The sequence below is a fragment of the Sipha flava genome, unplaced genomic scaffold (genome assembly GCF_003268045.1).
Source record: "Sipha flava isolate LNK unplaced genomic scaffold, YSA_version1 66_pilon_pilon, whole genome shotgun sequence".
In the NCBI taxonomy this organism is placed as follows: Eukaryota; Metazoa; Arthropoda; class Insecta; order Hemiptera; family Aphididae; genus Sipha; species Sipha flava.
Window position 1 is genome coordinate 1,770,317 of NW_020273606.1, and position 144,179 is coordinate 1,914,495.

The 144,179-nt window shown below is 25.6% G+C and overlaps 7 protein-coding genes, 1 long non-coding RNA gene and 1 pseudogene across 12 annotated transcripts; 5 read left to right on the forward strand and 4 right to left on the reverse strand.

The window, feature by feature from the left end:
• The first annotated feature begins 20,273 nt into the window (after window positions 1-20,273).
• LOC112691724 lies at window positions 20,274-21,273 on the forward strand. Its single transcript, XM_025566096.1, has 5 exons — window positions 20,274-20,289; window positions 20,354-20,769; window positions 20,858-21,032; window positions 21,095-21,170; window positions 21,240-21,273. Exons 2-5 carry the CDS (start codon window positions 20,704-20,706, stop codon window positions 21,271-21,273), a joined length of 351 nt encoding a protein of 116 aa, XP_025421881.1. The 5' UTR covers window positions 20,274-20,289; window positions 20,354-20,703.
• Window positions 21,274-21,384: 111 nt separating this feature from the next.
• On the forward strand, window positions 21,385-22,478 carry LOC112691725 (annotated as a pseudogene).
• A 1,132-nt stretch (window positions 22,479-23,610) lies between these two features.
• LOC112691726 lies at window positions 23,611-25,963 on the forward strand. Its single transcript, XM_025566098.1, has 2 exons — window positions 23,611-24,825; window positions 25,958-25,963. Exons 1-2 carry the CDS (start codon window positions 23,611-23,613, stop codon window positions 25,961-25,963), a joined length of 1,221 nt encoding a protein of 406 aa, XP_025421883.1.
• A 9,882-nt stretch (window positions 25,964-35,845) lies between these two features.
• On the reverse strand, window positions 35,846-43,169 carry LOC112691747 (acyl-CoA-binding domain-containing protein 5). The gene is made up of 7 exons (XM_025566136.1): window positions 42,596-43,169; window positions 39,020-39,213; window positions 38,333-38,462; window positions 37,598-37,704; window positions 36,967-37,114; window positions 36,775-36,881; window positions 35,846-36,122 (listed from the first exon to the last, which is right to left on the reverse strand). Exons 1-7 carry the CDS (start codon window positions 42,654-42,656, stop codon window positions 35,976-35,978), a joined length of 894 nt encoding a protein of 297 aa, XP_025421921.1. The 5' UTR covers window positions 42,657-43,169; the 3' UTR covers window positions 35,846-35,975.
• Window positions 43,170-48,864: 5,695 nt separating this feature from the next.
• Window positions 48,865-49,537, forward strand: LOC112691727. Its single transcript, XM_025566099.1, has 2 exons — window positions 48,865-48,964; window positions 49,047-49,537. Exons 1-2 carry the CDS (start codon window positions 48,865-48,867, stop codon window positions 49,535-49,537), a joined length of 591 nt encoding a protein of 196 aa, XP_025421884.1.
• Window positions 49,538-57,504: 7,967 nt separating this feature from the next.
• Window positions 57,505-92,032, reverse strand: LOC112691741 (whirlin-like). 4 transcript variants are annotated; one of them, XM_025566118.1, is made up of 17 exons: window positions 91,379-92,032; window positions 81,513-81,908; window positions 77,971-78,309; window positions 75,974-76,104; window positions 75,662-75,910; window positions 75,475-75,600; window positions 75,237-75,412; window positions 73,012-73,198; window positions 72,680-72,787; window positions 72,481-72,602; window positions 71,426-71,522; window positions 71,239-71,358; window positions 67,452-67,532; window positions 61,733-61,858; window positions 58,897-59,019; window positions 58,064-58,142; window positions 57,753-57,895 (listed from the first exon to the last, which is right to left on the reverse strand). In XM_025566118.1, the coding sequence occupies exons 2-17, from the start codon at window positions 81,856-81,858 to the stop codon at window positions 57,753-57,755; spliced, it is 2,553 nt and encodes an 850-aa protein (XP_025421903.1). In that variant the 5' UTR covers window positions 81,859-81,908; window positions 91,379-92,032. The 4 variants fall into 4 exon arrangements, with proteins under 4 accessions (XP_025421905.1, XP_025421904.1, XP_025421906.1 ...); XM_025566120.1 differs by lacking the exon at window positions 67,452-67,532 and having other exon boundaries at window positions 57,505-57,895; window positions 91,379-92,031; XM_025566119.1 differs by lacking the exon at window positions 91,379-92,032 and having other exon boundaries at window positions 57,505-57,895; window positions 81,513-81,858.
• Window positions 92,033-111,047: 19,015 nt separating this feature from the next.
• LOC112691728 (probable serine/threonine-protein kinase irlB) lies at window positions 111,048-113,898 on the reverse strand. Its single transcript, XM_025566100.1, has 5 exons — window positions 113,513-113,898; window positions 112,667-112,840; window positions 112,457-112,599; window positions 112,139-112,285; window positions 111,048-111,141 (listed from the first exon to the last, which is right to left on the reverse strand). The coding sequence occupies exons 1-5, from the start codon at window positions 113,669-113,671 to the stop codon at window positions 111,048-111,050; spliced, it is 717 nt and encodes a 238-aa protein (XP_025421885.1). The 5' UTR covers window positions 113,672-113,898.
• A 3,826-nt stretch (window positions 113,899-117,724) lies between these two features.
• Window positions 117,725-124,749, reverse strand: LOC112691774 (LIM and SH3 domain protein Lasp). Of its 2 annotated transcripts, XM_025566169.1 has the most exons (9): window positions 124,501-124,749; window positions 124,085-124,377; window positions 123,109-123,203; window positions 120,400-120,484; window positions 119,740-119,840; window positions 119,511-119,611; window positions 119,223-119,447; window positions 118,057-118,181; window positions 117,725-117,974 (listed from the first exon to the last, which is right to left on the reverse strand). In XM_025566169.1, the coding sequence occupies exons 2-9, from the start codon at window positions 124,151-124,153 to the stop codon at window positions 117,795-117,797; spliced, it is 981 nt and encodes a 326-aa protein (XP_025421954.1). In that variant the 5' UTR covers window positions 124,154-124,377; window positions 124,501-124,749; the 3' UTR covers window positions 117,725-117,794. The 2 variants fall into 2 exon arrangements, with proteins under 2 accessions (XP_025421954.1, XP_025421956.1); XM_025566171.1 differs by lacking the exon at window positions 124,085-124,377.
• Window positions 124,750-127,907: 3,158 nt separating this feature from the next.
• On the forward strand, window positions 127,908-138,753 carry LOC112691775. The gene is made up of 3 exons (XR_003149347.1): window positions 127,908-128,089; window positions 132,383-132,543; window positions 138,625-138,753. It is a non-coding gene; the product is annotated as an uncharacterized LOC112691775 (long non-coding RNA).
• The last annotated feature ends 5,426 nt before the right edge of the window (window positions 138,754-144,179 follow it).

The window sequence follows — 144,179 nt, forward strand, 5'->3', positions numbered from 1 at the left end:
ATAGACATATATTTTGCTGGTTTAAAAACTGCAATTCGTTTGATACGAATATATTTGCAATGGTTTCCTATCTACATCGAAATCGAATTATCACATTGTGTATAGACGAGCGATTATGGTTAGTATATACATATTTGAAAAACAAACGTACTTTAGGTATAAACATTAAAGAATAAATATTGAACTATTTTGAATATTTCGAATAAGTATTTTTCAAAACATAATATCATGAATTACTTTGTTAGAAATTTTAATTAATTTGTTTGTTGTTAATTCAAACACTTTTGGAAAATTATACAATAAACAGGAAGAGAATAAAGTAATATTATGATTAACATTGAATAACCATCATCCTTTGTATTCAACTGCACTTGACATTTTTATTTAGATTAATTGAACAGTATACTGCGAGAGTGCGATTAAATATAATGTAACGTTGGCTACGCAAAAAAAAAAAAATTTATTAAAAATTTGGTAGGTACTATACGAGACACTATTTCACAGTGTACCCAGCGAGATATTTTCGTTGTTAACATTTTAAATATTGTCATTATGTATACTAATTTTTCATGATATATTTCCATAGTGGGACATTAATGTTTTTAAAATGGTTGTATTATTGAATGAACATTAATATGATTAATTGAACGACGATTTATATGCATTTGCATATTTATTTTCTTATAATTCTTTTTTTTAATTTTTCTTAAGTATTTACTATGTATTTTAATAGTTGTATAATTGTTATTGTATAAGGGATAAATCTGTCTATAAAAAATTTAGAAAAGTATTATCAAAATACGAAGACTATGACACACTGACATATTAAAAATTTTAAATCGTGAAAGGGAATCGATTCAAACCAGTGAAGATTTATCTCCAAAATATATGATATTTTTTAAATACACATTTATTACTTTCGTAGACATGGAAAGGTAATTTTTAAGAAGAGCCGGATTAAATAGGGGGACAGAGGGTATCTGCCTCTAGACGCAAGATTTTAAAGGCGCAAAGTTTTAGGTACCATTTAGAGTTAAAAAAAGCTATTAGTAAAAAAAGTACTGAATGTTTACCCCGGAGTGCAAAATATCTCAATTCGGCCCTGTTTTCAAGACACAAAAATCTATTGACTAGCAAATGCAGATTAATAGTTTTTGAAAATATAGCTAAAAAAATTCTCATAAAATGAAATTCAAATTTAGGTAAGAAAATTTCTTTTAGGATATATTTTTGATATTAATTTATTTCTCTATTTTTATAGATTGATATTACCTTCCAAATTATTTTGGTAAATAAATTCCTTAAAAATAAAATGAAAGAAGAGTATTTATAGTAGGGTTCCATAATTTTAAATGTATTTTTTATGCATTATTTTAATAAAACCATCAAAAATAAATGTTTTTATTGCTAAATAAATTTATTGCATGTTTTTTTTTCATACATATTTTTAATATTTTGATGCATATATTGCATATATTTGTGCATATTTAAGATTTTTTTAACGCATATTTGGTTGATTTTAATGTATATAAATTCACGCTCTTATGATTAATATGCATAAATAGGTGTAGCCAGTGCAGATATTCAGGGTAAACTTTATTTTTAAATTTAAAAATAGCGCAAGCAGACATGAGCGATTCTGCTAATCAAGGATAATGCTTGTTTTTTTACTTCAATGTGGATTACTCTTTTGTGTATACCCCGAACAAGAGGCTTGGCTATAAATGTGATAATTTATTAATTTATGAATATGAGTAATCAAAGTTCGAATTAAATTCTTGCTTACCGATAAATCGACAAAGTAATTATTTTATTTGTATGGTTTTATTTGAATATATCAGCTATCTTATGGATCATACTATTTATTATATAAGTATTTAGTTGAAATGTCTATTAAATATTTATATTTATAAACGGTAATCAGTCGGGTTTAGAATATAGATTTGGCATGCAATAACAGCATTGATGTAGTCTTTATTTCAATTTACATGGATATAATATGTGTTATTATAATGTAATATTATTATTGACAACCAATCCAAATGTTTTATCATTTACAAATGGGCTTCAAATAGTTTGCGAAAATAGGTATAGTTAATAATGTATTTTTCTCAGCACCTACAAAGCAACAAATGAGTTATCATACATAACTCCTTTGATGTAAAATTGAATTATGCTCCACCATGATATCTATATTATTCGTTTTGTAAAAAATATTATACAACCATAAGTTAATATTCCAAAAAAGTAAGCATCAAATTATATTGGTTTTATAATGAGGATCTTTTAATTTTTTATTTCTGTAAATATATTGGTTGGAAAATCTTTTTCAAAAGTTATACATTATAGTAAATTTATAGATTAATATTAAGATACGGATGGCGTATGAATATTTTAAAAACTGGTCACATTTTATTTTCACAATAATTTTTCAAATATCAAGATTCTCTAAATAAAATAATAAAAATGTAAATTTTAATACATTATCCTAAAATGTTAGTATTTAATTATTTTAATTAAATATTGGTATGTGCAAGTATTGTGAAATTCAAATAACAAAAAAAGAAAAATTACAGTGGGAATCGGTATGTATATTACTACGAATATATGTTAAAGACTCTTTATATTGAAATTGAAGTTTATAGTTTTTTATTATTTTTTTTTTATTATTATTTAAAAATCTAATATAAACATGATTATCTTTTTCTCTTGGCTTATTTGAGGCCATTTAGATCCATCGCCGCTTTCACTATGCCTCTCCACGTCTTTCTATCCATCGCTAATCTTTCTCCATCTGTGATTCCTAAGAGTTTCAGATCTTTTTTTACTCGGTCGTTCCACCGCTGTCTTGGTCGTGCTCTTGGTGTTGTTCGATCTGGCTTCCACATTGTGACCTTTTTTATTATACTACCCTCCGCTCTCCATATATATCCTGCCCAGTTAAGTCTTCGACTGTTTAGAACACCCACTATATCAGCTTCATTATATAATTATCTTAGTTCTGCGTTCGTTCTTCGTTCGTATTCGTTGTTTTCAGTATTCTTTTTAGGGCCGAAGATCCTCCTTAGTATTTTCCTTTCAAACGTCATTAGCTTCTTCTCATCTGCCTTCGTTGATGCCCATGCTGCGCAAGCGTACAATACTATAGGCCTGACCAGGACTTTGTAAAGTCTGATTTTTGTTCTCCTTGATAGTAGTTTTGACTTAAACAGCGATACCAGTGAGAAATAGCACTTATTCTTTGCTATTATTCTACGATTGATTTCCTCATGGTAATTTGCCCTTTCATTTACGTCTACTCCAAGATAATTAAAATTAGGTACTTTTTTAAATGTCATATCTCCCACTGAAATTTAATTTTAATGATGTTGCCTTCGTGATACAATTAGGTATTTAGTCTTGTCTTCATTGATGTTTAGTCCTATACTTTTTCAATCATCTATTAATTTATTAGCTGTGTTTCTTATTTGGTCTTCTGTTTCACTCATTATAATTATATTACCCGCGTACGCTGTCATCACCATATTTTGTTCTCCAATTTTTAGACCTATGAAGTCTTCTTGCACTTTTTTTACCACTGACTCCAGAGCAATGTTGAAGAGTATGGGGGATAATGCATCTCCTTGTCTCAGACCAGTTTCTACAGGAAACATGAATTATAGCCATTGAAAAAAAAACTTTTTTATTATTAAATTAAATTTTACATAATTCAGTAGTACGGAATATTTGAAGTTTTACAAGTATTGTCCATTAATGTTAACACAATAGGGAAAATAGTGTAACTGTATATTAAGTAGGTAGTACCATTTCTATAAACGAAATGAAATGAGATTATATTAATTTATTTTATGCGTTTATATTTTTCTTTATACCTACTTCTTATTGGTGTATAATATGTGAATTTGGGTTGTAGAAGGCAAACACTTTTAAAATACATTTCTAACTCTCAACCCTTTAAAATATATATACATATAGAGTTTAACGTTTTATTTAAAAATTACTTTTAATTTTGATTATCAAGTTAAGTCAATGTTGCACTCTTAATACAAGGGTTAGTTAAACGAAAAGTCATACTGACTCGTAAGTTAAATATCTTATACACAATACATAAAGTCTTACGCTGCAGTTGACGCAATTAAATAATTAACGCTTTACCTACCTCTTTATTAATTTTACTTGTATCACACGTCAGATTATTTTATGCAATACGTTCTTTAAAGAAGATTTATTCGACAATGATGTGTCTATTGTTTATGTATTGTGTAATAAACATATGGCACCTAGAACACAGCGCAAATAATGTACCTAATGAATATATAGTGATTGTTATCTAACTCGGTGTTACTACATTTTACAAGATCCGACTAATAAAACACTCGTGCGATACATTAGTTATATGAAGGTGATATTCAATGATAATAAAATTTGTTATTTGGAAACTGCCGGAAAACATATGTGCACGGCGTAAATTTAATTGCATTTATTTTGCACATTATAACCAAACGATATAATATATATATATACATATTATGATTAAGCGTGTTGTGTAAAACAAGTAAACATTATTTACTCTTAAACATACCTAATATAACGAGCTAGATGTCAAGAACCAATTAAGAGTCAGCGACTGTAAAGCAATGACGATTGTTTCTCGACGAAAATAATATTTGGACATAGGTATAGGTAAGAAATATAAAAAAAAAAAAAATAGGATGCCACAACTAGATTCGGTGGAAACATAATGTATTGAGTGAATATATTACTCAACAGGTACTTACCTACATTATGCAATCAACATTTCGACAAAACATTGGTATCACTCGAACATTTAATGAAATGCATAGGTCTAGATATTGTAATGCAAACCGTGCATGAATGTTACAGCCGAAGAAGATACCGGTTTATATTATAAAATATGGTCATTCATTGTATTGATACTAATGATTTCTAGATTTCTCCAGTATTTCTTATAACATTGACCGTTTTACATGTTAACTTTTTGAAATGTATAAACGCATTTGCTTCACCCCTTTAAAAAGTATTCTTCAAATACGGAAACTTAATGGCACTTACTTTGGTTACAAATACAATAGTGTATAAAATTATTTTCGTTAAATGTTTACCCCTCTCCGAAATATTAGAAAATTAACAACGTTATATTGAAATCGTTATTTAAGGCAATGTTAAAAGTTTGAAATTAATTAAATGTATTATTCGTGTAAGTAATATTTTAACACACTATCAAGTACGGTATCAAGTTACACATTACATTGGGCACGATTTCAATTTTTCCACCTACTAATTTCCATATACATTTAGAAATACTAACTTCACGATCTCATGGTTCATTTAATAGTTTATTTTATGAATGTTATTGCCAATAACTTATTGCTGTCCTATTATGGAACACCCAGTTAATGCAAACAAACAGACACTTAGTCAAACAATTTACGACATGATATTGTATTATAAAAGAATAATATTTAAATGTTTAAAAAAATAGAACAATGATTATAATCTACAGCCTTATATTTAATGATTCTTATTGATTTAATGTTATTTTTTCTCAGTAGGTATATATTACATCAACAATCATTAAATTTGAACATAACTATAAAAGTATTATATTATTTTTTATGCTATCTATTCTTTAGTTTTTTTTAATACGAGTAATGTTGTATATTATAATGAGCGTTAACTTACATAAAAGTATGACTCATACATGAATCAAAAAAAACATTTGGTAATTGAGATAATAATTTATGATTGGTATTTTTTTACTAATTAATATAAATATATTTATAATAAGTTTTAATAATAGGCCATATATTTTACTTCAAGGATTATTAAAATAATATTTATTTATTTTAATTATAAATTTAATATTAATTTAAATTTATAAATTTATAATTTTATTAATATATATAAAAGTATAGTGAACAAAGGTAACAACCTACCATTTTAGGAAACTGGTAGTGAAATTATAAGTACGTTTAGACGTTTATTTTATTTATATTACGTAAATATAATTGCTTTATACTAAAATTATTTGAATTAAACTTAAAGATTTTAAAAATCTAATCAATTTTCCTTTTGACATAAATTGTCTAAATTTTGATGATAATATAATAATAGACAAAATATAAATAAAACTCTAAAGTGTACTTAAGGTTATTTTTGTACCATATTTCTGACAGACTATGAGTTCAAATATTGCATACTTTGATCATATTTTATTGATAGTCCGGTTTTATTAAAATGTACTCGTAAATTGTTACCTCCGTATTATTTACTAAGAAATGACTTGATGTGACGTTATTGATCAAGTAATCATAATAATATAACAATTTAGATTATTTAAAAATTTTATTTATTAACAATAAAGGTTTTTTACTATTAGTGTCCAACGAGGTTTGACTATAAATGTATACTACGAGTTACTAAAAAGTTAATGCAGTAGCAATGATGTGAGGATAGATAATACCTTTCATAGTCTCATTGAGCTTTTATTTTTATTTTCTCTATGTATTTTTTAATTTTAAAATTTCTATTGTCTTTTTTCAATTTTTAAAATAGTTAAAAGCATGACAGGAATTAATATTTTGTCCTTATTCTATTTATCTTGATTGGAATAATACAATAAATATGTAAATATTGTTACTTAAGTATGTGGTAAGCAGATGACCTCTTCCCTTTGCATGAGAAAAATCTTGAATACGACACTGCGACGAGCCAATTTTATAATACAATAGGTAAATTTTCACGGAGCTGTGAATATTTTTCGGTTAATAACCGAGGTTTAAAATATTTTTTGTAAATATAATATAATTATCCGAGAAGTTTGTGTTCCATAAGTGGAGGGATGGGAAAATCTGGGTCGTTTCTTTGTGCATGAGATCTTAATGCAAACATCACACCGATTAAAATATGAGCGACCAACCTTCCGCCGCGAAGGAAGCGAGAACACGGCTACTCGAAAACGGCACAATGTACTCGCATGTCAAATACTTTGGTATATATAAATATATTTATATGTAAATTAAATAAATATGAAATACCATTGCAGGCGTCTGGCATTCGGTTATTCGTTTTGAAACCGCGTACTGCGTATGCGGCATAGTGAAATACAATCGCGCGTTACCAACTCCGTTTACTTATTCGTACGGTTATGTAAACGCTCACTCTTTTTTTATTTTTATTTTTTCAAAGGATCGTAGGCGTTGAACGGCCCGTAATGCGGTGCAGACCGGGGCGTCATGTTGTGTGCGAAAATCGTGCTGGTAATCCCTACACAAAGTAGTCTGGACGGGAATTAGAACGGCAAGATAAAACGCGGGGAGCCCACAAGATCCACGTACAATCGAGGTCGGAGAGAAAACACAAAGTCAAATTCGCAGTGTTCTCGGGATACGTGCGCGCCTACACGGACGTGGAAATCTGTGCCCGAAAAAAAAATAATACAATTATTAAACGTTAAAAAAAAAACCCGAACAATGACCAAGGTAATTGTAAAAAGACGGTGTAATGCAAACGGATGACGAACCTTATATTCTAATATTATTATTGCTTACACAGATGCGATCAACGGCCACGAGCGTATGCATATAAGTATGCTTTATTTTACCAATTTGTTATATTCATACTATTGTTTTGTATTTTATGTGAAATGTTTTTACAGTACTTACACGTACGTTCCGTTGATAGTTCGTAAGTTTTCACTTGAATTACCGCAGGCACCTGAACAATAATTATAATTTGAAATAAATTACGAATTAAAACTATTATTTTATCGTTTTATTTTTTTATTCATAGAATTACGTCCGTACAGTATTTGAAAATAGTGTGTTAATATACAACACGATCTTAAGAGAGATTATTTGCTGAAGTATTATTTAGGAATCGCGGAGTTAACAATGCAGTGTATATTAGTTTTTCCACCCTATGTAATGTACTATACCCAAATAGTGCCACGTGATTTGACTTGAAAACACAAGCTTCGGATGTATATCATAAATTCATTGTTCCACAACTAACATAATATTTCCGAGGGAAAATATTTTTCACGTGCCACTCACCATCCGTACACATGATGAATTATTAAATAGATATGACCGTAAAGTATTGCGGGGAGATGGGGCGGGTCGATAGGAATATTTATTAAGTTCGTGATTGCCTTATAGCGCGTCGCTGGAAAAATAATAAAAATCTTTTCGCTTTAAAATGTATAATTGGTAAACAATTAATTTCGTATTCTTTGTTGTTGACGTTTAGAAAAAACGTAGGTACACAAAAAAAAATGACACATATGATAATTAGGAGTGGCAATTATTTTTTGGGTTTGAATTTGTCCGAATTAAACTAGGGATTTTTTAATTAAATTCACGAGCTACAAAATACATACATAATGCATTATTAGTTTACTAAACAAATAATGATGTTAAAACATGCTTACGGTACAATATTATGTATAGCAATATTTTTTGATTGAGACAATTTATGATCTATATATATATATATATATACTTTTTACTTACTGTAATATGGCCAGAAAACTATTATTTGGATAAATTGTGTATAATATTATAGATTCGTGAAAATATCGTGACCAAAACTGTTGGTCTTCAATTTTTATTTTCTAAGGATTATTTTTAAGTGAAATGTTTTAGTGTCATTAAAATTTGATCGATGTGCTATATGATAACTATTAACATTCAATAATTCAACAGCTGTATCTGTGGTATTTATTCGTTGAAATAACCATAATCTACAATATATCTAATGTTTACTTAGAACATTTTTTATTATAATAATTGAAAAACGATAATTATATTTTACTTCAAAGCACTAAAGATGGTTAGGGATGATAAAAAGCATATAAGCGAAGACGTATACGTATAAACCGTAACGATTACTAGTATTATAACAATCTAATGAGAATTGCAATTAGATCTGATGTATATATTTTCATTTTTAAAGGCATTTAACAGGAATTGTTTATAAGGATTTAGAAAAATTATTTGATTACCACTATGTGCTAAACTAGTAACCCAATCTACATAATTCCATATTATCACGTCTTACGTTATCTATTGATTTGACATTAATAAATTGTAATTCAATTTCATATTCTAAAATAATCAAAAAATGTATTGGTTTTCTTGTAATGATTTTTTTTAATAAATAGAGCGTTTGATTTTTTTCAATATTTTTTTCATTATATGGAATAAACTAAAAAATAAACTTAAAACAATTAAGGTTACAAATTGTCTGCAGTAAGACAAAACACTTGAAGCAAGGTTACAAGCAATCTTAGCGCGTGCATAAAGTTCCGAGAATTTGACTCAATCGGGTTTTTTTTTTAAAAAAAATCGTTTAAAAATTACACAATGATTATTTTGACGAATATTGATTATTACAGCTTTGGAACACCTCTTAAGGTATCCAATGTATGTCTTACACCGACCTTCGCTCAAAATTGCTTTTCGAACGCGATGATTTATTATTGCTTTCATATCTTTACAAATATAAATACTACGAACACAACAAATGATATAAATCCTACCTCAAACCTGTATTTTATCTTATATTTTCATAAAATATGTGATAAAAAGTTTTGTGGTTGCATAGATACGTATTTAACAGTCATAAAATTCTTTTTTTTTCTGTCGCACGACGTTTTCTTAAATGTAAACGCCTTCGTCGTGGATAAATGAGTGCAGTACTGAAGATAAAAAAATAAAAAAAAAACAAACATAATTTGCAATTATTATATGACGTAATTTTCTTGTTTATACAAATAATGTTTTGTTTTTGCGCGAGGATTTACAAACATTGTAAAATAACCTATTGTTCTATATTATGATGTTAATTATGGTATTTACGTTTTGGTTTCTCGCACGCTCCGTTGGTCTAGGAATATTATGAATTTGATTTTTTTTTTTTAAATACAAAACTATTTGAATATCTTTTCCATCTACATTTGATATACATTCATCGTGGTTGGTACATACTTGTGGGATGTTACGAGGTGATTCTTATGCATTCAACATATATATTTCGTACGCAATTCGGAAGGCCGTGATGGAACACGACTGTTTCACGTGTCGAATAAAAATGATTAGTTTATTCGTTTTTCTCTCTCTCTCTCTCTCTCTCTCTCTCTCTCTCTTTTAAACCCTTTTGTGGATATGAACTATCACTACACAAGACATGCCTATCTATTGGCCACCTGCCGACCGCGCGATATCTTTCGACGAAAAGGAATCACTCCATGGTAAACGGGCAGCTAAATCTACTTCCTAAACACAATTATAAAGAAAAGTTGAATGTTGTAGTGAAAGTGTTTATAATGCGAACCGGGTATCGGCTACACTATGCGTACACACACATACTCGATTCTATCTGGCGTATCACGTGGGGATAATATAAAACGTACACACACACATACATTTGTGTGCAATCTTGGTAATTATGTGTTTGTGTGTGTGTGGCGAATGGTTTAGCGAATTTCTGGTTGTTTTTCGTTCCATGATCTGGCAAAAAGAAAATCATCACTGCAGTCGCAACCGGTCACATTATTTAATTACGTAACAATTACTTCGTCTAAAACGTAAAATTCGCAGTGGTTATTATTATAAATTCATTTTCTCTCATATTTTATTTTTTTATATTTTTATTTTGTAGTGTATACAGTATGTCAATAAATTCACTAACATATCGCTATATTTTTAGTGTATATTTTTATGTAAAAATGTGGTCAAGTTAATTGAAAATTAACTTAATTACTCAAACCAACTAAATTATGTATAATTTAGTTATAATAGTGAACAAATTACAAATGTAACTCAATAATGGTTTAAAACTAATTTAGAGTAAAATATTTTCATCATTTAGTAAGAAATTGTTTATTATTTTTTTTAACTAGCTTGATGGTACCATAAAAAAATAATGTATATCATTTTAATTATTTTTAAAATTTGTTAAAAACTCAGATTATTACAATATATATATATATATAGGTATATGAAAACATAATGATATAAAGTTAAACGGTAAGTTAACTACCTAGACACCTAAGTTAAAATGTTATAAAAAAATTACCTTTTTAATTTCTCTATAATTTTAAAATTATAGTTAGTGACTAGTCATAAAGTATACTTTTATATTTTTATTTTTCTACTGTATTGATGCCGTAATACAAACGTTTTTGAGATTTGAAAATAAACGCACAATCATGAGTAGAATGTATGTGAATGTCTATTTAACGATTGTATTGCAACAACAAAAAAAAAAAAAATACAATTTTTTAACAAGATTTATAATAAAAGACTACAAATATAAAATTAATTAGTTTTCAGAAACAAATGACAAAAGTGAGTAATATATTTCTCTACATAGGCTTTCAAACGGGTAAGTGACTATTATTATTTGTTGATCAATGACTTAGAACTCAAGTAATATTCTAACGCGCCTGACTTTACGTATATAATCCAAAATCGATCACATTCGTTAACTTGCTCCTGTTTGAAAAAAACAGTATTATTATTTGTTTCCCATGTATGGTCGAGTCTTATCTGAAACAATATATAACCTCGATTCGACTGCATGTACCAATAACGGCTAAGTTTTGTTACCGCTTGCGGAATTTATGTTTACTACACGGTGACTTAATATATATAATACGCGTTCCGTCGTCACATGCACAATCGGCTGTTTAGACAACGCAACAGTAGTAATTATAAAATCACTGAAGCATCATCATATATATTTTTTATCGGTCGAAATCGTGTACCGCGTGAAAAACTCGGTGAAACTACGTCTTTAAACATTAGGTTTACGGATATTATTAAAACTATAAATTTTTAACCACCGATATTTTATGCACCAATTTACGATGCAGATGTTATAAGCTCATCGTTATCGGCATTACGAGGATACTTAAAAAATATTCACCATTCCGTCGGGCTACATGGTTTTTCACTCGTGTAAGAAACGGTACGTGTGTACAGGGTTTTAATTACATGTTCGACTTATTAAACCGTTCGCGTTAATTGTCATTTATTAGATAAGTCTAGTTCTTGTTCTTCTGAGCGACAAATATCCGTTTCGTTCGGTCACAACATTATTTTGAACGTATGTAATAATATATCCATTATACATCAACATGCTACATAAAATGCAGTAAAATTATAAATGTATAATCACAATAGGTAATTATATTTTACAGTCCATGTAATAATTGTACTGAGAAGCTCCAGGTAAAGGACTTTCTACAACGTTATACACACCACAGCGATGAAAAAGTTACTATTAAAAAAATGTTGAAAATAAGTTCAGTTGACATGTTTTCAACTGGTGAACACCAAAATTCTTCCAATTCGCAATGGATTATATTTTATTCAAGAATTAACCTTACCACAAGTAATCATAAAAACAACAGTTTTCGACCAAATATTACATAATTTACTCGAATTACTTTAAGATAAATACACACATATATATATATATAAATTTATTTGTTATAATATTATGTAATTGTGAGGGTGCTAATCGATGAGCGTTTGATTTTATGAAATTTTAAATAATAATGATTATACTATAGTAATATATAAGCCATTATTGTTTAAATTTACTTCGTACTGAATTTTTATTTATTTAAGTATTGGATACATGAATTTATGGAGTACTAATGACAAACAGAAATTATACTTTTTAAGATAATTGCGACTCAAGTATGAATGTTATTTTTGTACTTTAGAATCTGTAAAATAAAGTTTCTTCATAAATTAATAAAAATAATAGTCTACAACACCATACATAGTGTAAATGTATGAATTTTTGTATTCTGTACAAATTCAAATGTTAGCTGGAGAAAACTTTCTATGTTTTACTTTAATCGTAAAAACTTGAATATTTTTTGAAATTAATTAAATGTACAATAAAATAACTTGATATGAGGAAATATTTTTAATTGAACATGACACTATAATTTATACTATAAAACTTATGTAGATTTAAATTAAAATTTTTTTTAGTAAAATATTCAATCATCAGATTTAATATATAGGTATTATAGAAATAACAAGATAAAAATAATTGTTTTTAATTTTCTAAAAAAAAATTCATATGGCTATACGTAATCAATCCCAACAATCATATTTAGGCACAGATAAAATAGTAATTTATGTGCAGGTATATTACGTTACGGCGTTAATTGAAAATTAGTTATCCCCCTTGAGCATCAGGCTTTTCAGTCTTATGTACCATGTACCGTGTCCGCCTGATTACTATAATTATAACAGTTAAAAGTCGATCACTTTCATATTTAATGCTATATTTAAGAAAACTATATAGACTTTGCAATTATTGATTCGTTTTAAATTGTATACGAACCTTGAATGTAATGAGTATTTATTGAAAATATTATTGTATCGAAGATTACCTATAATTGTAAATAATAATTAAATAAATAATTATAATAATTAATGTATTATGAAGTGTAACTGCGTGGGAACAATATTTTTCAATATTTCTGTCGTCAAAGATTTAAAAAAACACTTATATTTAACGATTCGAATAATATACGTTTATCGAAAACAAAAACTAAAACCACATCGATTTGTAAAATAATAGCACTGAACGTTTTGAACAGTTATCTAATAGTTATGCGAATCGAAGAAGTTGTACATTGTAGTTACTCGGTCATAGTAAAAGTTCACATTCTAAGAATGATACTAAAAGAGAAATCCATATAGACTAAAGATCAAACGAATGCGAATGCTAAAATTAATTTTATATTGAAATAGATTTATCTTATTGTAAAAGTACCTACGTCGTTAATTTGTCAGACAATTGTTTGCGATAAAAATATTTACATACTAAATTTTGAATTTACTTTCCAAAAGTGTACGAAATATCGCAACAGGAAATAAACTCATTTACATTGATACAATTGAGTTGTGTAATATTAGTTTAGTTTTCGCGATTCATCAAAAAGAATAAAAACATAAGACGATATACTAGATAAAATAAGTATTTGAGCATGAATTATTGTTGTACCTATTAATTTACATATTATTATACTAATGTCATGTCTTGGACGGATATTGATAAAATCTAGAGATAAAATCTTAGTGGCAGTGACGTGGCGAAGAAGCAATCGAGAGACGGCCGCCTGTCAGTTTTTTGAATGGATGTGTGGGTAATAATTTAATTTCATTATTATAAATGTAGGAAAACAACACACAAAACTATATATTAATATTGATGTAAGCGGAAGCTAATGTTCATTAGCTGGTAACAACAAGTCAACAAATACGTGCTATAAACAAGCAATATATTTAATACGGTGCTTATCTCTGTAACTTTGTATGTTGATAGTTATTAGGTATTAGGTTCTAAGTGCATTGTTCTGATTTTTATTTGCAATTATTATTCAGTAGAGTCCTCTCTAAGTGGACGGGTGAGTATCTAAAAACATACTTGCTTCTGAAAGTATTTGAGTTCGCCACGCCACTGTTTAGTATAAGATTACAATAAAAGTCGTATGATGATTATCATTCTACTTCATAAAAATGTATTTTATGAAAAATTATACATTTTGCTTGAACCGTCCAAAATGAAACGCGTTAGATGTTGATTTGGACAATAAAAAAAATGAATAAAATACAATAATTGCCCTGTCGGATATTTCTTACGGATTAAATAATATGCCGCGATGTGAACGATAATATTAATTTTAAAATCATTGAAACATAAGAAATTTCACACTTTTACTTCGAATTAATTTTTGTTCTAGAGATTATATTTTGTTTCCTGGTCCGCACAGTTGTTCAATTCCTGCAGATGTGTTATGAATAAATAATAACTGATCAATATAACAGTTGAGATTTAAATCGAGATCAGATACGCGATTATATGATGATATACCGATTAATTTTTTCTTCGATCACGATCTGATTACACGCGAATTCTCGAATAAATTATGTAATATTTTTTTCTAATTTTTTTTTTTTTGCATCCGCTTCCGATTTGAGAACATCATGATTGCTATTAAAATCGTTCACTATGTTCGCACCGAGTGAATTACGTATTTACCAAATATAGAAGAAAACAACTAGAAACGTGACAATGGTTACAAGACATATACGTGTAAGTACGTCGCTCATTTATGCAAATGTTCAACAAAGGTCGACTTTCACAATCAGGGGTGGATCAAGGGGCGGGAGATCAGCTGGCCCACAATTAATATTTGTTGACAAAATCAACCCTTTGAAAACTTTTTATATTTTTTAAATGTGCCTACTTTAGATTGAAGTTCATACTCTGGACTGTGGCAAACGTCCCAGTTGTTGCCACTCCCCAAATGATGACCCTGGATCCGGAACCCTCCATACAATACATGTTTTCAATGATAGTTATGATATACTTAAGAACACAAATTGTACTTTTTTTTTTTTATTTTTAGGTGTACATTTATAATCCAGTTTCAGCGCTAATAAGTGGTCTCTTGAAATAGTCCCATAGTTCTCTAAACCTTAATCCGCCACTAATATCACGTTGGAAACAGTTTCGATCCCGAAATATACGATTTCGAATAAGATCACAACTTCAATTTTTGACATTGCGCACTGGTAAGTACTTCCCGAACGCATGCGCCCGATTTTCGGCATACAGCCCACTCGTTGCAATTGAACGACGATAACGCCGTGCGATTGCAAATCATTAGTGCGACTACGTTAAGGCACGCGACGTCCAAAGGTCTTGACATATTTTTAATGCGGTCAACACGTGGAATCGTCAATGCTGCCGCGTTCGATGCGTAGGGCCGGCGTGAGAGTAGGGCTGGGAGGGCTAGAGCTCCGGTGCCCGTACGTTCGAGAGGGCTCGTCGCTTAAGCCTTTTATACGATATTTGTATTGCACTCAAGCGTGTACAAGTAATATGTACGTGTAAGCCAAAAAAGTGCGAGTAAAGGGAGCCTGAAACCGATCAGCCCTGGGGCCCTCAAAAGTTCTCGTTGGTCCCGGCGACGCGCCCGCAGCCGTCCGCAAAACGTGCGCGGTTCGACCGCGAGCGCTGTCCGCGCGCCACCAACGCGGACCCGACCGGACGGGGCCAAATTATCTTTCCACGTCGTCCGCGTCACCGTCACACGGTCTGCCCGCAGCTGTCAGTTTCGCTGTCGGGCATCGGCGAGCGCATCGTAAACGTATATTGTTTACGTCCGTTTCACGCGCGCCCGACGATTCCGGTAATACCTGTCGCCCCGGAACCTGTGTGTTGCGTCACGCGCGGTGTTACGCACACGTTACTCCATTACTGTTACATTGGCGTAGCTGCCGCACGTTTATTTCTTTTTTTTTTTCATCTCTCGCAGACTGCTTTTGTACACTACTGCTCGTGCGAGAAAGTCAAAGTCCTTTCCTATGAAAGTGTATGTGTGTACGTGTGTATGTGTGTGTACGTGTGAACACGTACGCACGTACGCGCAAACGAGCACTGTGTGTGCAGTGGTTCTCAACGGACGCGATACGACTGAAGGGATGAAGAGGTGCTGTACCGATGTCGTGGTGGAGGGCTATGAACCTGTAGGACGGTAGGCCCTACCTATGGCTCAGAGGTGGAACTAAGAATTTTTACGCCCGGGGAAAATGATAAAATTATGCCCTATCATAGACCAATAATCAAATACTCTTCTCGATAATTTTTTTCTAACAATTAATATACAATCATAGTTTTAACCTAACATCACTATTTAACAAAGTTAAAAATATCAAATTAGTTGTTAATAATTATAAAAATTACACCCTCTAAAATGTTACGCCCGGGGATGAATTCCCCTCTTTCATCCCCTAGTTCCGCCCCTGGGTAAGGTTGTGGTTTTTACATATATACGAGTATATATTTACGTTAAAACTTATCTAATATTAAATCTAATTAAATCCTTAAAATTAACTGACTCGTTGATCATCACGGTTGTCTCAACTACATTATAATTATTATTCCATTACGTAAACTTTCAACTTTTCAAGTACAGTGTCATATTTTTATTTTTCTCTCGTGGGGGGCGGAGGCAGAAGATAATGAGAAACCTTTTGCTTTTCGATGCAGTTTTAGAAATGTTGAAAATCACTGATCTACGCGGATTTATGTACAAAGGATATTATTATTCCGTTTAGTCCCCATGTACGCCCACACGCGTCCTGACGACAAAGTGCATTCTACACTATCCTAAAATATACAGGTACACAACGATAACAGTCGCGGGTACAAGGTGTCAATTTTCCATAGCATGAAACGATGGAACAACATACCTACTGTCGTACTTCGTTTTTTGAAATCGCTAAGGTTTAGCGTTCTTTCAATACTATATATTGAAAAATATATATCGAAAAATATATAAAGCGATAATATTTTGAATATCTTTGATGATACAAATAGATATTTTTCATTAAAATAAAATATTAATTATTTTTAAATATACGTTATTTAGTGTTTTTTTTTTTTTTTTTTTAATACAATTTAAACATATCTATATTTTTAATAGTAATAAGTTTTACTTGTGCATGAGAAGGGGGTGTGAGGGCGAAGCCCTGCGGATTATTTTAAATTGAATTATTATAGCCCCCCAAAAATTCAACCAAATGTCCGCCTATGATCATAAAGCAAACATTCTAGATCAAATAGATCATGTTATTGATATTTTGCCAATTTTAAAAATAGACGACTTGAATTTGTGTTGTAAAATTGTTGTTTTCTTTTTGTTATAAGATTTTGTAAGATTATAACATGCCCCCCCCCCTAACCAAGGCTCTGGAACCACCCCTGAGACATGGGTTGAACGGAGCGAAGTTCAATCCTGATTGAACTGTGTAAAGGGTTATACAGTTATGCGTACAGGTCCTCGTAGAAAGTCGCGGGTGAGAAGAAATACTCGAAAGAACGGAATTTTCAAAAGTCCAATAAAGTTGCGACGGAAAACCAAGTTTGATCACGAATCCGGTTCGGAATTTCATTGTTGTGGAAATATCATTTCGCCGAGCACAATATGTAAGTGGAAATACAAACTACTGCGTAAGGCCACGTTCAACATTTCCTAATCCATTCAGAGCCTGTAGGCCGTCGCGAATGCCCAGGCCAACAGCAGTGCGCAGCGATAGCATTTTAAGGGCGCGCGTTAACAGGGATTTTATTCAAACTGTGGGTCATACTGCACACATTGGCCAGCAGCTTAAGCACCGCCACCGGTGTGGACCTTTCGGAAAAGTGCTCCTACTCGCAGCTAACGAAACAAAACCATACAATATTCATATAATGCACAACATGTATATATTGATGATTTTGAAATCAATGATCCCTTAGGTTCAAATGCAAATTTCTAATCTATATATGCTCTATATTATAGTTTTCCTCTAAGTAAAAATAATTCTAAAATTTCAGAAATATATTTAGCAGCTTTAATTAAATCAAAAAATCTAAAAATTTTTGAGAATGATTTATGTTTTAAGAATTTAGTTAATGAATTAAATAGCCTAGAAAGAGATGGCATTTCTATAAATACACCATGTGGTATAAAAAATGTGCATTTTATTTTAGGTTTAGTTATTGGGGATAACTTGGAATTAAATTGTATATGCGATTTTAGTAAGTCATTTTCTGTTAATTTTTATTGTCGATTTTGCAAAGTAAATAAATCATTGACTAAATATTTGGCTGAAGAAAATGAATCAATGCTTAGAAATGTTCATAATTATTGCATAGATGTTAAAATAAATGACTTTAAATTAACAGGTGTATACAATGAATGTATTTTGAACCAAATTGGTTCTTTCCATGTTACAACAAACTACTGTATTGATGTAATGCATGATCTTTTCGAAGGCATTTGTCTCTACAATTTATGTCACATTCTTCTATATTATATTTCAGAAGTTAAAATTATTTCCTTAGAAACTCTAAATAATAGAAAACAATATTTTAACTATGGTACCATAGAAATAGGTAACAACTCTCATATTATTGAAAAACATAATTTATTAAAATTTAATTTGAAAATGTCAGCAAGAGAAATTATGTGTTTTATTCATTTTTAACCCTTGATGATAGGTGATTTAATACCTAATAATATTGATGATATTTGGCTATTTTTTTTTAAATTTTCTTGAGATAGTTGACATATTGATGTCACATAAGCTTTTACAAGATTTAATTTCTTACCTTAAACGATTCATAAAAAAACATAATTTAGACTATGTTACATTATTTAATGATACATTGAAATCGAAACACCACTTCTTAATTCACTATCCTTTAATACTCGTAGTTCAAAAATCTGGTCCACCTAGACATTTTCGATGTTTTAAATATGAATCCAAACACAGAGAATTAAAGATGTATGCCCGTGCAATCACATCCAGAAAAAATATAACCTTATCATTAGCAAAAAAATGTCAATTAAAGTTTGCTGATTTTTTATTAAATGGTACAAAAAACGATGATGTTATTATAGCTGATAAACATAAAATTAATTGTAGTAACCATGAAATAATAGCTGATCATTTAGGAGACATATTAAAAATGTATGAGTGCTATAAACAGTTGAAATTTAAAGGCACGGTATATAAAATTGGTTATTATTTAACAAAATTTATATTTGAACTTAATTTTTATGAAATTGTTGAAATTATTCTACTACATAGAACAAATAAAATTATATTAATTCTCAAGCAAATTAAAGTTGATTGCTATGTTGAGCATTTGAAATCATATATGGTTGATAAAAACAAATCTGAAATTCTCACTACAGCTATGCCTATAGAGGATTTTAATGGTCTACCTATAAACATTAATACAGTTATAGATGGATCTTTAATGATAAGATTAAAAGAATATTTTTAATGCAAATGTATAAATAGGTATTTGATATTACTATATCTTAAATAAAATATTTCACTTTTATCTTTAATTACTAATTGTTATTGTTTAAAATTACATTTTTTTCATATTAATATGCCTATTCTTAATTTATTTTTTACTGTACTATTATTAAAAATTGAACGCATTACACAAACTATCTATAAATTTGTAAAAATTAAAGATACAGATATAGACAAAAATACACAATGAGCGATACATACCAGTTTCAAGACTATTCAATGGATTACAGTGGTGTATATCATAACCAACCGTTAATGAATATGCTATTATTTCCACCATTGGAAAATGTTAATGAAATTAAAGCTCTGTTAGAGTCATGGGATCTAGTGTTTTTGCAGCAAACTTGCATAGGTACACTGCTGATATGGGTAGCCATTTATAATGTATTTTAATCTTGATTTAATAATTTGTTTAGATAATTACATTGACATAAAATCTCTAGAAAATATGTAAGTTCATCACATAGAGAAGCTTTTATCATCTTATCCACTTGGTATATTAATTAAATTTGAGACAAGTCTTAAGTTATGGCAAAAAACACTTCGTCAAAACTCTAATAGTTTTACCAAAAGCCACTCATGTGATACATCAACAATATCTATTCCTCAGTTTAGTACATCATTTTGTCTTGAAACAGTACTTGAAAAAAATAGTCAATGTGATTATGAAATTGATTATTATGATCAAAATAATTGTTTGAATGATTCATGTAGATCATTAATCGTAAATGCCATTATTAATCATATAATAAAAGAAAAAACATCCATGTCTATAACTTTGGAAAATTGTATAGGAGAAATCATTGTTGCTAAGTTCCCTACTGAAATAAAAGTAAGTATACCTATTTAATAGTTTAAATTAACTATGAATCTAGAATCAATATTAGATTTGTATACATTTTTAATTAATTTAATTTCAGGATATATACTTCATTAAGGACTCAATTAATAGAACACCTAAAGGAAAAATATATTCAAAATATTTTAATACCATCAAACAGCTAAAAAACCATGGACTACTTAAAAAAACAAAATACTCTAAAGAAATCAATTTACCTACGAGCCGATCATCATCGTCATTTGATGGCATAACAGGTATGTAGATTGCAAATTAAATGTATTTAAAATTTTTTACAATGTAAACTATTCATTTTCAGAAATTGAAGATGTCAGTTCATTGATTTCACAACTGCATCATGAAGTTCTTACATGGCCTGATATAGAGAATATATGGTTAAAAACTACAAATTATAGATTGAAAAATATTAAAGAGGAAAGCAATGTTTTTTTTTTAATTGGAAGCACTTTAAAGAACCTATGGGATATAGACTTGTAAGTCAATTATATTACCTACGAAAATGATCATTGCTTTTTATTATATTTCATTATTTCATTAATTTTGTAAATATTAAAATATTTTTCACAGGATGGTATTGATTTTAAAAAAATGTATCCTTTATGCAATTTTATTGAAAACTTTGAAAAGTCACAGTCAATCTTGGTGACTATTATGAAAGAAAAAATAAAAGATCTTGGTTTAAAAAATCAATTAGAAGAAATGTTGAAAACTCCACATCTAACTGAAAGTAAATAATGCAATGTTGAAATATTTACCTATAACATTGTATTATTTAATAAATAAAACATAATTGTTGATACTCACAAATTAATTAGATTTATATATATTTTTATTTATTAATTTTAAAATTAGCAAGTGAAATATTTCAATAAAAATAAAGGCTAAGCCTACTATTGATTTGTAAAAACGACCAATTTATATTTTAAAAATTATCATCCGGTATTTACATAGTAAATTATAAATATACTAATTAGATATAATACATCAGCACTTCAAGATTATATTTTACTTTAATACTAGTAAATTACTACTTACTCAATGATGATTTTCAAAATCGAACGGGTCATTAAAACACATTAAATATATTTCAAACTATTTTTTAATATTATGTTATAATTAGAGTGTTTTTTATTTAAATTGAATAATATTTATGTATTCTTTATTTTTATTAATATATTTTAATTACAATTTTTGTTTGATTTTAGATGGTAAAAATGCTGTTATTTATTTCCTTCTTCATTCCGTGTTTGTTCCAACTGCTAAAAAAACAACCAGAGATGAAAATGGCAAAATTAGTTTAAAAAAATTTTCTATTCGAGAATCTCAAAACAATTTTGTCATAACTGGAAAAACAAGTGCAGAATTGGAGGAAATTTTGTCAAAGAACATCACACAAATTCAACCATGTCTATTAGTAGTTGGAGAAATTAATAATCCTAAACAAATCATGGTTTATTTTGATAGCATTAAGTATGTAATTAGTACTATAATAAAAGCAATTAAAATCTGTTTTTTCAATTTTTTATGTATTTAACATTGAGTATCCAATAGAATGTGGAAACTTTTGGTTATTTATCCAACAATATTATTTTAAATTTAAAACTTCATATGATAAACCATGTATATAAGTGAATCAAACAATTTCACAACTCAAGGCGATTGAAAAAAATAAAAAATATTAAGTTGTTGAATGCAAGTAATAAAGATTTGTAAAAATGTATATTGTTTTAATAATTTACTCCTCAGAAACTCCATATGATAATGCACTAATGTATAAGTATAATGATTTTAAAACATAGAATACATTATTGATTTTATTTATTGGCATTTATAATATTAAAAATTTACTTTTATTTCAGTAAATAAAAGTCATAATTAAATTAAATTAAATGTATTAATTTAATAAATAAATTTTTATTTTTAAAATTGATTTGGTTAATTTAATAAATATAACTATGGAATCAATAAATATATGGTAAATTTAATGACTTATGTAGAAGATTCTTTCCAGATGTATAAAATACAATTGATAAACTTATAATATTTTTTTTAATTCAATAATTTTATTTATTGACTGTGAGTTTATTAAAATAAAATTTGTATTATTAATAATTGTGCTAATTGACCGTATTTTAATAATTTTATTATTAAATCAACTCATAGTTTTATTGATTTTACCTAGTTTTTTGGTTCAGTATGTGTAGAGACAATATTAAAAAAATATCCGTGTCGTGGTCGAAAATATGGTATGATATTCTTACATTATCACTAGGGCTAGGGAGTTTGCATGTTTTTAAATAATCATTAAAAACATAGCTAAGTAACATAGAAATTTATTTCATGGTAATACGAGTTCATATTTAAAATTTATAGTTGCATATTTTGCATATTTGACCATTTTTTAATTATAAGTGCATATTTGAGCATTTTTAATATGAAAATGATAGTTTTATAATTAAATAAATATTTTATACAAACAATTTGAAATATTAATTTTATGGTTTTATATATATATATAATTAGTATTGTTGTTTTTCTCGCCGAACGCTCCCATTGTTATTTATGGACTATGGCCATAATGGTATACTTCACAAGTGATTCCGATAGACGATAGCCGATAATATTACCAAAATAACATTCTATGAAATTATGACATATATTTATAATCCCGTAGATAGGACGTTCTGTGATATTTTTATTTTTGATTAGTTGACAGTTGTTGTTGTGCGTTCTTCGTATCGTGTTTTCGTGCCGTGATATTTTCTTTTTAAGAAGTATCGTACTATTGCGTGAATTCTTAATAAAATAATTAAAATGCCTAGACCAAAGCCTAAAACTTATGATCGGCTAAACAATTTTATTAAAGAATTCGGTGAAATAATATTTTTGGCAGATAACTCTGTTTTATTTTGTAAAATATGTGACATAAAAGTTAGTGCTGAGAAAAAATTTACTGTTATTCAACATATTAAAACAGCAAAACACATCCAGGGTTTAAATCGACTACAATTGAAACCAACTAAAACTCAGCAACTTGTATCCACGTCTTTCTCCAAGAAAAACGATTTTAATAGAGACTTATGTAAAGCGATGTTATCAGCCAATATACCATTGTATAAACTGGAAAATAAACATTTTCGAGAATTTTTGGAGCTATACACTAAAAAAGAAATACCGAAAGAAGCCACTCTCCGTAAAGGTTATGTCGACGATTTATTTTTAGAAACAATTGAAAAAATTAAAAATTGTGTTGATGGAAAAAAAATTTGGGTCTCGATAGACGAAACCACTGACGCAGAAGGACGCTTTATTGCCAACGTTATAATTGGAACTCTTACAGTAGACGATCCGGGTAGTATTTTTTTGTTGAATTCGGAAAAGTTAGAAAAATCAAACCATTCGACCATTTTTAAGCTTTTTGACCAATCAATGAACTTGCTCTGGCCACAAGGTGTGAAATACAATGAAGTGCTTTTATTTGTAACCGATGCCGCGCCTTACATGATTAAGGCCGACAAAGCGATTCAAAATTTGTACACTAAAATAATTCATGTAACCTGCTTGGCACACGGGCTTCATCATGTTGCTGAAGAAATAAGAAACCAGTATAAAAACGTCGATCAACTCGTATCTAATGTGAAAAAAACTTTTCTTAAGGCACCGTCACGTATTCAAACATTAAAATCTGTTGCATCTGATATTCCATTACCTCCGCAACAAATTTTAATCAGGTGGGGTACTTGGATTGATGCTGCTTTATATTATTGTAAATATTTTGAAATTATTAAACAAGTTATTGATATGCTTGATGAAAACGATCCAGAATCCATAAAAAAATGTAAGCAAATTTTAAAATCAAATAATTTGGAAGCAAATTTAGCTTTTATCATGTCAAATTATGGATTTATTTCTACATCTATCACTCGACTTGAAACCAAAGGCATGTCACTTACTAAATCCATTAAAATAATTAAAACTACAAAAGAATCTATACATTCAGCAAAAGTTGGTGGATGCGCTCAAGCTAAGGCAATTTATGAAAAATTCCAAAAAGATATGGAAAAAAATGTTGGATTTGTGCAACTACAAAAAATATCAGACATTATAAGTGGACAAAATGAATCTATGGACGGATTGCCAACAGATATTAGTAGTGGTGATATTCCGTTTTTTAAGTTTGCATCAATCAGTTCTGTTGACGTGGAACGTTCCTTTTCAAAGTATAAAAATATTTTGGCTGATAACAGGAGGTCATTCGAATTTTCCAACTTGAAAAAATATCTCATAGTTTAATGTAATGCTCAAGGTAATAAATACAATATTAATTAAAACAATTTACAAACATATTCAATTTAAAAAGTATTTTTTTTTATTTTAGACTAGAACTCGGGTGTTAGAAGAAAATCAATTATTTATTATGACAAGTTTTTTTACTATAAATTAAAATTTTATTAATTATGTATTCATATTAAAATAAAAAGGTTTTTATTAAATACTGTTATTTATTTTTTTTAGTGCATATTTTAATAGCATATTTGGTAATTTTTAAAGGCATAAATGCATACATATTTTAAGGTTTTTTAGGGAATGAAGTCCCTAGCCCTAATTATCACTATACTGCGTGATGTATTACTGATGATACATTCAGTACATGTTTATGTAGAAGCTTTTATATTGTAAATAAATTTGCAATTTCATATTGATCATCGATAAAACAAGTTTTTAATGAGTTCCAACAGTGTTTTTACAATGGCCTTGGATGGATGATAGTGAAAATAATGTGATTTAATTTGATAAAAAAAAGTATCAAAAACGTATATTTCTTGGTCACATTTAACATTGATATTAGTGGTGAGAATTATCGTTCCTTTTGTGGAATCGTTCCAATCGGTACATTTACAATAAAGTATCGATTCCAAAATGCTCGTTATTTCGGTACAATCGGTACAATTTTTATTAGTTACAATTCTATTCGGAACGATCAAGTATACAAATGTTTTCCGGAAAGGATCTCAAAAGCTACATCATTTCCGAAAGATATAATAGATTATCAACAAAAAAACACGGAAATGTTAATATTTTCAAATAAAAATTATTTCCATACGAATAAATAAATTAATTAAATACTATTATTTTATTTTTATCCCTTTAATTATTTTAGGCTTGAGCAAATAGACTGATTGATTCCGTATACAGTGTAAAAGACACTGTACAGCTAATACTAAAATGCTAGGATAGTAAGGCGAGATGTATTCGTTTCAACACCGTTTCAAACGACAAAATCCGTATTTGTATTACAAGTTAATGTAGCGTAATTAAATCCTCCACCGATGGAATGATCATGGAGCGATTAATGTACTCGTTCCTACTCGTTTCATCTATGTAATCGTTGCATTGTACTGAATACACCGGTAACGACCCACCACCAATTGACATTGTGGATTATTGTATCTTTTAAAAATGTTATTTCATTAAATATGTTATACAATTTATTTTTATGCATCGAACATACGTTATGTAAAACTAAGTATCCTTATTTATACATATTTTTAAGTGTATCACCCACGATACATAAAGCGTGAATGACTTTTATATCATAATACAAATGAAAACCGTTAATGAGCAAATGTATCATGGATGATACACAAATATTTATAATAAATTGTTTTTTTATACTTTGTTTTGATAAAACCGTATTGTAATATTTATTAGTATGTTTATACCACATAAATAATAAACAATTAATAGTTATTACATTATTATAAAACCATATTAATAGTATTGATAGTAGAAATTCGTGCATTAAGAGGTTTCTAATAATATTTTATTACTTTTTTATTGAAAATTAGATAACTTTTATTTAAAATGTTGTAAATTTTACTTTATAGTCTAAATGATGTATTATTTTTGAAGGTTTAAGATAGCGAAACATATTTTGAGTGACTCTCAAAAAATTTATTTGATGAATTTTGATATTTGTGATGACTTGGATTTTTCAGATGTGGAATTTAACTTGAGTAAGTATGTATTTTATTTTGCTGTGCCTATGATTTTTTTTTTAACCTTTAATTTATGAATAATTGTTTTTAGATGATGTAATGAATAATATAGATTTATAATAGGATATTGAAATCTTTATATTAGAAAAAATGTAAATCTATTCTTCTTCTTCTTCTTGGGTATTACCGGCCACTAGGACCAATCCGTCAAACATCCAGTCCTCCAGGTGTCTCGATCCGCTGCTTTTGTTTTTCAATATGGGCCACCATTCAACGATACCACGTCTCTTTTTACTATATCTTTCCATCTTAAACGGGGGCGTCCAAGAGGTCTTTTTCCTACTGGGTTCTCTATCAATACCATGTGCAGCAGTCCGTACTGAATACGCCACGCGTGACCTAATCTTAAGTCTCCTACTCCGGATTATATCCAATATGTTTGGCTACTGAAAAAGATCCTCCAGTTCTTTGTTTTTCCTTATTCTCCATCCCTCGGACTTCTGACTTCTTAATCAATATTGGTTTATATTTTTTAATAGCTTGTTTTAAATAGTTCGTTGCCACGTACTTTTTATTATATTAATTTCTTTTATTTTACTTTCTTCTTCTTTCTAAATCAATAATAAGCATTAAAAGCTTAATAAAATCGATAATTAAGTACATAATTTATAATTCATACCTCTTTCGACATTTTTTCGTAATGAGAATATTTTTCTTTCATTTCTTGTTCAAAAATCAACCATTCTTGAGCACGCCTTTCAGTGTTTAAACATTTATTTTTTGACTCACTTTTTTTTTAAGTTTAAATACAAATGGTTTACTTTTTAGTTCAGTTGCTGGACGAGCTTTAAATGTCCACTGAGACTATACTTTTCTTATTCTTAATAAAAAATTAACATTTAAAATTATAATTTAATAAAAAAAAAATTATTTATTGAATTAAAAGAGATATTTTAATACTCAGAACTATTCGTAAAAATCGAATTCCTAATTGTTAGTTTTCATCTGAAAAAATAATGCTTAAAAAACCCAGGGGAATTTCATATGAATATTTAACTGTATTTAACAGTGTTCCAATAACTTCAGTCATATGGAAAGGTAATAAATTGGTGACACTTCTTTCATCTTATTGTGGAATATTACCTGAAATGTCTATCAATCGATTTGATAAAAAAATCAAAAAGAAATATGGAAATAAAGTTCCCTTTTATATTTAAAGAATACAACCGCCATATGGGAGGTGCTGATCTCCTTGATTCTTTAATTAGACGTTATAAAATTAAAATACGAACAAAAAAATAGTGCATGAGGGTTTGGTACCACATCATTGATATATCAATCGTTAATGCATGGTTACTCTATAGACGAGTGGAAAATGAAAATTTAAAGTAAATACCTAAATTAAGTTTATTTGATTTTCGGCCAAATTTACATTTTCGTTGACAACGTCTGTACTTGCTCCAAAAAGAGGCAGACTATCTAATGAAGAAAAAAAAACAGATAAAAAATCCTGAAAAACATACTCATTTAATAACGCCTGAAGAAATCAGTAGAGATGATTTACATCATTAGCCAGAATATATAAAGAAAAAAAGGCAATGGTGCAAGTATCAAAAATGTGGAAAACTAACACAATGCACTTGTACTAAATGTGATATTTTTGTTGCGGTGTCAACAGAAATTGTTTTAAAAATTTGTGTACATACAAAATAACAAACAATTTTTTTATTCCTAATTAAGTAAAAATGTATTGTATAAATATGTTTAGTTTTAAATGTATTCAGTTTATAATTCTTATTATAACATAATATTGTTGAGACTTAAGAATAAATAAAGGTTTATTATTCGAAAAAAAAAATGTTTTATGTTTTAAGCGCGCGATTTATCATAGGTGATACATTTAAAAAAAAATCTATACAAATTAAAAAAAAAAAAATAATTTTCCAACGCTCCATAATTACAGATGCACAAATTTTTCCGCTAAAAAAATTTAATTCGCGCAGTCTAGGATTATATTATCGTGGACGCGATTGGCCGACGTCGCGTGAACCATCCGATGATCTGCATAGTTATCGATCCGAACATCAAGTTATTATTTCGAAGAACACGAAGAGTCGTGGCGACAGTACGAGTATAAATTATGATTATAAGCGAGCCAGTCGAGTGGTCCGAGCGGGATACAATATTATATTATACACTCGTCGTTGTATAATCTAATAAATTTAACATCGTCGTATAATATGATGGTGTAAGCAGAACGGTTTGATTCATCGCACATCGTTGGGATGAACTACTCAAAGTAATTTTAAGGAGGCCATTTAATAGAACTTTAAAATTTGGTGGGCCATAGTAAAAAGAGCGAAAAAAACCCAAGCTCATTATTATTAAATCGGCAGTTAGTATTTATTTTTTATAATTTAATTTTATGACTGAACCAATTCAATAAAATATGTATTTTATACCTATAGCCAGTAGCGTATTTTCATATTTTTCTGGGGGGGGGGGTCCACAGTTTATAATATAAATAATATAAATTAATTTTATTAATATAATCTATATATTATATTGTAATAGTTACGACCTTATAGTTAGTTTTTGGAGGAAGTTGAACTAAATATATAACGTAATAATCGTATAGTCTTATGTAATATTATACATATGTACCTATATATTGTATTTAGCATTATATATTATAGAGTAGGTGTTGTTATAAAATAAATTTTAGTTGTCTCGATTTTTTGGCCAACTCCTCTATCACTTCATCAACAGTAATTTCAACTTCCCTGTGAATGTTTAACATAACCAATTCTGCAAATGTGTAAGAATTTTAATTTATTTTTTATTTTTTGGAGAAGTTCTGGGGGGGGGTCCAGTATCTCTGGGCCCCCCCCCCCCCCCCCGTAAATACGCCACTGCCTATAGCTATATGTTAGCTATATTGTTATGGAAGTATAGTATTGTATTAAGATATTTAATATTTTAACGGTACCTAGTTCAATACTAGATAAGAATATAATGTTTTGAAAATGTAGGGCCAGATGAAATAAAGGGCGATGGTAATTCGCGGCACCTACTAGTGGTAAATGGTCACAACATGCACATATTTCTAATCACGTCCACTCGACCAAATTATATTATAAGAAGTCGATTTGTATGTTAAAACATATTTTATAATGTATATTAACTTTTATGGATACAAAAACTATTTTATTCAGCTAATATTTACAATTATTTTTATTATTTTATCATAAGCTTACCAATTTTAACTTAAATTAGGTATGTTATAAACTATAACACATTTTTCGGAATATAAAATAAAATACAAATAACGTACCAGTTTTGATACATTTTCTGTGGCAAATGACATGGTACAATTTGTTATCGGTTGTGCGTAGATTACAAAAATATACTATATATATATATTTTTTTTTCACGGTCACTTTTGCATAGATTACGTGATCCCGAAAAAAGTAAGCGAGCCACCAGTTACCCATGCCTGGTACATCAGTAAATATTTTGACGGAATGTACCCTTACAATCAGTTGTGACGTGTAGGTATTTCAAACTCTGTAAACGCATAATCAACCGAACTGAAATCTCCGTGTTTCTAGTATACCAAATAAAATAGGGCGAATCGTTGATTTAATTCTTCTGAAATTCTTAACATATTATTTATACTATAATTTTTTTTTTCATTTATAAATGATGACGATCTCGTAAACGTTTAAAAAAATTTTAATTTCAACGGACCTTTAATGTGTTCTTTCGTTTCGGTCAATGCAACGTGTTACCCATTCGTATAATAATTTTATATTATTGCCTTACGTGTGTTGTTGTGTGCTTATTTTGAGACATGTTATACATAGATAGTTTAAATTCCGTTTCAGCATTGAAATGTATTATTAATAATTAATGTGTGAATTTCTATTCAGCATTGAAAATGTACTTTACGCAAACACACGTTGTATGCAACACAAAATTATTTTTAAACCAAATTTTGTTTTCGTTGTTTAAATTCATTTAGGTGATTTTAATTTTTTTTTTTATAATTTATTTAGATCGTTAGTTATGTTTTCAAAAGCAACCGATGGAACGAGACGAAGACGGTACAACACAGTGTTCACGGTCGTAATATTCCGAATAAATTATAATTCATGCACTGTGTTTCTACGACAAAAAAGTAGTCGTCGATACCTACTCTTAATATTGTAATTTGTTTTTCCTTTCGTCGGTACCTTGAGAAATGTTCGCTTCTTGCACACTCATCAACAACCTCGCGGCGGACGATAAAACCTTCACGGATCAAAGGTATGACCCCGTGAAAAGTTTGGTCCAGTTAACGCTTATCTACCCGGCGTATAGCGACATACATAATTCACTCGGTACTGAACTGTTCACTAACATAATTTTATTGTAAACCAAATGGATTAACACTCATCGTGTCGACGTAGAAATACGTGAATAAATCAAATTTAAAATGCGGCTTGCAAGAGCGTTATTAAAAACGTTCGAGTGACCACCGTAGTCTAGGCCTGAATTATCTTCTGGTCACAAAAATAGTCAATTTGAAAATAAACAAGAATTTCAGAGCCGATGGGTTAAAAGATAGTAAGATAAAATACTCAAGAAATCAAAGTGTGCACATAATACTGTATCGACGTACTGATTTTTTTTTTTACAAATAATCTTCGGCAAGACCAACATCGGTATAGTTACATATAAGAGTTTAAATAATATTTTTGGTCGCTTGTGAGTATTTAATTCGAACCGTTTATAGTGCTTACGCATGTAAATTAATAATATTATTATTAAATTAATCGTATCTAGTTGGTTTCTTTTCGCACGAAAAGATCAAAAACAAAAAAATTATCATCTTAAACCTTAAGGAACGAGAGAAACTTTCGAATTACAAACGTGCAACGAAATTATTATAATAAAGATATTAGAGAGAGAAACACGATTTCAATTTGTGTAATTAGTGTTCCTAATTAAAAGAAAAATTGACGGCGTAATATTCCACAAAACGTTCAATCATCCATGGCTGTGCATACGATTTGTCATAAAATGTTTTTTTTTACTTGATACCGAAATGATAACATTAATACGTCTTTAAGTTTTGTTTACCTTTACTTTACTTATGTACTCATATTACAGTGTTTAAAGTCTCACAATACATTAAAATATATAAGATAATATCGCACATCTATATCAAAACAGTAACAACTCAAAACAAAACGCTTTTTTCAGGAATGTCGGTTTTGTTGATGGTACTTTGATATCATTCATTCAATAAAATGTAGTTACATTGCCATCTGACGGAGAACCTAATAGATAAAGATAAACCTGTTTTGTTGATTTATGTAACTTCGTTTGTAGAATCGAATAAATATTTAACTAAAAAAACCAACTTTTTGAGTTGTTACTGTTTTTATATGGATGTGCGATATAGTCATTACGAATACTGCCTAGTACTATAGTGTATAATACAGTATGCCTATACAAATTTGAACATCGTTATACAGTTTAAAAATATAACAAAGATAAGGATTATTACGTGTTTATGTAAGTTCTTTAAAAAAAAAAAAAAATAAGAAGAAATGTATTCTCTAGATTTTACTTAAATAAATGTAAAATATTTAGTCTTTGGATGCATATAAATTATAAATTTAATCCATAGTATTGATAACTATCAAGTATGATCAAATATGAAAATTATTGGACTTAGATTGTTAGACATAACTTCCCCAATAAAATTTCATATTCATTTTTGATACCACATGTATAAGTGAGGTTAAATCATAGAAAAACTATTCGTATTTAAATGCTTAATCAGTAATTTAATACATTTTTAAAAGTGTTTTTTATAAGACTATTATTAAACTAAACTAAGTACTCAATTTCTATCATAACGTACTTAGTTAACTAAAATTGTTACTTATCTAGTTTGATAATACTATTTAGTGGTGGTTATTAGATAATCAACTAGTAAAAAACAATTTAAGACATTTTTAACAGAACACTTTGAAGAAAGATTCAAAAGTTATTGTACTAAAAAGTCATAAAATGTATTGCATTTTTGTAGTAAAAAATATCCAAAACTGGACTTAAAAATTGCATTATGACTGTAAAAATACCCATAGTAACATTTTTATTTATCAAAATAACTATTAAAAAATATGTTATAAGTATTTTTTAAACGAACTATCGTATTACAAATGTGAGTTCTTCAACAACATATTTTAAAAAGAAAATTTATATTAATACTTAAATTGAGAGTTTTAGTCTGATCTACTAGGAGCCTACAAATAAAATGATCAACATTTAAAAAAGTAAATTACATTTTATTTTTTAAATACACATTTATGTGCCTACCTCAAAAATGATTGCATAACACGATAAATAATTTCTTTAAGTTCTTAAACAAGAATTATCACATATTCGAGAACAGCAAGCTGTGCAACTCGCACAGTTTTATTAAATAATATTTCTACCACTGCCATCACACTCGACAAAGCCCAAAATAATCATTATTTATTATCATTATATTATTCTGACATATTTAATATCCTAACATTGCTTTATTTCTTATGTAATAAAAATAATTAAATCATGTTAATAATAGTTAAATGTATCTAAAATTGTATAATAAATAAGGAAAATCAACAAAATTAAAATCACATTGCACTAAACATTTTTAGATTTTAATTTGTATTTGCATGGAATGCAACAATTTCAAAGTCTAGTTATATGTTTAGAAAAATACTGTATAACCTATGAAAATTGTTAGTAAAACATGTTTATACCGATAATAACTGTTGAAATGTTGATACATATAATGTTTTCAAAACAATATTAATACTCAATAAAAACTAAATATTTAAGAAATTTAATAATAAATAAAATATTTAAAAAATTTTAATTCTTACAACAAAAATAGCTTACAAGAAAATTAATAGTTTTTTAAGTACATAAGAAATGAACGAATAACAACTTAACACATCGGTCTTACAAAAAAAGGTAATACTTCATAAAACAAATAAATTAAATGCATAAAAATATTATTTGATAACAATAATTGATACAGTTCAATTTTAAACTAACAGCAATGTCAATTAATAGACTAGAATGTTAATTGGTTATTTTGTTTAATGTGTAAGGTTAAGTCAATAATTTCAGTTGAAAAAGGAGTCGATCATTGTAAAATATTATATTATAATATAATTTGAGAATAAAACAAAATGTTTAAATAAAAACCTTCAAACTAGAAATTAAAACTGTTAAAAGTGAAATCACTTATGTTTCTCTAGAGTTGTTACAGGTATAATTTGATGAGAACAAATAAAATATAAGATGATCATTTAAAAATAAATATTTATTGTTAAACAGATATTGTCATTGATTATATATATGAATAAAAACCAATGATTATAACTGTTTTCAAATCAGTGATATTACCTTCTCCATAACAATTTAATCAAACAACAATTTTCATTATATAACAGAAATAAAACAATAATAATAATAATAATAATAATAATTATCAAAGTAAATAATAAAATTAGTATCTGTTACTAAATAACACCAAATCTACCTTAAATATTGTCACATTTTAAAATACATAAAATATTTAATTCTATTACAATACAACAACATTGCATTTTTAAACCTTTCAGACCTGAATTTCAATAACTATGAGGGATATAACAAGTATAAAATAAACATTAAGAAAATAATATCAATTTGTTTTATTATTATAAAATTAAAGTTACAATGAAGTAGTTGTTTCCTAAGACTAATACAAAAAATTAATTATAGTGTGATTATTATAGATGTTTTATATAATGAAATACTGTTGAATAAATAATTAATATCAACACCAGAAGAGAATTTTTTTTTTTAGAGAAATTTGGTATAATTTATGAATTTGAATAATTATTAAATAACCAATAGGTACAAATTATAATAATATATGACTATGAAATATAATACACGTTTGTATTATTAGTTTAAGTAAAATCAACGTTTTTTTTTATTTATAAAATTGAAGTTAAAATAATTTTCAAGTAAAAGTTCATACATTTTTCGATTATTATTTTTTTTATTATTAATAATAATATGAAAACGATTTTATCAATAAAAGATTTATAAGAAATTAAATGCGAGGACAAATAAATAAATACCAGTACACCATTGTAATTAATTTGAAATTTTTAAATCATTTATAAAACACATTTAAATTTGAAAAAGTATATAAATCCAGGTTTGAAAGGTTACGCAAATATTTTAATTTATAGGGAATAAATTCGGTTTTACAGATAATTAATGGTATTGTTGACAGGTATACCACTACCATAAAAAACTATAAAATAAATAAAAATAATAAAATTTAATTTACAAACAAAAATATGTGATGTACACACACATAAATATTAGTGGTTACTCAAAAATGTAGAAACTGTAATCTTTTTTATGTATGAAAATAATTAAACTATTTTTTATGAACAATTTTAATTTAATTTAATTACCAAAATAATATGTATTATTATAATATATTTAAAATAGAAAATGTTAATTATTTTCTTTTTAAATAAAACTTACATTGAATTGGCCACTTGTAAGAAATACATTTTTGGAGTTAAAATCAGTCCATTTTGTTCTAAGCACATACGCATTAGAATTAAAAAAAATAAAAATTAAACAAAAAATATAAGACAAAAATTATTATTAATTAACTAAAATATCTATCCTTATTATCCTGGTTGTATATGATGTGATATAAATTTAACCATTATGCAATTACAAACTCCGAGTCAATAAGATCATATTGGTCGTCTAAATTAGAATGACTAATGTAATTAAATAAATTTATATATTGAAACAGTTTTTATAAATAAAAATTGAATTTTAAGTTACAAAAATAGAGCAACAAATCAAACAATTTTTTTACAACTAAATAAGAAGAAAACTTATGTATAATTAAGCATAAAAATATTCTTTTTTTAAATTTGTATCTACATAAAAATAGATATTTTTAAAGAAAATATTGAACTCTAAAGTCTGTAAGAGCATTTAATTATTAACTCTAAGAAAAAATAAAGGATTTTATCATAAATTGGACTTCATGGTGAAGTAAATGGAACATAAAATAATTTAACCATTTAATTTAAATATCACATAAGCTTATACTTTTAAGGATTTTTGAATCTTACGCTTTTGGAACCAATAGAATATCAGTTGAACAATGATAGGCCAACCCATTAGGATTAACATTTGATAAAAACTTCTTTTTGACATATGACGGTGTTTTTGTTTATTTATTTCTTTAATCTGAAATATATTTTAAATACGTTAAAAATAATAATATATTATACATTATGACAAATGCATAAAAAATTACAATAAAAACGTACTAGTTTTTTTTAAGTGTGCTATGTGATTTTTATAATAAAGAAAATCAAAAAATATCCTGTTTATTTGTGAACTTCATGATTTGAATATCATGAATATCTACTCATTGAATGGATCAAAATAAAGATAATTTATACACATATTTAATACAAATAGTTTCATACAAGTTATTTCAATAATTTTTTTTTTATAGAAAAGTTTTTATGAGCATTCATTTATTATTCAATATTTAATGTTTAACATACAAATAGTTAAGTTATTTATTTTCAGTAGAACCTTTATTTTAAGAAATAAGAAATTAATAAAAAATTAAAACAAATAAAATTAAATGACAAAAAATATAGTTTATTACAAAATTATTACTTATGCTATTTTTAAAAATGTTATTAGATGACATTATGATTTCGTATGTAAATTTGTAAATATGTATGATAAAACTAAATGTATTTATTAATTAAAAAAATCAATTTTAACAACTAATGTTGTGCAGCCAAAAATACCTCTATATATTTATATTTATGTAATATGTAATATTAAAAAATGTTGTATTGATTTGTACAGAATACAGTACCTCGTTTAATTTATATTCTATTTGAGCAACACGATTTATTACAACATCTAAATCATATTTCATAGTAGCTATTATACTACTTATTTGTGATTGGAATTCATTTAAAACTGTAAAAAAATAAAAACATACATCAACTAGATATAATAATTATTATATTAGCAATATATTGCTAATTTACATAAATCAACTAACATTCGTTTGTTTGTAACTCAATCATATTAGTTCCATTTTGTTGAGATATTGGAATGTGATTGTCAGGTACTAAATTTTCAATGTATTCATTAGACATCGAGTGTTGGTTTTCCTCATACACATTGATTTTTTTTTGCTCTCCAATTGACTGAAATTAAAAATAATAATAAAATAAGAGTTTTTAGAGCAAACATAATATACAATAATAATAATAGAAAATTTTGGGTTTTTCTAAGTATTTATAAGCTTGAGAATGTGAGCAGTATGTCTTAAAATTACTTAATAAATTAGTAAAATAGCTGTTTTATTAGAATACTTAGAATCAGAAAATTTAACAGTTATTAAAAGAAAATGATGATTCAGATGACACATAAGCTACAAAAACTATTATTCAAAATTTAATCGTATATGACTAAAAACTTACACCTAATTAACTATTCATTTAATTGCGGCTACGAAATATTATTATAATGTAATTCACAAACCTTGAACTTTTTTGAGAACCTTAAGTTTAGACACTAAGTAAAATAATTCCATTGAATAATTTATACTTGGGCTAAATTTATTGAATAAGTAAAATTGAGTTTAAATTGACTCATTTAAATGAAAAGTATATTTAGTGAATGCTAACCGAATTGTTGACTTCCATAACATCATGAAAACATTCTTCATCAATGTCTGCGTCTGTGATACTTTGAATTTCATTTAAAGAGTTAATATTAGAATTATTGACTCTTTCTGTAAACATAAACATAAATATACAGCATAAAAACTTGATATTTTAATATTTTTTGATAAAATATGGTTGATTATTAATATTTACAAAAATTCCCATTTTCTACCAGTAAAAATAATTATAACTTATAAAAGATATTATATTGAACTATTATTTTTATGGTTAGTAAAATAAATTAAAAGTTAATTAAGTATCTAAATAAGGTTATATCTAATATCAGTATTAATATATGTTTTAATTGTACTTCAATCAAAGACCAGTGTTATATCAGAAGAACAACTGTTTTAATAGGTTACCTTATTAGAATATTTAAACTAAAAATAGAACCTTTTTAACAGTATACAGTAAACCCTTTCTCAAAAATAAATTCAAAGTTTAATTTCAATATTTACTATAAAAGAATGTTCACTTATTATCGAGGGAATAAAATTGTAATTTTTTAAAGAATTTTCAAAATTGTATTATCAAATTATATTGATGATATATATAGATGTCTTAATGTTATAACAATGTTCATCAATATGAAATTGCAAAATAAAATATTATTACAAATAAAATATTTAATTTAGGTTAACTTTTTATTACAGTATCATACATTCAATGATTAAAGCTAAGAATAAGTCAACATACCCAGAAGGCTGCCATGCTCGATTGAACCAACTACCACTTTTAAATCATCAATAGAAACTGATTCATAAAATGAATCTAAACTGGAAACAAAATCAGCCACAGGATTTGTATATGCCATGGTTTCTACAATCTAAAAGTTGTAATAGTATTATACATTTATTTATATCAAAAATAAAATAATTGAAAATTTTCAAAATATATAGTTATATTTTAAAGCATGAGGCAAATTTATTTAAAGAAAATATGCTGTTATAATGCTAATTTAAAATGACACTGATCATATCTGCTTAAACACATAATGATTATAAAGCAAAATATAATAGATTATTTATATGATAAAATTAATTATTTTAAAAAATATATAGATATTTGTTAATTTTAATTTAACTAAAATTTGAATAATTTTATAAGATAATTGGTATTACATTAAAGATGCCATCTAATTAATTATGTTAAATTTAAATTATTTCAAAATTGCATGATAAGTTACACAATATACGGTGAAAATATTTCTAAACATATAATTTTTATCATATTTTAATACTCAGTATTTAAATTTTTTTTTTTAAATATACTTCAAAATAAATGTAATAATCTATGTTAAGGATAGAAATTATTATTTTGTACATATATTTGGAACATAATACACACATATTAATAACAATATTTAATCACTAATTTATTTACCTTTTTTAATTCATTAACATATTCTTCCATCGCTTTTTCCTTTGACATGTTTCCCAAACTATCCCAAGCTTGCCATTTTGCTCGATTAACAACATCCCAAAAACTGGGTTTGGGTTGATTGTTAGGTCCAACAGTGGCTTGTTTGTAATATCCATAAAACTTAAGCAGAAGTTCTTTAGATGGCTGATATGAACCTAATAACATGAATTAATAATCATCTTACAGAGTTGTATTAATAATTAATAAAATTTAGTGTTTACAAAAAAAATCTTAGAGCTGGGTAAAGATTTTCAAAATAATATTTGTAAATATTGGCCATATTTATAAAAAAAAAAAGGAAGTATAACAATAATTAAAGGACTTGGAAATTCTAATATGAATTAGAATTATTTCGATATAGTTCTTAAAATTCAAGGGTAACATCAGGAAGTGCTTTTGTAATTTGATGACACTTTCAAAATATCCACAAAATATTGAGATAGGAATTGAGTGTTTATTTTAGTTTTTTTAGTTGAGGTTTCATTTGATGACTTTATTACTATGATGATATATCATCAAAGTTTTATTTTATTATTTGAGACTAATGAATAAGGTTGAATTTTATATTTATCGTACATATTGTTTGTGTAATCAAATTCATTTAAATTATTAAATATATTAATAGAAATATTCTATATTAATATATATAATAATATATTAATTAATATATTTTTATATTAATAGAAATAATTTTAAAAATATTTGTTGTTTATTGCTGATAATAAAATATTGAGTAACAAGAAAAAAATTTAATTTATATTTTGATGACAACATTTTAATAAAATGTTTAACTTATACTGTTATATGTTAATGGTGCAAAATCTGAGTAATACTATGGCAATATTGCCTAATACTATTTTAAGTCTAATTTGTAGTGCCAAATAAATGTTGATATTATTTTCAGTATATATCTAGTAGATTTTACAAATGGTTACATATTAATGTTTTAACCTGACTAAATTCAATTATTTTTGATGCAATATATTATTTTAATTAGACAACATCAATATCTTTATTATAGTAAGAACATTTTAGAAGGATACTAAAACAGTAAGTACATAGTTAAATTGATTTATCATAAGTAAATAAATAAATATAAAATAATTTAAATAAATTAAATTAAATTTCTTATTAAATTTAACATCTCATAAATAGCAAAAAAAAAAAAAAAATAATAATAATAATAAATAAGTAACCATAAAGAGTAAAGACATTTTTAAGATCAAAAGTCAAGATAAATTGATTAACTTTTGTACTCAATAAAATACATGTATATTAAAAGGTAGAAAAATTTATAGTTAAAATTATTGATAATAATTTCTTATTTTGTTTTAATTTTATACTTAGGTATCTAAACTTATCTTAACACAAAATATTTAAAAAATTTATCATAAGAATTACATAAACTAATAAACTTATAATATAATTAAAATTTTAACATTAACAAATAAATAAAAATGTATTACTATTGGTCTATACATTTTAAAATTATTATAAGATTTATTATTAATAATATTTTTGAAATTTGGAAGTACACTAGATACAAGACTTAGGTATTTTTCACAGAGAAATATTGTTATAAAATATAAAATTGAGGCTGATATATCATTACATCAATTTATGAAAACATAATAATAGTCTTATATAATCCTAATTTTGAATTTATATAAAAACAAATTTTCCTTAAAATTTAAAAAATAAATTATGCATACAATCAAATAAAAATATTATAAAGAATATTATAAATATCAATAAATATATATTTTTTTTTTTAAATGACATTTATGAGATTATGAAATAGAGCCAAATTATAAAAAAATATTGAAAAGTTGTTGGCATTGAACAATTTTAAATAAAAATTGTTACCAATGAATTAACCAATTAAATTATTTCCAATTTAATCTTGATATATCAATTGTAGTTTATTTTTATCAGGTAAAATATTGTTATGTAATTCATAAAAAAGATTAACATTTATTAATTATTAGTGACTCAATACCTACTAATTAGTTTACCTATGATATGACATCTATAAATTTATTAAATTAAATAACTGCTGTCTTAAATATTCAAAAAATTTTAAATGCTAGTGCAAGAATAAGAAAAAATATTAATTTGTACTTAACTTACATCAGCTTTTCAGTGATACAAGTCTGTGAATGGCGAAGCAAACTATAATTCTTTAAAATTATATTAATTGGAAATTCATGGTCAAAACATTCTTATTTTACTATGCTAAACAGTTTTAATATTTTATTGTAATTATACTGATAATAAAACAACATAATTTATTTATACAAATTATATTAAATATTTATAAGTATTTTTTTAAATGTATGAAGATAAAATATATAGTATTAACCTTGATATTAACTATTAGGTATTGATTTATCACAACAAAAAAAAAAAAACAATAAACCAAAACAATTATTTTTTTTACATACACATAGTACACAAAATAGATGTTTATCTATATTAAATTTCAACAAAGAAAAATTTTAATGGTGAAACCTCAACAAAATTATTTTCACACACTAAAAATTTATTGAGATGATTTATAAATAATTTATTTTTCACTCTGATTTGAGTGATTTAAGATTTGAAGTTTACAAGTAAAGTTGACTAATTTGAGGTTTGCGTAATAATCAGAAGAATTTTTTACAATTTATGCTATAATTTTACTTAATAATAGCTTATAGGTACTGAACCTAATATTAATCTGTTATGTTTTAAACTCACCTTATTACATTTTTTATATAATTACTTATATATTTTGAACTGTAATAAATGAGGTATTAATATATTTGGTAAAAATACTACTTTGAGTTAAAGAAAATTGTTTTAAATTCGTAGTTATTTAGGAATAGAAAATATTTAGCATCAAATTGCAACTTTACCTATTCTATTTCTAGTCTATTCGGATAGGTTAAAAATGGCATATATTAAGAAGTTAAAACTGATTTGAATAAAAGGCATGTTACGTTATGATTTTCAACGAGGCTTGCCTGATTAATAAACTAGCTAATAGTAATAATTATTTTACTACTTGTAGCATGAAGTTCAATGAACCATTCTGTATACAATTAATTCAAAATTGATCCTTTACAATTCTTAAACAAACGATTCTTTGAAGACCTGGGAATACTTGTAGAGTAGATACCGAATAGGTAATTGTAAAATAATCAAAATGAACTGATAAATTTGATGATGCACCAGTCCTTGAATCTTTGTACTGGTATCTCTGTCTAAGATTTTGTCGTCGAGTAGCATTAAATGGAATCGAAGGACCTACTGCATTTTAAAAATGACCAGCTACAAAAATACAATGAAATATTGAGTACGTGGGAATGGGACAGGGCAACGGTGTAGGATTATAACACTGACAAAGCCAAACACCGGTATCCTGGACAAGGCAGTTTGGCGGTCGTTGTCCGCAAAGGAATAAAAAAAAAAAAAAAAACGGTCCATAGCGAACGGGAAATATCATGGATGCAAGAGGAGAGTCGATGTGATCACTATAATCAGAGCAGAACTCACCGTTTTTCGGTAAACTCCTGATCACGTTTATGGCGGCTGTGAATTTTTCTTGCGTAGACATGACGCGTTCAGAGCGACCGGCGACAGCAGCGAATCATACGTGTTACGGAGAAAAACGGGACGGACCAAATCGTTGGCGGGTATCGGGGAAACGAAAACCGTCCGCGTACGCGTATCGCCTCCGGGACGACGTTCCCTTTTCGTGGAGGCAACGACGCAGAAAAAACGAAATAAAAACGAAATAATAACAACCAACGGACGTCGACCGATTCGCAGCGCGTCTCGAGCGTCACACACACACACACACACACGCGCACCGGTCGCGTTGCCGTTCAACAATAAATTAATTTCTTCTCGCCTTATGATAATTATTATTGTAATAACGTTCGACGATAACGTTGTGTGTTATGATAATTATTGCCACCGTTCGACGAATGCGCGGCGCGGCGCGTCGGGTGTACGCGTTGCCGCGTTCGCGGCGTACCGTCGCCGCCGGCCGATCAAGGGCACTGCAGTCGTCCGTTCCGTGCGAGCCGCACGATTCGCATCGGCCAGCGCCTGACCAGGAGTAGGACAACGGTGGCGCGCAAAAACGGTGAGTCGACGGAGATCGGATGATAACAAGGTGTCGCAACGGGCGGCGAACACTATTCGCCCGAACCGGATCCGGTTCTCTTGCCGATTCTCCTCCGACCAGTGGCGGATTTACCCCGGTCGTCTAGTCGGCAAACGCCGACTAGGTCTCTCTCGAATTGTGTACTCAGGCCCACCTGGATTAGGCGTACAGTGTTGTTTCGTTTCAATTTTGACTAAAAAAAACAAAAAAAAAGATTCTAATGCAAACTGGACCAAAATTTACCATTGTTTTAATAATAAAATTATTTTAATGTATAGGAATTCTTTCAACAGTAGAAAATGTCAAACAAATAACTTATATACGCGAATAAAATTATTTTCTAGAATAAGGTCGGTGTACTCCTATTCAAAATCATTGATCCCAAATAATATTATTAATAATTAAAATTGATGATACTACTGTGCACTAATCTATATACATAAATGTATGATTTTATATACATGAAGTTTTCGTGTGAAATTATATAATATTATGTACCTATCTTCCATTTTCGGTTTTCCAGTACAAACACCAATACCAAAAACTCTGGGTATTGTGGAAACTAAAATAACCATCAACAGGTCATTAGTCCTTTATGAGTTTACAACTAGTTAAATAACAGGTTTCTGTTGTCATTCATTGTCTGATGTCCCAAATACAGTCGCGTAAATTTATAATAAGGGATCCATGTGAACATTTCCAGACTAGGGCTCTTGTTTATTATTATTATTATTTATTCTTATTATATTTAAACAAATAATATAATATGTGTTCATTACAGATTTTAGTAAGAATATCAAAAGGGATAAAGGATCTTTATCAAGAGTCGAGACTTGAAGAGTTGATTAGAGTCAGAGGCGGACGCGAAAAAAAAATTCGGGGGGTTTTAAAAAAAATAAGAATAAAAAATTTGGCACCCCCGGGCATATAATTTATGCCCCCCCCCAATAAATAATAATAATATATCACTTATTATTTCGTTCACAATTGAGATTTTTTATTATTAAAATATAACTTATAAATGAAAATCGTTGAATACTTTTTTTAATTAACAAATTAAACAAATTATAACATAATAAAACATACTATTTTCTTTTATTTATTGTTTTTTTTTTTTTTTTTTTTTTTATTAGGTACCTACATCATTTTTAAAATTAATTTTGCTAAAATATTTTGCAGCCCCTGAGATTTGACGCCCCCGAACATGTGTCTACCCGTGCCCCTCTGAATACGGACCTGATTACCGTTATTTTGAAATAATTGACTATTGACTATAGATTGACTATTGTCGATTATTATCATATGACCATACAACACAAAATTTAGGGAAACTGTTAATCATAATGTACCATTGTAAATAATATTATATCGATTACGTATATTTACTTATTTTTACTTACTGATAATAAGCGTCTTACAAACACACATTATTTTTACGAAGTATTGCCATCATGGAATTTCAAAAATTTGAGTTTTAAGTACCAATACCTTTTAGAAAGTATGGAAAATTACAAATTATTACGTAATAATTAATTAATTAATTATTATTTTAATCGTATTTTGAACAATTCATTTTTTAAGGTACATTAAGTAGGATAACTACGTTTGGAATTAATCATCCATTCATTTCGGGGAGGGTTTGAACCCTCAAAACCCCTCCTTGCGTCCGCCACTGATTAGAGTAGAGGTAATCTTATTCAAACAAAGAGTTGAAGAGTTGAGAGTCGACTCTTTGATTCAACTCATTACACTGAATTGAGTTGAAAGATTCAGTTCAGCAGAATGAGTTGGAATTCCTATCCCTAACATTTTGTAAAAGACTGAAGTGTGAAAATACTCAAAATAATCACTATGGTGACGAAATAATTATCGCATTATCTATCCGGCAGTTGAAACTATACTTCATTAAACTTATCGATATTACAGATTACTAATGAATTTATATTAGGTGAAGGTACATCGTCAAATATTAATACTGATAACTAGGGAACGGATTAATATGTAATAAAAATACAGAAATATGTACATATATATGTGAGTATAATTTATAAAATATGTGCTAAAAACATCCAAATATGTGGGGAAAAAAAAATTTAAAAAAAAAGTGATTATTATTATTAAATTATCAAAAAGATTTGTTGCATTGAATTATTGCAATATCTTGTAAATTATCAAATGCTAAATGTTGCCTATTAGGTATCAAAATATTTTTAAAACGGCTAAATTATCGTTTCACATCAACCGATGTATTAAAAGCATATTTCAAGTGTATACTATCAGAAGGCGATAATTCCAAATTTTTTAAAGGTTGTCTGCCATTCATTATGTCATTGATTGTTTTAAAATCAATATTGCCTGGAATTTTTTTCTGTAATAGCATGAATTTTCTTTTTACGACATCTATTGGTCCGCTTACGAGTTTTAATCGCTGATTTAACAATTTGCATACTATCATTTGGGGATATATTTTTTATTAATAATTTTATTAAATTATTTTTAATTAAAATTAAATAATTTTCAATGTTTCATTTTGCATAATATTTTGAGCTTTTCCAATAGCGATAAAAGTTTCTGGATCTAATTTTGAAATAATTTCTTGTATTTTCGTACGAAGAAGACGTATGAATGATGAAATGATAAAAATATGTTTAAAATATTTAAAAATTTGTGACATATTTAAAAATATGTAAATATACCAAAATATGTAAAAATATGTAAAATAAAAGTATCATAATTTTAATAGGAATGATTTAAATCATAAACATTTCTTATCGAATCTTAAATATCTCGTTTTAATAAAAATATGCATTTACATATAAATCCGTTTCCTACTGATAACATGGATTTAATACATTATTTGGCATTTCATATAATACTTAGATAATTTAAACAATTTTATAGATTGCCGGCTTGTATTTGGTGTTATATAAAGTTCCTAGACATTTTATAAAATACCAATATTATACATATTGCCACTAACATATATATATTACGTCGTCGTCGTCGGATGGCGACGACGCGACAAAAATAACCAAAATTTAAACCCAAGATATTTATACGAATTGTAAGTAATACAACAGTTAAAAACAATAAAAACACATAATATAAATTAATATTTTCTTTCTCGGTACCTACGTAGCAAGTTATTTATGACTCTCTAACCTTTTTTTTCTAGGGAGGTCGAGACCCGAGACCCCTCCGTAAATACGCCACTAGCTATAAGTGTACAACAAAGATTGAAAAATGATCTCCGTTCAACATTGGTTTAAGACATAACAAACAATTTAGCTTTGTTTTCCACTGAGTATAAAGCAACACAACTCCTTGATATGAACGATCTTATTAACAGTTTTTCCGATGCTCAAGTTCGCAGAGGTTCTAAACTATAATTAATCATTTTATTTTGTATACCTACTATCCATTGGCACACGTACAGGGGTACTAGGGGGGTGCTTAGCAACCACAAGTTCTAAATTAGTACCCCTAGTTTATTTTGAGGTAATATAAAATATTATTTAGAGGATTATTTTTCATTTATAAGAAAGAATAAACTTCAGTTTGCATTGGCAATGCATTAATACCATGAACGTATAATGTACAAACATACATGTATGAAGTGGCGTATTTTGGGTGATTTATCGGGGGGGTGTCTAACATTTATTTTTATTTATTTATTTTAAAACAAACTATACTTCTATGCCCTACTATGTGTGCTCTGCACTGACGTATTTTTATATGTGAATTCATTTTGATGAAATAAAAATAAAAACGTGTTTGACACTTGAAACTTAAAAACAAAATCATATTATTTATACATATTCTAATTATGCCTCATTTATTTATAGTATACACTTTAGGTGTACGTAATGAAATCTAAATATATTTCGAACGTGAAGTGCTAGAATGACGTACGATGATCGTTTTTCGCTTATGAGAAAGAGTTATGATATATTTATGTGTCCGTCATACTAAAAAGTAATATAATACGGGTGTGTAGAATAAAGTAGTAATAAAGTGTCTACAACATCGAATGACCCTCAAATGATCCAGCTCAAAAATAAAACAAGCCATCTCGTGAATCAAACCGTTTTCCGGGTGCACCATAACACCATATACACATATATACACCATATTACAGAAGCTTTTGCCTCATAATCAGTCATCCAGTTCATTCTACCGATAACCTAACTTTTTATCTAATTTATATTTGAATTCCGGTACAATCCGCATGGTGAATATTTATTACTTATAAGAACACTTGAAGTGAAGGTTTTACGATATATTACACTTTGATGCTTAAACGCGATGATTAGAGTATACTTTAATTATGTTTATAATGACCATCCACTTCAATCGTTCACTCATTGCTATTTTATTAAAATGGAGTTTCTTTTATTTATTTAGTGGTTAAATTTATTTTAGAGTTTGAACAAAAAACATCATAAAAAACTTGGTTCTATGACATTACCTATTTTTATATAATTTTATTATTAAAAAAACTAGATACACGAAAGTAACATGTTCGATAAATACGCGACTTATACATACCCCTACGTCAGACGTGACTCCTCCGTCATTATTTTATAAGAATAAAACGTACAATATTGACATGCGAATTATTCAAGTTAACTAAATAGGCATATGTCGGTTTATACAGAGTTGTATCGAAGGGTATCGATTACAAATCTGCTATTTATCTGGATCACATGTTTAAACCCAACATCTAGAATTTCCAGAATTATTTGTAATATATCGCAAATACGTATAGGTACTAATTTTTCTAAATTTTATTATTTTAAGTTATTAATGAGTCGTTTTTTTTTTTTTTTTTTGCCTTTTCCAGTTAAACTAATTTAATGTTGTGTTGCTAATTTGCTGTTCTTTATAAACTAAAAACATAATATTTATCGAAGACTCATGATAGTTTTCTTTCAAATGCATATGTTTAAGTACGAGTATGACGTTGATATACGTATAACATTACTGTATCAATGAAGAAAACTGTATAGAACAAATATGTACAATTTTTGTTCAACTGGCTTGTAAAAAAAAAAAAAAAACTGTATGCAATCGAATTAAAAAAGTATTAAAATATGTATATTCAACCTATTTAAAAATACAAAATCATGTCCATTCAATTATCTACAATAGACAAATCGTAGCTTACTTAATTAGGTATAATAAAATTTGACCATATTATTTTGTGCAAAAATATTGAAAAAAATGTTGTATTTTCTTAGTAATATTGTAAATGATCCACAGTAATCTTGTATAGTTGCTTATTGTGTAGAGCAAAACGTAAAAATCATTGAAATTCGTCCTTTCTACCATTGATAAACAACACTCGATTCAGATGAGTAATAAATGAGTAATTACAGCAATGTGCAATGTAATAACAAGAATTAACCTTCGTGAAGGTCTTCTTGTTTTAATGGGTCTACCTAACAACTTTCACAGAACTACGAGTATAAGCACGTGAACAACATGTTGTATACATTTATTTGAATAATGTTTTCATTACTATTGAAATTAAAAATGTAAAAGCACCATAAGAAAATGTGAAAATCAGAATTAAAATCGTGTAACGTATTTAAGCACCCAGTGCAAACATATTGTTGTTCTTTTTAAAATACCTTATACACTTGTACGGTGTATGAATGAACAAGATAAATCAACTGAAGCTGCGTTACATGTGTCCTGGGTTCTTAATAAAAACCAAAAAGCGTTTTCCTGTTCCGAAATAGTAAAAGAGTGTATGTTGGAAGTGGCCACTGGACTTTTTCAAGAAAATAAAAAAATTGTTACCTCTATTGAAGATATTCCTTTACCGACAAGGTAACACAAGTAAAACAGAAATTTTGGCAGCCAAAATCAAAAAAGGCTTATTTGAACTTTTATATGATTCATTGTGCTATTGCGTTGCGTTTGATGAATCTTTTGACTTAGTTGATTCTGAACAAATGTCAATTTTTGTGCGATTCTTTGACATTAAAAATAAAGTATTTAGAGAAGAGTTACTAGCATTATTGACATTTGAAGGCAAGACTCGTGGAGAAGATTTATTTAAGAGTTTTGATGACTTCATGAAAAAATCGGATTTTAGTTATGATAAAATTGGGTCAATTTCACTGATAGAGCTAACGGGAAAAGAAAAAGAATTACTAAAAAGAATCCGGGATAATAATTTCGGGATATTAACTCATCAATCAGTACTTATCAATCACGTGATGATCAAAACAAGACCAAGACTTTCAAAATCTTGGTCTTGGTCTTGGTCTTGCGCAAGACTCTTGCTATTTTCACAAAATATAAAAAAAAAAAACTAAATATCTACCTGTTATAGGTGTGTATATTTATGTGTAGGTTTTTTGCTATAACTTCTAAGATAAAACTTAAGTCTAATATATATTATTAATATACCATAGTATATTAATAATATAAAACAATCAAACAATTTAATTTTTATTATAGGTACTCTACTACTTATAGGACTTTACATTTTAAAATATTATGTTTATATTATTTTACTTGTATTTATATTTGATGAATCAATTTACCAGCATAATTAACTTTGTAAGTTCCTATTAAATTTATGATAAATATCAATATTATAGACTACAATTTTACGACAGTAATGAAATTATATGCTGTATAAGATACTAGTTTAAGTACACAATGTCTAGTATGGAAAAATCACACAAGCTACGAATGAAAATAAAAATGTACTTCCAATCAAAATGATATCTACCGTAGTCCGTAATGACTTCCAGCAATTATATTCGTATATTCGTTTCAAAGTAGAGATATATTATGGACATAAGTCATAAATTATTCTATGAGCAAGACAACTTTCGACGTTTTCATCGATTTTGGGAAAAAAATATAATTTTTCAATTATTGCTAAGTATGAAACAACTATATTATGTTATTTTGTAGTATTAATTACAATTATTTCTAATCATTTTTTCAATAATTCGTCATTTCCTCGAATACTAATCAAATTTAATAACAATACAAATAGTTTCTTATTATTTTCGTTATAAATTATTAGTTAGTGAAATCTAGATAACTAATGTGTTTACGGGGAAAAAAAAATTTGCAAGACTACAAGAGTTTTGCAGTGATGGTCTTATTTTGATCTTGTTCTTGCAAACCTAATCTTAGTGTTGGTATTGCTAGACCAGTACCGTCTTGGTCTTGATCTTGGTCTAGGTCTTGCAGCAAGAGTCTTGCAAGACCGATCTTGTGAGTATTTTAAAACATTCTGTATAATTCTGGCCAAAATATTAATCTCTGTACTGCTTCATGTGAAGACACTGATTACAAAATTCATTAAATTATATGGAAAACGCTCACCTGTATTCAGATTCTATGTCATTAATCCACCGGCTCAATTATAAATAAATATTTTACGAACATTAGTAGGTACTGTTGGAAATGTCGAGCCGTTGAGCGAGGAAAGGACCATCAAAGTGTGGTCAAATCTACTGTTTAATGTCATTATATTTGCTATTGGTACTGGTTTAATAGTCTTATAAGTCAAGCATGTGACGGAAAAACAAATGAAAAACTAGAAAAAAAAAACGAAGAAAAAGAATGTATGTGACAGCTAAAAAATTTAAAAAACTATATGAAAAATTTACAATCATCATTGTTTATTCATGATGAATTAAGGCACGACAATATACAAATATTGATCATCTCAAACAAATATTGTTGTGTGTAATTTGACAAATTGTTTTTGTTTGGTTTACCATTAAATATTTCCAAATATGTAAGAACTTTCTCCAGTGACGCCGATGTCTGTTTCATAAGATATTTCTATAGAAATAATAACATCTGAATATAATTGCAATAAAGGGCGAATAAATTGAGTTATAACAGTATTTTACACAAAATCCAAATGTCTATAACTTGTACATCCAGTACCGGTATACCCCTGTTCACCACGGGATCATCCACCTTAATTAGACACTGCATCCGCAATACGTAGGGATGGGTACCGCTGAATTTCTCCGAGATGGGATTATCGTAACTTGTAAATTTTCTCACGCGTTCGTCAATTTTCAAATTAATATTTTTTATTTTTAATCGATAACATATATGAATATTAAAAATAGTAAAATAATGTACCAGCCAAACGTAGTTTAGAAAAAAATTATTATCATTACTATTGTCATGAGTTACCGGTAGATAATAGAGAACTATAACAACAGTGCAACTGTCAGTTCGACCGTTAACCATCATTATAAGACGTGCTGTTGAATTTGAACGTTTCGCCTTGCAGCCGTAACATGTTTACATTAGCTAAACTTTCGTACATCGTGTGCGACGAGGATGAGAAATTATTTTTACGACGATCTGAAAACGGTGCCATACGAAGTGGAACAGTGTTGCACGGATGCACTGAGATACATCAAAAACCAAACCGACGAGACGAGCAACGAGGCGTCAACTTTACCCGGTGGTTATTAAAATGAGAGAGAGAAATCAAAAAGAATACATGGAAATTTTGGTTTTAAATTGTATTTGACCCCACTTAAAATTGTCAATACGGATATTAAAACACCTTAATTCCTCACTAAGTTTATTAATTATTAATTATTTTTTCATTTTTTAGATTATTTCTTAATTATTTTTCTTGTAAGTGTTCTATTATGATATTTTGACGCCTTAAATCCTCATGTATGAATAACATCGATTGTAAATTTTTTCATATAATTTTTTAAATTTTCTGTAGAAAATTAAAAACAGCTATAGTTGTCGCATACATTATTTTTCTTTGGATTTTTTTTCTGGTTTTTCATTTGTTTTTCCGTCACATGCTTGACCGTATTATTGACTTTTGAAGACTATTAAATCAATACCAACAGCAAATATGACATTAAACAGTAGCTATGACCCCACTTCGATGGCCCTTTCCTCGCTTAACGGCTCGACCTTTTCAATAGTACTTAAGTTTGTAAAATACTTGTTATAAAATTGAGCCAGTGGTACAATGAAATTGGATCTGAATATTGGTGAACGTTTTGAATAATGTCCAATGAATTTTGTAATCAGTGTCCTTGCATGAAACGGTAAAGAAATTATTTTTTTGGCCGGAATCATATAGAATGTTTTTAAATACTCAATTTTGTTTCGTTCGAGAATTAGAATTTCATTTTATGATTGAATTTATAAAAAAAAATATAGTTTAAATACAATAACCGGATTTATTTGTCAATTCTATTCAATAATTGAATAATAAATAACTTAAAACAAATTGAACGAAAAAATAAATAGATAGTTTCAAAAGATGCAATTTTTATTTAAGTACCTAAATATGCGAGTTTTACTTAATATATCTGAAGAAGATAAAAATATAAAATTATATAAATTAAATAAAATAATGTATGAAATTGAAGAAGATTATGAATTGCTAAAAATGAATAGTAATAATGTTGAATATAATTCGAATAAATAAAATAAAAAAATTAATACGTACCGAATACATGAATGAAGAAGAAAAACAATCAATAATTGAAATTTGTGAACAATATACCATTCCACGTTCACTAGGAATGCATGCAGTTCGCCGAGAGGTGTCATTTCCAGTCACCGCATGATGATTTTCATGGATTTTATCATTTTGCCAAAATGTATTATGAATTTAAATGTATGTTTTATTTTTTCTTAAATCTAACACAATTGTAAAAGGTTCTTTTTATTAAATTTTCAAGATTTTTTGTTAAACTAAAATATTAGTAAAAATAAATATTAAATAAATACTAAATTTTAAATATTATATATTTTATTCGTCTGCTTAAAAACTAAGTATTTGAACCGTATACATTTTTTTTCAAAACGGGGCTTGATACTAAAGCCGTAGAAAAGTAAAACCAGTAAATTCCTAAATCTCATGTTTTCCTGAAAAATATCTCATCGAGTTGGTAAGCAATGGACACTTTAATGGTTTTCGACTGTATCTCTTTTTCTGTAATCTTAAACGGTAACTATGATACTATTTCTATTCTATTCGTACAGAATAAATATAGAATTAACAATTAGTAAGTGAACCATGAACAATGATAATCGGGTGATTAGATACATAGTTTTTTTTAATACTGATCGTCTACTCCATAATGTAGTGATCAAAGGTGTAGAACGCGTAGTTATGTACGGTTTCTACTTAGTCACGGTCAGACAAAAATCATACACATATGCATGGGCATTCGTAACTTGTAGTAATGCGTGTGCCGTAAGAAATATAAACCTTTACGTATACTATATAATTTTCTTAATAAGATCTATTATGTATTTTTTTTTCTTCTAACAGATTCTTTACAAATGTATCTATTGACAATAGTGGCCCAACATAACACACTTATTGTATTCACAAATTTATGTTATGTAGCCAGTGAATACTATATATATATATATATATATATATTATGAGGTAAGCAATATGCCAGTGCAAGTTTAGTTTTCTTTTTCAATTACATTTATATCTTGAATTTTATGGTTACTAACGATTCACATTAATTGTTAACTGTTGCAACACTCCTCTTTTATTTGTATTGTTTAACACTTGGCCAGTTTCTGAATGAGGCATAAAACATCACTATCGAATGTACTTATTTATGACTTACGTGGGTGATGGGGAGAAGAGAATTCAGAAAAAAGAAAAAGATTTTGATTTCTTCTCAAAAAAGACACCGAATCGTAGTGGCATCTACATGGCGGCCAAGTCTAGTTTATGCCTCATTCAGAAACTGGACAAGTGTTAAACAATACAAATAAAAGAGGAGTATTGCTCTTTAATGTAGAAGTGTAGTGAGGTTATGAATTAAAAAATACCAGACTTGGCTACAATGTAGATATATATTAAATGCAATCAGTGGCAGCTTGTGAGTTTATAATAAGGTAGTGCACATTTAAAAAATTTATTTATACGTGTGTATAGATTATGCTAAGGATTTTTTTGTCGATTTTACCTTTTACTTTGTTACATATTTTGTAACAATATTTTGAGTGTTTGGATACTGATAGACGTAAAATGTAAATTATTTGATAATCTGACTATCAAAAGTAAAAAATAAGATCAAAATTAAATTAAAACGTACATGCACGACAACGCCGCGGTATTTGACGGCACGCCGTTCAATACAATCGGCTAGTATAGTTTTAATTGGTTATTTGCACAAAACAACTGTGCATATAAATTCCATTATAACACAGTTGGCGTATTCTAACTAGAGTTGGGACTATCTAAATAAAATTATCTAAAAGATTATCTAGATGACGTGAAAATTATCTTTTATCTAGATGAATCCAGAATATTTTATTTTATACTTAGCTTTCTTTTTGTGATTTTTTTTGTCGATAAATAATAGATATTAAATTAAGTAAACGGGTGGTTTATTTTTTTTAACTGTAATTTATTCCTTGGTTTCGTTAAAAAATGATTTTATTATTTTATTTACTCTTCCTTGTCTCCATTAAATAATCGTAATAATCATTATCGTTTTGATCATAGAATAATAATTGAAATTATGTGAACTGTGACGGGGTAATAATAGCAAAATTTAATTAAAATTAACATTATTCATAATCGATAGTAATCTATGTTTATCAGTCGACAGTTGGAAAACCTACTAAAATTAATCAGAAAATTAAATTCGTAAAACCAGACGATAGGATTTTTTTGACCGGCGCGTATACAGATATGTGTAAATTATTTCCATATATGTATAATGATAAGTACTTAAATATAAACGATTTTAGACTTATTCTCATTTATTTCATTAAAATTATTATTCCGAAGGAAAGAAAAACTAGTATATGTAACAATTAGACGTATTATATTATTAAATTAACGGTTAATCTAATGAAAGTATTACAAAGAGTATTAGGTTTAGTCCGTGTAACAAGTAATAATGTTTGAGTACATTATCACTTATCCGAAGATATAGCATTATAGGAGGTATAGTAAAGTGAATAGGTTAATGATTAACCTATTCACTTGCAAGAAAATAAAAATATTTTATCGAATATTAAGACATAAATTGATAGTAAAAAAAATAGCTAAGACTTACATTTTTAATGTTATTTTAAATAATTATATTTATCTTTTTATTTCATCTAGATAACTGAAATTTTATCTTTTATCATTATCTTAGATAAACCTTCAGTCATAACCTTTATCTTTAATATAGATAAAATAATTGGTTATCTTTTCTAACATTGGTTATGATACGTCTTAATTTTTACATTGTACCCCTGTGTAATACACAGTGTGTATGTATCGCATCGATTATATGCACTACCTTCTACCCTTAATTAAATATACATAAATATATTGTATATTTAATTATTTAATCAATGCTTCTACCATCTCGGCGTCTATACCTAGAAATTATATTCACGATGCCTTTTTAACGACAAAATAACCCAATCCAAATATATTTTTGTATTTTAATTTTGAAATTTCTTGTAACATTTCTTAAATTTTGAAACATTACCTTCAAACTACTACTTGCTATTATTATGAATTAATATTTTTAACTTTCAATTTTTCTATAGTTTGGTTAGGTAGTGCACGTGCACTGGTGCATATATATATTAGCCACCACAGCATGCAATTCAAATTTATGAAATTTTGATGAAATTCTGAGTACTATCAAAATTCGAAAATGTTAATTCGTGTAGAAGGTGAATTAAATTTTTAAGTATTTTCAAAATTTCATTGTTAAATTACACTTAAACTCACAGCATTTCAATCTTTATTCCTATAAAGAAATTGTTGAAAATCTAAATTAATTTATTCATGAGCTATATTATGTATTATCAACAAGTACAACCATTAATTCAAAATTCGTATCTTCCTTCTCGTCCGATCACTCATAGATAAGTCACATTGTCCCTGTAACCACCTTAACATCATAAATGCAAACACATAGTAATCTACTGTTAATAAAGTACTAAATGTTCAGTAATTTTTTAATTTTATTAATAATAATTTCTTTAATATTTTTAATAACAAATTTATTACGACTACAAAGTTAACATGCAACATAATAATAGTGCGTGTCTTATAACGTACCAAAATACAGGCTGAAATACTTTTCATCGTAAATTAAAATATATATTTAATACAGGTTGTCTCACTATGCGTTGAGTTTTTAAGGAAAAAGTGTACCGTAGTTTTCATAAAATCTCCATTAGTTGAAAATATCGGAGCATGTGAGACACTCTGCATGCATATATATATATATATATATATTCATACGTGTATATAAATATATGTTCAAATATAATATTTCCATCAAACAACAATTTATTATGTATTAATTTTTACAAATAAAAACAATAGTTATAACTAAAGTAACATATTAAATTGAGTTCTAAAATGATTTGACATTTTACGCATACAACAAAAATAACTATATGATCTAAGTAGCTTTTTATCCATTTTTTAAAATCTATTTTAATGGACGAAGCCTATTGTTATGTATGTCAATATATTAGATTTTTCTCTTTTATGCAACGAAATAAACACTTAATTTCGTGCAAATTACATTGGTAAATAATATATTAAAGAAGACTGGTATTCATGAAAAAAAATAATCGATAATTATTATAACATATCATGTTTTTTCTAATTTAATATTAAAATGTATCGAGAAAAAAATCAAAGTATTAAAAATAAAAATAATACGTACGCAAATATTACGCAATAAATACAGTGAATCTAAATACATAGTTAAATTAAAAAAAAAATATGAAAAAATTGGAACAAATTTCGTAATTTAGACGGCTTTTATTCACAAAGGAAAATTGCTTGCCAAAATGCCGCACTGTTGACTAATTATTCCATTATATTTAATGGTTTTTTATGTATTTTATTTCTGAATTGTACCACTGTATTTAGTTTATCGTATATTTATAGTCATGAGCAATAGCATTATTTATGTAGATCGAATGTGTTATTAATTATTACTCTTTATATGTATATACTACTTTCGCATAGAATACAGTTAGGCTAAGCTGTTTAAAACATTATTAGTTAAGTATTTAAAACAGTGAACTATTGTAAAATGTTCAATTGCCATTGACTCGGAACATGTATATATATTTATATCAGATATAGGTACTGCTTACGTATATATATTATCATAATTACTGTTATAAAAATGTGTTCCTATGGCATATGACGTTATATGTGCTGCATAATATGTTATATTATGTATTATTGTACAGCATAATAATAGTTAATTTTATTAGTTATCAAAAACAAAAATATAATTAAATAAAATTAAACTTTGATAACGAGATTGATAAAAAATAAATGATTAAAGAAAATGTAGGAAAGAAAATATTTAAATGCGAAACATTATGTTAGAAATCGAATTGATAATAACACGTCAGTCGTGTAATAGTATAATAAAAATGTTTAAAGAAATAAATTTACTTAGACAAACGTTTTGTAATTTCCAACTAGTTTGCAACATTTTCGAACTTTAGTGTTAAACAGCAATTAAACAATACTGTTTAATCAAGCGGTTAATTTTCCAAAAATATGAGCGCAGTAGGTTTTGGTTCCAAATTTGATTTTTTCGCTTCCACTACTAGGAACTCAATTTCTGATTTATCGGTTTGTGCAAAAGATTCTGCTATAAGTCTAGCTACTTCTTGATGTGGCATTCCTGAAAAATTGAAACAAAGACTATCTTAATGGTTTATAAAAATATTTATTTTGTTAAAGTACAAATTAACGATATTTTAGTGTATTCTGATCATAATGGATGACGTATAAATAATGTATATATTCATTATTGATAATAATATATAGTATAAGTACATGTACGAAATACCTTCTACTTTTTGTCCATCTACTTCTAAAATTAACTGTCCAACTTCAAGACCTCCAGCTTCATATGCAGCACCATTTTCCTATGTATTTAAAATGAATAATTATAAAATGTGTATAATTATGCACCTGAGATTATTAATGGAATTAGTAAGTTGACAATAATTAATTATTTTAATTTTACAAATAGGATTATTACTAATAAAAGTAACATTTCGAAGTTATATTTACATTATATATTACTACAAGCTGTTGCAAAGTATCCGATTGCCAAAATATTTAAATTTAGATCTAAATTAATTAGTTTATTTTATCGATGTAGGTATTCCTAATGTAACTGTAAATTTGGTTAAAAATAATAGTCTTAACAGTTTATTAGATCTTAACAGGCTATTAGATCGAAAAATCTATAGAAATATTATCTATGTAGTTCCTGTACTTTTAAAATGTAATTTATTTAAACTCTAATCATTTATAAATCATATTTGAAAAACTCTTAGCCAATAATAATGGGTGTTAAAAAAAAATTATTTTGGGTACTTTACAGAAAATAATAAATTTAGGAATCAACAATTTAAATTAATAAAAAACGAATCATAAAATATAGGTACCTACATAAAAATGTATTGAAATATTTAGTTTTACCCAAATAATAACTGTTAATTTAATTTTTAGTAATACTTTTAAAATTATATCAAAAGTAAAATATATGTTTTAAGTTATTTATGTAGTATTTACGTACCTATTTTGAGTGACTATATATTTTTTATTTGATTTATATCATAAATGTTTCTTTTTTATTAAAATCAGAAATTTAGTTCTAAACCAGTTACTTACATGTATATTTATTATTCTTGGTAAAAGATGTTTCGTATTAATTCCACCTTCAATTGCGATTCCAAGTAATGGTTTAATTTTCTTAACAATTATACGAAGATTGCCTTGTTGATCCAACATTATCTTTGAATTCATGAATAATACAATTATTAACCAAAAATAATCAAACAGATACTTTACAAAATGTAACTATTTAAAGCATTAGGAACACATTTTTCAATTTATTTTTCAGAAGATTTGCCGTAGGCACTTAGAACCTAAACAATTTAATAACATAATATGATTAACGTACATTACGTTATATATTACGATTATAATAAGAATACATAAGCCATAAGAAGGTTATACTTATTAACTATATAATTGATGTACAACAAATAATATATATATATAAAATAAGCTATGAAAAATTTAACACAATCGGCCGTCATATAAAAACTCCAAATAAAATTATATACCATTCTAGCAGTTTTAAATTTTACTTCTTTAAATAGCTGAATTCAATAGTTTGGTTAGATATTTAAAATATTCTGAAATTTAAATTAAAGGTTAAATTAAATTAATAACATTTTTTTTAAATTTTAACTAGGATTTTGTACAATAAACAGACTGTGTGTACGAATAATAAATATTTACAAGTTAAAGTCTAATAATTGAAATTCAAAAAGTTTGAGAGCGAAGCCAAGTTTTATAAATTAACCCATATAGTTTGTATATAACGTTTAATTAGTTATGAATAAAAAAAAAGAATTACTGGTGGGTAAGTATGATTATTATACAAAACCATGATGAATATTTGTAAAAATGGAGTAACTAAAACTTACATAATAAATACACATTTTTAGTGCATAATAAATATTTTTGCACAAGGATTCAAAATATTTATTGAGTTTATGTTTTAAATGTATGTCACGCATATAATAGAATCAACTAATCAAATTTTATCTGTATCATGTATAAATAAATTTGATTTGAAAGTTTACCTATCTCAATTAATTTTTATGCAAAATAGATCAATGAAAGTGTTACAAAGGGTATTAGATTTAGTCCGTGAAACAAGTAATAATGTTTATGAGTACAATATTACTTATCCATAGATATAGTATTATAGAAGGTATAAATCAATCACTGTGGGATCACCTATCTGATGTTTATTTTTCTTTTTCTTTACCATATCTAAATTAATACAATTAGTATCTAGTACAATGGTTTGTACAATTAATTAACATTAATACGTGATTATGCAAACACATGATCGAAATGAGAGATAAAAATATTTAATACAGTACTAAGTTAAATACGTTTGGAATATCATGTACAAGCTTAAAAATATTAATTTTATATGAATACATTCGTACTTATTATTCACGAGATTTCTTAAAATTGTTATGTACATGGGCACATATGTCTGTGATATATATAATGATAATTTAAAGTAATCAGCAATCATTATTCATACACATACATATATTGATTGTATTCAAATCAATATTGCCTGAATTTTTTTCTGTAACAACATAAATATTCTTTTTTACAACATCTCCTATTGGTCCGCTTACGAGTTCTAATTTTTCAATCGCTGATTCGACAATCTGCATACTATCATTTAAGGATATATTTTTTGTTTCTAATTTTGTAATTGTATGTGCAATAAAACAAAAATTCACTGAGATGGAAATTAAATCATTCTTCAATGTTTCATTTTGCATAATATTTTGAGCTAATCCAACAGCGATAGAAGTTTCTGAATCTAATTTTGAAATAATTTCTTGTATTTTCAAAAAGCGTTCACATAAATATTGAGCAACTACCAAACATGTGCTCCACCTAGTAATTATGGGCTCGGGTGATAGAGAAAGATCAGGGTATAATTTTTTAAAAGATTGAAGTACAGCTAGGAACTTTCAAAACATTTTTTTTTACATTAGCTATGGGAGAATCGACGATAAGGTATTCTGCCCTGATTGTCTCTACCACATGATGAAAACCATGCGCTAAACATGTAAGATGTATTAGCTTTGGATAAAAAATATTTAATGCTTTCCTGCCTTCACCATATAAAGAGCTGCACCACTCACAAACAAAATTACATTTTCGTGTTTTACTCCACTTGACCAGAGTAAACTCATGGAGTCATTAAACAGTTTTGCTATTGTATGATGATTTGATTTTTCAAGTTTTTCATAGTTAGGTAGTATTAGATTAGTAGGCTCATCACATAATTTCCCAATAAATATATTCTTAATGTAATTTCCCTCTACGTATGTAGTTTTATTGATTGACACCTAAATAGGCTTATCTTGATAAGATCATTCCATTCATAAATAATTTTTGTTATGTTTTATTTTATAATTTATATTAAGAAGTATTCAAATGAATAGTTCTATATTTTTGCTTATTAATTAATAATGTAGGAAGAAGTAGATACTATCCGAAGAGTTTATAATAATATGCAAATAGGAAAAATTCAACCATGTAAGGAAAACATTTTGACTAATATTTGAAATACAATGAGGTTTTTTCTATATTGAAAATTTTTTTTGATCTACTAAAATTATATTATTATTGATTAAACAATTACCTAATAGTTTATGCGTATTAAATTTTTTGAAGTTTTTATAATATTTTATTTATGTTTATTATTGTTTTATAATTTATTCAAAAATATTTATATTTTTTGTAAATAATATACAACATAAAATAAATATATATTTTTAGAAAGAATATACTTATTTCAAGTGATTATTTTAATTTATTAATTGGTGTTCAAATTTTCATTTATAGTTAATTTAACTTAACAATCTACCATTTAAATTACATTAAACATCATCATTACCTGAGATTCATTTTGTACGTTTGAACATGATGATTCTATAAAACCACTTTCTCTTCGATAACTTCCATCCTCGTCCAGCAATTCATTTTTACCATCATATGATCGCCCATGTTTATTTGATAATTGCTTTAAAAAATGTAATCATTTATTAATTGTTATGGGATAACATTTTATTTAACTAGCCATATAAAGTTTTATAAGATTATTATCCTGCACAAATCACGCTACATAACTTTTAATGTATCTTAAAACTATTCCAATAAATAATACAAGATGACATAACACATTGTAAAATTTTATTTTATATTCATTTTTACAGAAAATGTAGTCTCGTCATATCTTCAAAAATAAAATGTTGTTAAAAAAAATTTGGTAGCAATGAATTTTTTTTTTGTACTTGACATTTGATATTCTTTGGTTATACTCCAATCTTTAGAAACCAATATTAATAATTGAAAAATATATTTAGAAATAACTGTAGTAGTAACATATATACAATTATATAGATATAGGTATGTAACATAATTTTAGTTATATTGAGTTAAAAGATACCTATGTCTAATATGTTATCTATTGTTTAAGTTAAAAATAATGCTCAAACTATAAAATATGATATAAAACATAAGAAATGTATTCTTGTCTTTTTTTTTTTTTTTATTATTAGCCTCTAGTAAAAACTATATTCTTGTCTTTATTATAATATTTTGAGATATATCGCTACAAGATTAATATAATAAATACTGTAAGTTTAATTTAGGTAATTTTAATGAATTACTATCTGTATTGTGGCCAATTGATTAAGTTATATATTTATATTTGTAGTAGTGTGGATCAAAAAATAGACAAAAAATAAATTTTTTGAAGAATTATATTCTTACACTTAAAAATTTTTTTTATACTTCCAAATTTAATGTTTAATAAAAAAAGCATTTTAAATTATTATTTGAGTCATCCTAAGCCAAATGAATAATATTAATTATTGAAGTACGTATTAATAAATTAGTGATATAAATTGATTCATAATGTATAACATTTTTTATTTTTATTTTTAAATCAATAAGTCATATTATATTATTATGTCAACTTTTAATTATTACCTTAATAGATTTCTGAAAATATTAATTATTATTTAAGTTCAAAGGCATCCATTGGGGGTCATGAGATATATCTCTTCCTCGCTTTTCCTGTCTATTATACACTTATACATAAAATATTATAACTATTAATTTATATTAAATATAAATTAAATTTATTCTGTTATTTAATCATATCCCAAGTACAAAACTTTACCTTGAGAAAACGAATTCTAGAAATTCTAGATACTAATTATTAAGGCTCAGATTTAAATGACATGAAAATATAAAAAAAATGTATTTAAAATTAAATTTATTATTATCAGTATTTATTTATTCATTTAACGTTTTAAAAACCTAAAAAATAAGTGTTAAAATGTAATTTACATTGTAAAATGAGACCGTCTTTAATAATTTGAGATTTAAATGATCGACGGTTGTTTGCCAATAACTTTTTATATACTGAAAATGACCAACCTGACTTAACTTAAAATTAAGCTTTTTTTCATTAGTTTATAGTTAAAATGCCATAAGTAAAATTGCCATTTCTTAAGGCATTTTAATTTTAATTTCGTTTGTACGATAAAAAAAAAAATACAAATGTTCGTAAAATATGTATCATGTACAACATATCTTACTATCAGTACTTTCAATGTAATGTGTAACTAGGCTGAATACTATACAACAATCAGCCACACGCACCACTGGTATAATATTATCGCTCGATAAGAGAATATTCCGATAAGTTGTATACAATTAAATTGACTAATTGATTGGTGTGACATAAAGATATATTTCATCATTGTCTAATTTAAAACCAAATTGCCTGATGTTTTATTGTTTAAAAAGAAATTGATCTATATTACGTAGTACAATGTTTATTACAATAAAATCAATTGTTTTAATCATAATACGATAAATAGGTTGATAATATCCTAAAAAACTTTAAAAGGTATTAAAAACATAAAAGATGACCTAAAAAGTATAAAATCCGCTAAAAGTGCAAAAAATGCCCCCAGAAAAATGTCATGGTTATAACATGGAACAATTGAAATACATTTTTAGTTGGAAAAGCATTGTGTTAGACATTCCAACAAAAAAAAGATGCAAATACATTGAAATCAAAGACCTACTAACTACGGACCTATAGATAACGATCGTCGAGAGGTAGTGAGGCATCAATCATACGTGTCTCCTCATGGATTTTTGATGATGGATGCCTTTCCTTAAGTAATTAAAGAAAAAAAATCATAATGAAACAGTTGAATTTTTTGTTTTAAGAACAGATTTGCTGTAATCAGGATAATTTTTTCGGTACTCAGAAACTAGTTGTAAAGAAGTTGGTTTTCATCATAGGTTATTTTAAATCTTAGATCAATGCAACTCCCCTTTCTGTCAAGTTATTGGTTATTTGAAGTTTTTTATAAACTTTCTCTGCTTCTAAGTAACTTTTACTTATTCCAGTTTCTCAGAAATGTTTGACACTAATTTCTATTAAAATTTTCATTCTTTTTATTTGCCATTCATGAAGCTGCAGATTTTTTAAATCACGTTGGGTTATATTATGCCGTACATGGTTTATAAAACCAGCTATTTCTTGCCTCAGTTTCTCACGATGTCGTTGATATCGTTTTATCATACGAAAGCATCAATATCTTCGCCAAGACTTTTTACTGAAGCTCCAAGAGTAAAAGTTGCTAACCGACTTTAGTTCTACCTAACATAGATGCTATTTCTGTAGTTATTAAAGATATTAGTTTCTTCTTTCTTCAATAAACATGTTTTGATTTTTTTTTTCTTAACTTGAGAAAATTATCATCTAAATAACTATCACTAAAATTATTATCTATAGCAGTGATGCCCAACCCGCGGCCGGCAGGCCACATGTGAACCACGAAGGTATTCTATATGGCCCATTACGAATTTTTTAAAATAAAAAAAAAATTTAAAAATGTATGAAAAAATGTTTAAATTATTTATTTATTTATTATACTATTTTTATTTAAATTTATGAATTCGTTTAAATAATTATTCCAAAAAATACAATTATGTATACTTCAATTCATAATCTTTTCAATAAACAATAAAAAGTAAGAAAACAAGTCCAATATATAAGATTATTTTTGTACTTTTATACTTTGTGGCCCACTTGAAGATAATTGTTTACCAAAGTGACTCCCCAAAGGAAAAAGGTTGGGCATCACTGATCTATAGTATCTAATGATGCGAAATCATGAGCACTTCTTGAATTGCGATTGGTGACATTTTCTTTTTAAAGCCGTAATTTTTCTTCTCACTCTTTATTACAATTCTCTTTTTGAGTAGCAATAACGTCCAATGTAGACATAAAAAAGTTTCTTCCTGGATCTCGTTGTGCTGGTAAAAACTGTATATCTTTATCAACCGTTTTTTTAAAACATTATCATCACTAATATCAAATAGATTGGCAATTTTTTAACGAAACCCACATTCTTGTTGACGATGAAGCTCTGTTTATCTATCTTTATATTTTAATAGATTAAACCATTGATTATAGGGCTTTGTAAACTTATTTAGATCTTTATATTTCCGAGTTATCGATATTGTTATTTTATTCCAAGTCTATATCAATAATACTTTAAAAATTTTAGCACATGTATATTTAAAAAAAAAAAATTTCAGTTTGATAAACACGAAAAAAATACCTAATGCTTCACCATTAGATGGTAATCGAATACTAGGAACATTAGGAATAGATTGATCAATCAAGTAAATATGCGTTTGACTCCGTGTTCTAATTTTTATTTTTACTAAATAAATTGATATTATAGAATTAATATCAATTTACCTATAAAAACACACGAAAAAATGACTCTATAATTAAAACTGCATTTTCAGAGTCACAGTATTTTATTTTAATTATTGACATTACACACAGGCGCGGATCTAAAAATTAAAAATGGGGGGGGGGGCTAGTAAAGTGAATTACTGTCATAATTTGTTGTGCATGTCGATTTGTACGAAGTCCTTCTTACGTCTAATTTTTTAAATATTTTAAGTACCTATGTCCGATATGATTCTACCTAATATTTAAGGAAGGCTTTAGCCCAATAGCCCCTCTCCCAGTTTTATCCGCGTTTGATTACACATACTGTTTTAATATACCGATAAGCATTACACAAAAAGTTTATAATGACAAAAATCTAAAAGTAAATAATATTACATACATTTATTTAATTAAAAACCATATAAAAACATAAAGAGCTAAAATGTACGTTCATCAACAGTTCGCGCACACGATTATCATTAATAACTTATGCGCATGTACTATCGTCGGGTTATTGATTAATTTTATAAAATGTAATGATATTTATAAAATACAAAAATTACTACATTCATATTTTATAGTTATTGATGATTTACGAAAATAACACAATTGTGACTGTAATAAGTATATTAATTTTACTAGTACCATATATTTTATAAACAAAATAAAAATTAAGTTGCTTGGGATGACTCAAAAATTATTTTATTTTATAAATATTAATTAGTAAATTATTTTTTAGACTATAGAGTAAAACATTAGGTGGTATGAACTCAACATTAATTATCTTCGATTTTGTAGACCACCCTAATTTAAAATGATTAAAACCAATTTTTATAAACTTAAAACTCCACTATAGGTTACTAAAATACAGTACATAAATTTAAATGATAAATAATGAGTCAAAATTTTAAATCGGATGATATGATTTGTAAAAATTTTTTTTATATAAAATCAAACAATAATAGCGACTACACATGCTCAATGTTAGCACTTATATGTCTGTTGAACATTAGAGAATTACTACACGAAATAGGCATCGAGAATTGATAACACAAATATTTAACCATTGATGACAAATGGTAATTCCTTTTAAAAAAAACTATTATTTCAAATTTTAAACAAAGCAATGTCTTGTATTGTAGTCGGTAATTTTAATAATAAATAGTATATTTAGTTAAAAAAAAAAATTATAATAAACGAAATCTGGGATTATTTATTATAGTAATTTAAAGTTATAGTTATTTAAAGGATTTTTTTTTTTATTCTGACCTATCTTATAACAAATAAATACTTACTTAACGGACCCTGCTTATTAAAAATAAAAACCAAATTGATAACAATTGTGAAATAAAGAAAGCCATATTTTATTAAGTACAAAATTATATATATACCATTATTTATATAAAAAAAATATTCGTGATACAGTGAGTAAATTAAAAAAAAAGCCATTAAGTTATTTTAACTCTGAAGTGCACTTACAGGGTATGTACAAAAAATTAATTTACCTATGTATAATTTTGGATTATGGTCTTAAGTAGCTGAAACACTAAAGGATTATAAAACATGCCAAATTTTTAATTTGAAGGTTTGTTATTTGAAAAAATTGTTACAGATATATAAGAAATATAAATTGAAACTACAGTTCTTTAGAAGCTCTAAAATGAATTATAGATCAACTAAATAAAACATATAAACACAGAGCAGTAAATAAGATAATATAAGATAAAATTCTAGTTATAGATGAAAATAGAAGACGGTGTTCCAAAACTAAAGAAAACATATCTAACTACTTGGTTCACATACAAAACTAAATGGAACTGAAACATCAGCTGAAACTTACTAGAGAACTTCCATAGTACCAGGATTTCAATTTTTGGGTCCATCCCCCTAAGTGGGATCGCAGTCCCTCCAAGTATCCACTCTGAAAGCATCAGCAACGTTATTTGCGTAAAATTTAAAAAATACCTATAAATTAAGTAGCAATAAAATTGTATGTAATTATTTTTATTGTTTATAATTTATTTAAATAGTTTTTCTTATCGAATTCATGTAGTCAATTTAAAACATATACAAATTTCAATAAAATTTTACTGTCATAAATAAAAATAAATGCGCTACTCAAGACCAATTTAACCAGAGAAATAAAATAATATAACAACTTAATTAATTTATGAGATAAATATATATCCTTGAGTAGATACTATTTCAAAACAGATATTAAATAAAATAAATTTCAATAGTTTCATAAAATTTGAAATTTACCGAAAGAAATAATAATGAAGTAAATTGTCTATGTGGATAGGAAAGTGGGGATACTACTGACAAGTGCACTTCCACATATATTAGTATTAGCTAGTGAGGGCTACATCTATAATTTTATTTGTATTTTAATAAACTTGTTTTATACTTCAATGCTTGGAATATAATATATTATGCATAATTAAAAAATAACAAGTACCTAACAAAAATGAACCAAAAAAAAAAAACACTTCATCTTCAAATCTTAAAACGTAATAAAATTACTTAATATATTAACACCTATAAAATATTATAATAATTAAAAATAATTATTAAGTAAAATGTAGTCTTAGAATAAATTAATTTTATTTAAAATTCATAAATTCCTCGAACAAATATCTACATAGGTACATTATTCCATAAAGTTAACTTAACATATTTTTCTTAATTAGAATAGATACTTATTAAGACATTTATCGGTTCATTGTTTGATGTTGATTTTCAATATAATTTTATTTTATTTCAAATTTAAATAACATTCATGAATTAATTTTGTTCATATTAAATATAATTAACTATATATATATATATATTATATAATTATAAATTATATACTGATAACTGATTACAGCATGATCATTGATTAATAAAAAATATCTTACACTTTATTTAATTCTTGATTAAATTGTAATATTATTATTGTTATTTTTATTTAATCTTGAATGATTAATGTACTAAAAGAGGTCAGTTTTTAAATTCTCGTATAAGTATTGCCAAATCAAAAAATAAAAATTATTAAATAAATAATGTAATTATAATATACTTATCATTTATTGTAGTAATATTACAAATGAGGTAAGGTTTTATCAAAAGTTAATCCTTTTATAACTTTTCTATAAATGTAATATTTTGAAAACAACATTTTTCGAGTCTTAATTTATAAAATTGAAGACTTAAACATTTTATATTGTTTACATATAAAATTAAATATATTAAGCTAGTTATTAAAGTCACAATTTCAAAAAAAATTTTAAAATTATTAAGTTTTAGTTTTACCAATTAAATTTTGGATCACAACAAAATTTTGATTCACAGACAATGATGAATTTTCTTTTAAAAATACAAATATTTTGTAACAATAGTTGAATTATTAATTTCTTCAATATTAAATATAATACATTTTTATTGGAAAATAGTTTTTAAAAAAAATGTAATAGTCTGGTGAATACTAGTAATAAAAGTAGTAAAATAGTAGAAAAAAGTGTAATTATGGACATCTAAAATATCTAAAATGTCTTAGCAGAACATTGTTAGTTCATTATAGTAAATTGCCATGTACTACCAATCGATTGGGATACACTGAATTATTATGTTATGGATAAAATAATTTTTGCTATACCTAATAAAATTTTGTTATATCCAAAATATAAAACTGTATTTTCCCTTCACTATATTTCGGACAAAAATAAAATTTTACACTTGAAGCAAATTCATTAAATAAAATACTACCCAAGTAACATTTATTTTCATCCATTTCAATTTTTATAATAAATATTTTTATAATTAGTTTAAATTTCTTAATTCGTTTTAAATAGTTTTTTTATACAATATATTAAATTTGAGAAAACAATTTTTTTAAACTTCACATATTAATGATTTTTTTCGTATTAGTTGTTTTATTCTACCTTCGTGTATTTTTTTTTTTTATAGGTTGCATGAAAATGAGTTTGACTGATTTTAACAAGGTTTAATTAGCAGCTAATTAATGTAATTTAATCGATTACATGCAATGTAAATAAATAACAAATTATTATTAAATAATCAACCACGCTAAAAAATTATAGTTTAAAAAATATAGCGATCTAGTTTAAATCAATAAAATAGTAAAACAAACAGTATGATTGATACATTTTAAATTTTTAACTTTAATGAACATATGAATGTAAATGATAAAATAAAATAATTTTCTAAAGAACTACAATGTTTTCTATTATTTATATATAAATTTAATTTTTAAGTTAGATTTATCACGATCTAATTACATTAATGAGTTATAATGAAAATGTACTGAATTTCATACTATTTTATGATATTATTTTTTTTCTATACATACTTAATATTACTAAATTGATGATCTACCGTAAAACCAAAATACAAGAAAAATGAAGTGTAAAAAGTATCCAATTAATTATAACTAATTTTTAAATTGTGACTTACAAATAAGTGTTTCAGCTATTGTTATACCAAATCCAATTTAAATATACATTAACCGTTGTACTAGTGTACCGACACCGTACAAAATAGAGTTTGTAGGTACTTCCTTAAGTAAATCGTAACCAATAACCATTATACCAATAGATTATGTGGGTTTGTATAATAAGGCACTCATGCACTTTACTCGTATATTAAAATTAAACTAAATGGCTAAATCTAACAGTGCTTATAGAATTTATAATTTTTATTTGAAATACAATTAAGTAATTAATTTTCATAAATCACTACAAAATATTATTTTATAGGAGTATTTTTGAGCAAATATAAGATTTTTCTATAATATAAGTATATAATCAGCTGTTAAAATATATGATACACATGACAAACTTAGAGAACTAGATAGTTTTATTAATACGGTCAAATAATAAAATGAGTACAAATAATATTTTAAAATATATTAATAACTAATATAGATACCTATGTAGTTCATTATAATATGTAATATTTATGTGTATAAGACACTTTGTTTCCATATTTAAATAAAAACATTGATACCTAGAAATTGTTTGTAAATATAATAATTTTCAAGATGGAGCAATTAAAATAGGTTCTGTTCTATCAAACCAAAATATTTCCAAGATTAAAAACAGGTATATTTTAACCGAATTGAAAAGAAAAATATTATTTTATATTTTTTTAGTATTAAATATTATTTGTTAACAATAAAAATTAAATTATTTTGATACTATTACATTGTTCTGCAGTTTAATTATTTTTGTTTTTTTATATATGTTAATTTTTTTTATTTATTAAATATGCTAAAAATTTTTTTAATATATATTAATATATTTTTATTAATATATTATTCATATTTACGATGTATTAATATTTAGTTTAAATCAAATAATTTTAACTTTTCTTATTTAAACTGATAATTTTGATTTTTGATAAATTATCTAGTAAATTACTATTGAATTATGTCTTATTGTAATGTAACACCAGAAGTCAAGAAATTGTATCGAATAAATTAAAAATAACAAAATATTACTTGATATACCTACGAGTTACCTATTCTGTAAAGTATTTTGACTGGATATTTAATGTAGTTTATACATTATTTAAAATGATTCAATTCTAATGTTTTAAACTAATAACATTACTATATTGTACTTTACCGAAGACCTAGTCATATTAGATTCATCATAAATGCCTGAATTTCGATGTGTATAACCAACATCAATCAACTCGTTATGATATTTTCTTGGTAAAAGCTCAGTTTCCAAATCACCATAATCCTAAATAAATACATATGAGGATCAAAAGAATCTATATTAATCATTATTAAATTGAATTATATCTTACTTGATGGCTATATTCGAATTCTTCAACTTCCATGTCTCTATGGGATTGTTCATTGGTTTTCATCGGAGAATGTTTTCCCTCTGATTTTCTATCAGTACTAAAATTAAACATAACTCTTCAGTCATAACAATATAAATACTATTATTCAATTATCTAAACAGAGTTTTTTATTTACAACAATATAATGCTATATTATTTACAAATAAGTTACTAAAAAAAATATGAGAATGAATGAATTTATTAACATTAATTTTCATACGCAAAAAATGATGGGTACAATATACTCATATTTCACATAACATAAGCATAATCAAATGTTCTACAATATTTTTAAATTATTAATATAATATACTCAAAATTACTTCTCTAAATTTTATGTTGTTACGAAGAAATGGATCTTAATAAATCTATCATTTATTCAATATTTACCTAAATATTCGATGTTATACATTAATCACTGAAACTTTTGAATTTATAAATAAATATACTGTAACTGAAAGAAAAATTAAAAAATAAAGAAATCTAAAGATGGTTTTAAATTTATAAAATACTACTGAAGATGAATGTAACATTCACAAAAAAATTTAAAAAAATACAACAAATACAGATTATACATTAAGAGTATAATCTAGATCTATAATCTATATATTATCTTCAAGTATACTAAACCCAAATCAAAATATGTTCTAGGTAAGGTAAATTTCAAATAACATTAGTAACTGTTTTAATTATTTATAAATCTGAATTTTATGCATTGGTATGTATTATTTATTTTGCGAGACATTTTTATACATTTTTGTGTTTTATAGTTTATACTTCTAAATATTTATTTTAATAATTGTTAATCACTAATTTTTATACTTAAATAAAATTATGGTACTCACATAGAAATATAATAATGACAATTATTACATAAAATAGGCAATCAAATAATTTTTCAAAGTAGAAATAACTCACAGAAAATACATTTATTTGACATAAATATATTTAATCGAAGACTTTAATTTAACTTAATATTGATAATAAGAATTTTTTATGTAATATTAATTGAGTACCTAGTCCTATAATTTGAATCTGAATAATCAATAGTCCCAATATCCATCCCAGAATTCTCATTAGGAAAATCGAATCCTTTACTTTGTCCTCCGGCTATATTTGAATTAAAACCATCGAGTTTCTGAAATATATAAGTATGCAATACAATAGGCATTTTTCCCCTTTAGGCAAGCGTATAATTTTTAATGACATTCTTACTCGGGAGTGCGTTTTTCTGGATTCCCGTCCTCTTCTATAAACCAACTGATCAAATCGGTCTCGATCTGAGGGACCTATAAGTTCGCGCAATTCCGTCAACAGCGTAAACTAAAAAACCAGACCGTAATTAATATAATCATAACCATTTGATGAGACAATGAAATGGATCAATTTAAACAAAAACTACAGAAAATAAATGTTCAGAATTCAATATAATATTTATGTTTAAATTGTTCCATTTTGCTTTCCTGTTTTAATGTAGATATTTCTAGTTTTTAAAAAAGCTTGAAGTGTACTTTTTATAATAATTACAAATCTAAATTTTTGTTCACCTTATCAGTTGTATTGAGCAATTCAAAAAGTATAGTAATAAATGCGTCAATAGACATTCGAGAACACGAATACTCATCCAAATAATACCGCAAAGTATTAAATTCATTTTTCGTCAGCAAAATTCGAGCTTTTTCCTCTACCATTTGAGATGCAGCTGAAGTCCCTAATTTCAAAGCACCGTCAGCACTAAAATTAATATTGCTAAGTTAGATTTAATAATATTTAAGCTTTAAATAATATTAAATATAAAAATATAAACGATTTATAGATTATTATTTAGTTGATGAATATTAATGAAATAATTGCATAAAAATAAAATAAATACGTTATCTTATTTTTATTTTAATTAATAACACTAAATTATAATTCAATAAAGATGAATTATTATTATATTTTAACACCTCCAAATTGTTATTAAAGGAAAACCTTTTACTTTAATGGTTTGCTCCTAATAGAATTAAATAAATATAATATTTTAAAACAAATTTACACCTCATAAAATATTGAATGTGTACCAATATTTACAAAAGTTCGCTCACTTAATTAAAATCAAATATTTTGGTTAGCCAATGTATAACTCAAAATCCTAAACAACATATATTTAACAATTATAACATTGGATTTAATTTTTATTTAATTATGTTAATAAGAACTTTAGACTAGTGAAATTGTATTACTATGCAGTATCTTACATTTTTTGAATCATATTTTTTCCTAAGTATACAAATTTCTCCATCTATATATCAATTAATATAACTTAAATGACAAAATTACTTAATTTAAAGAAACCTAAGAAAATAGAGTATATTTTCGACGATAATTGAATTTTACCTTTTTCATGGTTGATATTTTGTTGATCTTCCAAAACATATATTAGTTACAATAAGTCGAATAACTACCAATTAAGCATCTGGCCATACTAGGGTAAAAAAAGGATAGAGAGTGTTTTATTTAAAATTTCAAAATATTTTGTGCTTCTAATAATATAAAAAGAAATATATAAAAAAATTAAATACCTTTAAAATATAATATTTTATCTTACAAACCTTAACATTTTATAAAAAAATTTAATCTTTTATATTAATAAACAAGACTCGATAAGCAAGTAAAAGAAAATTAAATTAAATTTATCTTCAATATGAACAATTAAAAGAAAACAATTTACAAATGCAAATGAATATACTCTAAAAGTTAAAAATTATTTGAAGGATATTATTACTAAATATTGTTTGTTTAATTAGAAAGTAAATATTAAATTTTATATGTGAAGAGTAATATTCATATCCTTAATATTGATCGATTTTACTAAATTTTTACTCACTATTAAATATACTAATATTTTCTCATTGTTTTTAGTTGGGTTTAACTGAAATTTTTAATAATTAATGCAAAATTACTCAATCCTCATTTATAATATTTACTATTGTAAAATTGTGATAAACAATTTATTGATACTAAAAAATTGAGATAGTTTAAAAAGTCATAATATTTTGGCTTGTATGTATTAGATAGAATCATATTATAATAATGTACATGCACAAATAAAATATAAGTAGTATTAAAAAAAGTGGTATATTTATATTATAACATTGTAATGGTAAAAATCTTCTTTATATCAATTATTAAGAGAAAAACGTATATCAAAACATTTTTAATTTTTTTTTTTTTTAATTTTCTGTTCGATTACATAAATTATATTCATATAAATGAAATGGTTAATATTATTGTATGCTTTTATTTAAGTTTTTATCCATTTTTTAAATTTTATTTAAAAAATTATCTTACAAATATCTCGAGAATAATTAAACTTTTTTAAAAAATGAATATATTTGTATGACCAAAAATGTTCATATTTTGATAGTTTTATTTTAGGAATTATCTCAAATGCAATGAATAAATCAACACCGATAAAAAGTTCTAAACAATATTTAAAATATACTAAACTCAATACCAACTAACATTAAATATAGAAATATCTATTGATTATAAACAAACAAATTTATAAGTATTACATGTTGATCTTAACTAAATAAATGAATCTAAATAAAATATATGTTAGCAATCTATTCACTATAATTTGAAGCTTTTATGTTAAGAAGTATGATAAAAATTTTTCCTAAAATACATAAATAATTTTTTAAAAACTACACAATAGTTACATAAGAAATGTATAATTATTGCATTTAATAGGTTAAGTATGCAATAAATATAATTTTGATCTTACTTGTCAATAGAATGATTCCAAGTATCTGGATTGTACGTTGTGCAAGAATGAGGAACTTTCCCAACATCTCTAACAGTTAGGGTCATTTGTTTTTGAAATTTTAATTGATTTACTGCTTCATCGTGTGATAAATTTAAAAACGATTGACCATTTACTTCCAAAATTTGATCACCAATCTGAAGAAAAATATTTTGACAGCAATCAAATTACACAAAATATAATTAAAATTAAGTTTTACCATTAGTCCTGATCTATCGGCAACAGAATCTTTATCAATACCAGTGATAAAAATACCTAAATTATACTCGGTTCCTCCTCTAATCATTAAACCAAGACTTTGCCCCGGTTCAATCACCAATTCCACCTTAAATCATTTTTGTAGAAAAAACATAGAAAAATACATTTAAATTCATTATAAAACTTACTTTTCTTATTTTGTCTTTAGATGAACGAGTATAGGACCATTTTGAATAAGGGGAAATTGGTTTAGCATATTCTAAAGGTGGGGAGACTGGTTGGCCCTTACGATTTATCCATGAATACGTCCTGCTCAATCCCCACGCTTCATCTTGGTTAGTGTTCTCATTATCATCTTTTTTGTGCATGGTAGACATCGATTGAGGTGGCGATGGACATTTTACCGTCATGGTAATTTGTCGGTAAGTCTTAAAAATCTAATAAAAAAAATATTAAATTACTAAAATCATTTTAATTCAATATACATTTTTATTTCATACTTTTAAAGCTTCTTCATGTGAAATACTTGAAAATGGCCTCCCGTTTACTTCCAAAATTGAATCTCCTGGTTTAAGACCAACGCTCTCTGCTATACTTCCTTCTTCTACTCGCGAAATATACACTCCAACATCTATCAAAATAAATATATTTAATATTTATAAAATTCACATTAAGTACGATGAAGTTATAAAAGAAATACAGGGCGAAATACCACGATGTATGATGTTTCGTGTTATATAGTTTTAATAGGATAAAATCTGGAAGAAGTTAATAATAAGTTAGATGAGTGGAGGTTAGCCCTTGAAGAAAGAGAACGAGAATTATTAGAAATAAAACAGAGTATAAAAAGTATAAATTTGGAGGAAGATACCAAGAAGTTGAGGGAATGAGGAAATCTATGAGTGATGATAAATAAAAATAAAATTATAAATAAACGATGATGTGACAGGTGAAGTTGAGAACTTTAAATATTTAGGATCATTGATACAAAATGACGTGGCTTTGACACAGGATTAAGCGCAGTTGGATAAAATGGCTCTTTAAGTGTTGTGCGTTTTATGTGATAAGAAAATTCCAGCGAGGCTGAAAAGTAAATTTTACAGAAATGTAGTGAGTTTACAACTATGCTGTATGGTTTAAAGTGTTGTTGATCGACAAAAGAATACAACAGAATATGAGTGTTGTAGAAATGAGAATGCTTAGATCATTGAGTGGAGTAAAAAGAGAGATAGAATGAGGAACAAATATGTTAGAGGTAGTATGGTGTAGCATCGATAAGGGATAAGATGAGAGAAAATAGACTGAGATGGTTTGGGCATGCGATGAGGCGAGAGGAAACAAAAGCAATAAAAGTGATTATGAAATAAACGTTGAAGGGAAAAGAAGGAAAGAAAGACCAAAAAATAGATGGTTGATTACGATTAAGAATTATATGAAAGCCTCTGATGTGTACGTAGGGGATGTAGAAAATCGAGACGAGGAGATTTAGGACTAAATTGGTCAATCCAAAATAGTTAGAAAAACGGCAAAGGAGAAAAAGAAGAAAACTTTTATGACAAACATGTATCACAAATGTATGATAAACATCAACATTTTTTTATATTACCTACTTTGACATTATTACAGATATAAAAAAAAATAAAATATGCTCTATTCTATTATAATACATATGTAGCTAGATATATCTTATACTTAATTATTTATATGCCAGATTAACTTGATCTAATATATAATACTCGTATATGATATATTGAATAAACAAATTAAAATAAACATAATATATATAAATTAAAAAGGGATATCTCAATATAAAATATGACAGTATAAATTAATAAATAACCTTTGGAAACTTTATTAATAGTAAAAAAAGAAGAAACAAATAAGAAATGTAGTATTTTTTATTGATGTTTATTATAGGATAGAAAAAATACTTATAACATCAAGAAGTATAATTAACCTGTCTATATTTACGATTAAATCTTTTATTCTGGAAAGTCTAAAAAAATTATTTCTTACGTGTATGACCTTCTTTTTCTTCAATGTCAAACATTCAAGAAAAAGTAATAATTATTAAAAGTTTAATTTTATTACTTTAGCTTGTCTACATACAATTATATACGGTTAATACTAGTAAAGTAACTACAGTGATGCCATAAAACTCAATAATTATTTTAAAATTAGACTCCAATATTTTCATTATAATTAATGTTTCAAAATATAGAGAAGTTTTAAAAGTTTAGAAAAATAACGGAAATATTTTATATTTATTTCAACAATTTTTATTGAAAAAAAAAATTTAGCAGGTAGATATTAATAGCCAATTTATGCTCATATACGTTTTAAAATAATGTGATATTACTAAATTAAATATATGGTAACTATGTTTCAAATCGATAAAATATGAACGTTATATCATATTTTATAATCATGACTAGTATAATATATTGTTTAAAACTATCATATTTCGGAATACATGAGAAAAAATTAGTATACTTACTTGACTCATCTGCGCCACCTTTAACACAAATACCAAAACCTTGACTGGACGGACTTCCTGAAGTTACATTAGGTCTCGACATAGATATCGTACGTACTGTAAGATTATCATTGTGTATTGTCGATGATGTGTTATGTGATTGCGAAGTATTTGATCCATGTGGTGGTGGTGATTGCGGCTTAGTATTAGACACATGATAAGAAGAAGACGCATTGTAATTAGGCGCTGTAAACATTTTAAGAACTTGTTCTGGTGAAATAGGCCTCTTTTTTCCAGAACTTCCGCGTGAGCCAGCATTATTAGAGCGATTATTATGTGCCTGGGGCATGCTACCAGTGCCTATTTAAAAAATAAATGCGTAGTCTATATATTTAAAATATAATTAAAGACCATATAGATAAAGATAATATACACGTTGTGCTATACTTAAATTCTTAAATTGTTAGCTAGAGTATATAAAAGTATTACTTGGTACACATATTATAAATTTATGTATTACAAGTACTAATTATGAACCAAATTTTATTTCAATACACCCAATTAAATAAAATAAATTTTGTAAATCTGTTCAATAACTATATTTCATAAAATTATAAAAAAATAAAATAATATTCAATAAATAGAAAATTAATAAATAAATGTTTAGCTTGAAGTATTATTATTATAATTGTAATAGATGAACGGTTTCGAATTAAAAATTCACTATCAAACATGCAAGAATTTGTTGTATTAATTAATTTTATTAATTTTCAGACAAAGCATTTATTTATTAATTCTGTGCATAAACTCTTTATTTATATTAATTTTATTTACATAACTATAAATCGTTGTATCATTATACATCAAACTTACTATAAAAATGTATTTATTATCATCCATTTATGGTTATTTTTATTAAGTAAAATCTTTTGTTGTAAGGTATTTGATTAATTTTATAGTTGATTATGTATTTTCTGTATTCAAACAGAATAATAGTCATGTCATATTTAATGGCAAAGCTATGCAATATTCTTAATATTCTGTATGTCTTAAAATTGTGTTTCATGAAATTAAAAACAATTCTCATTAAATTCTTGTCAAAAATATAGAACAAGATATTAGAAAATCACAATTCAGTACCTACATACAATGTTGTTTATAATACATAAATTATATAATTTTATTTTCGCGTCACAACTCATAAATAATTGGATAAAAGTGATTTAATTAATTACTCGTATTTAGCTTATATATATATATATATATATATATATTTATATCAAGGCCATCCATCGGAGGTTCCCAGATCTTGGGCTTTGCGCTTATTGCTTAAATTTGGGGCCTTGCGTTTGAAATATGTAATAAAATTTGTTTAACATTATTTATTTATTTTTTATATTAAATAAAAGCCTCGACAACATCGTAGTTAAAAAATTATTTTTAAAATAAATATAATTTTAATAAATAAGACAAAAATAAATATTTTATCAGTTACTATTATATTAATTGTTTTATTTGCATAGCATTGTATGTTTTATATAATAAGTAAATATCAAAAATGTCATCACAATAACATAGTAGGTTCAAAATATAAATACTTAAATACCCATTAATACCATTATTGTACTTGAATTCGTAACATATGCATTATGCTAATATCATAGTATGACGATATTAATTATTTAATAATAAAATATTATAATAAAAATGAGGTGTTAATACAATATCATATTCACTAGGTATCAGCCCCATTTATAATAAACAAAAAGTAGCAGTCACTGGTATCTTAGTATCTGAGTAGCAATTTATGACAGCTAATTTTTAATCACAGTGAAAAAACCACAACTACTGCTATTTCATGTCATCACTATTTTTTACTGTGTATTGGTCTGCAATTACCATTGGGTTTAGTTAATACAATAATATTGTAATGAGTGATCGATTACATAAAAAATTACGAATTCTAAAAGTGTTGCTTCAAAACGAAAACTTAAAATTACCAAAGAATATGAATATGAACAAAACTTTTTATTACAATTTTTTTAAAAATATCAGAATGATACTATAGCCAAGAGTGGTCAAATTGAAAATTAAATTAAAGCGAATTTCTAATTGGGTAATGATTTTAATTCTGAAAATAAAAGTTCAATCAAGTTATAGTGATGTTACTATCAATCAATCAATACACTTCTATCACAAATATCCAGTAAACTGTATTGTATATAAAATGTGTTAAATTACTATCGGTAAAATACGATTGAGAATGTTATTTTTAGTAACACGATTGTGAACACTCGATTTTTTTTTCCAATGTTACCAATTGTAATCGATCGATATGATGATATTTATCGGAATTTTATCGGATTAGCTGGATGTTAATAGTAACTTCGATACCAGATACGAAAAAATGACGGTTAAGTTTTACAGTCTTCACACAAACTATTCGTTTATTCATATTAGATATTTTTATGTTCTATATATTTTACAATTTTTTTATACGTATATACACTATACAAGTATTAGATATTTTTATAAGTACTACATATTTTTAATTTTTTATTCATATTATATACTACATATTATTAGGCGCTTATTTGTATACAATTAAAATTATTAGTTTATGACTTTTTTCAAGAATATTTATTGTATGTATACTGAATTTTTCAAAAGCCATATAAATTATATGTCAAACTATGGTAACGTTGCATATAAATTCATTCTCAATCGTATCGTTTTTTGAGTTTTTCTTGGATCAGCAGTTTATTTTTTGTTAATATTAAGTGTTCCTAATCGTTCGATAGTCATTACTATTTGCATAATACTTTCTATACATAAATGTTAGAAAATCTTTTTGTTAACTATATTTAATTACTAAGAGGTGTCATATAATATTTAAAAACGCTAATGTAAAATGCATTTTATAATTATTTTGTCATTGTCAGTATAAAAAGTAACAAATATCTAACGACCAATAGTATAATGTAAATGTTTTGAAAAAAACAATATTTTAAATTTAAAACATTTATTATATTAAATAATTTTATAAAATTAATTTTTTACTTTGTATTAAAAAGTAAAATAATATGTTATGTACATACCAATATTTTAAAGTATTAGCAAATTGAATACAAATTTAAATAATTCTAGGGGAAAGTCTATCTTACAGACTGTAATAACATTACAAATAAATTCACTTAATTATAATTATTTTATGTAGCAAATCAAAACAAATTTTAGATATATTAAGATATAATTTTATCATATAAGAGGTGTATTTTATAATTAAAAATTTTTAAATGGTTATTTATTTACTAGACGTCTATTTATTTACAATATTTCAAAAGTATTTTGAAACAAAATTTTCAAGACAAGTTTTAATTTTTCTTGACTGCTGATTAGATTATAAATTATAATGATATATAACATTTGAACTTACAAAAGTTATGAAAATACTTTTTAGTGAAAATACTTATGCAATTTAAGAAATTAAAATACAGATAAATAAAACTAAAACAAATTTTAAACCTTGTTAATTAATTTTCGAAATAACAACCAATATTTACCTGAATGATTTGGTCCAGATACACCAGCTGATGACTCCCTTAGATATGTTGCTCTAGGTGGTGGAGGTGGAGGTGATGCAGCTGGAGGTTTTTCGAGTATCGTATAAGATGTTCCTGGGGGGGAATAATATAGGCCAGTTCGTATTTTGTTTACACCACCCTTGTTACGTCCATAATGACCCATTACATCTTCAGCTTCAGCGGCTCGACCACCGCTTCCGCCGCTTCCACTGCCACCTCCAGTTCTGTTGAATGGCAGTGGCAATAGTCGATGACCAGTACGTTGTCCTGACGGTGGAACGGACCCACTGCTCCCAGGACTTCGACCCCATCCTCCAAGCATCATTTTCCCATTACACAATACACCTATGAATTTCAACTGATTTGACAAAATACCTGAAAAATATTGTTATATTAGTAAATTGAATAATAAATAATAATAAATCAGTGTATTATCAAACTTTTTATAAATATAAATCTTATGTAAAAGTTAATAAACTAAATATTTATTTTTGTTCTAGTTATCCAAATTAAAAGTTAAGATAAATTGATTTGGAATAAATATAAAACAGTCGTTTGTGGTAAAATGTTGTATTTAGAAGATAATAATTCTTACATTGTGACAATAACGTGGTTTTATTTATACTTTCTTGTAAAATAAGTAAATGGAAAACAACTATTCGTATTCAAATTATTATTATATTTTGTATTTAAAAATATTAAAAACAAAATTTTCGATCAAAATTTTTAGTTTGGTTTTTCGTTTTTGAAGAAATTACTTATCGTCGACAAGACGAAATTACGATTATAAATGTTGTTAAAGACAAAAAATATTTAAAATATTACGAAGAAAATAATATTTCCGTGTATCGTATAACTATTTGGCTATTAATATTTTATAGAATCGCAGTACGGTGACACCCCGAATTCCAGTATCTTACATACTTTGACACTCGTTATTCGTTAATCATCGTTAAAATAAATTTATTAAGTTAGTCACTACTCATTAGAAATTAATGTCATTTTGTCGTAATGATTTAAGAATGGAGAATCTGACAACAACAAAGCTTAAAAAAATGTATTTAAAAGTATTTAAAATATTTTTTGAATATGTTTGTATTCGTATTTAAATATTTATTAGCAAATGTACTTAAATAAATATTTTAAATACTTTTTAATTTAAATTTTCAAATACCTATTTTAAACACTTTTTAAAAGTTTTACCATAAACTATTTTAAAAGTATTTTTAATAAAAATGAATATTTATGAATAAATGAAAAATTTCAAAATTTTTTAATTTGATAAATCATTTTTAAATCAACTGTGAAAAGCTATCTTATTTCAATTGCCAATTAAACTACCTAGTTAAGTTAAAAAGTTAAAATAAATTAACTTTTTAACAAGTATTGAAACAGATATAAGAAAAAATATGAAAATAATACGATATAATTAACAATATTAAAATATAATTATGTCACAAGTATATTAATATACAATATCGTATATATTATACATTTATACATTAGGCAATATATATATATATGAATTATTTTGCTAATCTTATGACTTATTAAACCAGAAATTGAAGTTTTGATTTTAATTTGAATATTTAATATACATATTTAATTAAATGACTAAATGTAAATTATACGTATGCATTAAAATAAAACCTATTAGATGTATTCGCTGTTCATTTGGTATGTAATCTGGTCATAATGTAAAATATGTCTGACTTGTGGTGTGAATTGGGTTAAATTTGTATGGTTGTAGAAAGTTTTTAGAGCAAATAAATTTACGGGGGCTTTGCCCACCACACTTTCTGACCTTTAAACTCTATTTTATTATATTCCAAAATTGAATGAAATGTATAACAATCAAATTTTAGTAAATATTTTGTAATAAATTGTATGTAGTTGAGAAAAATAGAAATTTTAAAATAAAATAGAAAAAAACACATTTTTGAAATAAAATTAAAAAAGACTGCCCCTAATTAAAATTTCGCTAAATATATTTTAGAAAATAGCTATAATACACATTTTTATATAAATACAGACTGAAAAATATTAAATACCTAAAATAATATTTATATTAATTCAGTTTTAAAGAAGTTACACATACGCAATGAAATAAAAAAAAAATTTAATAATGTTTTAAATATATAAATAGATTTTAAAAATAACATCTTTTATCAATACATTTAAGATAATTATAAAGATTAACTTAAGTATTTATACTTAACATATATATGTCTAATAGAAATTCATTTTAAATAATCTCTTCTATTAAAATTAACTATCTCTATATGAAACGACCAATTTTTCTCAATGTGTTCCTTATTTTTTCATCTTCAGTCGGGATTTTATTAACTTTGTATACACTGGATGATAAATTTTTAATTCCGAAACTAGTCGTATATTATAAATATAATAATACTTCGGGGTTCATATTAATTAATTCAATTATTTATTTATTTCTATACATGGTGTGCAGTAACATTGTTTCCATGGTACTGCTTTTAACTTATACAATTTAATATCATTAAAAAATAAAAATATTGATTAAATACTAAGATTTTATAAACAAGTTCGGAAAAGTAAATAAGAATGAATTCAAACATTTATTGATCTAATTTTTTTTTTTTGACTTCCACAAAAAACGATTTCGCTGAATTTACATAAAATAATATGCGCTAATAACTCAAAAAAAAAAATCAACTATATAACAAGTATGCCAATGCACACATAACATGCTCTATTAAACTTTAGATTTTTATTGCCAATGTTATGAAACAGATGTTTATCTCAATTAGCATATTTTCCGATGTAGAAAAGAAAACAAGCAAATGCATGAACTTACGAGCCCTGATAATAAGTATTTAATATGTATTTAAAAAATATAAGTTAAACAATAGTATTTTAATTCTTAAATTTATTATTTAATCAAGAAAATAGTATACTGTACAGGTAATAAGGTGGCAATAGATGGAGCTCTAGAGGGAAAAAAACATTTTTTCGATAGTTTTCACCGATACATCGAACACATCAATATTTTAAAAATCGATGTATCGATACATCGAATATCGATGGTCGAAAAATTTTGCTCATCTCTAGTTACTATCAAGACACCCTTTATTGTTGAAACTTGAAACCATATAAAAATTCAATAATAGTAAATACCTATACAATTATAATGGTTATTATTTATCATATTATTTTTATATATTTCATATACGTTCTTATAAAATCCAAATTGTATATAGTTAGAATTATATTAATAATAATACTTTTAAAAGCTTAACAGACTTGGACCATTTAGCACCACTTGCTACGAAAATACTTTTTAAGTCTTCAAAAGGGTGTTGACCAGTTGCCATTTTATCCATACTATTTGTATAATATATTATATTTATTATTTATTACAAAATACAATATCATATATAATTGCAAATATCAAAATTTGATTTTATCATTTTATACTATCTTACATTATTTTTATAAATAATTTTATTTATAACTTGTATATTTATCTCCTCTATTTTACAGGCTATATATTGTAATCGTGTATATATTAACATGTGAGGGCAACTGGTAAATTTGATTCAAGGCAACTGGTACATTTTGCTCTAGGTAATTTGGGGGGAATTGGTATAAAAAAATGTACTTTTGGGGGCAACTGGTACATGCCCCTTCAAAAATAGTAAAATCCTAACACATTAAAAAATTTTGTAACAATACATATTTAATATTTTTATTGGTGCCTTGAAAAATAAAAATAAAATTATAACTTCAGTTTATAACAAGATTAATTTTTTTATGTATTTGTATTATATTATATATAAATTACACTTATCTATAATAATAATTATATAGAGGCGCAGATATAAAAATGAAAAAAGGGGGACTAGTTGAGTGAATTACTAGGTATCATAACTCAATGCGCATGTTGATCTGTACAAAGTCTTTCTTACGACTAAGTACTTACATTCATATCTATATGGTTCTACCTGATATCAAAGGGGTGAAACTTCAGCCCCCATAGCCCCTCACTCCTTGTATCCACACCTGATTATAAATTAATCTTAGTTTGAATATTAGTAGTAAGATTTAATATTATATTTAACATTATATACCTAATAATCATTAATTATACATTTATATGAGAATCGTATGAAAATATTTATAGATAATTTATACTTATTTAATTTTTATCAAGTTATAAGTTATAAAATTGAATAATTACAACAAACTTAATTATTTAAAAACATCATGATTTTAAACTTTAACCTAAAATTTGACCATAAAGAATATTAATTATAGCATAGTTCAGCATAAAACTGACCCAGAATTATGTACTACCTATGCATTTGAATTTTTTATAAAACTAAGGTAAAGCTGTGGTGTTTCTGAAATACCTAAAACTGTATTAATATAGATTGATGTTTTGCTTTCATTATAATTATACTCTGGTTTTAATATCAAAAAAATACTAAAACTGTTTATTTTATGATAATTACTAAAAATTTACTTTAACTGTCTTTAAAAATGTAATGAGTAAAGTGTAATTCGAAAATTAACATCAATTTTAATTATAAATATCTGTTATCTATTTATGTTTAAGTAAAGTACCCGTTAAAAACGTAACGAGTGTTCATTTATACAAGTAGGTTACTCGTTCATATCGTTAAATATGTACAAAAAAAGTATGCATTTCATGTGTAGTATTATAAATAAATTGTCTAATTTATAATTAATAATATACTTAATACAAAAATGTATATATTATTTAAGTAAATTGCTCTTAAGTAATCTAAAAAAGTTGACACATGTTGATGTTCACATGAAAAAAATTATAGGTTTTTTCATTACTATTAGTATATCTTTATATAATTTCAATTTTTTTTATAATTGTATTATTTTTATTTATGTATGTCAGTAGTAGGTTTTAATAACTTAACAAATACGTAGACCTATTATTATTTTTATTTGTATTTATAATATTCAAAAAAAAATTTTCCAGTAACTACAGAATTCAGATATCTGAGTATAAATTATTTCTACGTAATAGGTAATTGATAATAATATAAAAGATTTTACAACAAAAATTATACTACCTATGTATATAAAGCGATCAGTATATAACCTATATAAAAATTGAACCGATTTTCCTATGTAATATTTACTAAAACCCCCAAATGCAAGTTTAACCTCAAAAAAATATAGTATGTAGTAATAAAAAAAAAAAATTGGTGAATATTTTAAAGATTTAAATACCTACTGAAAATATAATTATTTATTTATTAATTATAATATAATAAATAAATATAATAATAATAAATATTTTTTATTTAAATAAATAATATATTCCATTTTATAAAATGTGTAAATGAAGGAGCTCAATACAAATTTAGATATAAATCTTGAAGTTTAAAAATATTGTTATACTTCACTAGGTAGTGATTATTCTAAAATGATACATAACAATCAATGTATAAACTACAAAAAAACAAAAAAGGTTATTTGAAACAGTATTTTAAAAAGTATTTTTAACAGTGATGAGTACATTTTAATTATTTAGTCCTCCATTAAGTCTTAAGCTATTGGTAGGATACCTGGTTGAAAATTGGTATTAATTACTATAATTAACGGCAACAATAATAATTGACGACAATTAACACTATTAATATTTTATTTTATTTTTTAAAAAATCAAAACAGATGAGCTTTTTTCTTACATAAACAAAACTTAAAAGGAATTTTCCATTTTTTAAAAACCGAAAGAAATCATTATCTTCATTTTTGTTATTTTCAAAAACGAAACCAAAATTTGATTTCTATTTTTCAAACCAAAAAGAAACCGAAACCAAAATTTTTTGTTTTTAAGAACTGGAATCGAAACCGGAATTAATTTTTTTTATAGAAACCGAACCGCAACCGGAACCATAAAATGCATTAAAGTTCCAGTTCCTGATTAAGAATTCCACTTTTATCCAATATTTTTTAAATTGATTTACTTGAAAATATAATTTTTATTTTATTAATGGGTAAGAAATAAAAAAAATATCTTTAATTTTATTTTAGAAATAAAATAATAATTTAATATGGTAAAAGTTATGGTCCAATAAATTCAATTTACTCTCATTATAAATCAAGTGAGTTATATTTATATTTTATTTGATTGAACTTTTAACTATTTATATTTATTATTATTTAATTAAAAACTTATAAATCATAAAATAAAATAGGAATACTAAGCTTTTTACACATATTCACATTTTTTTATAAAAACTGAGAATCTTGCTATTGGTATTAACTGAAAGTATTGTGTATCGAATTGGTTCAAGTACTCTAATATTAAATCATTAACGAGCTTCTTAAAATATTAAGTATTTTACATTTCCACTAAATGTTTTCTAAAAAATATAAAGCTACTAACGTTTTTCTTACTAATTCGATTTAGTGAATAATTAAAATATTTCTTGAATTTTTTTTTGTCCTAAAAATACTCTGAATAAATACTATTTACACAATTTTATGTTATTTGATTAAATGTTGTACGATAGTTATAATATTTGAAAAGTAAACAAATGTAATTAACTTTGATAGTAGACCTGAAGAATTGAATTGATTTATCAACCATAAAATGACACAAACACAAACAAAATATACTAAAATATTTTTCAAAGCAATTTCATCATGTTTGAACTCTATATAATTTATTATAAAAAAAATAGAGACATAATTTAGTACGCACAAACACAAGTAATGCCTAAAATTGAGTATTCTAACACTTGATATATTACAATATTATAATGTTCAAATTGAGATATATATGGTTCTACGACAACAAAATGAGAATGAAAAATATAGTTTGAAGCTTAAAACTGTTTTAACTTATAATAAATATCCCTTTTATCAATTTAAATAAATAATTCTATAAGTTCATTATCAAAGTCATTTTTTTTCATCTCAGTCACTGAATTAGGAAAAAACGGTAAACTCTTACTTATTAGCAGAAAGCATCTACAATGTCACAAATTTTACAATCTGATATTCAAAACATATTAATTAAAAATAATTAGATTTGAATACTTAAAGAACACGAAAATGTTGAAGATACTTGGATTGACAGATCAACTCGAATTCAGTTCAAACGAATTTAATTAATTAAATTAATTTTATACCCAAATGTGAAATCGTTATCAAGTAACAAAATACGGATTACAAATAAAAACTTTTTTATTGATGGTAATCCAAAAATAATGAAATTATGTAAGTTACCAATTTGGAATTATATATACTACTTAATTTTTTTTTTTTAGGTTGTCCGTCAATGTGGAAAATTATAAAAATTAATTTAAAAACTGTAGACATTAGTAGAATAATTTTTAAATTATACAGATACCTACATTTACTTGCAAAATGAAATATAAAAATTCCGTAGAGAATAAAACAACATTATTCATGATTGTTAGTTGATTCCAACTCTTTAATGTTTAATAAATATCATCGGTATGACACTTCAAGGCAATTATGATAATAGATTATAGCAGTGGTGGTTTTTTTAATTTTTTCTAAGGGGGGTCCTTTTACATTATCTTATAAAATATAAAGCTAAAAAATGTTGAACCCATTTATAATTTATTACTTAAAGTCTTAAAATGTAATTCTTACACTAACAAAAAAAAACATAGCATAGAATTTTAGTTACAAGACAAAATATATAAAATATAATACATCACAACCTAAACACGTGAAATAAATCGCCACTGGATTACAGATATAATAGTTAAATCATACGTTATTAATTGTAATATTTTTACATTAATGTTTGACGTTTTTTTTTTTTTTTTGATAATATGTGTTATACCTATAATATCCTTAAATATATTAAAATAAAATAATATTATACAATTTTTGTTTATATACGCTCACTCTTTTGCTTTTGTTCAGTCTTCAAGGTCTATGCAAATGCTATACGATATCGTATGTCTATTTATTTTGGTTACAACAAACTACATAAAGATGGTAGACTTCACATTTTTATTTTTATCCATATGAGGGCATTTTAAGAAAAAAGTAATATAATATAGTAATATAGATTCATATTACTCGAGGCCTGTATGCAAATCAAAATCTTGAGGTCTCTTATTATTATACATATTTCAATAGCAACTAAAAAAATTTAATTTTTAAAGGGGGGGGGAGATATTTAAAATTTAAAAGTTTGAACAAAATATGATAAATAAATATCTAAATACCTAAAGAAATATGATAGTTTATTATTGAAATAAATGATTTACCCTTAACTATTATACCAATGAATTCTTATAAAATGTAATTCATAGTTATCCTCTATCTAAACATGATGGGTATGTAAGGGTACGTTAATGGGCAAAAACTAATAGTTTTCTAGTTTATACTTGATATAATCATAAAAATGTTTTATACAATAGAAAATTAATAATTATTATATTTATTTTTCAACAACTAGTACACATTATTTTCATATCATTTTTTATGGTAGTATTTATAATATGATTTAAACATAAGAAGATTGTGAAATAACTTAGAAGAATGCGGGACAAGGGGTATATCTATTAAGTTAGTAAATAACATTGGTTTCATTCAAATAAATTATATATTGACATTTTCATGCCAGTCATATGACCTTTTGTGATCCTGTAATATAGTATGAGGCCCTGGCTGTATGCAATGCACATTCTGTTCACTCAGTTTTAACGGCCCAGCATATATACTAATATTTTTACAGTTATTAATAATTATTACGCCGATGACGGCAATTAGGTATACAAGTTGCATGTGTTACGAGACGATCGTAAAATTTTTTTTTCTTATAGTAATATGATTTATTATTACGTTTTTGAACTGCATTATATAAATAAATAATTTATTGTCGTTTATTTTATCTTTCATTTATTAAAAAAGATTAGTTAGTTAGACGAATTATTTAAAATAAGTAATATCATGAAAAAAAAACTAAAAAAAATCATTTTCATAGATTAAACAAATCCAAATGAAGTGTTTTGAGTGAGAATGTATTTTTACATTATTTTTAGTACAAGCAGCTCGTGTGAAATACTACAGCATACTATTAGGAATATAAATACAAGCAAAATTATGACCACAAAAATACTGTATTGGAATTATACATACTAAGCAGGCCAAATAGTTTTCTTTATTACAATTGAAGAAAGAATTTTATTATCGATAATGTTTCACTATACTTTAATTTATACATTATTAAATTGAATAATCATATTTTACTTTTTATTATTTTTCTCTGATCAAACTCTAAAACAGTAAATCCGAAAATTTTCCAAATGGATGTATTAAATACAAAATACTTAATAAGGTATTTTTTAGATTTTTTCACATATTTTAATGGTACAATGTTTACAAAAATCTAATTATCTTTAATGAGCTGGATTGTTTGGTTTTTACCACATAATACCACGATATTATAATAAATCTCTGTGTATATAATAACATAATAAATTAAATATATTATGCAACGGGAAAAGAGAAAAAAAAGAAACAACGGGTAAGAAATAACTTTTGAAATCTGGCGATATACTAAACGATTGTATGTACTCGTATATACGTTTTGTCATAAGTGATCGATTTTTGCAGAAATAAAATGATACATTTTCTGTTTTTTTATTTTTTTTATTAAAAACACAATATCCGTGGTAGGGCCTGTAGTAAAAACTCTGTTGGCCACTGTACACTAAGTGTAATCACCTATTACATTTCGGACACGGAAACGCGTACGTAGGAATAACAACGAACGAACATCGATATAAGAGTAGATATATTTTTCCGAATCCAAAATATGCATTTACTTACCAGACGAAGTTCTTCACGAGGTCGACGAAGAACATGGTGGCAGTGTATGGTCGTACACTTAGATCGTTGATTTAAAATTTGTGGTTGTATATTATATAGGTGTGCCGCGAATGATTTCGGTGGACGTGTACACTCGCGGCGACGGCTGATACAACGTGCGGACCCGAGCCCTTCACGCCTACACGATATCGGCCAAGGTGAATACCCCGGTATCAGTGTACGTACTGCGGTATCTGCAGGTTACGGTTCACCGAATCCACAGGATTCGACGACTTGTCTACCGAGAAAACGAAACGCCGAGTTAAAGGTGTAAAATACGAATACAACCCGATCGCGGTGCAGGTACAGCGCGATTCCGAAATGTTCATAGATTATGAGTTTTCGTGGGCTGAAATAACAGTATTTACGTTCTGCTGTTGTTGTGTCACTGTAATATTGTATTTTTTCTCGATATGAAACAATAACAATATTTATGATAATGCGGTGAAAAAAAAAAAAAAAGGAAGAAAACGGGAGTCGGAAACGCGACTACGATGCCGGGTGGTGTACTACTGACACGGCTAACAGAGGGACGACGCGACGTTGTTGCGGGCGGACACGCGAATGGAAATGCGTTACACGAGTGGTGTGCTTTTCTCCGTGAGAAAGTTTTTATTTTTAATTTTTTTATTTTTTTTTGTAGGTCGCCATTTTCCTTCATTGATTAAAAGTCGAATGACTCTGGGGCGACACCTAGTATTGATTCGCGCAACTAACGCCGCCGGAAAGCTCGGCGCCGCCACCGCCGCGATACGAATGCGTATTTAGTTGTCCCTCGAGATCCCTCGACCGAGGCGGGTGGTCGCTGACACGATTCGAGTCGATACTCAATTTATTAAAATTCTTGTGTTCTAAATAATAAAATATATTACACACACGCAGGATACATAACTAAGGTCTATTGAACCTATGCATAACGTCGTCCGACGAAAATAAAACAAATCATTAAATATATTATAATATACACAGTTAGATGCAACTAAAAAACTCATTTGAAGTTACGTGTATCATACGCTAAACCAAATATTTCCCGTATTTAGAACTATACAGTATCTATTTTTTACTTTTCGATTTTCGCAATAATGGCGCGCTCAAAAACATCGAACCCATGTATAGGATAATGCATGAAATATTATCGTATATATTTCTGCATGTGTAACGAGTGTCGAATTTGTTATAACCAACGCACGTACAACATACTCCAAATGCAATAAAATACTGTACTATTATCTTACAAGTCAATACACAATATTAAATACCAATTTCCTTTGTTTACAGTGTCCATACGAACACTATAAGTTTACAGTTAATTTATGGTTGGGTCTGAAAACCAAGTTCCATATAAGACCAATTAATTGTAAGTAAAATAATTCGCATGGGTCTAGTACAGGGGTGGCCAAATTGCGTCTCGCGAGCCGCATGCGGCCCTCATCATAGTCGTATGCGGCTCGCGGTCTTATTTACAAAAACCAAAATATTTAAATTTTTTTGTATACATTTATAAAAAAAAAATTTTATTGCATAAATACGAGGCTATAGTGTACAGATTAATAAACAAAAAAAAAATAATTATTTATATGAATAATAAATTAAAAAATTAAACATCAAGTTAAATTTGTTTGCATGGTATTTTTTTCATGTCCACTTTTTTAGTAAGCTTCTTAAGATCTGGTTGAATTGATGTAAGAGTTGTTCTTAGTAATTCTGTATGATGATCATTAGTCAAATTTTAACGATATTTTGACTTAATTATTTATATATATATATATGTTTATCAACTGTTAGCTTTCTTAATTACTTTTGTAGTATAGAAGTACCGATTAGATAATTTGACTCTTAATATAATCTTATTAATACATGTGGCTCGTGTACATAGACATGTTGGCCACCCCTGGTCTAGTATGTAAATCGAATTGTCGAAGATTTTAAGTGAATTACGATTCGACTTTAGTGTTAAATGTTCTACGTTAAAATTCATTTTTTTCGTGCGCCAATACATAATATGTATATTATATCATAATGATTAGATGAAATAGAAGCCAGCCTGTCACAAAAATAAATATTTCGTTGTTTAGTTTTATTTGTTAACAGTAACGTGATTTAACATGAGGAAATTAATAGCTAAAAAGTGCTAAACACCTTTAAGTTGCATTTATTTCTGATTTCAAATTGAATAGACAAAATATGTGCTTATGTAATTTATTTTAGAATAATAATTTATTTTTAATTTTAAATTCTGAGGAAAATGAGAAATGTTTTGGTTTTATCATGATGTGTGGTTTTATTTTGTGTGTTTATGTTCTTGTATACGATTTTGACCTGAAAGCTTGCTCAAATTATCGCAATTATTATACATTTCTGATTGAAAATATCTAATTGGTACATTTAATTAGGGCTATTTTATGAATTTTTCACAGTTTTCTTAATTGAAAAATTCGAAAAATTGACGAAAAGTTATAAAAACTGGTCATACTGATTTTCGAAATTAAATTATTGTTGTGTAAACTGTAGTGTAGTAGATCAGTGGTTCCCAATCAGTGTGTAATCACGGACCCCTAGCTATAACTTAAATTAGTTCACGGACCTCTTTTTTGTAAATACTTACTTTTAAATTTTGTTTTATTATGAAAATAAAAAAAAATATATGATTTATTTTATTTTAATTTGACAAACCTTTTCGTAATAATTTACACACACATTTTCTAAAATGTACAATTTTTACCAGAAAATTTTAAAATTTTAAATGTAATAGGTATTAAGAATCATTCAATTATATCTTAAGAAAACATTTCGGGGGTCTGAACCCTAAAGGGGTCCTTTGATATGATTTAAGAATGATATGCACTGCAATTTTATGAGCGTTACTTTATTTAAGCACATCCAAAATTTTAGTTTAGTTAAACTGTAACGATTAAACTGCTCGATTTACAGGGATTACGAGGAGTTCAGACTCTTGGGAATCATGGCTTTATAAATATAAATTATAATCATCATCACATATTAATCGATTTTAGTAAACTTAAGATAGTGCATACATTATTATTTATGAATATTAAATTTTAATTAATTGCAATTAAATAATGATTTATGAAAAAAGCATACATTTTTATTTTTACTATTAAATATAAATATTACAAATTAATTTTAAATGAATTTCTAAATATGTCCTTGAATTTTATTTTTATTTTTTATTCAAGTAAATATTAGTTAAGTATTTTAATTAATTTTTCTATGTAATGAGCCTACAATTTTGTTACCTGTTACCAGAGGCGGATCCAGGATTTTTTTATGGGGGGCGGGGGTTTTGAAAATTGTTTTCTTTGGCATTTGGGATATTATTTATAATATTGCGGTCAGTGACTGATCAAGGGTTTTTACTTTTTAATGTAGTAGTGCACATTCGTATTTTGGCAATGTTTTCAAAATTTTACGTATAATGGCAATCTTGCCCGTTTCAATAGCTACGCCTGAACGAAGTTTCTCATGTTTAAAAAGAATCAAAACCAATTTGCGAAATACAACAGGTCAAGAAATGCTCAATGGTCTAGCTTCTATGAATATTCATAAAGATATTAATGTATCAATTGATGAGGTTTTTGAAGAAGTTTTCAAAAAAACAAGAAAAATTTAATTCAAAACTTTTAATTTTATTGTAAAATTTTATTTAAGTGTATGAAATAATTTAATTAAGATAATAGTCAGCAGTATAATACATTTATTTAAATCTAAGACAACTTACTTCTTGTACGAATAAAAAAAAAATTTATATACTTTGCCTTATACTTTAAAAAAAAAAAAAAATCTTTTTCTTCATTCATAAAATTATTGATTTTTAATTTATATTTTTCGTGATGTTGGCGGGGGTTTTAACCCCCAAAACCCCTCCCGTGAATCCGCCACTACCTGTTTCTGTTTAATATAAGTCTAGGTTTTTTAAAATATTTATTAAATTACTATAGATTTGTATCTAATAAAATTGATTGGTACTATAAAAAAAAAATATTTCTTTAAACTAAATGTAAGAAAAATTAAAAATATATCAGGAGATCGTTTGAAAGAGGTTTTGAAGATTTTAAATACCAGCCAACCTATGTACAAATTTGATCCAGCACTAGAGGGCATAATAAATGAGATACGCGTCGCGTTTACGTACAATAATAATGCGAGCCTGACAAACAACGTACATGTACCCTGCGAAATTATGAAGTTTCTTTTTTCTTTTATTTTATTTTTCCTTTAACGATGGGGTGAGGTTTCCTATTACATTGCCTTCGTCGATTAATTTTAAGTAACAATACCTGTCTTTCACTCGTGGTGGTCCGGAATTTCATGTTTGAAAAATATATTTATAAAAGGTTGATGCAGCGGGTGTTAATGTTATTCTAAGCGTGTGTATTAGCAACACCTGAACTCAGCAATTTTTTTTCTTTCATTTTTACGTTTATTACGTTTTTGTGTTAGGTTTTGTTATATTTTATTTATATAATAGTCGTCAGCAAAAAAGTTTCATCGGCGTGTGCATCAGATTGTTGTAATAATATAATAGCCAAAATAATAATAGAAATATTATAGCTGTATAATACACGACAGTAGCCTTTAATAATATTAAAGATTTTTGGATATAATATTCTCGGTGAAACAGAAAAGAAAAAGGGAAAGCATTTTCGAAAATTTGTTAGAATTATTCTTGTTATTGTGTCATACCAAGTGGAAAAGATTATACAAATGCCGTGGAGATCTGTTCTTCGTATAAATATATGCCATTAAAGCCATGCAATATATTACACGTATACTATTTGAACAATGACAATCGAACAAGAATATATCACTATCTACTATATACTCGTATGTATAATATACATTGTATATATTGTATATACAGAGTGTTCAGTAAGAATATGGACTATAGAACCATGATCACAAGTGTCAAATTTACTAGCGACAATGAATGCAAAGTAATTTTTAGTTTTGCCTATTTCTAATACAAAAAATTTGTTAGTTAAAATTACTAACCAATAATAAGTATCAATACTTGTGCAATAAAATATATTATTAGTATTGCCATTTATTTAATTACATTGGAAGTTATTTAATTTATACATTTTACTTGCATAACTCGTATTGTTGATTGTGTATTACTGAAGCATTTCAATCAAATTTAAAAAATCCCATATTTAATTTAGTTTGTCTCTGTGCTTGAATCTTTAAAGTTATATGATATGTATTTTATACACGAAAAAATACCTATCATGTACCTACCTATACTTATTGGACATACAACATTGCATATATTATATATTAATACATCACTATGCGTATTTATGTGTTATTCAAACTTGTTTTATATGCGACAATGATTCCGATATCCGTGCGTGTGAAAAATTCATATGAGTATTTATACGTGTGTATTGAGTGGGAAGGGGTGTAATTTAAGGTATTATAACAGTATAATAATAATAATAATATGTACGAAGCAGTGCAGCCGATCATAAACGGAAATTAATATTTGAAATGGTAAATGTTCTGGAATGAGTAGCGACAGTACATGTAATTGTATTATTGTATTTATACACACAAATACATACATACTTCCCTTAAATATATATATAATTCAAATGTATACCAAAGTACATTATGGCAAACAAGCCGCCGTCACGACGTCATCGATGACGTCGGCGGTTCGGCACGACAATGAGCGAGTAGCGGTCGCTTAGGGGTGACCTATGACAGAGGGAGTGGTGGTATCTTCTAAATCGTATTATTGGATGTGGAAAACAAACATTATTTTCTGCCTGTATATGTATTTATATATATGTGTAAGTGTGTGTGTGTGTGTATGTTACGGTATGTTATGTATTCGTATAAAAACTACCACTCGCATTGACATTTCCCAAGGGGTTTGATCTATTCGTTTTTAGGTCGACGTCTGTTAGATATACATAGGTTGGAGCAATGTCAAAATAAATTTTTATCGATACTAAATAAATATATACATATCGTTTCGATATTTTACGCGTCGTTATTAAAAATAGGTTTATGTCACACATATATGTATCTACAAATAGTGCAGTATATTAAACATTAGTGTATACTTATGTATATGTATATATTGTATTTACATTTGTACATACATCGGCCAAGGGCATCTGTTAGGCAGTACGATGGAGAGAGAGACGATGACTCACTGGAAAATAGTAAAATTATGTTTTCCTTTCCACTTCGAAATTTGATCATCGATAATAGTGATGCAAATATATTGTTTTACTCATTCAAATACCAAACAAGATTTTTTTACATGTGTATCCATGCATTACAAGTCCTTACTTACTTACTTTAAGATTCAAAATTAATTAAAGTTGTATAATTGTTTTCGTTATATTATTACGTTATTTTTTAATTTTTTTTTTTATTCCTTCGATAAATGTTCCAGATTATAAACGTTTGTCAGCTATAAGTTTAGCATGATAATTCAACTTTGACTAGGCACCTCAAACAGCACAAATATGAGTCATGATATATTGATATGGGTCAAGAGATTAGGATTTTAAGAGATTTGGAACTTCTGCATGCTCATTTTGAATTTAGTAATCGTGTTGATTATAAAAGACATATAAATATATATTATTGGCTATAATAATAATGTATATAAATATATTACAGCATAATAAATCATAGTCTACAAACAAAAATATAACATTTTGTATGTGATTATTAATGATCATTAATAATTTTAAATTTTTAAATCATGATTTAAAACAAATTGGGTTTTTCTATAAAAAAAAAATCTCGTTTAAAAATTAGATAAAAAAAATTTTATATTGTACTAATCAAATGTTATTTAAATGACTTATAGCTAATGAAAAAAATATAAGGAGTTATAAAAGTTTTATATGCCTACTATATATATTCGTGTTAGGCAAAGTATAAATATTAAATAATAATAATAAAAAATACTAGAATAACATTATATAGATGATATTGATGATAAAACAAAATAATTAAATAATTAGTAGCAGTTATTAATGTAATGTTGAAGAAATAGTACATAATTTAAAATCACAGTTTGTTCTGGTAATGTATGGGTAGCGGCGTGTGATTATTACATAGTCTTTGCCTAGTATTGGGCTACGTCAATAGCTTTTTGATTCCCCAATTTATGATCTTCTTCGGAGCACGTGTACGTGAATATGCAATGAAGAAACCTCTACGTGGTGCACCCCAGGCAACTGTGTTTTTATACAATAACACAGGCTAATTCTTCAATCACAGGCGTTCTTAATGATGATATGCCTACTGACTTTTATGCACAATAAATCCTAATTCAACCTATTCAACACTCACTCCATTGAAATATTTCCTATCCATAGTATTCACAATGACATTATAAAATTGACAAAGTTGTTTCTGCTGTTGTGATGTATGTTACATTTTCGGAAGTTATATGTAACATATTAGTTGTGTTGAGTGTCAGTGTAAATATTATAATTTTTTAGTGAATTTCAAAAATATACTAATGCGGTTTATATAGTTTTTGTCCTGGAAAAAAATGATATATTTGCCATTTTTACATCACTTAACATTTATTAAATTAATTTAATATAATTATTTTTATTTATTAATATAGAAAACTTGCGATATAACGAATTTCAAGGGACCGAGGAAAATTTTATTATATCGAGTATAAACTAATAAAAATTGTTTTAAAGAGATTTAAAAGATAATTCAAAATATAAATCAACACACTACAAATACTTATTATTTTTCATTTAATAATAAATATTTACATATGTAGGTACATGGAAATATATATCAAAATATATACTCGTATATATACATATTATACATATATATACATATTTAGATGTATGTAGTTAGTAAAAATTAATACATACTTACATTAGTGATTATTTTATTACGTTTACCTATTTATTATTTTAATTTTTTTTTTTTTTTTGATTTTAGACGATTGCGCTTACCCAACCAATAGTATTGTTCAATTTAAAATGTTATAAAACACATTGTTGTAGATTTCATGTGTCTGTAAATAATTGAAGATGACGCAGAGACCTAGTTTTGCATCTTTCGAGTATACGGAGGATACCAAAAGGTAATATCAAGCTTCAAAATTATAAAAAAAATCTTTGGCCAAAAAAACTTCGTTATATCGAGGGCACAAAAGGTAAAAATATAACATATTTTACAATTAACAAAATTATGCAAATCCTTAATATATTTTGACTTAAATAACAGCATTGATAATAGAATAGACTATTCTATAATCAATGATACTAGGTATTCAATACTAGCTCTTCATATTTCAAACTTGTAAAATTTGTAAATTTTAACCTAGACATCGGAGAAAATTTCGGGGGGGTCACAACCCCTTAACCCTCCCCAAAATTTTCAAAATACTGCCATTCATTGATTATTAATTCCTACTCCTTACTCCTCATTGTTCTAAATAATAACAAATTAATCTTATTAATATTTCTTTAAGTATTAAGAACTAGTTAATACAGAAATAGAAAATTAAAAAATAATTTTTTTGGAGGTATCGATCGGTTCTGACCTTTTGTGGCACCAATAATATTTCCTAATTAATTACCATATATCTATCCATCTTCGAATGAGAATTTTGAATATTTAGCAAAAGCTTAGAAAAACCAATTATTTTTACACTCAAACAGTAGCTTAAAAAAAAAAAAAAAATGATTTTTCATTTTCTAACCCAATGGAGAACTAATGACCTATAACAGAAAACATCGTTCAAAAAATCAAAAAAAATTTAAATTCACCCATTACGGTTGTTTGCATATACAATATAAATTTGTTTACGTCAACACTGTCGTTTCGTCATTTAGATGCGGATGACATGGAAGTTAAATAATTAGACTATAAGGCGCGGCGCCATCATCATCGTCTAGCATAAAACGTATACATAATAATATTATGTAAATGCGAGCGTCGCATCCTATTCAATATAAATATATAAATATATGTGTACAAAAATATATTATATTACATTATTTATGCATATACTATTTTGAGAGAATAAAATCGAATCAAGTAATACGGTGTTTTATACATATATATAAAGTTCTATATATTTATACATAAAATATATAATATAAATGTACATATATGCATGTACATAAAGGTAAGGCAGGATTGCGTTTAATATGTATGAAACAGAATGAACACCACCAGAGATACGTAAATATAATATTGTGCAAGAAAATGTCTTCTACTTCTTAAATATGTTTAATCCGATAGATATTTTGATTTAGGAAGGACACTGCCATGAACAGTGTTGAGCCCAGATAAATACTTTTTTATCTAGATAAAGATAAAGATAAAAAACTTCAAATCTATCCAGATAAAGATAAAAATGAATAAATCCATAATTATCTATTTATTAGATAAAAGATAAACATAATTTATCTAGACAAAAAGCAGATAAATTTTTAAATAACAATGATTTCAAATTAAAATTGTACTAGAAGTCTAATAAAATTTAACAAACTTATCACATATAAAACATTTATAGCATTTGTTTAAGACAAACGCCTAATTGTAGTGTAGCTTCTTTAATTTAAAAATTATTTTTCTGTTTTTTTTTTAAGTACTTTATCTATTTAAATTAAACGGTTTCTTATGGGTCATTACTTTCAATTATACAATATACAAATATTACAAATATGCATGTTATACTGACGTGTAATTCGTTGCACCCATAGGCTGTACATACGAGTAATCAAGGGATTTATTTTCAATGTAATAATAATTATTTATAGTTATTAATTTCTACGGAGTTCTATGCTTGTTGCCGGACATCTGCGTTTATAAAAATAATATTTTATAATAAGTTTTATTTTATTTATATTATGTGATTGACTATATATCATTATGAACATATTTCATATTGGATAATACATTAATATAATATACTCTAATATTATGTCCATCGTTAGTAATTGAAATATTACTGTTTCCGTATTTGTTGTTCTTGTAATCTTAGTGGCTCAGATACAGTATCCGGCAACTAGAAGGGAACAATTGTATCGTCTGAAAGCAATCTTGGTAAAGCTCGTGATAACAAAAAAAGTTATGATAAAAAGTTATATAATTAGTTTTGATAAACAAAACTAATTATAGAATCACAATATTATAATTTTTAAAATATAAATCGTTACCGACCCATCGCCGTCGATGCGATCGAAAATAGTACAATATGGTAATAAGTAATTATCAGGAACAAAAACAAATTAATTTAAAAATAATTTCTTTAACATAAAATATCTAGATAAATTTTAGCAGATTAATATAATTAATATATATAATAAATATTAATATATAATAAAATTAATATATATAAATACTTAAGTAGTTCTAATAATTAATAATACTTGTAGGAAAATATGGGCATTAACTAATTAAAAAGTTAAAGTTAAATTAAAAAGTTTATTATTTTTTAACTCTTTAATTCGACTAGTTAGTTTATTTTCTAATAAACTTTTTAACTTAACTAGTTTAATTGGCAGTTGAAATAATTAAGCTTTTCACAATTGATTTAAAAATGATTTATCAAGTCGAACAATTTTGAAATTTTTCTTTTATACATAAATATTAGTATAAAAATTAAATAATCATGTAATGTAAAATGATCGTATTCACTTTACATCAGGTGTCATATTAGATTTTTTAGGTTGGAGGCCAACCTTTAGATATTGGGTTCTGGCCATGGATACAGAATGTTATGTATAAAGCATTTTAGCTATAAAGATAAATATATACGGTAGTAAGTGGGCTTTTGATGTACTAAGTCATAGCATTTTCCAAACACTTCGGCGTCACTACTTTATATTATGATAAAAAATTCAATAACATTTTAACGATAATTTAGGACTATCAATTAGTTAGAACTGTAATAAAACAAGTACACATTTTAAACTATTGGTATAAACTAAACGGTAAAATTATGATAAATCTTCTATAAGTTTATGTACCTTTTATAAATAATATAAATAACATATTTTAAATAATAAAAATAAAAACTAACTATATATTATTACCAAAAAATAATACCTATTAGTACACTTGAACGAGCAATTGCATGTTTAAGTTTAAACATGTACCTACCCGTTTTGGAGCAATGATAATATATTTCAATATTACGATAATATTAATTATCATGCACATTATTATTATTAATCACAAGTCATAAATGAAGAGCATCCTTTATCTGTGACCGTTATAAGTGTACAAAAAACTAGTCTATTAGTAGGGTTTGTATTTAGACTTATATATATGGGGGGGGGGGGGGGAATTCAAATTTTTTCTTTAATTCAGGCTCAAAGTTTACAAGTAAAATTTTTAGTAATATTTAAATCAAGTAAATCCTTAGTATTTATGGTTTTTTTTTTTTTTTTTAATCTAATGCCGGATCCACTTAGAATCAATTTTGTGTAATTCTTTTTTAACACCTGTCGGTGTTTTGAAAGTTACGCTTGTATTTTATTTATTTCATTAAGTATGGACCCGACAAAAAGCCCAATTCAGTAATCACAACTACGCGTTATTTGATTTCATTAGAAAATGATCCACATTAAAAAAATTTAAATTATGTAATTCACATAAAATAAATTCCTTAAATACGGATTCAGGGGTGGGAAATCGCCCCTTCACTCCCTCCCATAAAATACGCCCATGTCACGAATTAAGATCTATCTTAATTCGCAGTATAAAGTTTATGGATATCAGTGAAGTTTTTCTTTTTATATGTCATCTCTAATCATAGAATAATTGATTTTCATACCAATGTAATGTTCTTATCAATGTTGCTTTGTACATTTTGTCTAGAAAAAAAAAACTGTCGAAGGTTAAAATCATTATTGCATTTTTTTATAAACTATTAATTTTTTTATAAGATGTTCAAATTGAACCTCAATATGGTAATATATTCCTAAAACATTTTTTTTTGTAATATAAGTATATTCTTTAACCTTAAAATATGCTTCTTTATGCTCTAAAAATATTCGTACATCAATTGATAGAAAAATGAATCGTCGAGAAAGCTTATTCAATAGGAGTTATATACTCTAAGTAAAAATATATAAAAACATAAAAATCCGATCTCTAGTTATAAGCAATAGTATGAATTGTGTTCTTATTTTACATATTTTTTAAAAATGTTTTCAATGGTGACATTTTAGTTTTTATTGTCAAGTAAAACACAGTAATAGTCAACATTATAAGATAGCATAATTAATTAATATGTAGGTCGGTCTAAATGGTTTATATTGGTATTGCCGTGGAAGGGGTGGTGGGGATTCTCCTTCCGTTACAAATAACGTCACATGGTTGTTTACGAGTAATGCACTGCATTGCCCAGATTCAATTAGGACATAGCGTAAAATGCTTTGAAATGCTTATGGATTACTGATAAATTATATTATAGCATAGGGCTTCGACAAATAAGTACATTTTTATTGTGATTATTTTAAAGTTATTAGCTTAACAGTGAAATCCTTAAGAATTTTTAATTTTTTTATTTTAACAAATCTCTTCAAATGATTTACTTATATTCCATTCAAATGTATTGTATGTTTGGAAAAATTCGCTTAAAAATGTATATTTTCGACTGTTGCTTTCTGTCATATGTAGATATTATATAGAGTACTTTATTTACTATATATATATATATATATATAGTTAAAATATTTACTTTTCATAACTTAAATAACATTATTTAACATTAAACCAGAAATATAAAAATCAATCTTAAAAACAATTAAACAACAATTGGAAAGTTTAATTTCAAAGGCAAGTTAAAAAAAACTCACTCGTCAGAAAATAATACTTATGTATTTTTAACTTTTACTTCATATAGGATTTTCAAAATACCATTTTATCATTTAATTTTGCTGAAAAACTAGAAATGTTATCGTCAATGCTTTTTACATTTATATTTATAATTGACATCAATCAATAATATTTAATTTTTAAAGATTCTACATTCCCTACAGTAATTTCGAAACAATGAAATCTCTTAATGAAACAATTATTATGAACCTTTTAAAATACTATACCAGGATATAAAAACGCTTACTGTGTACTAAATATGTTCCCTGTTCGCTTCAGACAGAATTTAAAATCAATAAACAACACAATCAACAAAATAAATTGTCCCTTTATAAAAAAAAATACGGCACTGTTCCAATTAATCAATTAGTTTGAATGGTCTGACATGACCATTATGGAGGTTCGATGTTTATTTTTAAAATATACTTGTTGTTTAAAATATGATTGGTTGTGTTAAACATATACTGAACGACAACCAAATAATATAAAAAAAAAGTGAATATATGAAGCAAATTTTCAACGATTTTTTTTAGCTAAAATATTATTTAAATAAGTAATGTGGAAGGAATTTATTTCTAACAGAATTAGCTGTGACAATTTTGGGTAGGATATTTAAATTTACATTAAAATACATAATGTAGAATCAATTCTTAATCAAACGGCCGAATCTTAGCACAATGACAAAACAATTTAGACTATAAATAGATAACTAATAAAATTGTGTTATTATTATATTACTATTAATTAAAAATGATTTTGTTTTTGTTGTTTTTCTCTTCTCTTTTCTTTTAATATTTGTTATATTGTGCTAATTAATTCTATTATATAGAATTTCAGATATTTTTATTTTACTTTTACATGTTCACTGTAATATTATTATTATAATTAAAATATTATTGTATTAACATTATGTAATTAGGCTTGACCCGTATTGTAAATAAATAAATAAATAAATAAGTACAAATAAAATAAATATTAAATATTTATAAAAATGTTCTATATTTTAGTAATTTAACAGATATTCCGACAAAATACAGAAAAAAATGTGAACTCAATTTTTTCAACGTAATAATTTCAGTAATCAAGAAATAAAGCATGAATAGAATTTTCTTTTCAACATAAGTAAATTAAAATATTTTTGCTTTCGTTATTTAGACATTAAATAATTCATCTCATTTGATAAATCTAATTTATATTTTTCTAAAAAATGTATTATAAGTAATTACTGATCTGTATCTAAAAAGTGGAAATGGAAACGTATATCCCTTTGCATACAATTTTGAATTTATTTTTACACAAATCTACTTATTTTATCGAATGTAATATAAAATCTTGGATAAATAATATATAATTTTAGTAAGTTGATTGGAAATCAAGCACATATTTAATTATCTAGATAATATACATATATACATATATTAGATTCAAAATAATTTCCTAATTAACGTTATTATAAATTTAAAAAAAAACATGTAAAAGAAATAATAATACTGTTGTCCAACAGCAATTCATCATATTTCTTTTCAAAAATTCAAAAAATTCATAAAAATGTTATTTTTTATCTTTATACTGAATGTCTTAGCCTCTTGCCGTATTAACGATTTAAAATTAATTTTTGTATAAAATTTAAAGTTTTAAATATAGCAGATCCGATCATTTTCACAAATGTTTATGGTAATGATAGTAATGTAATTCATTCTTTCTTTAATATTGAAATGTGATTTTTATATATTTATGGATTAAATAAGTATCTACAAAATGTTATAATTTTAAGTTATAGTAATTTTTATTTTAAAATAATAATCATAATAATAGTTAAATAATGATATTCAAATTCAATAGTATTAATGCTTATTGTGTACAGTATAAAGTGTATTAAACATCATCTATATACCGTGTTTTTACATCACTCGATAACTATATTCATTTTTATATGATACATACTCAATCTTGACTCTTGACACCACTATTGGCCACACTATTCTTTCTCGTTTACCAAAAATAATAAACAACATCGTACCTACATGAAGTCACTATAGTTGAGTTATTGGGTAATCGATCAACATTTCGATTTCATATTTTTGAGCTTAATTATATGTCAACAAAAAAACTAAAAAAAAAATATTTTAAATTTATAGACTTATTACTTATTAGAAACTAAATATGAAATCGGAAAATTTAAATATAAATTATCTTAAACCGTTTATTTTCATTAAAGATTATATTAATATATCGTCGATTAAAAGGCTATTTGGTGTAAACGACATATTTCATACTTTTCAGGAGAGCCCAAAAACGATTTTGTCACTATTTTTATTTTCAAAATGGTATAACTTTTGTAGTTATATAGAAATTCCTTCAATTTTTATTACCAAATACCTATTAAATTAACCTTTAAGATACATTTAATTTCATAGGAATACAATAATTTTTTGATTCTTTTGTAAAATATCTAAATTATAACCTTGGCGTTTACCAAATTTTAATTAACTTCCTTGTACTTTTATCGCTTACGTTATTAACTAACAAAAAATGCTTCAAGTGCCATCAAAAAACATATTAAGTGACACATACCCAAGTCATTATGAATAATATGTCAATTTAAACAAGTTTTTTCTTAATAAATTTGAATAAAATGCACTGTTGTTTTAGGCTTTTTATAATGTTTTTCATTTTTATTTTTAATACAAATATATTATTTTTTAAAAAAAAAAAAACCTGTTAGTAATTCTCTATGGTTAAAAATAAACAAAATACATCTCGTTCAATAAAATAAACAAAATAATAAAATAATATGAAAATACAGTAAAAATGTTTTTTATGATTTTATTAACAATTAAAATTAAAAAACAATTCGTTAGGTAAAAATATCACTTGATGGGTAAAAACAAACAAAATATTAAAATAATATAAAAAAACAATAAACTTTTTTAAATTTTATTAACAATTAAAATTAAAAAACAACAACTCGTTAGGTAAAAGTAATATTCAATGGGTATGCATTGAAAAAGTAAATAATTCATAATGTATGTTAACAAATAATTTTCATCATACATTATTTGGAGGTTTAAATCGTTTTAAATCAGCTTTAAACTTTTCAGCTGTCATAATCATTAAGATTGAATTGAATTAACCTAAAAATTGATGTCAATTACCGCATTTTATTCTTATTTCTTAGATATTACTCATTTTTTTATATAAAAAATATGCTGTAAGCGACGAATTAAATTATTATAAACGACAACATTGTGTTCACACAGTATTTTTTTCATACGTTCACAGCAAAAAGTTTGATCATCGATAACTCATAGTAAAATTATGATACACTATAATGAAAACTATCTAATGATCCAATTTTTATCTTTTTTTATTAAAAATAGATTTTGAAATAAGCAATAAATGTGTTTTTAAAGTAAAACCTAGCCTAATCTAACCTAACCGATTTTCATTTTACATAATAATATCAATCTTAACCTTGACCGTGTGTGTTATTAAAATATATTACATTTATTTTATGTCTAATTATATTTCATATGTCTATATTTATTATTATTTTTTTTTTTTTTATTAAATAACAAATATTTTACATTTATAGATATCTATTTAACTTTCAATTCTGCTCATACAATTTTTTTAAATAATAACTTTAGTGTCGATGAAATAAAAATCAAAGTTAAAATAACTAAAAATATTTTTAATTCACAAGTATTCAAAGTTTAAATAGTTTGAATCGGATATGAATGTTTATATTTTGAATCGAATCCTTTTTATACGGTAAAGTTGTTTGATAGGAGATTTAGAGCTGAATTGAGATGGTGCTCATTACAATACATTAAATTATTTCACTTTCTTTTTTTCATGCTTACGGATTATGCTTCATTCATTGTCAAGAGAGTGGTGAACAAGACCGAGGGTGTATGTGTATAGTTTTTGAGCGATTGGGAAAACTCCGTAAGTAATTTTAATTCGATTTTTAAATATTTGAATTTCATTTTGGTATTTAATTTTATTGAATTGTGGATGATACTACTGTATTTGTATACGGGAAAGGAAAAGTCGATGAATGTCGATAAGTTTCTGTGTTAGTGATGTAATTTGGAATTTCGTTTTTTTTTTTAAAAAAATAATTAGATGACTGAGTTTCATTTATGAGAGGTCTACATTTTTGGTAAATAAATGTGTAAAAATATGAAAGAATTCTAAAATAAAAAAAATCGGCTTATTCTAGACGTATTTAGAGTAATTATTAGCGATTCGAAATATTCATAAAATGTTAATTTTTAAATAATTTTTAGTTCTTTAAAGCAGCATCAAAATTGTATTTTAATTTAGTTTTATGTCATGATTTATCTCATATTTGTATAAAAAATATTTCTAAAATTATCAAGTTGATATTTTAAATTAGTTTTATTCTTCAATATGTAATTAATTTTATTATTTTATATGTATGTAATTTTAATAACCAATTATTAATTAATTTTCTTTCAGTAAAAAAAAAAAAAGAGCTTATAATCAATGCTCATAATTCTATAGAATTAAACAATGATGACCGATTGAAGAAAAAAATTACGAATATTTTTGTTTAACTAAACACAAATATTTATTTTTGAAAAAACTTTCAGATTACTGTTTGAAATAATATTTCTTAAGTTTTTTTTTATTTTTTTATTTAGAACTTTCAGCAAAAACTATTATAGTTCGATAGTTACATTAAATAGAAGAAACAGATATAATAACAATGCAGGTAATTATAGAGTGTAGAATTTCTTAAGTTGGGTTAGCTTATTATAATATACTATTCAATACCAAAAGGATGCCTGTTAAACATCATCTAGTAAATTAAAATATAATTATATTTACTATAAAAAAACCATAAAATGCCTTCGTTCTGTCGACAAAAAATATTTGTAACATTTATATAGTACAGTATACGTATATAGCAAATCACAAATAATCCACAAGTTTTTTTTTTTTTTTTGTTATCGATAGTAAATACAAAATTCTAGAAAATAATTAACATTAATTAGATGTACATAATGCCGTAAACAGTGGTTAAAGTGGAGGAATGGAAGAGGATGGAGTCCCCCTTCTTATTTAAGGTAAAACAATGCGTCCTCTGTAATTTAATTCGCCAAAAGTCCGGGTGGACGCTTAATGGCATTGGTCACTAAAATACAATATTGAATATACTTATTAATAATAAATAATAAGTTATTATATATTACAATATTACATGAAATTTATTTTCTTAATTAACTTGAACAAGTGGAAAAAATTTCGAAAAAATATTATGTAGGTATAACGATAAGCAAAAATGGTAGTTAATGTACACCATAGGTTAATTTAATTGACGCTGTATCTAATTATAGATGATCTCCGAGCGGTTATTACACAGCTCTAAAATTAAAGTCATAGTGATATCGACTATTATTTAGAATAAATATAAGCAAAATAGAATAACTATAAAAAATATAAATATTAAATTGTGATAGAGTATAGACACTATCTTATATATATATATATAATATACACCTTATGTGCAATGTACGTATTTGTTACTGTCTGCGTTGACCAACAACTAGCAAGATTAGTAATTGTTTCTTTTTAGTTTTATTAAGTTTAAGTTAAGTTTTTTAAACATTATCTACTATGTATTTCAATTTATTTTTACTGAGCAGGCATATGTACAGAATTATTTTTCTTTGGGGAAAATTTGTTTTTACACCCTATGAAAATAAAGTTTTTATGAACATATATGTGTAACAGAAGAGGTTTAGACCTCATAGGTTTCCTAAAAAAGGTTAGTAAGATTTAGAATTAGGTAGGGGAACGCTCCTCAATTTTTGATGAATGTAGTCCCCCCACAACATTTTTCCCACTTTAACCACTGGTCGTATACAAAAATAAACAAATACGAGTACATCAGTGATTTTTGTTATTTTACGTATAAAACATGTTTTCACTTTTACTTGTGCACTCCTAGCGAGTAGACGCACATTACTTAGTGACTTGCCTTATTTAAGTCATTAATAGAATCAACATCGTCAATTATATTAATTTGCATAATTTCCCCCTGATATAAATTTACAAATCAAAAAGTCGGACTTTGAACAATGAGTTCACTTAATAAACCTTCAGCACTATATCCCAAACCATCAACAATCTTCTAAAAATAACACATTAGTTTCTCCAATAAAATAATTAAAAACAACGTCCGCCCTATTAATTGGCAAACGGTACCGACGAAATCACTCAATTCACCTAAACCAACAATTCAAAAAATTAATTTTTTTCCAAGACAGAATCGTTTCTCGGTCCAATTAGCCTCCTTCCATCCCTTGGAAAGTTATTCGAAAAACATCTATTAAAACGCTATCTAAGTATTTCTGAAATAAATGAAATAATTCTTAATTCTCAATTTGGCTTCCGAGCAAATCACTCTACGACCCACCTTCTTAACGATCTCACAGATGCCATCACATCATCCCTCGAACAAAAAAAAATACTGCTCAGGTATCTTCCTGGACGTCGCCTAAGCGTTCAACAAAGTATGGCACGATGGACTTCTCTACAAATTAAAAATAAACTTCCCAACCCCCATACTTTATAATACTTAAATCTTATCTCAATAATCGTTCTTTTCAAGTAAATATATATATATATAAATCTCTTTCGAACAAATTTATGATAAACACCGGTGTGCCCTAAAGTCACAATTCTCCTCTTTTATATCTAATCTATGTACCTACATCTTATTTTGCTATCTAATCTAAGCTAATCTAATTTTAGCTTCAGATACTAATCCCACAGTTGCAATTTTCAAATTACAATACCACTTCAACTTACTTGAAAACTGATTCATACTATGAAAAATTAAAATTAATACAAACAAATCGAGTCACATTACTTTCTCTCTTCGTTCTAAAAACTGTCTGTCAGTCAAACTTTACAACCATTAGTTATCTCAAACCAACCAAGTCAAATACTTAGGGCTTATTTTTGATAAACGACTTACTTGGAAAGATCATATATACGATAAAAGGAAACAATTGAACACCAGATTTCATTTACTTCAACCTCTCCTAAGAACCAAATTAAATCTGAAACTTAAAATTCTTATCTACAAAGCGCTGATATATCCTTTATGGTATTATGGTATACAAATTTGGGGTAATGCCACTTCATACAAAGTAACATATAAAGTAACATACAAAAAATCCAATCTTTCCAATCCATCTGCTTACGCACTATAATAAAATCTCCCTGGTACGCTAATAACAAAACCCTCCTCCGACCTGAAAATAAAATATGTAAATTCTAATAGAGGACTCAAACGTAAGTGGTGTAGAAACCTCCTTTATTAAAATTATTCCTCTCTAGTATTAAAAGTAAATGGCTTCATTGGTAGCTCTTCTACATCGTATCAATTTTCATGTTAAAAAAAAAAAAATTATTATTCATTATTACTTGTTGTGCTTTATTATATAGTTGTATGATTCATTGTTAAATAAAAAAAATTAAATAAAATAAGTTCAAATCATGAACTACGTACATGATAAAAGTAATATAATTTATATTATTCGATTCATTATCAATCTAATTTATCTATTTAAAATATTAATATAAAATTAAAAATCTTACGAATTCTTACAACATTAAATTACACATAAGATGTTCAGAAAATGAAAATTATTATTTTTTTAAATCCGTGTGGTTATATGTTTTATTTATTTATTACCATTTTTTATGTTTTATTTTCCTTTCAATATCTTGTACATATTTTATCGGTACGTTATGTCTTCTAAAAAAACACAGCCATAGTTATTATTTTATTAATTGAATAAAAATATTATATATTACTTCAGTTCTGCAATTTTCTCTTCTACCGTCATACGTAATGCTTTTTCTCTAGCATTTTTGTTTTCTTGATACGTTACACCTTCCCGGAAAAACATCCTTCTCTCTTTAATTTTTTCAAATTCTTTTTCAACCATTTGTTGCTTTAAACTTTTGAGGTGTGTTTTGATTTTCTAGTAATTTATAATATTTTTATCAGTACATTATGCTATCAACATCCAATAGATAAGTTAATTTAGTATATGTACAATATTATTTTGTTTTATTATTTCTTCATTTTTTTTTTTGTCTTCTATATTAAATCTAAGGATTTTATCTAACTGCTCTTGATCTATTTTTTCTTCCATAATGGCACTCTCCCGGTTGCTTTCAATTTGTTGGCGCCGAGCTTCCTTCAAATCATTATTTATTTGTATTTTTTTCATTTCGTCTTCTAGCTCTTTTCGGCGAAATTCTCGTTCGACCTACAATCCATCTCATACATTATAATTAAACTCGACGTGTAACTCATAAAAATATGAAAATGATTACTTTATCTTGGATACGAATTGCCATCAACTCGTCTTTAAGGGCTTGCGTATCTTGCGAAGCTTTTTGGTTCGCTTGAACTTTGTTAATTTCTCTTTCTCTTAAATTTTTTTTTTTCATCAACTCTTTTTTATATTCTTCTTCTTGTTCTTGTTTTTTTCGATTGTATTCTAGTCTCTGTAAGAATACAAACCATTTAAATTTAAATTTATTGATAATTTTAAACTACTTTTAAGCACCGACATGCTAAAAGCCTGAATTGCTTATTGAGTTCATTGCCAGTAGGCACCTATTAAAGTTAAAACCAAAATGTAATTATCTTGTATTTGGGACGTCATCAATTGGTTAAAAATTTAATAAAAAGTTATTTTAAATTCAAATTTAAAAATGTTTAATTCAAAAGATTTAAAAAATGGTAATTATTTTTAAGTGTAACCTGTTAAATGTGTAATGTATTAAAAAAAATACCTACTTACTAATAATTACTCGTATTCATAGTTAATTGTATATACTTCAAAACATTTTATTACATTTTTTTGTTAAAGTCAACAGTCAATAGTAGTAAATATGTAACACTAAAAAAATAATAAATTTAAAGTTACTTTTTTTATTTTTTTATTATTTAGTTATTTTAATTTTGTATTATAGCACTATATAAAATAAAAATTTTTGTACGTTAAACTATTGGTTTTAACTAATAATGAACAATTTTAAGTCATAATTAATTATTTTTTGTTAGTATATTTCAATTACTACGGGGATGCTTTAAAGATTTTCATCATGAACGCAAAATTAGTATTATGATTATTGATTACTTTTACAATAAAGTATATTTAATACAAAAAATACCTCTAGATTTTCATTGTTTTCAATTTCGATTTCACTTAATTTCTTGTCATTTAACATACTTTTAAATAGCAAGAGAGTTTTTCTAATCTGTTCTTTTTTTTCCAATTTTTCCTTATGATGTTTCAATTCATCATTTTGTGCTTTTTGTGACCCTTCCATGCGAATTTGTGCATCCTGAATGAATAAATATAGGTAATAAACATCCTGTATAGAACCATTATTCGTACTTCTGCTATTCTAGCGATTTCCAAATTTTTCTTATCAGTTTCGTTTTTTTTTATCTGTTGCTTAATTTCCGTAACATATAAATCTTTTCTTTTTTGCTCTGTTTCCCTAGCATCGTTGTACTTTTGAATCTGTGCATAACGTTCTTGATCCAAGAGCAATTCATATTTACGTGCTTCTTCTTTCTCACCTTTTCTATAACATAAATATTATAGTAAAAATGATCAATCATAGTTGATTATGGCACACTTAAACCCTGTTCCCACAGAATTTCTTTGATTAGCTTTTATTATGTGTTCCGTATAAATTTTTCTGAATTGATTTATAATAATTATTATTAACATAATAAAACATAATTAGAAAAATGTTATATAGTAATTAATGATATATTTCATTGACGTACACCGTTTTTGTAAAAAAAGAACTACTTTTTAGTTATTTTTAAATAACATACATTTTTAGGTAATTCCACATTTATATGGAATTGAAATTAAATTTTTTTTTTTTTTATTTATTTATGAAACTTTATAAACTTTGAATAATTCTATTCACATGCTCTAAAGAAAAAAATTGCGGCAAAAAATATTTCCAATTTCGATGACCTTTTCGCAACCAATACAATTCTTGCATCGCGCTATACAGGTTATATACAATTATGTACTACCTACATCGTTTTCCAAAATACGTTGATTTCAAAATGCGATAAACTAAACTAATTAAAATAACTTCAAACCCAGAATTTTTCGTTAATTTTTGTTCATTTATTTTTATCTGTTTTCTTTTTTTTTAATCGTTTTTAAAATATTAAAATACGATTAAAAAAAAAAAAAAAGAAACTTTCGAATACTTCAGGGTATTCAATAAGCTAGGACTGTTACATACTGTCTATTTTCTTTTTCAGCAAGTTGCGCATAATTGATGGAAAGACATTTAGCACTCAATATCAACGAATTACAATGTTTTATTTCGTCTTCCTGCTCTTGTCTTAATTCGTATGCTTTTCTTAGTATAGGACCCATCTTTTTTTTCGTTTCTTCGTTTAACTGTTAAAGATAATTAAATTCTGTGATGTATCAATTTTCACACTTAATACGTTTAATAAATAACATATATATATATATATATATATATATATATGAGTTTAAAGGAAAATTACAATTCGTAATCATATTACTTATGTGTAGAGAAATATTATTTTAATGAGAGTTCCGAACAAAATATTTTTATAATTCAATTAATATCTTCTATAGTTGATTAATAAACTACCAAGTAATCCTATTTAAATGATAGTTTTCCGAAAATAAATAATAAAAATTAATATTAAAATATTATTTATAATATAATAAATAAATAATATTTTTTTTTTTTTACTTTCTCAAATAAAGAAATAAAGAAATCATTCTCAATAAATTATAATATTTAGCAATGATAATGAATATCACTGACCAAAGTAGGTTTAGGATCTTTGTCTCTTAAAATGCCATAGGTCTGTAACTCTGTTCTACTAGCTGCTCTTCTCTTTTTTAACTTCTCTTCACGAGCTATTTCTAATTTTTCTAATCTAAGATGTTCTTCTTCAGTTATCTTATCGATATTTTCTTCTAACTGTCTGAATAATTTAGTGTCAAGAACAAATTTCTGGTTTTTTCGCGTCATTTTTATTGTATGTCTTGAAAGCTCGTACCTATGGATATTATATTCCGACAAAATAACCGTTTATGTTTAATATCTACAGACTTCACTCAGTACGAAGTAATAATATACATATAAATATATAAGAGTATGAGTTTGTCGGATAACAACTGGATCGATAAAATTGAGAAACCAAACCTCATTTCAATTTTAGATATCTGTATTGTTTAATATATCATATATTACCAATAGTAACCCTAAGATAAAACTTTTTCATAATTTATATTTTAGCTAGAATATTTTTTTATTTTTTTTTATTATCGCAATATCACTGAATCACTGATTCATGATCACGGAATCAAAATAGTTTAGTAAATAATTGGATATGGAATGGGTCTACAGGAATTTGAAATTTTTCTCAACAAGCAACTTCTTCAAAAATTATTTTAAAACCGTATTTAATTGCAAGAAATTATAAAAAAATCTGTGATTTAAGGACTGTATTAATAATTTATATTTGTATTCCAGTAGTAAAACTCCGAATCTAAATAAATTTTGGTTTGTTCCAGTCAATTCCATTGTTTAAATAAGTAGGGAATCATGAAAAATGAAAAAGATATTAGAACAGTGCGCTCGAAGAATATTTTTTTTTTATTGATAAAAAATAATAACTTGTGGAGAATTCAATACTCAAGTCTTTGGTACTATAATTGAAAGTTTTATGAATTTTCAATAAAAAAAATAATGTAGCAAATTTATATTTTCAGAATGCTGTTTTAATTTCCATGCACGTATGAGGGTAAAGGTAGCAGAGAATGAAAGGATTAATAAGAATAGGACATAATAAGGCAATGTTTTTAATTATTGAGCGAAAATGGCAAATGGATGGTAAATAATCTATTTTGTTGATCTCAGCATTCTATAATTCTACGATTTTGGAACTATTATATTATATTTTTATAGATAAATTAAAGATAAATATTAAAAAAAAAAATATGAAATGAAAAACATTCGTTATAACAATACTCAGCAACCAGCTCACAACAACATAATATAATCAACACTGACATGTAAAAAATAATTAAATCTATGAATCATTCTATTTTTTTTATTTTATAAATTAAATTGTTTTTAGTACTTCCAAGTACTACTTTCTTACTAAATAACTTTTTAACCAAAAAATATTTATGTAATTGAATTTCTTTAACTAAAATTAACAGGTAATACGAGTTTGAATATCAATCATTTTTAATCTTACAATGATAATTCTATGACCAAAATGATAACATAAGAATTATTACTATCCAGAATGCAATACGTGTTTATTTATATCAAATGGTAATAGCAATCATTAAAAAAAATTGAGTATTGTTATAACTAAATTTTTCATTAACAACTACTTTTAGTAGACTTTGAACATAAAAGTGCAATACAATATGAATAATAAATTTTTGGATATAAAAATACTATAACAATATTATAACAATTTGCTATTATCATAAAATATAAAAATATTAAAATTATAAATTAATAAAACATAAATATGTTTACATATCGCCAATTTTATTCTGATATTTTATTTCATACACATTTCATTTACTATAAAAATTACTGTTGATAACATTAAATATTATACAAAATTTTTAATTTACCTTTGTTTTTTAAAAATTCAATAAATTTAATGAAAACGACATAAAAAAAGAATTTACGGGATTCAACAAAAGTACACTATATATTTATTCAACAATAAATATGCTATACAAGGTAATATTTTTCAAAATAAGATTTAATGACAAAAAAAAATCTATTTTAAAATTAGTATGTAATATATAGTAAACTCGTGAAATATTTTATCATAAATATAAATTATTACTTAACAATATATTTACTAAAACGTTATCTAATAAATTTGGATTTGTTTTATAATAAAATAAAGTTATTGCTTCTTTGTTTAATATAAAAATTATAAATTAAAAAAAAATATATAGGTACATTTTCAAATAATATAAAATGTAAATCAGTTTAACAGTAAGTTAATTACTTATAAAAAGGCAACTTGGGGCAGCAACTCATTAAAAAATTGACTTAAAAAGTAGTTCTATAAAGAAAAAAAAAATGTAAATACTAGTTCAAATACTGGAATGTTTCCTTAATTCAATAGTTACATTTTTAACATAGGAATGCCATTTTACTTTAGATAAAAATCATATTAATTTTAGAATTGTTTCATTTGATATGATTAATATCACATATTAGCTGCTCTTTATTAATTTCAGTTAGGAGTAATTTAATAAATTTATAATTTAATAAATTTAGTTTTAAGAATTAGAAACAAATCGCTATTAATATATAGTTATTATGTTTTCACCATATTATAAACATATCATAAACATTAACAAATAACACATAATTTAAATTCATAATTTTAAATAGCTGCAGGTTGGACATAGTTGGCTGGTAACATGCCGGATTTTCCTGTTCTCTGAACAACACCAGTCATCCAACCATCATCAATAGCAGCACAATTTACAATTAAATCTCCATCAGTAAATGAAACTTCATCCAAATCTTGGGCTTCATAATCATACATAGCTCGGTAAACCCTCTTAAATTAAAATAATATAACAATTCAGTTATTCTGACACCTATTTTTTTAACCAATAATAGAAATAGCAACAAATACATACCCCAAAGTTGTAATTTTTGCTTTCAGAATAATTGGTATACTTAACACCACCATAAGGTTGTTGCTTTTTAATTGGATCATAGTCAGCAATTGAACCAATTTGATGATTGTTAAAGGCATTGTTAACTATAAAATTGTTCAAATTATTAATGTATTATATTAATTAATATAAATTCAAAACTATATAATTAATATAGTATAATAATAAAATGTTTAAAATTATTTTTATTCTAGTGGTAAGTATATAGTTTAAATACTTTAATAATTTAATTAATATTTAAATAATATTAGTTTTTAACTTCGGATATAATACTCCAAAAAATTTGTTTAAATATTTAAATTAAACTTTAAGTATAATTTTCACACAGTTTTATTTAAACAATTAAAGTTAACCCATTTAGTATACATAATACTACTATAAAAAAATGTAGTAAATTATATAATAAAATATTTTTGGACCAGTTATACACTACAATTTACCAAGAACTACAAATTATTATGTTAAATGCAGTTTTTATCAAAAAAATGTTCAAATGAAATTAATAAAAAAAAAAAGTTTTTTATGTAATGCAGAATTTATAACAAAATTAAAACAAATTTCAATGCTTAACTAATACTATAATCAAAAACAAAGTAGTAATAGAAATTCAAATTAAATATCAAAATACGTCAGACTTTAGTTCTAAAAAAAATATAGTTTTTTTTTTAAATAATATAATACATAATATACTATTGGTATATAAGCCAAGGACCTCCAGTCAAATATATAAATTACTTCATTTCCATTATTATTTTATTGATTTATACAATATTAATCATATCAGTACAATGTTAAAATTTATACAAGTGAATACTTTGTGTAGCTGTAAAATTAAAATGTATCTTAATCAGTTTACCTGATTCAAAAATAAAGAATTAATTAAATCTAATAATTATTAACAATTATTTTAGAGGAAATATAGATTAAATTGAAAAATTATGTCAATAATATATACACTAAGAGAAATCATTCATATACTATATAACATTATAATTTAACACAATCACATTTTTATTTATTTAAAATTGTCAACTAGTTTAATAACCAATAATATTCAACTAGAAATAAACTTCCTAAATATACATTATAAACTTTATTTTTAAAATTTAAAATATAAGAAAACTTACCTAAATCTCCTCCATCAGATGAATAAATTAAAGTAGATGATTGACGATTTAAACATGCAGGAATTTTAGCCGATGAATCTTCTCTAGAATGATATGGATTATTTTCAACTTTTTGGGATGTATATCTAGTATTCCCAGAGTTAAAATGTTGTTGCGCTTTATTCTGTTTAACAGCATTATTCTGATCATCAGTTTGAATAGGTTTGTTCACAACAATATTCTTAGCTATATAATTTGAATAAAAAAATAATGTATATAAACCAAATGTGTTTAATTCAATTTAATTACCTGTTGCTTCATTAATATTTGTTGCGTTGTTTCCATTACTTAAATTTCGGCGTTGTTCCATCTCTGCTTTCTTCAAAAAATCTCCATGATATGCTGCATTACTATAAAACAACAAATAATTTATAAAAATCAATAGTTAATGGTAAATATATTTTTAATTTTTACAATAAAAGCTAACATAAAATATTTAAAAACTAAAACTTAAATATTTACATTAATCAATGTTTACCTTATAATTTTTGAATTAGCTTTTATTCTTAAAGTTTCTGGATCATCTGCAACTTGAGTTAATTTTCCTTTAGTTTTTTCAAATTCTGCATGATACTGTGCCTACAATACAATAATAATAAAAAAAGTAAGAAATATTTTTATTTTTCTAATATAGTGAATTTTGTTAACAAAAAAAAAAAATCCAAAAGACAATAGCTATAAGAAACCCAATACTCTTTATATATTTATTTTATGTGCATAATTCTTTTAATATATTTAATTCTAGGAATCAATAGTACTACAAATGTTAACATTAAAATAAATGCAATTCTAATATTCAAACAAAAAAAAAAAAATAATAAATAAATGTGACTAGTTAAAAATTATTGAAACTACAATAAACACTCCATATTTAAAGAAAATTATTAATAGATAGTAAAAATAATAAAATAAAATGAACTTTTATATAAAAAATACATTAATAACAATTCATAGTATAATGTATAATCAATGATACAAATACATTTAAATATTCTTTAAATACTCACCAAAAGTTAACTATCCATAAAGATTGCATGAAATAATATATAATATTTGAGTACATGAGGATTGAAAGTTAATTAATCAAAATATTTTGTACAACTTATATTAATAACAATCTATAGTTAAATTAACTTACATTTGATTGTAATCTGGTATTTTCAGCAATCCTTTTTAACTCTGGTGTTTCAGCAACAGTAGTATGTTTTGCTTTTGGAATGTGTCTGAAACAAAATTAATGATAAAATTGATGATTTATGTAAACTATAATTTGGACCATGTATTTTTTGAAACATTAGTGACTAATGAAACAAAAATTTAAATATTAAACATTTTAATTAATATTATCTGACAAGAGTATTTCATTTACCCATTTAAATACCATTACATAGTTTAATCATTTTCTGATTATTAACAAGGAATTTATCACTTAAGTCTATTTTATCCATTATACTAATGTCATAATCATATGTACACATATCATAATTATTCTAATAAGTCTTATTCATTAAATTTGTGTTTTGTAACTATTTAAGTTCCTGCAATTTAAAAAATAGTAGATTGAAGCAGAAAAATATAGAAAGTTCTGTAATATGTTTTTATGTATATATTTTTAATAGTTATAATTTAATAAAAAATAAGATATAAGCAGTACTGCAACTTTGGACGGCAGCAATGTGCAAACAATTCTCGCCCAGTTCTCGGTTACTATATATATAAAAAAAAAAAAAAGCAGTACTGCAACTAGATAGAAAAAGGCTTTGATGTAGTAAATTAATTAGTCCCCCCTAATTTAAATTAAGTTTATATGAAAATTGAAGATATACATGTCATATTTTCTTTCAAATTTGAATAATTACTCTATGAAACAATAGACAAAAATAATTAACAGATAATTAATAAACATACAAAGTAAAAAGTAAATTTAATTTAATATTATAAAATCGTATTGCATATTGGGTAAATTATTATTATACTTTAATAATGATCATAAATAATATTTAAAAATTAAATTTATCGCAATTTTCAATTATTTAAAAAAATATATAGTCTCAGAATTGTTCCAGAATTCCAAGGCCCTCTGTGTTATGGTGATCCGGGGCATTGTCCCATTTTGCCTTACAATAGCTATGCCAGTTAGTAAAAGTATTTTTTAAAAAATGTTATACAAACAAATTATAGAATATGGGTTCTAAAATCCTTATTTTATCTTGTTTTAATATTTTATTAAAATTAAATCTTATTTATGAAATCATGTAAAAATATAATTTGGTTACTACAAAAATAAAATCAGAATATGAAACTTTTATAAAAAATGAATTAACCAAATTATGTCTAAAGTTTAAATTTAAAAGGAAAACATAAATTTATGTTATAAAAAGACAATTTAAAAATCAAATTTGGTAATTTTTTAGCTAAAAAGTAAATCAGTTAAAATTCTATATATAGGTACATAAGTATAAAATATCAATTTTAATTACTTAGTTTTATATGATAAGTTAAACTATTTTGTTGAATTTGTATTTTAAAAGTAATTTTAAATAATAATATTTATAACAATATAGTATAAATACTATTATTAATGTACATAAACAAAATAAATGATGCATACAGCTAACAGCTAATATAACATCAACTTATTTGGAGGGGAGGTTTATACAAAGGTTTATATACAGGTTTATATAAAGGGTTATACAAAATAAATAAAATATTTTGTTAACTACAACAAAATATAATTTTGCGAGTTGATTTGTTTTGATGAATATTTTTCAAATGTAACTTAATCAATAACGCTGCAATTGACAAAAATTAAAAATCGCTCATAATATAACTGACTACAGCAAAATTGTAGGGTACATTTTTTTTAAAAGATTTAAAAAAATTTTAAAAAATATTCTTATCAAAAATAATATAAAATGCATTTATATGATTCTAAATAAATTAATAATAATAAAAACATATTTCTAATACTAAAATTAAAAAAAAAAAAAAATCCTATTATTTATAAGTTAATTACACAATAATGTATAATTTTTATAATGTACCTTCAACTAATTTTAATGTCTGATAAAAACATTTTTAGTTTTATAAATTTTAATTATATTAATGATATATAATTAAATAATTAAAACTAAACAAAACCGATAATAATTTCATCATAAATCAAATAAGATTAAATAACTCAATAAGTTATACTTTTTCATACATCAAAAGTGAACTATATATTAATTAATTATAATAGTTTTTTACTATTTTCTCCAGTTTTTATATTTTTTTTATATTTATAGATACACAGATTAACATTATTATAATTTCATATTAGTTTCCAGAAACAAATATAAAATAGTTACTCTGATATAAAAATAGAAAATGGATAAAAAATATAACTGTTTTTGAGTACAATCAAATTAATTATAGATATTATAATTTATAAAAAACATCAAAAGTTAACATAAATAATTGTCATAAGTTTAAAACTGTAGACTATAATTGTAAAGTCTATTTTCTATTATTGTATGTTTGTATGCATTTTTTGGATGTTTAGCATTAGTTTAATCTTTACTACAGTGAAATACTTGACTAATATTTAGTACTAGTATAATCAAATGATTTAGCTCGTTAACACCAAAAGTAAAACCATATAAACATATTCTACAGTAGCATTATAAATATGATATGATAAGTATTGTTCTAAAAATCCAAAGAAGAAGAAGAAGAAGAAGAAGTATTGTTCTATTGTATAAATTAATCACACTTGTTGACAATAATTTAATTGGCTAGTTTAGGAATATCAAGTACAAAGTTAGAAAAATTATAAATTTATAAAATACAATTACAGTGTACTTACGCTTCACAAAAGGGTTCTTTATTGAATCCTTTGTAATTTCTCATATTCAATGTCATGCCACAAGACTGACATTTGAAGCATTGTTTGTGCCAAACCTATAATGATACAAAAATATTAACTGAAAAATATTTTCTTAGTTTAGATTGGTCTAGGCAGAGGTTCCTATCTGAGCCCAATAAGCTTTGTTATAAAATTTAATACAATAATAAATACCATCAAGATAAAAGTATCAGCTGTGGTCTGGCCCAAGTGTTGATAAAACGTAAATAGGAAAAATATTAGGTAATTTCATTGAATTAAATGAATAACAAACTATTTTAAATTATAAGTGCTAAATTTAATTAAATAAAAAATAAAAAAAAAGTTAAGATGAATTCAATTATGTAGGTACTTAGTAAAAAAATTAAATCAGATTTTATGATGTTGAAAAATTATTCAAAATGAACAGAGAAATAATAAAACTGCAAATACATAAAAACACAAAAACCTTAAAATTAACAAATGAAGTATCAAGCATATTATAATACTTTTATAATTTCATTGACAACAGTTACACGATAGGAATTATTTTAAATTACAAATAATTAAAATAGATTAAATTATCTTTTTCTAATAATATGCTTACTCTGTTAAATGAGTTAGAACTATTTTAGTGAAACAATTCTTCTGCTATGTTTATTTTTTCACAGATTAAACTTGTTCAATATAATTAGGTACCTATCTACCTATACATCTCATATAATTTGTAAATATTTTATTAAAAGCTATCCTGAACTGCAGATCCCCATATACTATACATAAAATCAATGTTTTATACATAAATATTGTTTATATTCTCTATGCCTGCAAAAAACCGGGGATCTGCTGATTTCTTTATTATATGATACCCAGGCCAACCCAGTTCTTGATCTAAAATATTAAGTATACAAAACACACGTAATTAAACCAACTGGGACTATAATATAAAAGCATTTACCTTGTCCAGACATTTCAGTTCTTCTATTGGATATACGACCTTCTCACATCTGGCGCACTTTTTGTTCATCTTTAAAATGGATACAAAAACACGCAAAAGACAATAAGTATTACTTGGACGACGACAGTACGTATTTGAGTGGACAAAAATTATAATTGTTGACAAGCCAGACGTAAATTCACGGCGATGACGACGATGGAACACGACTTGATGTAGGAATACAACAACCACTTGTGCGTATTTTATCGTTTCACAGTAAAGGCAAGACAGCAAGCGAAACGGTTGAAACAAAGCTGCACGGAATACGGAACGTTACAAAATGCGTAAAATAATTTTACGTTGCGAAAAACACGTCCGACGGACACTTCGAACGACAACAAAAATCACAAGCCGAACATGTACGCGGAGGCACTTACTTGGGTAGAATTCGAATCGCTCTTGGTTCGAACACTGGAACCGACGATGATATTAAATTGTTTTCTGTTGCTCTCCTCACGCTCTCTCTTTGTTCGGCGTCGTCCGCATACGGGTCGCCACCGCGTTCAACAGAGCACTACAATATATTAATATTAATTGACAGCAATAATGGTCCAGGAGGAACACGGCGCTTGTCTACGGCCCTATATTATTATTATTATTATTATTTTTCGTAATAATGATAATATGATTTTCCCTTTCACTTCCTACCGATGATCTCATTCGGGGCGGTGGCGAAAGTAGGTGGGGTTCGGCGGCGTTGGCGGTATGCGCGCACTCGAATAATAATAATAATAATAATAATAATCATACAGAGTGTTTCAAATGGAACGCACGACGACGTGGTAGTGCTATTATTTTTCCAGTTTTTTCAAGTTTTCGATCTGTGACGTTAGGTACGCTCGTCGCGTCCCGATAACCTGTTGCGATTGGACCGTCGGCAGAACGCACGGCATCCAGGTACGCTCGGTCGAACAGTTTGGATTTTGCGTTGTATTCCTTCCCTATCCTTGCAGGCGTGCCCGTGTTGCTCGCTACGACACACACCTTATGAGTACACGACGTTTATGGTCTGTTGCTCCGACCGTATGTGTGCGTGTGCGTAACAATATTTTTTTTTATCTTATCGTGAATACTATCGGGAACCGCTAGAAAACCGAAATACCTATTACTCATAGTGTTATCACTTTGATCTAGGCCTCGGAATTTATAGGAATCTCGTTTTAATTTTTCTCACGTAATCTCGATTTGTAGCCAATTTATTTCCCGTAGGTAAACACCTTACGAATCGAAGGCATAAATCCAACGTGCAAAATATGTATTTTCACATACCTAGTGTTATTATCGATTTTAGCACATGATTTTTTCAAATATTTTAATCTTTGACGATTTATAATGAAATATTTCATTTTTATTATGTTCTACAGTGAACCTATACACATTTGCGCCAACTAAAATTTCGGGTCGAGTCTGAAATGATTTGGGTTTTTGCTTTCGACTTTTTTTTTCTCATGTACCAGTGTAATTACATAAATTATATTGCAATTCATTTTTATAATAATATAATTTTGCAAAAAATAAAAAACCTCTATGCAATACTACAATCGAATGTTAGGCTTCACCTACTTAACATTTATTTTCATATAATGGTTTTACATAAATATATGATATAACACGCAATATTTATAATTAGTTATGTATTAATTATTATACCGGTTTTAATATTAATGAACTAAAAAAATATATTTGAGTTCATTAACTAGATAGTAAATTCAGACTCGAGTTAGGTTATTTTTCTGTCATAATATAGTCAGTCCAAATGCATAGTTTCCCTTTCCATAGTATTCGCTTATTTTTGAACATTAATATTGATTATTTTTGTTTATTATATTAACATTTTTAAGTATTTAATAATTTGTTTACAGCAGAGTATCATAAATAGGTACATAATTTAAGTATTAAAAATAATTATTAACTATGTATTTCTATTACAAGAAATCATATGAAATATAAATCAACATGCTATTCATTTAAATTTACATTAAAGATTAAATAATCATTTTCTTGATAAAAACTTAACAATCAATGATAAGTGTATAATTATGATCTGGGTTTGGAAATTCTAGCAAATGCATATTAATCTTGGTTCATCCTAGAACAACCAAAGTAAGATACAAATATGTTTTACACTACTCTGATATCATACACAAAATTTAATTTAGCTATTTTTTGCATATTTACGAGTTTTACTGCTATTTTACTAATTTAGGGTTTATAGTGCTATTTTTGAGTATAATTTCACATAATACAGGAAATAATTACATTTTGTTAATAATAATGGTATTTACTTGGTTATATTTTTATGAATATTTGAATTATTAGAAATAAATAGACCTCATCAAACATTAATTTATGTTTTCATCGACAATTTGATGTATTAATAGTTAGTGACGTCATTGTTTTCCCTTATAGTATCATTGCATTAGATTATTAAACATTTCAATAATCCAGGGTAATTTCTAATTTTATATAAAATAATTTAATTATTAGTACACTTTTACAAATATATTTAATTAATTTAAAATTTTTGTTAACAGTTTATAATATATAACCAGTCCGGACATCTATGACTCCAAAAATTTGTGAAATTACATTTAATTTTTTTCCTAATAAATTTATAATTTTTTCAAGTTAAATGCATATTTTTTTATTTTTCGTGCTATTTATAGCGCATATTTTAGAGTTTTTAAGTGCGCATTTAAGAACTAAAAAGTAAAAATTTTTGGTGCTACAACTTCCGAGCCCTGATTAAGACCATAGATATAGGCGTGCGCATGGGTGTGGCTTATAGGACTATAGCCACTTGAGACTATTTTTTAGGTATGTACTAGGTACTTAGGTAAAAAGGGCTAATAACTCTTTTTTTTGGAAAATCGAAAGTTTTTTTTATCAATTTCATCAAATTATAAAAAAATAAAAATTGCCTTGACTGGCGTTCATTGATAATCAGATTATACATCAGTTTTTCTAATAAATTTTATTTCTACTTATGTTTTGTACATCTATTTTTTTTTTTTTTTAAGGCGAGGTTTTATAAGGGGGTGAGTGATAAAAAAAAAAATAAAAGCCACATCGGAAACAGAATCTACGCACGCCTATGACCATAGAGTAAATAATGATCAGGGCTCTAAACAAAATGTATACATAGGCAAAATCTAAATTTGCCACCTTTTCGTTTTTGATTTCAAAAAAATATGTTTTTATTCAACTACCTATAGACAATTAATTAATTACATTTAAATGATAAGAATTAAAATTGTTATTACATTTAAATAGTCCACATTTGTATTAAAATTTAAAAACCTTAAAATAATAAATTTTCTTCACCATAATGAACCCAACACTTTTAGTTTTTAAAAAAATTACAAATAATTGAAAAAGCATTGACTCTACTAGTATCATCAGCGCATAGCCAGGGTCGGACTAGCCCACCGGGAGATCGGGAAAATTCCCGAGGGAATTGTATTTTATTTATGTATTAGGCCCTCTTTACATGTGGCGATTGCCATGGCAATATGATTCGTACATGATTTATGCAATACGTAGATTGAGAGGACCACATATGAAATTGTCGTATGAATATTATTGATAGAAAATTAAACATTAAAATAGAGAATCTAAAGTTAAATGAATATGATAAAATACCCGTTGTTGACCTCTTACTATGATTTCAGCCGCGGTCGCTGTTCGCTTATCGCCGCGCAAGCCCGCCAAACAACAACACTAAATATTGTAGGCTATGACATTAATTATTATAAATTATTTTTAAATTGTACATTTTATTTGCTGTCTGTCCGTGTTCGCTGCTATACGTTTGTGCATAGTGCATATTATTATAATACGTATTACCAATTCGTAATATTATCACAGCGATTTGTGACATCGTACATTTGTACTACATAAACAGAAATCGACATCTTGAACTATTTTACAAAAACATTTTGTAATTTACAGTTTACAGCTTTACAAGTATGTTTTACCTTATAATAATACGTACATTATCAACATTTATTTATCATATATTAAATTAAAATGTTAGTTTGAATTCAAAGTTACATTTGAAATTGTTTGAAACTTATAGATACTTGTCATACTTAAAAATGTAAAATATAATAAAAATGTATATTTTATAAAGGTACCTATGTATTTAGTTTTTTTTAATAATACTAATTTAACAGTAAAAAATACTTTCCCTAGAATTAAACTTTTCAAAACGTTCACTGTAGGAGGTACCTTAGTATGAATCTTAACTATAGATGAAGACATTTTTTTTTAATATTTTTGATTTCTCACCCCCTAATTTTGTTCATTACTATAAGAAAGTAATTCGGGTGAAATTTGATCATGATTACTCACCCCATTCACGTGCCTCAAGAGCGTTAAATATTAGCGAAAAAGGGTTGTTTTGTCATTTTTTGAAAATATTCAAAAAAATATTGCATTTATCTTAAAAATGTGTAAAACATATATATTATAGATATTTATATTTTTAATAAAAAACATATTCATACAATTTCTTATAAATCTATTATTTCCCAAGAAAAATGATAAAATATCGAATATTTTATTTATTAAAAAAAAAACGATTTTTTAGTTATTTAAATATATTAAAATAATGGTTGATGATACGACAAAATATCATGTATACAATTGATAAAGAATTTGATTTACTAAAAAAAAGATAATTAGCATAAATTTCATTGGATTGAATTTTTTATTGTAACAGTCGGGTTAACGTGAAAAAATTTAATTTATCTAAAATGTTATAAAGTTAATTCAAGAGTTTCATTAATAATGCACGTTTTAATATAATACAGTTTATAGAATGTCTTATAAATCTATTATTATTATTATCTATTAATTATTATTTCATAAGAAAAATTATATAAAAGCAATTATTATTATAATTTCTTTAATTTTTTTTACATAGTTGATTTCTTTCAGTTATTTAAAAGTTGTTGGACAAGGTAGTTTTTTTTTACAATCTGGGAATCACCGACAATACTCGCTCACTACTTGCAGTACAGTAAATATTGCTTCTGGTTTTCGCTTTTAGTTATTAACTTGCTATAATCTTCTATTAATTTCACTCCTCACTCCGTAATATCATTAACTATAATTATTTACTAATTATTTTTCTTTTTTTATATTTTCCATTTTCGTTCCACAATTTCGGATCTAAATCTAAAAAGTTTAACATTATACCGCGAATCTATAAAAAAAAAATCCTAGATTGGACTGATACAAAATTATCGATATCTTTATTAACATAATCGTATATTTTATTTGATTATAAAATTATTCGTTTTTTGTATTCTGATTTGATATTAAAAGTCTTCACTGCTTTAACCATTTTTGCCTTTATTTTCAGTGATACATTGTTATCAAAAAATGATTAAAATGTTACTTTTGATGTTAGGTACCACAAATGACTACACATTTTTTTTAGTCTTAATTTTGAAATTTGTATATCAATTTCAAGGAAAACTTTGTTAATGTAATTACATTTTTTATAAAATGATAAACGACGATGTTCATATAGAAACAAAAATAAGTATATAATTTTGTAATTTAAATATTTACTAGATAGTACAAAAATACATTATTATTGTATATAACCATGTCGATTAGATAACCATAATATAATATAATGTACAATATTATTCTATGATTTACTATTAAATAATACAATGTTATTTTCTGTCAACTTCTACTAACCAAAGCAAACTAAATAATCGGTCGGGACACCGGGAAATACCTTTAATGCAGGAAGTGTACCGGTCAAACTGGGACGAATAGCAAGTCTAACCTAATGCAATTTATGGTTTGAAATTTTTTTTTTTCATTTATTTAAATGATTTTACATTTTTTTTTCCAAATACTAGATAATTAAGAGTGTTACATAAAAAATTCTAATAACATTCTTATTCTAATTATTATAATATTATTCAATATTTCTGTAGTACACTAGTATAGTGCAACAAAAAAAACGAAATAATTCTCATTTTTGATGTAATTTTACATTTATACACATTAGTTTCAGGTTTATATAAAAAAATACAAAACTGCCAAGTATAGTTCACTTGCACTAAATTTTTTGTGTTGGTCGCTGAATAAGAATATTTATAACTTCAGACTTACAACCGTTTACACAGATAACATTATAACTAAAACTGTAACTGCTTTAAGGTTACGTAATTTTTATTTGCAATCCATTGTAATCTATACAACAAATGCATTTGCGAGCCTAAGTACTATGATTAATATGATATTATATTGTTATTCTTTTTTTTTTTTACACAATGTACTCGTATTATACTATCAGTTTTCATTTAACGGTAAAAAATAGTCATTTTGCCGTGAACAAGATGGATTAAGCGGAAAATCAAGAGAGAGGACATGTTTAATACAGGCATCCTTATACTTCGAGGTTAAAGTGATTTTGTAGATATATGTGAAATCGTAAAAGAATAAATGTATTCTCAATCATGTATGCATTATGGAGTTTCTCCACGTCGGTGACTATAGGACATCGGTATGTGACACATACATAAGTGCATTTGATATGCAGTGAAGGGCATCGGCGATGAGTGATAACTTGTGATGGAAACTATATTGAGTTAACATCTTTTAGGCGTTTGCTTTTTTTCTTCTAACGGTTTAGTAAATATGAAAAACTCTGCCCCGTTGTAGGTTTTACACCAGCGAATAATGTTATTTCTTACTTAGAATAAAATTAAAAATACGTTTTCTTTAAAAAAAAGTATATTTTTTCTTATAATTTTATATTTTTTTTAGATTATTTTCGTTTTTTCTTCTAATTGGATTATTTATAATGTTATGTTATAATATTATCTATATGTATAATTGAAAAATCTTAATTTATTTATTAATTTTTTTATTATGAGTATTATAAGCTCATAATTGGTTTCAACAAGTATAATGTTTTATTTATATACAATGGTTGAATATTATTCGAATTTTAAGAGAAATCCTATTTTATATTTTAGATAGACCCGCAATCCGCATTATCAATGCAACAAACATTTTCCACGGAGAATGAATTTATACATCACATAAGCTATTGTCCTATAAAGTTCCTTTGTATTTTTCGTATTGGTTATATATATAATAATGCTCCCATCAATATTGTTGAGAGTATACTACGCCAACTAATGTCTGAATATGGACATTTTTATGATTTAGACGTTGATGGTGGGAAAGGATTCTAAGTATTAAGAAATAATTGAAATGTAGGTACCTATACATTTTTATTTTTTTACAAAAATATAAATTAAAATTATTTAATAAATTGATACCATTGTAAACATAAGGAATATTGTTAATAGTTACTTCAAAGTAATAAACTAATCGTCCGAGAGAAAACTAAATGTCTATTATAAAATAAGGCTAAAATTGAAACTTATAAAACTAATTACATTTAATACTTCGCGAAGTGCATGAGACTTGAAAGTATACGTAGTATACTTGTGAATTTTTGAAAATAATGTTTTAAGTATTAGACGTATATGTAGTATGTTCTACGGAAACACTACTGTATACATATATATTAATATAAAATAATAATATTTAAAGAACCATCCATATATTATTAGTAGAGTGGTATATTTAGGGGAGGATTAGGGAAATACATCTCTACCTTCTTTTTTTTAAAAAAAAATCCCGTGTTTTACTTCATTTATTTAAAATAAGATTGAAAATATCAATGTATAAATAAATAAACAAATAATTAATAATTAATTAAATAATTAATTCACGAGTGCTGACTATGTAATAATTTTTAATTTTATTTAAATTTTTTTCTATTTAATTATTAAAAATATTATATATTTATATTAATATGATTGTAGATAAGTTATAGTAATAATTAAAAATGTATAATATTTATTACCTATTGTCTTCTAAGAAGAGGGAGGAAAAAAAATAATAATATATCTCTCCTTGAAGAAATCCTGAATACACCAATATAATAGTAGGTATAACATAGAAGGCGTCAGTAATTATGTCATAAAATATGAAAATAAAAATTATGTAAAAATGATGAAGTAATTTATTAAAGTTAAAATTAGTTTCATATCTCACTCGTAAATTATCTATTTAACTTTTTTTTTTTATAAAATAAAGACCCTTGTGTAGTTAGTATTTTTGTTTTTATCCAGTATTCTATTATCTATAATTATGAGGAAAAGTTTAATTTTTTCATTAAACTTAATCATTTTGTTTTCATTTATTTGTTTTTAGGAACAGCACCTGTGTTCATTCTGACGTTACTATAGTTGACAACCATCCAAAAGGGCGTTAGTTCAGGTTTTTCAATAATTTTGCAATAATATGAATGTGTGAACATATGCCTATTGTTTAAAAGAAATATGTCAGTACGAGAGATGCATATTTGTTTGGGCGTAAGTCTGTTCCAATATAATACTATACAACAATAATACTTTTACAGCACCACCTATTTTCGATATAATATAATACTAACAAATAAAAAAATCTAACTGTATAAATTAATATGTAAATATTTACATAATAAATATATGTACTATTTGTAACTGTTTTTGACAATGTAAAATATTTTTATACCTAAAATAAAAATACATAAATAATTAAATGTTTTAATCATGTTTACAATACTAAGGTACTACATAATATAAATTTGATTTTTCGTTAACGTTTAGCTTAAATTTAAACTAGGAGAATTTTTTAAAAACGAAAACACTTATCCAAGCAACCATATTTATGTACATTTTCTAAAATTATAAAAATATTATAAAAAATATTTTCCTATCTAAAAATAAATTGGTATCTAAATTCTTGGATATTTTTAAAAAAAATAGATTTATTGGTCTAAGTTTTTGTACATAGATATAACTTTTAGATTATGAAGTTTGCTTTGTCGTAATTATTATTAAATATTTATATACATATATAACTTATGTTAAAGAACAAGTTTTTTTTGAAAATCGTTCTAAAAAAATATAAAGCTTTTGTAAAATAAGATCGTGGGTTAGTAGATTTTCTCGATTGTTATTGTCATGAGTCATACAAACCTCATAAACAATAATAAACTTAAAATACAAATTAATAAATTTATGACATTGAAAAAATATATTGCCTGTGTGAAAAATATTATTAAACCAAGAACAAGTTTTCTATGAAGTAATCAATAAATTACTACATACATCTAATAATTCAATATGTTTTAATATTTATTAATGAGATACAATTATTAAACTTAATGTGTACAACATATTCGTATTATACACTCTTTCATAAGATTTAGTTGTGTTGGACACTATGTATTTGATGATTCATTAAGTTGATAGGCCACTGGAAAAAAGCAACAGTATTATCATCCAACTTCAATCGTCGAATTAATTTTATTTTATGTCTAATTTTAGCTTGATTTAAAATAAATAAACTATACCAATCAATCACATGTTAATTTAATAGTACGCTATGTAAGTAAAATAAAAATCTGACTATAGTAATATAATAACATAACATAAGATTAAGATATATGTTGTTTGATTTCAGTATTTATATTAGTAAGTAATGATTATATATTCATACAATAATAAAAAGATCAGGATTATGAACACTCTAAATACATAGTTATATTTTTATATTTCTTAATTGCTTACAAATAATTTATATTAAATAATATAATAATTACTGTACATTATATATAACAATTATTATATAGTCATTATTGTATGTTAATTAATTATAATAAATTGACATACATACATTTTAATTCAGTTGAAAATAATTAAAATAATTGATTATAATTATATTTATTTATTTATTTTAAGATAATCCATCAAATTATAAAGGATGTTCTGTCCATATAAAAATCAAATTCTTAATTATCAATAAAAACTAAAATAAAAGGCTACAAAATATATATTTATATGACAAGGAAATACATTATATATATAGTCTATTGTAAAATCGAACCGGAGTTATCAACATTTAATATTTGAATGTCCTTTCCATTATTAACAGTTAAATAAAAATAATGTTTCAATTTTTTACATTAACGTTTGGTCTGAACGTTAAAACAATCAGATCATTTTTATTCTCTTCTTTAGTTTCATCAATAATATTTTGATGAAATTAATGTAATAATAGGTAAATTTTCGAATTAAAATATTATAATATAATAAAACAACCGTACCTAAGACTTTAACATTATTAAACTAATTTTATTTATATTATAGATGATAAGTAAATATAATTTTAACATTACAATTTGTAATTAATTGTTAAAGTAGATTTTTTAAATAAAAAAAAAAAAAAAGAATCAAACTGCGTTCAAAAAATTAAATTATAGTTATAAACTAGATTAAAATATAGAGTAATTCAGACGAATGTAGACATATCCATAAAGAGAGCAACTCCATGACAGTGTAGTTAAAAATTATACTGTCGACGGATAGCTCTCTTGATAGTTTAAGTCTTTATAGCTTGATAGATTAAAATTAATTATGGATAATTTTTAGTGTCCCAACTTAATTTATTTTCGAACTAGTCCTTTGCATATTTTATGCAAACATTAATTAAACAAAATAATAATGAAGCCTAACCATCGATGACTATATTATTTAATCGTCGAATGTTTATTTTAGTATTTGGAAACAGCAAATTTTCGCATGAAATTCTAAATTTGTAATATAAAATACATTTTGTGAGATTAAATAACTATAAACAAGATAATAAAAATAATATAATAACTAATACTATACTTAAAATATAGTGTACATTATAATTGTATGATTAATTAAATAACACTTAAAAAGTAATTATAAAAAATATAAATCAAAGAGATTGTACATCGAAGAACACCTTACAGCTAAAATTTTACTATATAATGTTAAAATTTAAAATACCATACTTATTTCAAATGAATTCAGCAATTCTGTAGGCTTATTTACAATTTTTAGAACATTTGATATTTTCATATTTTTATTTATTAAAGCTGCAACAACAATAGTTAATGGCTGAGATAATATTACTGCTATTATTAACAATAATAATCATATAGATATAATGATACAATTTGTAATAGTTTAAGAATAATAATAACATTTCTCATTATAAGCCTGAGAAGTTAGAACAATTTCTTAAGCTCAATATCCTATACGAACATTATGCAATTATTATACATATTATAATATTGAATATTCATATAATATTCAATACCGTTAATTTTACATGTTTTTAGAAGAAGTTCATTTGTCTTATTTTTTTACACACATTTGACATACTAAATTCACTACTGCATATTTAAGTGATATAGTTTCTCAACTTTTTCTATTTGAGTAAATTTACTTAAACAACAGTTTAAAGGTGAAAATATTATCTAAAATTTATTGCGAATGAATTTTTTTATATTTAAAGTTTTACGAAAAATACACATACTTTTTGAATTATGTTTATCTTGCATGGAATTCTGTATAAAACAAAATAACGAAAAAAAAAACCACCGAAAGAATAAAAATAATATTATTTTGAACTTTTATTGTATCATTAACAAAAATAATTTAGTAAAATATTGAAAATTACGTAAATCGAGATGGTATCGATCATCGGTTTTTTTTGTGTTTGGGACAATGCAAGTATAAAACGGGTACCTACTTGTTTTACATTTTTAAAAATTAAATTAGAAATCCTGAATGAAATATATCAAAACTATTTAGAAGACAGGAATTTAGTCGATTACAACTAAATCCATAGAAAGATTAAATATAATTTATTGAAAGTATGATAAAATAAAAGTATAACGTAGAATTATTTATTTATTATAGAATAATTATTATTAGCATAATTTGGTCGAGGAAATGCACTAAATAAATATATTTAACGCTGTTTAATAAAAATTATTAAGAATTCAAAATAAGAAGTATAATTGATTTTGGAATTATTTGAAAAAGTGATCTTAACACACATGTTTAAGTGATCGCTAATTATTTATTCATTATTCACCAAAAATAATTGTTTTAAATAAAATTTAATTAAAAAAATGTCATTACATTTTTTTTAGTTTCTTAAATCATCGAAAATTTTAATATTTAAACTGTATCAATCAACTTTCATAAATTATGTACTCAATTTAAATGGAAAATATAAATATTTATTTAATTACTTGGAAGATTTAACTTAATAATCACTTATACTTTTTCTCTATTTATATAAACAATAAAGTAAAGTACGTATAATGTATTTTTTTTCTATGATATAAATACCCACAAAATTATCAACTTATTGTTAAATTTAAAATATCAACTTCTACGGTGGAAATTATTATAATATAATCAGTTATCATTTTTATTTAATTAATTACCTAGATATTGACTAAAAATTAAATAAAGTTAGAAAACATCTGAAAAAAGTAGAAACTACCAGTAATTCATATTTTAATGAGGTTTAAATTCTAAATATTTATTTGAAAATTTTAGCATACGTTATTAAAATACAAAAACATTCAATATGCTTAGTATCTAGGTTAGGAATATTTCGTTTATATAATAATTGCGAAATAATCTAATTTTATTTATAGGTATGTCTTTTTATTTAATTTATTATTATCGATTAGAATGTAGAAGGTATACAAGGTATAAGATAAACAAAGTGTGACATTTCAAAAATTACAAGCATATTATTATTTTCATTAATTTTAGTAAACACTGTTTTTTTTTCTGTGTATAATTTATATTGATATTAAGTTAAAATAAAAACACAACAATTTTTTATAATTTTTTGTATTAAATATTAGTTTATTTACTTAGTTTAATTTTTGTTTGAATAATTCTAAATAGTATTTTTATATTATTCAAAACAAAATAGGTATTTTATAATATTCTCTAACCTGATGAATAAAATAATAGAACAACTTCTAATTTCTAAAAGATTTTTGATCAAAAATTGAGTTACTTAGATGAAAAAAAGAACAAAATAATCTTATCAAATAAAATAAAATGGTATTGAAAATATTTATATAAACATCTATTGTAAAAGTTAAAAGAAAATCAGTTTGTGTTTTTATTGCTACCTAAACAAAATGTCTCAAAATACAATTTATATCTATCAATGTTATCACGCATCGAATTGATAACCGTAAGACATATAATTATTCAAAGAATATGATACGAAAATATACGTGTAGTGCACAATAAATAATATTAAATGATAATTTAAAGTATTAATAACCTTCAAATTATGATTCAAAAAATTAACACGGATTAAGAATAAAAATGTTGGTATAAGTTAACATACTATGTTTTTTAATCGTGTATATTAATCAACTGTAAAATCATAAAATCCATTAAACCGAAAATAATGATTAAAAAATTTAATATTTCAGGAATCTACAGGAAACTTTTGCAACAAATTCAAATGTCATTAAAAGCACATGCCAAAATTATATTGATAGTAACCTTTGTATGGAAAAATGTTATAAATTTTAGATAGTATAAAATTATTATAGCTAATAGATGAAAAATAAATTTAAATATTATTAAGCCGTAAAAAAATGTATAAATTAATATCAATACTAAAACCCATTTTTTTTCGACAAAATTCAAGAAGATATTTGAAAATCTACAACCATAGATACTAAAATATTGAAAATGTAAACTTTAAAATGTATATCCTTTAGCATTAATATTGAAACTAATTATGTTAATAATTTATAAGTATAATGTGTTAATTTGAAGTATATAGATACATTATACATACTTTAGAGCGTGTTTTTTTTTAATTTGCGTTAATAATAAATATTGTATTAATCTAACCTAATAATAATTTAAATTAATAATATTATGAACACTTATATGATAATCTGTATAAAAATTAAGAACAATCTTTACTTGTAATCAAACCGAGCCGTTGCGTACGAAGCTAATTTCTTTTGCGACATCAATATATTTTACGTTTCGGTACACACTATATTTCATCCTTGTGAAACAGTAAACATATATGGTACTTGAGGAGTTAACGAAAAACTACCAGAACCACAAATAAAAATGAAATGAACCGTTTTCATAATTTACCGAGGTAGTTATAACAGCTTGCCGTAAAAAAAAAAAAAAATACACCACGCCTATTTATCTTTATTTCGGCCTGTAATGTTAGGTGACACACGTATATGATCCACCTACCTCCTAAAAAAATTAAATACAGTTAATGTTATTATAAATATTTAACTGTACACGTTTATCCCTCCATCATTATAATCGAAACTACACAACTCGGTAAGCCATATAAATATTTCAAATACTACATTTGAGGAAACTAAACAGTGCAAAGATTTTCAGTATCACAGTAACATATTACATTTTCTCTAAAATACAATTATTATAATAAGTGAATTATGTACATTGTAGAATGGATGATTTTAATTTGATTGGATAAGATTGGATTTGCTTGTTGATAATATGTGGGTTTGGCGAATACTAAATTATTAATTCTTTTTTTTTCAGACTGCCAAGTTGGCTCAAGATCAATTCGCCAGTGCCATTATTAGAATAAGTACCTACTCAATTAGTGTTTAGCTTACATGAAAATGGACTTAATTTGAAATACTTATATTTTTTATCAGAAAAAAAGTATAATGATTTAATTTTTGTTAAATTAAAATATAAATTGATGAATAAAAATTATCGTTTCATTGATGTGTAAATAAATGCTTGAATACAATTTTTTTTCATTATCAATTTTACCTAAGGTTTCTTAGAAGTTTTGGCTTACTCCAGAGTTCATAAGTTAAACTTTAGGTTATATTTCTAATGTACGTATTATATCTACCGTGTATAAAAACGTTTATACTTTAGCATGCATGCTAGTAAGTTGAGTATTAAAATATTCATTCGTCTCAAAGATTAATTATCTATGTATAATTATTATTATTTAATACGTAGACAGAACATTTGAAAACACAGTTATTCGAATAATAATATATTATATTTTATATTTTTCATAAACCTGTATGTTTGAATAAAATCTAATTTTGTGTTTGCAAAGCAGCGGAACAAAAGATGACGAATGACCACCTCGCGATAAATGTTTTCGAATAGCTCAAATCTACTTATTTAAACATTACCTCTTCATTTTTTCACCTCTACGGAACCAATTTGATACATCTATCTGCACAGAACTTTCGTACTTTTGGCTGAATCACGCATACATCAACGACATCATTAAATTGCTTTACTTTGAACGGTTTGAAGCGATTTGTTCGGTAGTTTGTCTTGTAAACGAGCGATAATACACCTGAATGCACTTACAGATCATTCTCCCGTCCTTTTTTACATTACGGTGAAGAATTGTATAGATATTTCATCGTCGGGTTCGATACTCCAATGAGACAGGATTTATCACGATAAATCGGAAATAATACTTAACAAATCGAATCCGTAGTAATTTTTTTATTTATTAAGGGGAACGAGACGATAAAAATACTTCTAATTCGCTTCATCTGAACTGGAATACTGCTCTCGCATATCATTGACAATATTATGTATATATATAAAATACGCATTTGAATAATTGATAACAGATTGATTCGCACATTATTAATGTTAAATAGTGTTGTGCCACCAAGTAGGTAACAAACACTATCATATATACTCATGACATTTGAACTTTACATTCGATTACGTTTTGTTTGTGAGATTTACAGACTTAGTGTACATTTACCGTATATAGTATCATGCCGATGAGAAAAAAACAACACACCAGCCAGAACGTATTATATAATATGATATGTTGTACTTCTAACATTTTACTAATTATTACCGTTGATATCAATAAAACATATTATAACTGTTGTATATTTTCCGTGTACACTATAGTAATTTCGTTTCGAAAGTTTAAGTTGGCCAAAAACCAAAGTAAACAACTACATAAATGGTATATATGTGTAAATACTATAGACACGTATATGACACACACTATTTTTTTACATTTAATTGTACAAGTGTTTAAAAACACATTTCAACTATGTATATTTTGAGCTATATAGGGGTTTCATACCGAAATTTGCAATGCTTAATCAAAAATTTTTATTCCAGCTTATAATTTTGCTTACTAAACGTAAATTACTGACGAATTTGTGTATCTTTATAAAAAAAATACTATTTTTGGTATCGGACACACTATGAGTATAAAAATTAGTTATTATGAAAATCAAACAAAAGAAATATATACCTATGGTCATAGGCGGAACTACATATGATTGAAGGCGAAATTTTCCGCGGGTATCATCGCTAAAGGGGCCTCGCAATAAAATTCAGTACCGTTTAAAAAAATGTCAAGTAAATAAAATCATGGAAAATTGAAATAATACAAAGTATACTGATTAATGATTACTGAACGTGTATACGGATTATCCAATGACAACACGAAAGTGTTTAGACTAATATTAATAAATGTGGAAAATACATTATAGGAGTAATTTTTCTAACTTGTTAAAGGTATTTTACTTGTTTCTTATATTACTGGTTATCGTAGAAAGTGTCGAAAAGCTATTCTAAAGTCTAAAATTAATCAAAAATTGTTTAAGAAGCATCATGTCCTAAACGTGGCTTAGAGTAGTCTTGCGATGATTTCGATAGAAATTGAGTTGAAAAAATAAAAAATTGAACGTTATTGATGAAGACGTTTGCTTCAAGATCGTAGCAGAAAAATATAATTTTTATTGTATTTTAATTTTCATTTGCCATAAATACAAAATTATTATTGTTATTGTAACAATAATTCAATACAATATTCATTTATTATGAATATTTAATCATTTTTTTATCGCATACAAATAAAAGATCAATGTTTATTAAGTTGGATTACAGATATAAGTAATAAGGAATTCCAAAAAAATTTGTATCGTTATTGTGTATCGTTTCGTTTCCCACAACAAATCTCAATTTATATCGAATACACGAAAAATATAAAATAAATAAATATAACTGGATATTATGCAATTTAAATTATTCAATATATAAATAAATAAACAAATAGTTTTAAATACTATACTCTACTATACAGTACGGTCGGTTTTGAATCAAAAATTCATCATCGGGTGTAAACAAAGTCAATAAAATCGCGACTTTATTGACTGTTCATAGTATACATAACGACGAATTTTTAATTTGAAACCGGTCGTACTTTACAAATATAATAATACTCCAAGCTAAACATTAACTTGTTTATTTGTATATTTATTTATATATTATTTACAAGTATTTACCATTTACTAATTTTTTATTATTTTATTATTTAAGTTATTTATTTAAGAACATATAAGTATACAATATTTTGGAAACTATATCTATTGCGTATATGTAAATAATATATACATTCATTTATTTATTTAATAAAAACACAAAAAAAAAATTTAAACTCAAACCAAGAATAACTTCAAAATACCCCACTGGGCACAATATGGTCAGTGTCATCTAAAATAAGGGCCCAAAGGACTTAAGTTGGCACCTAGGGATTAAATGTTCCAAATTTACAAACATAACATTTTATTTACAAAATATTATGATTTTATATTATTTTATTTTAAATTTTATTATAAGTAAATATCGAATTCAAAGTATTAAAATTAGCTTTTTATAAAAATAAGGGAATACTATCAATGAAAAGAAAAATTGCTATTTTCGTCATCAAATGACATGAGAAGTGGATAAAGTTTAGATAAAATGTTGAATGTAAAAATATAAACAATATGCTGGTATACAAGCCAGAATAAAAGAAAAATGTAAATTTGCTGTTTTTGTTCCATACGCATCAAATTCTTTAAATTTGGTTGAGGTTCTTGTAGCAGAATGTGTCATGGAAGCAGTAAGTTATTTTTAATTTGTACAAAAATTGTATAGTTTATATATTCAAAGGTCCCCTGTTTAATGAATATATTAAACTGCGTTACGTTTATCATTCAATATTAATTAGATGCTAAAGTAATTATTGTAATGCCTATTAATAATATTGCAAATATTTAATAATTTATTATTAATTTATATCAAAAGTAAGTTATAGAGTTTCTTTAAAAAAATTGTATTATATTTTATGAATCAAGAATAAAATACTAATATGTTTAAATATATTTGATGTTGTTGTTATTGTCAACAGAACTACCACATCTAATGAAACATTGATATTTCCGACCATATAAATAAGTAATTACTAGCCACCTGCTGAATAGTAAATTTACATCAAAACATCATGTATTATTATAACAATAATATAAAATAAATCATTTAGTATAGGTAGTATCGAATGTAAATTGTTTGAATATTGTTTAATTATTAACGTCATCGTATATACGAGTATTGATTAAAATAATATACAGGAAAAAAATTAAAGAGTTAAAGATTAATAACCAATGAGTGCTCTCGAATAAAACATTTAAAACCAGACCGGATAAATATAGGCAAATAAGTATTGTTTTTTTCTCATGGTGGATAAAAGCAAACATTTTCCAAATAACTAACGATTGTATCGTTTGCATACACAGTCGGTTCAGAACAACCGTTATGAAATCTTACTATAGCAATACGTATATATGTACCTAAACGAACAAATATATGTATTACGTTGTATATATTATAGGGTTAAAACAAGAGCCAAGTACACTATTTAGTATTTTGTGAGAATATAGATTCATTAGGGTCTCTTGTCATTGTTAATTGTTAAAAAATGTATACATACATCCAAGCGTGTCATATATTCACAATTGTCCCATTGTCGTGGAACTCCCTTTGTCAACAAAATGTTTATAATGAAAATACTCGCTCCCCATTATCATTACACAGTAAGTTATACGCGGGTTAGGTTGTCCATACGATACATTATGGTTTAAACGAAATTTTCATACTTGTTCGTGTTCATTTGCATTTAGATAATATTTTTATGTCGTCGAAGGTATTTCCAACACAGTATAAAGTTCATATTATAAATGTACGTGTGCTGATCAAATATTATATGATTATCAACATGTATTTTATACATATAAACGGCGATACTTATACAGTGTATAATATACACGTAATCCAGTATTAGGAATACTATGAATGTATTGCTATGGCATGTATTATACTTATATTATTGTAATTGAAATCGCAATGCCTATATTAAATTTGGGCGCAAACAATTAATATATGTGAATAAAGTGATTAAGTATTTCAAAATTTAAAAAGGAACAAATTAAACCTGTGGTTTTTTTAAATAAATTAACTCATCAAGACTGCTATGAAACTATTATAATATTATTAATATATTATAATTACTATTTATTATAATTACTATCAATAATTTATAATTACTATATAATTAAATATTTATTTGACACCCTTTATCATCAATATTTTTAATTGCTGGAGGAGGGAGTTGCAATGTAATATTTATTTTTTCGTAATCATTATTCTTGATTATAAATCTTATTAACAAATTTTCAAAATATAACTCAATTATAACGGTACCTATTTAAGTAAGGTTATTTTCAATATTTTATCCAAAATTAACGAAAAACTAAACAAAAATTTGTTAAAATTTAATAATTTTATATTAATTTTATAAAACAAGCATAATAAATATAAAAATAAGTCACACTTGTAGAATAATTTCAAAATTGTTTTCAGCATTTATTTTATAAGCTATTAGTTTAAACTTTAAAGTGAAAACTACTTGTTTAAAATTTTATATAATGAAATTATGAATCTAATAAAAATTGAAAAAGTTTATAGCAAAAACATATGTAACATTAAGTTTTCGATCCTCTCAAAAAATCAAAATATCTAACAAGTAAAGGGAATTGACGTATAATAACTGTTTTAGGTAAACAAATTTTTAAAATACAGTGCAAAATATTATATACCTACCTATAAATAATTATATTATTTACGGACACTAAAGACCATATCTGTAAATTTCAATATTTAAAAGTGACATACATTATTTTAAATATACAGAGTAAAATTTAAAAAATTAAATTAAATTTATTCTCTATGAACTTATTATATATAATCTATACTATTAT

Coding starts and splice junctions, on each gene's coding strand:
- LOC112691724 (XM_025566096.1), top strand. CDS start 20,704: ATGTCTATAACTTTGGAAAATTGTATAGGAGAAATCATTGTTGCTAAG. Junction 20,770..20,857: donor AGTTCCCTACTGAAATAAAA/GTAAGTATACCT, acceptor ATTTAATTTCAG/GATATATACTTCATTAAGGA. Junction 21,033..21,094: donor GTCATTTGATGGCATAACAG/GTATGTAGATTG, acceptor ATTCATTTTCAG/AAATTGAAGATGTCAGTTCA.
- LOC112691726 (XM_025566098.1), top strand. CDS start 23,611: ATGCCTAGACCAAAGCCTAAAACTTATGATCGGCTAAACAATTTTATT.
- LOC112691747 (XM_025566136.1), bottom strand. CDS start 42,656: ATGTCTACGCAAGAAAAATTCACAGCCGCCATAAACGTGATCAGGAGT. Junction 37,115..37,597: donor TTATGGAAGTCAACAATTCG/GTTAGCATTCAC, acceptor TTTTAATTTCAG/TCAATTGGAGAGCAAAAAAA. Junction 36,882..36,966: donor TGAGTTACAAACAAACGAAT/GTTAGTTGATTT, acceptor ATTTTTTTACAG/TTTTAAATGAATTCCAATCA.
- LOC112691727 (XM_025566099.1), top strand. CDS start 48,865: ATGAATGAACAAGATAAATCAACTGAAGCTGCGTTACATGTGTCCTGG. Junction 48,965..49,046: donor TTCCGAAATAGTAAAAGAGT/GTATGTTGGAAG, acceptor TTTACCGACAAG/GTAACACAAGTAAAACAGAA.
- LOC112691741 (XM_025566119.1), bottom strand. CDS start 81,858: ATGATGCTTGGAGGATGGGGTCGAAGTCCTGGGAGCAGTGGGTCCGTT. Junction 75,911..75,973: donor CACATGAAGAAGCTTTAAAA/GTATGAAATAAA, acceptor TTTTTTTATTAG/ATTTTTAAGACTTACCGACA. Junction 71,359..71,425: donor AATTCGAATATAGCCATCAA/GTAAGATATAAT, acceptor GTATTTATTTAG/GATTATGGTGATTTGGAAAC.
- LOC112691728 (XM_025566100.1), bottom strand. CDS start 113,671: ATGGAAGGGTCACAAAAAGCACAAAATGATGAATTGAAACATCATAAG. Junction 112,841..113,512: donor AAAACAATGAAAATCTAGAG/GTATTTTTTGTA, acceptor GTATTCTTACAG/AGACTAGAATACAATCGAAA. Junction 111,142..112,138: donor GAGAAAATTGCAGAACTGAA/GTAATATATAAT, acceptor AATTTTTCATAG/TATGAATCAGTTTTCAAGTA.
- LOC112691774 (XM_025566169.1), bottom strand. CDS start 124,153: ATGAACAAAAAGTGCGCCAGATGTGAGAAGGTCGTATATCCAATAGAA. Junction 119,448..119,510: donor AAATATTAATGAAGCAACAG/GTAATTAAATTG, acceptor CAAATTATATAG/CTAAGAATATTGTTGTGAAC. Junction 118,182..119,222: donor ATCTGATGGAGGAGATTTAG/GTAAGTTTTCTT, acceptor ACAATTTTATAG/TTAACAATGCCTTTAACAAT.